The 144,179-nt window shown below is 39.5% G+C and overlaps 1 protein-coding gene across 2 annotated transcripts; it reads right to left on the bottom strand.

Annotated features, from left to right (window-relative positions):
* Nucleotides 1–17,538: 17,538 nt before the first annotated feature.
* On the bottom strand, nt 17,539–119,952 carry LOC139449948 (gamma-aminobutyric acid receptor subunit gamma-2-like). 2 transcript variants are annotated; one of them, XM_071231559.1, is made up of 9 exons: nt 119,560–119,952; nt 64,250–64,350; nt 46,812–46,879; nt 41,564–41,787; nt 35,503–35,585; nt 31,087–31,224; nt 28,105–28,257; nt 27,163–27,371; nt 17,539–18,096 (listed from the first exon to the last, which is right to left on the bottom strand). In XM_071231559.1, the coding sequence occupies exons 1-9, from the start codon at nt 119,601–119,603 to the stop codon at nt 17,785–17,787; spliced, it is 1,332 nt and encodes a 443-aa protein (XP_071087660.1). In that variant the 5' UTR covers nt 119,604–119,952; the 3' UTR covers nt 17,539–17,784. The 2 variants fall into 2 exon arrangements, with proteins under 2 accessions (XP_071087660.1, XP_071087661.1); XM_071231560.1 differs by lacking the exon at nt 46,812–46,879.
* Nucleotides 119,953–144,179: the final 24,227 nt, after the last annotated feature.

Here is a 144,179-nt window from a genome sequence, read left to right on the forward strand (position 1 = left end):
GACGAAGCGATCTCACTGGTCTCCTTTAATTTTAGTTCAAGTGGGTAAGTCGGTGCAAGGGAATTGCCTATTTGATGGTTGTTTAACGACATCAGATCATCGCTATACCTGAAGCTTATGTTAAACCTCTTAGTAAAATTAAATTGTTTTGACTTTGCCTATCTCTGCATAGCGAAACAGATCGGCCTGAAGCGGATGCCTTCTTCTTGTCTAAATGTCTTACCCAATGTCTTATATAGATTCTATTCAGGAGTTCAGCATTTCACATAAAGTCTACTCAGTAAACAACAGATAATATTTGCTTTGATGTTTGAAAACTTGTCCTGAACCTCTGAAGAAAGATATGTAACTATATCTATTGTCACAAGCTAAATCACAAATGCAACATTAATCAATGAATTGTGGTATGTGTTTTGTAGGATAGTGGGTGTACAATGTCTTGACCTGGTTCTCTTCTGAGATTGCAAAAAGTCAAGCAAATCTTTGGAGATTTTGAGAATCAACTTGGTATTAATTCACCTTCTGTCAAATACTTTCTGCTACTATAAAAAAAGTCATTCCTTGATTGATTAAGGTTTATGGTTAATCTTTGAGACAGGGGTTTGGTGGTACATTTGCTCGAACCTGCAATATATCTCTCTTTGTAGGGATTTTTATGGAGCAGTCCAATACAAAAGAGGAATGGACATTTTGTTTTTTTGGTCAAGAAGCAAAAGTTGATAGTACTGATGCATGGTTTTGTAAGATTTCTTCCTCAGTTCACATACTGGCCTTATACATGACAATATTTGATATGTCCCTTACACCAAGTACATTAATTTAAGTCTATAAAGAATTTAAAATTTAAAATTGTTAACTTTACTTTCAAAATAAAAAAACTTTCATTTTTCTTTCATTTTAAAGTACATGTATATATCCTTTGACACCAAAATTTGTTTCAACATCACACTGAACAGCTTCTTTCATTCTAAGCAGACACTGACTCGACGGGTACATATTTCCGGTGTCAATTGAAATAGTTCCTCTCACGCGTCCCCCATAACGGCGCCAATTTCATCCCTCTCAACACGAACAACCCTTCTACATTGTAAATTACTGCAATCACCTACGACCTGTAGTCGGCCCCTTGAGCTCCAGTACATTACACGTTACGTCTTCAAATATTCGGAGTGAAATGTCTTCCGTTGGAAACACATTTCCTCGCACCAAATACCAGTGCCAAACAGGATGCGTCTGACGAAATTCCAGAGCCGTCTTTACAGATCTCTCCCAGAAGACACATAATATCTTTGAGGTAAATCTCATGTCAGCACATACCAACCGATAAAATCCGGAATACCCAATAGACCACACACAGTTTGATTGCAAGCAATTGATTGAAACCAATAGCTCATTATTGTGGAGATTATGTGACATAACTTTACAGTATTCCGCTCCGTGATTGACAGCTGAATGACTTAATAGGTCACGTGATCCCCTCTGAGTGACTTTCGTGATTCTCGTATTGTCTCGCGTGATTTGGAGTTTGAAAGCTTCAGAAGCTTTTCAGTTGAACGATGTTCTATTTTGAAAGCAACGTGATGTAGCTTTGACAGATTAATCAGCAATGTACACACAATCATAAGCACCGAAGCCAAAAAGTAATTCAAATTGCTCCGTGCGTGTTAGAGGATTGCAGAGTTAAATAAACGCATGTGATTGCAGAGAAACATGAGCATGTATCAACAATGTAGCCTTTGCTTGGTTTTCAGCAAAGTTCACACCTTTTAACATGTCTGGCGTATCAATCTGGACACATGTTTGCTCGAGGAAATCTGTTATGTTCATCCAAAGGTGACCCGTCCTGGTACATATGCATTGATTTAAACACTCACCTCACGATCAGAGTTCATACATAGCTACAAGAATCACATTTTAGTCAAATTAACGCTGAAAGTTAGAAATATTTGCAAACAATCTATTAAATTTAATTAGTATAGGGAATAATATTGTAATATTTAACGTATCTTTTTATTATAGGTTTAGTTTTTATCACTGTTTTCTTTCAAAGTTGTACTAAGTATGCATATAATTATAGAACACGTTTCATAAGAAACTCAAATAATTTGTTAATAAAAGTCATAATCCTTGGAAAACATTCACTTTTGTTATTGTACATATATGGTTATCTATATTTCTGAGGTATGGGTATTCGAAGTCAGGATATCGTCACGATATGGCTGAAATACTGCCTATGTGACGTTAAATCTTAACTCACTCACTCACTCAAGGTCAGGATAAGTCTATATTTCTTGAGGACATTTCCAAATCTGACAGTGTCAAAACAAGATGTCCGATGCAAGTCTCTATTTCGACTTGTATTCCACGTTCCCGTAATTTTTCAGTGAATATTTGACTTTCCTTTGCATGTGTTTGTGTCCTGTGATCCCTGTGGAGCAGGATACGCTCACCTTTTCAAGAACACCTCGTATCATCATCATGTTTCTGGTATGGAAAATATTGCTGACTATTGGCGTTAAACAACATTTGCATGCTCACTGATATGCCAAGTATTTATATGTCGTATACTGATTATCAATGTTATAAAAAAGACCAGGTTGCACTAATGTCTACATAACGGTTTACATTTTATTTTGTTCATGTACGTATATACATTGCTTATTTATAAATGTAGTAAGGCAAAGAACATGTTACAAGGACACGAAGGGAGTATTACATTTTGCAACATTCCGGAGATATCACGACTTAAAAATAATGTTCATACATTTATCGTAACCACGTGATGAACGAACCCTCTGGTAATCAAAACATATTTTATTGTTCAAAAAGACAATGGGATTGAGCACAAATGCTACACGTATTACCAGCCTTCATCCCTCTATACAGTTAAACATAATGTTCAATATATTACACCTGACGTTTCGGGGAAGTCGGCCCGCAAGACACTTTCCAACCTAAAGCTAGTTATTCATTGTACATTATTAGTTGTCCACTGGTCTCGATGTAACTTTTGTGTTAGTGTATTTTCTATGTTAGTTTGTGTTCCTTTCGCCCTTCGGGTCCTTCGGTCTCGGGAACAGAAAATAACACGAAGGCTACTTCAATCGGTGTCCCCCGAGGGACCGGTGGACAACTAATTATATTGCAGGTATGTCTTATGCATGCATGATTTGGTCCAAATCGGTAAGAATACCACCGTTAGGCATTTATCCACTGAGTGGTGGCAGATAAAAACTAAGCGTTATTCCCAATGATCTATCTCATTCGGAAAATATCGTAAATATCCAGACTATAACTTACATAGTCAATTCGAGTGTACAACAGTTCGGCAATTCGAGCGGGGAACTTAAGAAATGTGATGTACCTTACACTTTAGATTAAAAAAATAGAATGCGTCACAGTCAGTCAGAATCCGACATTCGTATGTAAGGTAGGATAAGTGTCCATGTTCCATTTGTGATTTCGAGAAAAGTGATATTTGCATTTTATATGAGGTTTGCCCATTATATCAAATTTGCATATTGTACACGACAAGATTATTTCAAAATACGGTATGCCTAATCGCATATCAGCCAAGTACTAAGTTCTTGTACTCATGTGAAAGATATGAGCTTATAAGAAATTATTTAACGTATATGAGGAATGTCAGCCGAACAAGGATGCATATCTCGCATGGCTACCTGTCCAATTACTAATGGTTTACACTTCGGAATCTAAAAGAGTCTAAACCTCAAACCTCTGTATAATTATACACCTAGTCAGATGAAGCCAGTGTTAAGAGACGTAGAGTAACGCCCAAGGCTGTAAGTAAGTTGTAGCCTGTCGGGCCATAGTTGCCAGTCACAGCTGATTTGAATGTTTTCCATCGAGGGCTTGCTGAAAGCTTTCTTCTCGTCTTCAGACTGTCTACCGGACATTACTTTCGTCGAACCAATATACCAAACCGAGGTACCTCTCGTTAATGGCATAACTAAAATGGATCTTTGAAGCAGAACACCTTTGAAATGTAATAAAATGCACATGTCAGTCTGCCTCTTACAGCAGATCTAATGGAGGAGCCTGTCCCTTACAAGCTGTAGTGTGTCATACATACTAAACCAAAGGTGATCTTAAACACAAACGACCGGGGACGTTTTCACTTTTATGAGGGCATACACGAAAGGAACCGATTCTGCAACACCTACTTATGTTAGTTCGTCTTCTTCTTCTTCGGCTACAGTTGCTAATACTATCACTGATACTGTTACTTTGAGTGCTTTTATTACTGCTTTCGTAAAATACATGTAATTGGTCTTCTTAGAATGAGAAGTAACACACATTTGTTGTGCACTTGAGTAATGAGTAAACAGGACAAGAATGGACAAATATCCAGCTGAAGACATCTGACAGTAACAGATTTTAGTCATCTGTTCACAACGTCTATAATGTACATGTACGACGTTTCGGGGTTTCTTGTCCCTTCATTGCTTTAAATGTCTGAGCTTGTGAAAGTCCCATTGTATACATGATTGTTTCAGGGTGTGAACGTTATATTTCCATCTGGAAATAAGTATAGGCCATTTGAAGAACACGGTAGCTTCTGTTGTATGTGTGCGGCTAGACGCAGACCTTCGACATAAGAGCCCCAGTGAGGACTAGCCTAACCAGAGATGTGAGGACAAGTCTACTCTCATCAACCTTTCAGTATCAATCCGTCATCTGTTACTGAATCACGACGCCATCTATGAAACTCCACAATGTGATCTGCACCACTCATTCCATAACCACAAGAGACCGTCTCTGTGGTCTAGAGGTAGAGCGTCCGCCCGGAGAGCGGAAGGTCCTGGGTTCGATCCCCGGCCGCGTCATACCAAAAGACGTTAAAAGGTGGTACTTGTTGTCTGGCATTAAGGGGCTAAAACAAGGACTGGTCGGCTCGGAGTCAGTATACTGTGTCTGAGTGGGGTATTCGTGTTAAACTGCGGCACGGTATCTGAGTGGGCCAGCACTATAAATCAGCATCAGTCCGGATAAGAACAAGCAGCCATACACACGTGCATGCACGTCGCTTTATAAGTGCAATAATCTTGGACGCTAAGTTAAACCCAATTTCACCTCACCATAATTAACCATAAGGAATCTCTGTTAAAATAGGTTTCCATTGTACGATTCCGATTATATCATAAGCATGTGTTTATGAATCACTCTCAAATAGCGATGATATCAGGCGTTCGAGAAAAGATGAGCGTAACTTCGATTATTCTGGTTTCAATCGAATTTCTTTATTTCACATACTGAAGAGGCCACAGGCCTATAGTACAAGTTGAAGAATATACAGTTTTATACAATTTATGTACATATCTCACCAGATCACCTCACGTCATTCAACCTCGCATTTCAACGCAGTCACTTAATTTCGCACATTCAGTACAATACCATGCCCTGTAATTTTATAATTTCTATATTACCATATCACATCTTGTTATATCATACAACATATTCTATAACATCATATCATATTGTATCATTATTATGAGATCATATTATATAGTATTATTTCATATAACATTATCATAACATACTATACATACCATCGTACCATATATCACAACTATATTGTATCACATTTCAACATGTCATCTCACACAACACATTAGCAATGTCATAGCTTGTCCCATCTTATCTTATCATATCATACCATATAATGCCATGTCATTCCATGCCAATTTATTTCATATCAATCAATCAATATTTTTTCAACACTGGAAGACCGCAAGCCATATAATATGTACACTAAAAAAACAGTATTTACACAATTTCTATAATACATATAATATATTGCATAATGTACTGGTTTCAATCGTTCGACGAAGTTGTTTTGATCTGCATCAGTTTGTCGCAACATGACTTTGCACACGCACACGCACACGCACACGCACACGCACACGCACACGCACACGTTTGAGTTATGCAGTAATTTCATATTTAAGTTTGGGATCTGATAAGCATATGCATTTTTCCAACATTGGAACCAAATGACAGCTTATATTGCTTTGCATATTGGTAATATATTAATAATGTCTTTCATACATGATATCAATAATACTTATGCGGGAGCGCTGGAAGTGTATGTGTTGCACCATGGGTGGTCATAACTCGCTGTGCAGAGTCAGGTCAGTCTGCTGGTCATCGGGTTAAATCCCAGATTTGTTTTGGTTAAGAGTGATGGTCAGTCTGCGCCATAGCAACTCCCGTGGGTTTCACCAAAGTGTTAAACGTCTACGAGCTGCGCAACTACATGCATACTTTTGTAGAAGCGACAAGTTATTTGGACATGAAAGGAGACTGTTTGTAATGTTGAAAACATTCGGAAGCAATTATTTTATAGATTGTATGATGTGTCTGTTCATACATACAATCCCCACGTGAAGATCTGGGCTAAAACTGACCTTCAAGCACCGGTGGGCACAGTGTTAAATCATATTTCCTGACTGAAAACACCACGTAAGTCAGAGGTACCTTCTACCAGCAGACTTCGGAAGTCCAAACTAATGACGACATGGTATATGTAGATGGTTCGAGGTATGACATTTTATGTTTACAAATGCGAATACAAAACATATAAGCAGCACACTTTGTGCACGAGCTATGAAGAAAGACATTGAATGCAATGACGTCAGCATAGAACAACTAGCTTCATCTGTTTCCATCACAACCGAAAAGCCCCGTTACGACCTGGGTCGGAATTGGTCTTCAGCAACTGATGCTACTCGAAAGTTGCGACTAAGGATATCAGGCTCACTGACTTGGTTGATGCATGTTATTGTATCTAAACTGCGTTGATTGATGCTCATTATGTCAACCACTAAATGTTCTGATCCAGACTCGATTACTTACAGACCACCGTCATATGGCTTGAATAACGTGTGACGTTAAACAAAAAAATCATGCATACTTACGACGATACATAACATATAGCAGCAGCATGGATGAGTATGATTTTACGCCGCTGTTAGCAATATTCCAGCGATATCGAAGCGAGGGACACCAGAAATGGGCTTCACACATTGTGCCCATGGAATCGAACCCAGGACATCGGTGTGACGAGCAAATGCTCTCTCCACAAAACTGTACAATTTACTCCGACAATAATAATATATAAAGATGTATTTTAGGTCGTAATGTTTAAAGCAGCTATACTTTTAAGAACATAAGTAATTATCGCAGGTGGAGCAGTATTCGCTATTGGCAAATAAGTAGTGCCATGATCGTGACCTTCTACTTTTTGATAAACTAATTGTATAATGTTACGAGTTGATCTCAAAGCGGAAACGCGAAGGCTAACCCAGAGATCGGTACTACAGAACTAAATTGTTAAACACATAACCACACAAAATTAATAAATAATTAACCAAACATATGGAAGCACAGTCTTATGGTGATTGCAATGATAAAAGGCAATACAATAGGTTACAATATTGGCAACGGCAATACAAAACAGGCCCATTTACACAAGTCAGTGCACTCACTTATGTCCAGAATTTATCACAGTTGAATCTCTTTGCATGTGTTTGTGATGGGAGATACCGGTCGGGAAGGTTACGCCCAACTTTAGCAAACTCCTGGTATGATCACTATTTGATACTGATTCATAAACACACGTCCATGAAAAAGTCGGAATCGTACAATGGACTCCCCATTAAGTATTAGTGAGTGAGTGAGTTGGGTTTAACGCCGCTTTTCACATTATTCCAGTTATATCACGGCGTGTCAGCTTAATGTGGGAGGAAAGCCCGAAGTGATACAGGTCTCAGACGTTAACCACTTCTGTGAAACCCACGAGCACGGGTATGGTGCTGACAAACCTAGAAACATAATAGGGGTGAACCGGGATTCGAACCCACAATCATAGGTGCACAGCGAATCGTGGCCCCTTAGACGACAGGGCCACCCGTGGTCCATCTTGGGTGAGGCACGTGCTCCGTTCTTGAGTCCAGAAAAAGGTGTTAGGAGCAAGTCAGATCACAGAAGGCCTCGAATCGCTCTCGTCCTAGATAGGTACAGTCAGCTTTCATAATAGTTATAACACTTTCACCCTATAATCGTAACTAACAATGGACAAGTTTCTACAGCGATATTCAAACAACGACATTATTTATTTGGTACCAAATGATATCATATTCATGCTTAATATATTCTGAATAAGCAAATGAGGCGGTGGAGTGGCTTAGTGGTTAAAGCGTTCGCTCGTCACGCCGAAGATCCGGGTTCAATTCAAAACAAAGGAACAATGTGTGAAGCCCATTACTGGTGTGCCCGACGTGATATTGCTGGAATATTGAAAAAGGCGGCGTAAAACAATACAAATTCACTCACTCAATATGCAAATAATGTCCTTCATACACATATCTCGATAACAAATATACGGTGGAGAATACGTTGGCACTTTGGTGTAATGTGTTTCAACTCGCTGTGCAAAGCCGTGTCAGGATCTTCTGGTCTTGAGTTCAAATCCCAGATTTGTCTTGGTTGACATACATGAATTTCTGCAACATAGGCACGGCCTCAGTATCAAAAACATTTACAATTTCATGGTTTACATCTTTTACTTAACGCCGCTTTTATCCTGCTTCTAATCGTGTTCCCTCGTTTGTGGTCAGGGCTCTTCAGTGAGATAACCTTTTAATCCCATAGTCATAATGTTTCTTTTATGTTGAATGGTTTTATCCTTTTTAACGCGAAACTGTTATCCCAAGAGGCATCTATGAACACAGCTTGAATGTGAATTTATTTCGCTTTGCACATGACCCGTCGTGGGATCTACAAATCGATAAAAAAAACATTGTTTTCTAAAAAAGAAACTCGTTATTGAATTGACGAGATAGCTGTTTTTCTCTAAATTGGATTATGACAAATGTTCCTGTACACCCGATGACATCGTGGTGTGTTTACTTTATTACAATGCGTTCTGTCGTAGACGATACTACATCTCAATAATAATCTCGTAATCTCGAATGTCATGGGAAAGTTGTTGTTTTTAATCTTAGAACGTCAAAATGAATAAAATATGTTCCCTTGTAACAATTCGCCTAGCAACGAAGTGCAATTATCAGTTAATGCTCGTTGCGGACACTTCACAACTGACAACTGATCTAAATATGAATGTCAAAGTCATACTTATGTGACATGATAAGACCTTGATTTAACGGTAAGAGGTAAGAAAAAATATTGACAAACAGGAGCAATGAACTCATGCTTACATTTCCCAATAGGAAATGGTTCACGATAAACTAGATGCTTCTGACCTCATTCACAAGGCGATCTTAGCGCTACGACAGTCGTCCCTCATACTTCGCACATACTTATGGCGTTCGAAGGACAAAGATAGATTTTTGTAGATCGAGGCCCTGTCGTATTTTCGTTTGTCACCTTTACACCTCAGGCACTATGATATAACAATACGTTTGAGGCAACTTTTACAAGTATGTGTGTGCGTGTCCAAGTGCCTGGGTGGTATTTTAGTGCGTGTGTAAAGTACTAACATATATTCGTCCATGTTTAAGATATGCATGCCAAAACGTCCATAATCTACTTCAATGTAAATCCTTACAAGAACAACAAAGGGATTTCTTCTTTTTTTACAAATTTATAAAATCCTCCCGGGAAACTTTAATGTACTCTGTATTTTTGTAATATATTTTTTGTCATATTGACTGTTAATGTGGTCGAAAAAACACACGCATATTTACTGCCTACAGTACGATCTTCAGAACAGGTTGTCTCTAGAGGAATCTGAAGAAATTCTTAAAAGTTTTTTTTATCAAGGTTAGATCATTCAAGGCCTCAGTAAAGCTTTCAAAAGGTTTTGTGGTAAGCACCTGGAGGATATTTCCAAATATTACGCATCAATTACAAAAGTTATGTCCGATGCAGTTCCCTATTTGGACTTGTACTATATGTTCCCGGTTCTTTTAGGGGAACACCACTGGAACAGGATACGCTCACCGTATCGCGAACACCTGGTGTCATCTTTATTTGATGGTGATTCATTAACACATGCTCATGATATACATGTGGTTGGAATCGTACAATCGACTCTGCAAAAGTTACATGTACTAATAATTGTTTAAGACTATAACTTAGCAGATAACAATGGTCGAAGCCTGTTTACGAGCTTAGACCAAAAACATAACTCGTCTCCATGTTGTCAATGAGTATTTAGGTCGCGTGGGGAAATGAACCTAAGTCTTCAGTGTGATACACGAAAAGCTTTAAAATGACCACAAGTCATCAGTATTATGATGAACGAAGGGAAGCGACGATGCAGGCCCCAGTACGTGGAATTAGTACTTCTTTTAGGCAATATAAGACACCTGGAGATGACAGCTGTGGATGACAGCTTCTATTTGACACTTAAATCGCTTCTGTAGCTCACAACATTAACACGGACGCACGAAACCTCTCCTGACCTGTCATATTACTTACGAAAGAATGTTTCGAAACTTGAATTTGTATAAAGACACCGTTACTTCATACGGTGAAACTCACAGTAGTGTCAATATAAGCGGCTAATACATCAGCGATATCAACACGCACATTATGTCCTCATTCAGTTTCCATATTAATGCCTCAGGAGAAACTGATGACATTGCATCAAGACGAGGGTTTTACTGAAATGAAGAATAGGAACGATCAAACGAATGTTGGAAGACACAGATGTCTTGTGAGCAGCAGTATTAACAAAGAAGCACATTAAGTAGTGTTATGTGCAAGTATAAAAAAAATAATCAACTATTCACAGTTACCTTTATGTGAGACAGGCGAGTTAATTTGTTGAACACACTCGGGAATCAATGAAATATTCAACTTCAATTTTACCATTGGCGTAATTACAGGGGATGCGTCAGTATTCTGTTATGGTGGTAGAGAAGGTGGTACACAATGGCAATGGGTCATTATTCAACTATAGATAGTTGGGAAGGCAAATGTATAAAGGTTAATTTGTGCTTTGTGAAGCCGAGTGACACCTCAGTAGCTAACGTCTAGACCGTGTGAATGTGTAATTGTATTGGGGTAATTTCCTTGTTACGTTCTGTTGTAGTTAATTTGAGCCACGTGGCTCTGTTGTTAATCTATGTATACCTGATCCTACCAAGTCGATGACGTCTTTGAACAGTTTTCGTAATTTGTTATAATTGATCCCGTGGATCTTTCTTTCCTTTTTTGAAAGAAATTCCTAATGATGAAATGAACTTATTTCCGGTTTTCAAGTAGGAACGAGACGAATAACTTTCCTTGGAAAACGTTAACGTATATTCAGATGACAGTGTTACAGTGAATAGTGTCAATCAGAAGAAACTACACATTGCATATAGAACAGGGTAGTATTCCCCAACGATTGATAGTAAGATGTGTAGAAGCCTATTCTGAGAGTGCATAAACACAATACATATAATTATAATAAATATATTTAAATTTTCTAAAAATATTTAAAACAATATTTTTCTTCGTAGACACAAAATGATTCCTTGGATGTCCCGTAAAGTGAGGTGTGGAACTTGTATATATAGGAGCCGTGACTGAAAAAAACATATTCTGTATAAAAACACGCCGGTCTTGGCAACCAATAACGACAACTCTTCACAAATTTGGCGACTCGGACAAAGAGTCATTCTCACCTCCACCGGAGGATTAAAACTTGAGTCGCAAACATTTTCAAATTTGCACATATTTTGGTTTCAAATTATGCATCGCCTGCACTGTACACAGAAAACACGTGCAGGACGATGCACGTTGCTCTGACGATTTCAGAGGGCATGGGTGGCCAAGTCGTCTAATGCGCCGCGATTCGTTGTACAAAGTTGTGTCCCTTGGGCACGCCATAAACCTATGATTGTGGGTTCGAATCCCGGTTCACCCCAATTATGTTTCTAAGTTTGTCAGCACCATACCCGTGCTCGTGGGTTTCAGTAAACGTCTGAGTTCTGCATCACTTCGGACCTTCCTCCCACATTAAGCTGACACGCGGCGATATAACTGTAATACTGTTAAAAGCGGCGTTAAACCCAATTCACTCACTCACTCTGACGATTTCCGATATCAGTACAATTCCCCGACTCTATCATCCGATACAAGAGGCCATGGCCTTATTAAATGAGCTGAATATGTGACTGATTGACGTTAACAAGTCCTCACTACAAGTTGGTGCTGTTGTGTCAAGGATCAGCGAGATAGGAAGAGTCGACATAAAGATGTTATATGGAGAAATTGTATTTACTGGTCCGTGAGTTATTGTTGCGATCGACATTGGAATGGCATAAAGACAAACCCGATTTACACTTAAATAACCAGTACATCAATTCGTAGGAGCGTATTTCGAGTATAAAGATGTAAGATTAAAGAAAACGTCATGTCGAGATAATTCAAACTTCGAGGTTACGACCTGCATAAAATCGGGCGAACATTGAGATCATATGTGTGATCTGTATATGGCAAACAGGCTAAGGTCCTGGCATGGTAGGTATAATGAAATTCCCCGCATGAGGTCCATTTAGCAAGTGGCAGTCATAAAGAGGTGAATTGGGCGATTAGATGTCTTTGATTGAGCCTGCCCGCCAACTAGTCGCCGGCACATCTCAAGCGATGTTCACAGCTAAAAATACAAACCGAGGAATCCCTCTACTACAAAACTATGTCAGGTTAGTCGTAAGGACCCTGTTTTACTGTTTTGACGTAGAGGCATTTCACGTTTCAAACGATGCCTATGGAAAATAATTTTCCATAGCCCCTTCGGAGGTTCTTAATCACGTCTCAATTTTTGGTCCGCGTGGAATGAAAGGATACATCGTGTCAGTAAATATAGATGGTTCCTCTGTTCTTACTATGCTTTGTATGGGCATAGAAGGATTTGAGACCTCTACTAACTATATTTGCATTTTGATTGGTAGCACGTGACCTTTGAACCTAGGTCGAACACCACTTCGGTGTGCTTGCTTTGAAGCCCGCTTGAGTGACAACCAATCAGATTCCAATTTGGACAGACCGTCTTCTTTCAGAAATCAAGAATTGATTGATATGTATCATATTTATGTGGACTGATTATGAAAGACAACGAACAAAACACAGGGATTAGAAGGATACAAGGGGCTAGTAACTGGATAAACGACCTATAATTGGCCCATCTAGGAATGATAACTTCTTTATCGGGCTTTACAGTAATCCTTACAGGAGTTATCAGCCCAAAGGCTTAGAAGCTCTGGAACTGTCTGTCACGGGACCATGCAGGCACATGATGCCAGATTTACTTGCAGCTCGACGATTTTATCTGGTGAATGGGCAAAAACCAGCGCGGAATGCTTGTGATAGGAATACGAAAACAAGGAGGTATCAATAAAGTTCCATGTCGTCCTGTCGTAGCAAGTACTAAATGTCTGTTCAAAGACTTCATTAGCAACGCTTGGACGACTTTATCAGGAGACTGGGAAGAAACGGTCGATGATTTGTGTGATGATATATTTGTTACATCCATAAAGGTTCATGTAGTCCTTTCATAACAACTTCTAAATTACAATCAAGACGTCTCTACGTGCGTCTATATGTTCCATCGTCTATATGGCGATGTGCAAAGGTGATATGGATCAGTCTTGTTTTGTTTATATTCCTCCTTTGGATTGCACGATTATGATTTGATCTGTTTTTAAATGTCCAATTCAATAACCAACTCACATTGAATACAGATATTGATCTCGCTTTAATGATCCTTCTCTTTAAAGTGCATGGCTGTGTAATGTTGCGGGGTAAAAAGTTTCTCAATTTCTTTATAACAAGTTTTGTTCATATCGCCTTGTTTACGACCTGCCGACCAAACATTTCAAAAAGCTGGAAGACCATTACAAACATTAATTTTTGGTGAACTTGTCAAACAAATCCAGACAACACTTATCAAATTTCATGACCTGTTTTATAAGAGATCGCTCATAAAAAAATGTTTGTCATTTTTTATAACATAATCTATTGGCTTGAAACAAACATTAACAAAACATGAATACATATAGAACAATATTATTGAATATTAACTTTTCCTAACGACCATGACGGCAGTGTTTTTGTATCAAGTCTTTATTAAACCTTAAATCCAGAAAGGCAACACCAACTTAATCTCTGTATTAAGATACATTAAAAAATATCTAGATGGCCTGTATACCAAAAAAGTACTGGTGTACTTACTGAGATAATAATAATAACATCGATCTTCACCGTCTAGGTCCCGATGACCCTCATATATACCCATATGTATAGATTTTATTTTTAAAGCGTTGACACTGATGATCTATCATGGGCTGCCCTGATTCGGCCCCACAAACAGGGTCTACCTAACATGACTTATTACTTTTTTTGTAAAATTGTAAAATATCTTAATCGTATTATTGTATAACTAAGTATTGTGAATTTATATTTTACAATGGTGTCTAGTATGTTGTTGTCTTCAAGTGACGCGTCATATCATCATACATGTTTGTAAATAAAACTGTTTCTGCTGAAACAAATATTGATTATTCATCGATAGCTCATATCTGAAGTGAGGGCAGGGGTGGCCAAGTCGTCTAAGGCACCATAATTCGCTGAGTTGCGTCCCTCAGGTATGCCAGAAACCTATGCTCGTCGGTTAGAATCCCGGTTCGATCCGATTATGTTCCCCAAAGTGAAAACATTCGGGCTTTCCACCAAAAACACCAAAATACAGTTAAGCCTAAAATCACTCGCTCCTATATTCATGCAACTACACAGCTGTCGTGTTAATGACATAATAATCTTCTTCGTCCGCCAGGGGGTACAGGTGGTCCAGTCGTCTAAGGCGCCGCGATTCGCTATGCAGAGTTGCGTCCCTTGGGCACGCCAGAAACCTATGATTGTGGGTTCGAATCCCGGTTCGCCCCGATTTTGTTTCTTGGTTTGTCAGCACCATACCCGTGCTCGTGCTTTGGACCTTCCTCCCACATTAAGCTGAAAATCTTATTCGACTTGTTTGTTTGTTTGTTGTTTAACGCTGCATTCAGCAATATTCCAGCTATATGACGGCGGCCTGTTAATAATCCAGTCTCCAAGTGTTAGGTAAATTACAGTAAACAGCATCAAGATAGCAGATGAGATTTTGATTTTGAAATGGTTTGACATTTAACTACAATCAGATTTATGTCAATTACAATGACCTTCATTTTCACATATATAAATGATGATGTGGTCTAGACAGACCCTCCGCACACCTACTATCATTTCAAATGTTAAGACGAAAGTGATAAATGAATCACAGGTAATGTCACAAATTACCTTCCCAAGAATGTCTGTCATCTTAACCAACACCACTTCCTGCCACAGTGGGAGACGACACCACTGGTAACTTGATCACGGCGAAACATAGCCATATGATGAACTGTCCTGAGTAGGCCCTTCGTCTTGTCTTGAAACTGTTAAACTGGCAATATCTTTAAAGTTTAAAGGATCCAAATAAGGTTGTGTAATTTCCTTAGGGACTTCTTCGTTGGTGATTATCGTAGATGCTGAAGCAATGGGATTGAGATGAGTTTAAAAAAACACTTGTGCAGTGCATCTTTTCTGTTGTTATTACTGACATTGATTGATTAGGATAATTAAAGCGTGTGCTGAAATATATGAAGGTTTGTTTTCGTTACGGAAAATTATAGACTTGTTAACAAGAGACATGATACCTTCACGCTATTTAATATCATCAAATGTTGCGCATTAAGGAGGGTGCACGGTTGGCCCAGTCGTCTAAGGCGCCGCGATTTGCTTTGCAGAGTTGCGTCCCTTGAGCCCGAAACCTATGGCCGCGGGTTCGAATCTCGGTTCGCCCCGTTCATGGTTCTTGATTTGTCAGCACCATACGCGTGCCAAGGGGATTCTGAAACCTGCATCACTTCGGGTTTTCCTCCCACAAAATGCTGACACGTGATATAACTTGGAATACCGTTCAAGGCGGCGTTAAACCAAATTCACTCACGCACTTACAACACAGGGAATATTGGATTAAGGAATATATATGTTAACGAACAGAAATTATTTGCGTTACGTATCTTTATATATTACCAGGCGGTGGGGTAGCTCAGTGGGTTAGGTTGTTCATCAAAACGAAGACCGGGTTCGATACCGCCCATGAATACAATAACGTTTTGTTGATATTAACGGGTTAAAATTGGTGTTACATTCTCCTCGACTATGGAGGCGACTAACGGGATCGGGGCGTCAGGCTCACTGATTTGGTTGATACATGTCATCGTTTCCCGATTGCCTAGATCGATGCTCATGATATAAAACACTGGATTGTCTGGACCAGACTCGATTTCTTTACAGACCGCCGTCATATAGCTGGAATATTGCTGAGTGCGGCGTTAAACAACAAACCAACCAACCAACATTCTCCTTACTTTCCTAGCTATAGTTATTCATCGGTTATGGGTGGCATGAGAAGAGACACTGTGGACATTGTGTGTGGTGCATGAGATTGGTATTGATTCATTATGTGTTGGTTTGAATTTTTAAAATTGTTTGCAGTCTACTTTCCTGCGGGAATTCCATACTAGTTCATATGAGTACAGAATAACTAGCTTGCCACAATTGCAAACAATATTACATGAACTCCTTCGAACGAACCTATTCCAAGCCGGATCAGCAAATTATTTTTCGGCTATCATAATTAACATGATTGTTGATAAGAGCAAATATAGTACCATGATTGGCATCTATATTGGGAAACTCGGAAACTATAAAGTGAATCTTTACAATCAAATATCGCAATACCGTCTAATCGAAGGCCTCAATACAGAAGTTCATTTATCTTTTCCAGAGAGTCAAAACCCCAGTAAACCTGTCTGACATCATGGTCCTAACGAATTCACCAACAATATCCTTAATCAGTGTATTCCCCTGACAGCTCAGGATCCAACGCTACAGCTTGACAGAACGACCAAGACCATTTGGCCTTGGATGCCAATTTCACTACTCAAGGTCCCACAGCCATGCTGGAACCGTCAAAATATACAGATGAATAACCACTGGCGGAATAGGCTCTTCTCCAGAAATACCTCATTGAAAAAAGTAGAGGAATTAAGCTCATTACCGCTTGTTGTCAATTTGGAAAAGGGGATTTGCTAGATTGGGTATTTGGCGAAGTGTTCCTTTAACCCTTGCTCTTATCATTAGGGTCTGTGGATCAATGACAAGAAGTCTCATGGAAATGCACAATGTACAGATGGATCCTCCTGAGAAATCAAGTCGAAATTGGTGACAGGAATGGACTGCCTCGACTACCCCACACAATGAAAGTTGGAGATTTACTTCGCATTTGTTTGAAAAGAATTCCTTAATTTGACTCACCAGTGAAAGAGGCTGGAGTGTATTAATGACATAAACATTTTCTAGACGACATTTCTAGTAGTCCCACCTGAGCTGAAATGTGGTGGTAACATGTTAATGCGATGACGTGTCCCCAGAAAAACAAGTCCTAAGTTGTGAACATTGTGTTTATTTACAAGACATGTCTTTTATTGCATAATACATCAACCTTCCTTCTATACAACGTTGCCTTTTAAGCTGTTTCACTTTTCACCCAAAATGTGAAATTACAAGCAAAATAGAACAGAAAGAAAAGTTTTAAATATGTTCAAGATTTGTAATGCCATGCATTCAGTAAACACTAACGGAGGGGACATTAGATGCCAGATAATAACATAACGACAAAGGTAACGAACTAGCAACCAACTTTTTGAAACAAGAGAAAAGTGAAAATCGTCAGCTTTCCATCAAGTAAAGATATCCTATCCAATATAGAGAGTTTAAAATAATAAATGATCCTGGAAACATTATCCTAGCTGTCTTGTCTATACGGTTCACGTTGGTCCCGGGTTCGTAATCATTTAGTTCGCACTTTGCTGGTCTATAGTTACTGCTGCCAATCAAACAACGCCAGGAACTTGCGCAGCAACTGTTGTTGTACCGAGACGTCTCCATTTCGATGTATTCGTCCCCCTCTATCAGAATCTCCCTTTCCCGTTCATCCGTCTCGTTCACGTAGATAGCTTTTCTTTGAGGTGGCGGCGGCACCTGAAATTATGAGACAAAGGTGAGTGTGTGCTGAAATGTGATTGGTTAAATAAAATCGGATACGGGGATCTGAGGTCTTCTTGACTTTTTGTCACAGCTCATAAATACCTCAGTGCCAACTATCCATTGTTTCGCTGTTTATATTGGAGAAAGGTTGCAATTCGGCGATACGATTCTCGTATTCGTGTAAAAGATATCTTGAAAATTTAATTGGCTTTTAGTGAAAAATTTGGGTTTGGCTAATTCTAGTAGCTGAAGACAAATTCTTCACTTTTTTTCAGTGAGTGAGTGAGTATGGTTTTACGCCGCTTTTAGCAATATTCCAGCAATATCACGGCCAGGGACACCAGAAATGAGCTTCACACATTGTACCCATGTCAGAAATCGAACGAACCCGGGGCTTCGACGTGACGAGCGAACGCTTTAACCATCAGGCTACCAGACCGGCCCTTTTCAGTTGTGAAACAAATGAAGTAAGCCATTCTACGATTATGTCATTGTATTGTAGATAAATAAAAGCCTCAAAACCCTTTCCATATTCAATAGAAATCTATGCACACAAAGGCAAGTCACTTGTTCACCTGAAATAACACGGGAACATATGGTACATGTAAACAACATTGCATCGGACATTTGTTTGTCATTGATGCGTCAAATTTGGAAGTGTCCTCAACATGTCTACCATAAAACGTTTTGAAAGCTTTACTGAGCTCTTGTATCTTGTAACCTTGATCAAACAACTTCTGAGTAAGAGTCGTATGACGCTCTTGGAAATCTTGGTTGAAAGAGCATGTTCGATTATGAAATGTAAACACCAAATGCTGGACTTGCTGGAATATTGCCATCTTCCCGAGGCAAGGGAGTTCACTGCCTATAAAAGTCCAGAACAAGGCTGGTATTTATGGAGTTACATTTTGGCGAAACTAATGAGTCTATGCATAGTCCAATCAAAATCGCGTACCGAAATCAACTTCCGGTTCATAAACTGACGTGCAGAATTCGGTCGATTGCAGGATTTACAAAGCATGTGTACCGTCAACTTAGCGTCAACAGATATCTTCCAAACCTTTTCATGTTTTTAATCAAGGTGCTCAAGTGATTTGATGCACTTCGCGAAGTAAGGCCCGTCATATTACATCACAGATCAATCAGAGACTGCCTCCGTGGTCTAATGGTAGAGCGTCCGCCCGGAAAGCGGAAGGTCCGGGTTTCGATCCGGTACCAAAAGACGTTAAAAGATGGTAGTTGTTGTTACCCTGTCTGGCGCTAGGCATTAAGGGGCTAAAACAAGGACTGGTCGGCTCGGAGTCAGTATACTGTGTCTGAGTCACGTATTCATGTTAAACTGCAGCATGATATCTCAGTGAGCTAGCACTATAAATAGGCAGCAGTCCGGACTAGTACAAGCAGCCACACAAACACACACACGTACATACACGTCGCTATATAAGTGCAATAATCTTGGACGCGACGTTAAACCCCATTTCACCTGACCTGACCTCACCTTATCGATCAGATCTGGCGCCACCTTATTGTTTGAAGCAAATGCAAGTGATATCAGAGGTTGAATATGATTGGTCAATAGGAGGGACATAGCAGGGACATAACTCCTTATAGCCACTATTGGCGCTACTAGAAATTTCAGCCTAGTTTGGCAAGGGTGGAAACTGGACTTTACAGTCAGTTAACTCCCTTGCATCGGGAAGATGAAATAATGCTCGAAATGAAAGGAAACTTGACTATATGAAAGTTGAAGTCACCCCTCTTATCAAACGGTCTTGTATAGAGTGTTTTGTCATTCTTTATGCATAGATTTAAATCTGAATCTTTATGCATCTAAAAATGAGCGAGAGTAACGTCATATTCCTTTTCATAGCCGTGCGAGTTTTTTTATTCGTTGTTGAACTTGCATTAGCTGTAACCATAAATATGATACTTTCAAGCTTCTTCTACATACAGTGTACACTATTTCTTCATTAGATTAGACTTCTGCTGGCAGACGGCACACCTTTTTCAGGTCGTGTTTCCCAATCCGATTAACTGTGCCAAAAGTAACAATATCACACTTGCACCTTCTAAATCATGAGTGTCATCGATGACTGTTGGAGAATGAATGAAAAAAACATCATAAAATCAGGATATGATGTGGGATGTGCAAAAGGGATGAGTGGATGTTTCGTTGTTCGGTGAATGCAAATACTAATGACTGTGTGAGTTAATGCTTTACGTCACATCGGCAATATTTCAGCCATATCGTGACGAGAAATACAAATACAAGCATGTATTATATTTATAATAAAATTATGTATACTCTCAGGTCGCAATACATTAAAGCAAAATTCTACATTTCTTATATTAATATAAATGTCTATGAAATGAACTTCAAGTCGTTTTCCTCTAAACATTTTCCGAATGCATTTGTGAGACTCTCATGAAAGCAATTTGAAACCAAATAGTGTCATGAGTGAAATATATAATGTATCACCCTTTCCTTTAGCATTTTTATCAAAGTATCCAGAGACATAAACAGACCAGGGACGTTTTGCTACACCTCTTAGTCCATCTTCATCGTTGAAGAGCCGATATCAAACTTTTTGTAATACTCCATCATATTTCATCAGAAGCATATTCAGACATCCACAGTAAATGGTCTGTAGTGTCCCGTAGCAGACATTGTCATTATGAGATCATCATTCTGAGAGCCCTTCGTCTGAAGTAGTGGAGAATGAGTTTACTAGACACATACATATTGCTTTTTCACACTGGAATTGCTCCACCAAATCTTCACTGCGATAATAACACCTCGGATTGAAGATTTGTGGAAACAATCGATACCGGTGACCAGTTTAGCAGACAAACGGCAAGGGCAATAAAGCACATTACATGCTGTTTGTAAAACTGGTTCCTTGCATGCACTGTGGGTGGTGTATCTTAGACAACGCTTATTCGAATCATCTGATATTTGATCCTATCATAGACGAACGAACAGATAAAACACATTGTCTAATACTTAAATTTGTGTTTAACTTTCATGGTCTGCTAATCTCCTCCAGTTTGAAAAGTGATTGTTCTGTACACATTTGTAGCTTTCAAGAATCGAAAGTTTCTATCAAAATATATCTGCATTTCTACTGGTCGGAGTTTTCAAATATGCGGTACCCATATCTCTATATGCAGCTGTTAATATAAGGCATATGCCTATGGTACCACACTCCTCCAGATATCCTCATAAAGAATTCAAAGTTCCATAACGTCTTGTTATATCTCTTAATGCCTATCAAATAATTCGTCTAGTTACATATGTTTCTATGTCACCCCAAGTCGAGTGTAGGTACGGAGGAAGGAGTCTAGTTTAATTTTCCATCTTTAAAAGATCCACTTCCATTAATGCAACCACAAGAGTATGCTTATGCCAAATATTCAGGCCTTCAAGTTGACTCATCTGTCGTCATGCGTTACACGTCCCAAAGAAAATGGTCCAATTAAATTCGCCCTCGTTAGAATGTTTTGGTTTGTCAGCATGATTCCAGTGATGTCCTCACAGTGTCCATCAAAGACAAGAGTTGACTCAAAGAATAAGGACGTTGGATGGATGCTTCTATTGAACCTTGTCGTCATTGAAACTATAGCTTCTAAATGCTTAACGATAAAGTATAAAACGTCTAAGACCTTCTTTACTTCGTGTTGACACGTTTGATCAAACTGAAATACGGTTCTAAACGTCGTTGAAACCAACTCGCTCTCTCAGTCAAATGACAATGACAATGTACACTATAGACATGTAAGAGCCTTACTTATCGAGATCAACAGCAGTAAGTTCTGAAACGTCTAACTCAGGACGACGCCCTTACCAAGATCGTATGAGCTCCCCTGACTCGTGTGCTTCCAAACAACCAAATGTGATAGAAGCTACGACCTAAACTCTTATATTTTGTTCCAAGGGAATTGTGGTACATGTCATGTTTGACATAATGGATAAATTGGTTGACTGCAACGAACTCGATCCACGTATGTGGCTTGTGTTCGCATCTGTTTGCATGGAAAATTGATAAAAAGCTGTCCCAATTTTCTGTGATGCAAAAATTACATTACGTCGCATGATTGCATTGACAATGATGGAACCCAGAGAATTCCAATATTTCCTTTTAACAAAATTGGTGATATCGTTCTGTGTCATGCTGTTTCCAATAGTTAGTGAAGGAATTTTATATGTTTGACAAGTCTGTTATTTCACTTGTAAGCATACACGAGGAACGGGATGAGTTACGTCCTTTCAATCCCATAAAAAACTTAACCAACATCGCATTCCTTTCGTGTGGACAAAATCGATAATTATGTTACCACTAGGTATGGCGAGACACTTCTCTCCCAGCTGAAATTTCATAGATATGATTTCCTCGCGTGCCCGGACAAAAAAGGGAACTGCACTTATTCGAAGAGTTTCTAAGAATTATGAAACCTTAACCCCCGCTCTAGTGAGTGAGTTTGTTTATCGCAAATTTGAAACGTTACAAAATTTCAGTGATATAACGGCAAGTAAGGTATAAGATATATGGATCAACAACTTCTTTATCACAATTAGGAGCTCCTAAGTTGTTCATTCATATATCTTATCCTTTTTTACTTAGAATCCCAACTTCTAAATGCCTCTCAAAGAAGTTATATAACGGCGTTTCAGCTGGATGTGGATGCAAAGGCTGCTAAGATGCACGCTTTAAATACGGGCACGGGTATGGTGCTGACAAACCTAGAATCATAATCAGGGCGAATATGGGTTTGAACCGACGGGCATAGGCTACTGGTACGCTTAAGGAACGCAACTCTGCAAAGATAATTGCGACGCTTAGGCGGCTGAACAACCCGCACCCTATCATTGTGTTCTAACACGTTATGATCAATTTCTCACGGTTAACCTATCCTGATGAAAACCTTCAACATGCTGATGGAGAAAGTTGGTGTCTCAGTGGGATTTACACCAGCGTAACGTTGCGAGTGCAATTGTTTAACTTCGGCATGTGAGAAACAATTAATTAGTTAAATCTAAGTCGCCGCGATTCGCTGTGCAGAGTTGCGTCCATTGGGTAAGCCAGACACCTAAGATTGTGGGTTCGACTCCCGGTTCGCCAAAATTACGTTTCTTGGTTTGTCAACACCATATCCATGTTCGTTGGTTTCACTGAAATGGTAAACGTCTGAGACCTGTATCACTTCGGGCCTTCCTCCCACATTAAGCTCACACGCCGCGATATAACAGGAATACTGTTAAAGCGGCGTTAAACCCAACTCACTCACTCGACTATCTTTATAAGAGTCGTTTGGATGTTTTGGTCGGCTGACTCGCTGATTGCGTGTCATCGTGTCCCATGTCGTGGATACTTGCCCCTGCTTTCACCAACCTTATTAAAATCAGATGTAAACTCACGGGCAAAAGAAACGCTGGCTTCTAATATTCGCATCTAATAAAGACATATGAAAAATTCAGACAGATATCATTTTATTTTACAGAAACAACAATAGACATCAGGTTTACGAACTCTGACAGCCACATGATGATATATTCAGGAATTATGAGCATTTTTGGAAGAGATGTTTGAATGTCCATAATTCGATCATGTTCTTTTTCTTGTTGTCAAACAATAACACACCTGAAAATCACATTTAATCGTCAATATCGAGTGTGTCCACCTCTAGCACGTATGCACTCCCTGACACGACGTCGTACTGATGTTACCAGTCTCCTCACAATAGCTGGAGGGATGAGATGCCACTCTTCTTGCAGTGCCTGCGTCAAGGTCTGTCTGTTATGTTGGGGATGCTGACGTTGCCGAATACGTCTCCCAAGATGGTCCCAGAGGTGTTCTATTGGATTCATGTCAGGGGATCGGGCTGGCCACGGGAGAACTTGTATGTTGCTTGCATTCAAAAAGTCTCTTGTAACACGTGCAGAATGTGGAGTGGCGTTATCCTGTTGCAACACCGTTCTGGGATTATTCTGCAGGAATGGAAGTACGGCTGGTGTAAGGACCTGGTTGATATAGCCGTTAGCGTTGAGGTTACCATTTATAACCACCAGGTCGGTCTTGGTGTCACCGCAAATACCGCCCCAGATCATCACACTGCCAACGCCATGGGGGTGCACTTCCTGAACGCAGCAACGTGACGTACGTTCGACTCTACGCCGGTAAACTCGCAATCGGCCGTCAGCACTGAAAACCTGGAACCTACTCTCATCGGTAAACAGCACTCTGTCCCAATGTCGTCTTTGCCAGCGTTGCACTGTACGAGCCCAACTCAATCTGTTGAGTCCATGTTGTCGGGTCAAGGTCATTCCCCTCAAAGGTCGATAAGCTCTCAAACCAACATGGTGGAGACGTCGGGCTACAGTCCTTCTGCTGACGGTGTGTTGGAAAGTATTTTGTGCTGATGACGTCACAGTGAGGAATCTGATACGTAGGTGCAACATACGCAAATAGCGGTCTTCGTTGGGCGTGGTTACTCGTGGTCTTCCACTTCGTGGTTTGTCTGATGTCCGGCCAGTATCTCTAAAACGTTTCACCAGTCTCTCGATGGTGGTTTTGTGACAGTTCATGATTTCTGCAACTCTGGTCTGAGTTTCATCCATCTGCCACATTCCTATTGCTCTCTCTCGCTGCTCAGACGTCAAACGTGGCATTCTTGTTGGTGAAACCTAAACGATTCAATGCTACAGAAGGTTTCTGTGCACAAAAAGAGGGAAAAAACGTATTTCTCCGAAAATCACGCGCTGCAGATTCGCCACGACCCCTAGGAAATAATTGGTGCGTTTGGCAGAATGTTTTCATATGGTATCGAATCATGGTTTTAGGTTTTGATCAAAACTGTGTCTACGTTTATAGAACCAGCGTTTCTTTTGCCCGTGAGTTTATATGTCCCCTACCGCTGCACAAAGATCTGAGGACATCCCATTACAGGTCACGTCAGAACGACCTGTCCTCCGACCAACCGTCGCTTATGATATCGCAAAAGTACAGGTGCGCATGTGCATTTTATTCGTTCAACCTCGAAAAGGTTAACACGGGGCATTCCGAACGACAGCTACGGGCTGTACGACTGATTCCGAATGCAAGACATCGTCTCTCTCTCGCTACAATGGAATAAACATTTGTAACGGAAGAGAATTTTCATAGCCTATGGGAAGTACTGCCTTACAATCTGGGCCATCCATTAGTCATTCCAGAATTTTCCAGAACTACACGATAGATAAGGATTCAAACACGTAATAAAAAATATTAAATAGATATAAATAAGATTGAGGTAATCTAAGCATGTGATTTATCCTGGTTTCTTTATTTAAAGCATTTATTGCTTATTGTTAAGCAAGTTTATCTCTGCAGCCATTGTAATATGCAGCTACCAGCCGATTCGTCTCGCATCCAAACACGGGCTGTGTACTCGCGGGCAGATTCATTTCATTTTAATGTTAGTCAAATTCGAGAAAGGTCTTTCTGACGTGATATGTAGTGGTATGTCCTCAGATCTTTGGCGTACCAGTTCCGAACACTATCTGACTTTAATGCGATTGTACTGTGCTTCTCTCACTGGTTGCCCGATTGTAACTCTATTCAACGCCACGATTTAGTCGGACTATTGCTGAATACGGCGTTTGACAAAATTATGTTCACTCCCCTCCGAATAAGAGACCCGAGAAGATTCGGAATAGTAAAGGTCTTGAGCAACGCATGTTTGTCGTAAAAGGCGACTATGCCTGTCGTAAGAGGCGACTAACGGGATCGGGTGGACAGGCCCGCTGAAGGTGGTTGACGCATGTCATCGTATCCCTTTTGCGTGGATCGAGGCTCATGATGTCAATTATTGGATTGTCTGGTCCAGACTCGATATTTACAGGCCGCCGTCATATAGAATGCAATATTGCTGAGTGCGACGTTAAGAAATAAACATGCTGAGTGTGATGACTGCATTTCTAACCACCTGTTGGTTCAACGGACCTTCTTCTTTCCTCGCTGACCCACGAATACACGAGCCGGCGCAACCTTATGGTTTGCAAGACTCAAATTACTGAAGGGTCTGTGTGTTTTGTTACACACCGCAATCATTAAAAGTACAGCTATATAATCGAGTCTGTATTAGATAATGAAATGATTGATATTATCAGCAACGACCCACGCCGTCGGGGTAAGATGACACGCAAACAACTAAGTCAGAGGCCTAACCACCCGATCCACTGTGTCGCCTCTCACTACCAGCACAGGTTGCTAGGGACCCGGAATCCCGGAATCCCCACGTGGGGTCTCGATGCAACAGTAATTAGTGTGTCTCGATAACAATTAAGTTTCCATTTTATTTGCTAACTGTGTCATTTCTCGTGACAGAGTACCAAGTATATAGCCCCTTAAGGCAATGGCGTTGTTTTTATATACGTCAAACGAGACAATCAGCCGATGGGTATCTTGAACATTTTATTGAACACACAGGGAACATGAAACAGCTTACTTCACAAAAAAACCCAAAATAACAGTATACATAAATCTTTGGCAGTTTGGAGATTTGCATGTTTCAATGTCAAGAAACGTCTGAATATAGATATTATAAACTTCTCTGGTTCTCATATCCCATGAGCTGGGATGACGTCACTATTCGGATCAGCCGTTTTATCAGGGAATTGACCAAAGTCACTTGCGTCCTATAAGTTTACCATTTTGATGAAACCTTACAACTCGGATGTGCCCGTACAGACTAAGGATCATACCCCTGGTGTATATTGGATTCGAAGCACAAGCCAGCGGCAACTGACAGATCTGGGAGTTGCTCAGTAGAAAAATGGCAAGAAAATTATGTACCTAGAAATCTGGTCTGTAATCTTCTGTTCTATGCTTTCTTACTGCAGCATCTGGTTGTCATAATATGACGACTCAAACATGGCATGGAATATCAAATGTCAAATAAAGGACTAGAAGTAAAATAGTAAAAAAGGAAATGTATAAAGCATGCCATCTACATTGACACAAATCCAAAGTATATGTGTATCTACGTACAAAAAAGGCTATGGAACTGATTTTATTCACTTACAATTTCCTCTTCGTCTTCTTCGGGCGGTGCATTAAGTTTGGAGCATATTGTAATGAAGTAGTTGACCGCTGCATACTCGATCAGGGCTGCCATCTCATACACTAGGCATACGTTGAGGAAAATGTCTAAAGCCGTGGCATATGGCACTCTGGGCAACCCTTCCCTAACAGTCATTCCAATAGCGGCGGTGCTCAGGATCGTTGTCACCCCTGGAAAAAGATCCGGTATATATGTCACGCTCTGGCAAATAAAGGATTGTGATTTGTGGATGTAGACATCTTGTCTATAAGAACTGTGTGATATCTTCCATGTGGAAGAGAAGCCCTACATGCCAAATGTCGAAATTGGGATTCAAACCCGTGAATTTAGCGGATCGTGGCAAGACTAATGGACGCACATGTACAGACCGTGCAACGCAAATATGGCATCTAGGTCTGATATTTTTCAATTCGAAAGCTAACATATTTGTATTTGACATACTGCACTGAGAAAGTCAAAACGTTTTGACGAAAGGATAACACTTACTGGAACCTACCATACGATTATACATTTCAGTTACAACATAATAATAAATACATTTCATGGAAATAACAAACGTTAAACAAGTGACATTTACGTAAAGGACGTATGTATACAAGAATCTTTAAATCTTTAAATCTTCTTTGCCTTATTACCTCGATGTAAGCCATTGCGATTTATTCGTGAATGTATGGGCATGCTGAAATATTTAGTTACACCACAACCCTCCCCCCATACACATATTCAAGCAATATCGCGGGGAACGCCAAAAATGGTCGTTACACATAATACCCCTGTAGGAAATCGAACCCGGTCCTTCGGCATGACGAACTAACGCTTTAACCAGTAGGATACCATACCGCCCTAATTATCTAATGGTATATAGACATAGGAACACACTGTTGTAATGATACATCTTCTTACCGAGCAAGACTCTCGCTGGTGCAGCGTCACTATTGATCCAAAATGATATCCACGAAAGGGAGGTAATCAGGTAGCAAGGGAGGTAAGTCTGAAGGATGTAAAATCCAATATGGCGATGCATATGTATGTCAACTCCCAGAATAGAAAATTTCCCTGAAATGAAAATGTGTTAATGTGACTTTCTAAGTTGGTACAGTTAATTTCCTACGAGAAGAATGATATCATGGAGAGTGCAAGTATATCCAGCTGGTTTCGGAAATATGTGTAGCATTCAACTTCCGAGCCGCTTTTAGCACAAGAGCGTCACGATAATGGCCCCTATACTTCAAAAATGCTTCTTTTACTAATTTCATTTTAATACCGGAAAACTATTCTATTGAATGCAGATGTACAGCGAAACCCCGATAATACAGACATACCTTTTCAATGACATCATCTAAGTTTACAAATGACCTGATTAACAGAGATTTGTCCCTTGTATCTATTTGTTTATATATTTCTAGCATTAATCACCCGGAAAGCGGAAATTCCAGAATATCAAGGTTTCATTGTCTACACATCGCCTATACCACCGTAGGGATTAGAATAGGTCCCCAGTAATCAATGCCGATCGTAAGAGGCGACTAAATGACTTACAATGTAGGTGGTCAGACTCGATGACTTGGTTGATAGCGTGTCACCGTACCCCGACGACGTGGATCTTTGCTCGCAATATCAATCAATGGATTGTTTAGCCCAGATGCGGATATTTACAGGTCGGCGTTATGTTACTGGACAATTGCCAAGTGCGGCGTTAAACAGCAAACACACACAGAGACGCGCACGCACGCATACGCACTCGAATACTCACACTCACCATTGTCATAGTTTTACTCCATTTGTGGGCGATATCATAATCTAATAGTTTACATATTTCGTGTTCCTCTTTTAAGTATTGTTTATCTCCGTAGTGTAAAACTAGGATCAGTATACACCCCCATAATGGTTAACTTGATAAACATATATACTATTACGATTGAAAACTGTCACGTTTTTTTTGTTGTTGTTGTTGTTTTTTACGAAATTCAATTTTAAATTCTATCAACATTAGTCATTGTTTAATAATGTAAACTACGTCATAGTGGAAATTGATAGAACATGTTCAAGTGAGTGAGTGAGTGAGTTTAACGCCGCTTTTAACAGTATTCCAGTTATATCACGGCGTGTCAGCTTAATGTGGGAGGAAACCCCGAAATGATGCAGGTCTCAGACGTTTACCACTTCGGTGAAACCCACGAACACGGGTACGGTGCTGACAAACCTAGAAACATAATCAGGGTGAACCGGGATTCGAACCCACAATCATAGGTTTCTGGCGTGCCCAAGGGACGCAACTCTGCACAACGAATGACGGCGCCTTAGACGACTGCCCCCAAAACATGTTCAAAAAAAAAATATATTAGTTCTGGAGGCACAATTAAATGCCCTTAGATTACCGTTTTGACCTTATCACGCTCCCACATATATGACTTGATTCAATTTGTAGGTCTCCGCTCGACTTCATAAATAATATCGTTGGAAGTAAGTAACCTGACTAGACACGAAATGAAAATTATGAGCCAATCTACTGTTTAACCAAAGGCAAGCATATGTTATTTTGTTCAATTTCCCCCATGATGGCTCTGTTTCCGTATTATCATCAATATTTCATGAAGCCCGTTTAAGCTATCTTACATGTATCTGTGAAATACAATGATCGAAGTATTCCTTCTTCGTGGAACAGACAGTGTATATCACAATGCTGTTTGCTGTCTGTCTGGCTCGACGTGGTAATGAAATATTGTCTGATTGATTACATTGTTTCCAGAAAGTGTGATCTGATTAAAAGACCTAATACTCGTTCTTTTTCTGCGTAATGATTATGTGAAACAACTTCTACATTCAGCCATTGAAGAGAAGAGGAATGTACTCTTTCGGCTTGCTTCATGTTTATGTAATAAAATATTGCAATATTCAGTGTCTGATTTGAACACGTACATGTACAAGTACAAGCATTCCTTTTGATACATTCATATATACATGTGAGAGGAGTTTCGTGGATGTTTAGTGACATAGCTAGGTTAGAAATGACATATATGTATTTACGATTTCGACCGTATGATAATCATGTGTTTATGCATTACCATGAAATAGGGAGTGATGACCAAATTGATATGCAAGAACGAATATATATATTATCATATTATATTGACATCAGTCCCTATTCTACATCACTAGATAGCTATTTCATGATGATGCATAAACACATGCTTATCATACGGTCGAAATCGTATCGTGCTTTCAGCAGGGGCTTCTGATGATAATGGTTTGGTCGCTTTTATTTACAGTTTTAATTAAACTATTGTTGCGCCCTTTGAACACAAACGTAAAATTACACGATATCAATTGTAACAATGATCAATCTTAGTCATGTCGGGAAAAGAGGATCTCGAATTGCAGGTCTAGCAAGTACACATCGGCGAAACCGTTAACCCATCTGCATGTGCAAGCTCGATTCTTACCAATCAAGCCTCTATTTGATACTGACATGAAACAGGTTTAAGAACTGATGTATAGAAAAGGTGACAAAACCTCCCTTTTGGTAAAAAGCGACAAAATCATTTCATAATCAAAAGAAATACTAAACGTGGAATCCATTGTACGATTCCGACTATATCATAAGAATGTCTTAATGAATCACAATCAAATATTGATGGTAACAAGTGTTCGCGAAAAAGCGAGCGTATCCCGCCCCATGCCACTGACGACAACCGTTAAACACATGCAAAGGCAAGTCAATTGTTTACCTAAAAAAACCACGGGAACACAAAGTACAAGTCAAAATAGGCGGATTGGCACATTAGAAGAAAGAGAAATTATTTCATGGGTTCTTTAGCGTGTAATCTCGCGAATAATAAGCTATATCAAACTGTAGAGTTCTCGACATTCGAATGATATATTTACCTAAAGTATTGCTCGACGTTGTGTTGTATGTTTCGATTATTCCCAGCTCAAACGTGGACATGGTCAGGCCTTCATACGTATCGACCGACGTGTGCCCAGACTTCCAGAAGTACTGCATGTCATCCGTAGTATAGCCAACTGAAACAATGAGATATGGAGTTAAGTCCAGGTTGTGTGTCTGTTTGTTTCTTGTTTAACACCGCACTACAGCAATTTTTCAGCTATATGGCGCCGGTCTGTAAATAATCGAGTCTGGGACAGACAATCCAGTGATTGACATCATGAGCATCGATCCACGCAATTGGGACACGATGACATGCATCAAACAAGTCAGCGAGCCGGACCACCCGATCCCGTTAGTCCAAAGTCCAGGTCAAACCTCTGTAGGTACACCATGGCATCCATGGTTCAGCCAAGTCAAACAATACAATATTGGGGACCAGGTAAACCTTCCAGAAGTATACAATGTCATCCGTGGTTTTGCCAACTGAAACAATATGATATTAGGGTCCAGGTCACGATTGAGTGAGTGAGTATGGTTTTACGCCGCCTTTAGCAATATTCCAGCCATATCACGGCGGGGGACACCAGAATACAGCCCGGGTTCGAACCCGGGTCTTCGGCGCGACGAGCGAACGCTTTAACCACTAGGCTACCCCACCGCCCCTTAAGCATAACGAAGTACACCATGTCATCCGTGGTACAGCCAACTAAAACAATACGATGTTGGGGTATAATCAGTCCCGGTCAAAGTTCAAGTCGTCCGTGCTTGAGCCAGCTGAAACTATGATATATGGAAGTAAGTCAAGGTCAAACGCCTAGAAGTATACCAAAGTGTCAGAGCAATATCATGTGAGAACTAAACAAACGTGACGTGCATATGGATTGTAGGTGTTTCTCAACGTTTGTGAAACCCATAAGAATAGGAATGGTACTGACAAAAGAACACTGTCAAGGCGAATCTAGGACTCAAGAGTCTCAAAGCGAATCCTTGAACAACTAAGGGGGATAACTCTGGGCATCGAATTCCAGTAGTAATATATGAATGGTACTGACAAACATTGGATCATTATCATGGCGAACCTAGGACTCAAGCATCTACTGGCGAATCCTTGAACAAGTAAGGGGGATAACTCTCCACAGCTAATTACCCTGAGACACCAGTTACTCAGACAAAATCCTAATAATTTTTGGTTGATGCAAGTGCCTTAAATATATACTGTAGAATATTATTATTACATCGTAATGTACAATTTCTTCCTTCATAATGTTGATATCACGTTATTGTTTCCCTTCAAAGTTAAAGATTAAATTTTTTTTAAATCTCACAATAATTTACTTCTACGACAGAATACGATTATTCGAAACAATTTTGGTTTGTTTAATGTCTATCGCTTTTCTAACATCGGAATGAGTGAGTGAAATTGATCGATATCCCAATTTCAGAAAGACTGAGAGGAGCCAATGTATTTGTTTTTAAATTAGTGTTGTTTTCTAAGCGATCGAGGGAGTTATATTTCAGAGGTGGTTACCGCTCAAAATCGCATTTCATGTGTTTTTGTGTGTTTGCATTTCATTACTGCCCCATCAAGAAGTTGCCGGAGCGATCATATCTCCACATGGATCACAGACGCGGTATTTGTTATGGGTTGAAGGTCCCTGGTCGGGGAGAACATGGAACTTATTTCATCGTGGCTGAGATATTTGCCTGACAAACGGTAATCTATTTCCAATTAAAACATTCAGAAATAATGTTGGGTTTCGAACACATTTGAATAAGCACTTGCGTTTCATCGATGTTCCATAAATCTGAGACACATGTCAGGTTACAAGGTGTAGATGGTGGACTCCGGGCCCCGGATGTTAATAAAATGTATTTATTGTGAGAAATATATCAAAATACAATCCTGTTCTGCTTGTGCAGGAAAAAAAGCGTAATGGAAATTCTACTGGCGTCATAAGTTTAATAATATAGGGCAAATAACAAATGGGAAGGAAGTTGTATCTCAAGTTGGCACACTCGCGTCCGTAACTTATTTGCAGAAGTCATTTTACAACATTACCTATACATTATAAATAGAAATGACGAAACCCCTTCCATATTCAAAACTAAACTGATACTAAATGGGGGGCACGGGAGGCACTGTGCAGAGTTGCGTCCCTTGGACACGCCAGATACTTATGATTGTGGGTTCGAATCCCGGTTCGCGCCGATAATGTTTCTAGGTTTGTCAGCACGATACCCATGTTCGTGGGTTTCACCGAAGTGGTAAACGTCTGAGACCTGCCTCACTTAGGGCTGTCCTCCCACATTCAGCCTACACGCCATGATATAACTGGAATACTGTTAAAAGCCAACTCACTCACTCACTCACTAATACTAAATGGGGCGTCCATTGTACGATTCCGACTTTTTCATGAGTATGTCTATATGAATCGGTATTAAATAGTGATCATACCAGGAGTGTGCTAAACGTTGGGCGTAACCTTCCCGACCGGTATCTCCCATCACAAACACATGCAAAGGCAAGTTAATAACACCTTACTAAACGGAAGATATGGTACCACTTAAAATAGGGAATTGCTAGGATCAACTTTGGAAATGTTCTTGAATGTTGAGACATTGATCAAACAACTTATGAGCAAGCGGCGTATGCCTATTTGCATTTATTTTGCTTCACATTATTGTAGTAGTGCTTGTAGGATCATTTATCAGTGTCTCTGTATTGAGGGAGATAGACTGCAGAGTTATGTCCGTTAGCTTTGTCAGGATCCGCTAAAGATTCGCCCCGATTGGTATATGGTCATGGCGTCAGTCACTGGTTGTCTGGTCACTGCTTCACTAATATCAGTGATGATAGCATCAATGTGTGTTATTAGTCACCATTGAATGACTCACAAGAGAAATAAAGCATCTATCATGCTTGAAATTAGTGAGTGAGTGAACAAGGTTTACGCCTGGTTACAGAGAATATCAAAAATGGGTTTATCACATTTTACCCATGCGGGGATTAGAGCTAGATTGTGACTGTTACTACAAGTTCGGACTTATGCCGATTTTATAGTGTTCACCAGCTGAGATACCATGCCGCAGGTTAACATTTATACCCCTCTCAGACACAGTATACTGACTTCAAGTCGACCTTTCATTGTTTTAGCCTCTTAATGCCGAGCGCCAGGCAGAGTAACAACAAGTACCATCTTTTAACGTTCGAACCACCGACCTTCCCCTCTCCGGTCAGACGCTCTACCCGCGAGACCACAGAGGCGGTTTCGTCGAATGTGGATTACAGAACCGTGATACTGAACTGCATTTTCTCTTGGTGAATTCACGCTACAACATGCATATACATGTTATACACTATCTGTTACGTATTGTGTAATAACGCCTCATTTCACCCCCAACTATGATATAATTCAGAGAATGCCTCTCAGAAACTGCAACATATGAATACAGAAGTTATCCACGAAGAGTTACAGAGACAATAGATCGGCACAACATGACAACTGTAGCAACTCGTCTTTACCGGAAGTGACGTAATCGGAGGATTTAGAATAAGCCCTCTGGATACACAGCCTGCATATAAATTGGTCCACCTCCCCATAGAGAATCAATGATAATGTCTCCAGTACGTGGCAAGATACAACCTGCATCACAATGGAAGTCATCCAATGTTCTTCGTCGACCAATGGAGCCGACGGTAATGTCGTATAAGCATGAACGAGTAACAAGAAAACCAGTGAATGCGTAATATAATTTCCTATCGGGTATAGGGTTGATCCACGGTATTAAAGGATCAGAGAGTAACGCCATGGGATATCTGCCCGATCGTTGTCCTTTATGGAGATATACCATTGAGTGTAGCACCTTGGTACACTGCTACTCTCTCTCTCTCTCTCTCTCTCTCTCTCTCTCTCTCTCATTTTATATATATCTCTCTCTCTTTCTCTCACTCAATCTCTCATTTTATATCTCTCCCATCTATCTCCCACCTCTCTGTATACCCCACTCATATCTTCTCTCCTTTCTTCATCTTCATTTCTCTATTTTAGCTCCTTCCTTCCCACCCTCCCTTCTCTACCTTTGAAACCTATATCTTCCTCACTATCTCCCCATACTCTTACAATTCAACATTTTCACCCCTCTCCAAGCTTTCTCCATCTCTGACCACCAATCTCTCCTCCTTATCTCTCATTTTCTTTCTCCTTTCTCATGACATGTCTCTGTCTTGAAAGTCCGATTCCCTATCTCATTCTCCATTCCTATTATCACCTGCTCTCTATCCCCCTATCCCATACATATCGTTCTCAACCCTGCCCTTGTCCTTTTGTTCTTATCACTGACACAAACACTAGAATATAATGACACTATAACTTAAAGAATAGAATATAGAATAAATACAATGACATACTTACAACTTCCGAGTTTCAGAGGACATTTGATTTTACCCATAGGGTAACTGTGAAGATGCATGGGACATTTAGCATTCACTGTCAATCTGGAATGATAAAGATATGCATCCGTCGTACATTTATTTGTATTTGCAAATTGGGTTCATTTTCGTATATCAAGTCAAATGCTGACGTGAACGCTTGTTGGCAAACCACCATTTTTAAAGCTAAGATTAAAGCAGCGTAAAGCAAGAAAAAACAGGATACTGCTGAAAGAACGATGGTTAAAGATTAAGGTCTAAACAGCAGGATCATTTAGCGTTCTTATCTGAATGACTTCATCATGAACACACTTTTCGCGAACACCAGGTGTCATCTAATGTTCTTCAGTGATCCATTCATAAGGATTCACTATTATTTTGCCTTTTACGCCCATTTGAATTTGTTTCGGCAGATAATCGAGGTTGATTATGCCCAGGGGTTGACGTTATATATTATGTCCATAACGGTATAATCTTTGTAATCGAATGTAATGTTGATCAAATGAGACCCTTGAAGCAAAGACGTATTTGGTTTAATATTACCTACCTCTATTACGGAGACGCTAGAGGATACACTTATCTACAAATCGCTGTTATCAGATATATCTGATCATAAAGCTTTGGATATACATTTATACCAGAATCAGTCGTGAAATGAAATTCCTTCCGTCCCTGAAAACGAGCCTATGCATCTTCTATCAAAGGTTAAAGTCGCATTTTGAAATGTGACAATGAATAAAAATGAATACTTTTAGACATAACGTGCACAATCTACATTTTAGCATAACAGCAATTTCTGGAATGGGATCCCATAGTAACATTTTTTAAGTTTTACCAGACGTCATTGTTTTGTGCAAAACAGTACACTAATAGTTTTGTTGAACAATAATTCTAAAATACACCTGCTATTTTTCGATATTTCTCAAAGATCCATTATCGCGTAATGTCTTTTTTTCCGAAAACAGCTGTGGTGTTGTTTTCCTAAGACATGCATCCATTGTGAATGTTCTTGTTTTCTCCTATTGAAGTGTTTTTGTTTTTCATAAAACTTCAAAATGTATTTTAATGTAAAAGTTCCTTTTGCATTGAGTCACAGCGAGCTGCAAGTATGTTTCCTACTTGTAAGTCGATCAGGATTCCAGACAAGTGTTACGTATCTTGATGACCAAATGCAATACCTAAGCATGCTACATTGTAATTCTGATCATACTCCCGGGAAATATCTGACCGTATATAACTCAGGTTAGACAGGTTCTACTGACTCCTTAAGCCCTTTTCGAGCACACGTAGCGTTGTATTCTCATCGGACTTCCGGTCGTCTAACTTGGACTTACGGTAACCGTGCCTTGTCAGTGAGAATGCATGGGATTAATTTCGTTATCTAATGTGAAATCATAAGACTGACATTACTAGGGAGAACCTTGCGTGTGTCAGGAGATCGTATTCTCATTTAATATCAGATATAAACCAACTACTGCCCTGAAGAGAATTAGTCTGGAACTGTAACTGTTTCCCAACTTCAAACCTTGGAACATCACGTATGCCCTCTGTAGATGACTCGTCAATATTTGATAGTCTAATTTAATTTTTGGAAAAATCCCAACAAAAACATTTTTTTATATACATATACATATTCATGACCTACAATCTATGATTATCTTAAATAATATAATTATTTCAATCGTGTTCCAACATACGAAAATGTACTGTTTCCCTGATCAATATCATACTATTATGGACTGAAGAAATATTCGTATTAGAAGGACAAAGATAATCTCTCTTACATATGTAAATGTTAGAGGAAAATACTGCTTATTTTATCACCTTAAACTACCATACTCAGTTTGAAACGACACTTAATGAGATCATTACTGCCACGGGTTGATTCTCGAGAAGGGAATAAATGATTTGAATTCTGAAACTCGGTTTCTACATTAGCTTGTAATCAGCTTGTCAACCACGGGGAGATTTATAAAATAGCTATAATTCTGTATCAGAATGAGTTACCAAAATTTGAATATTGAGTTTAGAACGTGACTGTGATGTGACGATCAAAATTGCCTTGTCTCCTTTATCCCATCTCAGAGATGCTATGAGAATTTCTGGCACATTAAGTCTTACTTAAGTCTCTGTTTATTAATCATATGAACATTGTCAGAGTGTATGAATGATCTATTCTTTATGGGAACAGGTCGTTACTTTCGGCCCCTTCTGATCAGGAGGAGTCAATGGAAGGTAAAAGCTTCCTCAAATTTGAAGTTGTGAAAGGTTTATGTGAAATCAATCTGGTACTAAATCTTACCTCTAGGTGTATTAAGCTTCAATGTTTAAAGAATTAAGATCGTTTCGCTCTTTCATCGAATTCGGAAGAAAAGTGTCCGACTACAAAGCAAAACGCTTCATCAAAGCTGCATAAAAAGATCGAGTTGAGCTCGGAGAAGTTTCAAATGGACTCATGTTTTTATAGTAAGCTGGGGAAGTTTTGGGTCGACAGGTTAACAACGAGATTTGGCTACGGTTAAGAAACGGTTCCGTTTTAACGAGCGAACCATCAGGAACTTCATGTCGCTATTTCACTGCTGAGAAATCCGATCAATTGGAACTTGGTGGCATTTTACTGGTAGCAGCTGACACCATGCGCAATTAAATCCCATCTTTTCAAAAAGCGTGCCATTAAAACCAATACATCATTTGTCTCCTGCTTTGCAAAAACGATCTTTCTCTGGCGTGCGAAGAGATCACGATTTCCAACCGCGAGAAATCAGTCCACGGCCACTGATTTCTCTATATCATTCTACTTCAAAATAAAGGAGTTACACATCCGTTGATTGGGTGAGTTTGTCGAACTATCCTCAGGGTAAAGAAATCGAAAAATTTATCTTGAATGACACTTCCTTCACGGGGCATACTTATATCATTGATCTATCATCTTTCAATAACCGCACTGAGGGGTTCGCTTATCAGGCTGCGACGGTTGGTGAAATATGATTGAGAGGGTTCTGATCTATAGAACTTTCAATTCCGGGGGAGCAGGACGGTCGGATCACATCAATGGAGGTAATGCCACTCCGAAGTCTATTTTCTTGACAAGGACTTTCTGCTTTCGGTTTAAAGGGCAGGAACATTGGCTGGTTCATTTATAGAAGTGCACAGTACACTGGAATATGCCGGTGATGGCATGGTGTCCTTCATTTCATCCAGGATTGCTTCTTAGGAGAAGTAATACGACATCAGCCCTCAACTTCAAACATCAATCGCTTGACTACCTTTTAACGTGTCCCTGTGATATTCTTCAGCTTTCACACACATACAACCCTGCGGGGGTGCCAGTGGCAGTATTGGTCCCCAATTCGCGATGCTTCTTGTAAAATCCGAACGAAACGAGGATCGGGTGGTTACAATGTTCGACATATTTGATGGCGTCATCGATCCATCGACATGTCCCGTTGTTCATGCTATCAACTGCTTTGCCTGGTCGAGACTCGATTTTTTACAGACTCTGGTATATGTTGTAATATTGCTGGCCTTAAACAACATTTAAACTCTCAACCTTATATAGTTTCTTCTTCTTGTCTCTTTTCACTTCTTGTCTTAACCAACATCCTTCGTGGTCTTGTGGGAGAAGGTCCGCCCGGAGAGCGGAAAGTCCGAGGTTCGATCCCTGGTCACGACATACCAAAAGACGTTGACAGATGGTACTTGTTGTTACCAGGCATTAAGAGGCTAAAAAAAGAACTGGTCGGCTAGGAGTCAGTATACTGTGTCTAATTTTGGGTATTCATGTTAAACAGCGGCATGGTTTCTCAGTGGGCTAGCACTATAAAATCGGCATTAGTCCGGACTAGTACAAGCAGCCATACAAACACTTGTGCATGCACGTCGCATTATAAATGCAATAATCTTGGAAGTAACGTTAAACTCCAGTACACTTCACCTATTGTCTTAACCAAATACTCTCTCTGTGTGGCCCCATTGATCCCCTTTCCCCCGATCCAATCATCGGTATTTTCACCTATTGTGTTTATTCGTAAATCCCATATTCTTCACTTCGTGATTCAATCTGAGACGATCGTTCCCGAATCCCTGACGCGAGGCGAGTTAATTATACAGATAAGATCATACATATATATTGAAATCGCAAGATGATGATTGAGTGTGTCTACGGTTCTAGTTGCGGGGTATATATCACCTTGACAACTCCGACATGCAACTAGTGAATTGGGAAATGATTTCAGATGACTTCAAATTCCATACTGGCTTTTTAGAATTCGTCGACAGATTTACCTTTTGTGTCTATATTCAGCGCAAATGAAGGAAACATGCAATAAAGTTGAAAAAAACAAGCCTATTTCAAGAGCATACAATATATCAAATCACTGTTTCTTCGCTTGGGAAGATCATGGAAATATCATAGCAGGGTCGACTGGCCCTGAAGAGCCAAAGTAGGAGATAAAAATATCCGTTCGTCAATGGCATGCATGTCACTGTGCCCTGGTGTACTTTGACATCAATGTTAGCTTGATGGACACCAGTGCAATAGAAGTCAAGTACTTGTTTTTTTTAGTAACTCTAAGCACACGTCTTCACTATGCACGATGGCCATTGAATGAATACGATTCTGGTGTCAAAGCAGACAGATTTGAAACCCTTCAACGCGTCAGTTTCAACATGTACAAGTGTTTTTGTAAGATGTAGTTGACATAAATGTTCAACAGGCGCGATTGAAAAGCGCATCCAAGCTCGTGGTTTCTTTTACTTAAATTCCAAATAATGAAATATAAAGTAAGTCTTTAAATAACGTCTTACGCCCACCAGTGACAAACATACGATGTTCAATGACTGATCATGACTAAATTGGAAACGAAATGACAAAAACGTAAGAATTCTTTAGGTAGTGTTCATTTAATATCATGTAATTTTAATGTAGTAATGTTAATTTAATGAGATGCAACGTAATACATTTAAATTGCAGATGAACAAAAAAGAGCCATTTAATAGATTGGCCGTAGCGTTAACATCTGGCAGGCGATTTCAATCCGATGAGAAGCAACTAAAAACATTTGTATTGCAGATGGCAAACAAAAATCTAAATTTTTTTTAAATGGTTGCAATGTTAGCAAGCGAATGCCTTTGACATTGCTGACTTCTTTATGAAACTGAATTTACCGTTTGAAGTTGGTTTTTTTGTTCAGTGAAAGTGAAGGATATCCTCACTAAGATTGGAATTTAGAGTAATTATATTTAGGACGGAATCTCTATCAGATTATATCTACTTGCTTGAGGAACACCAATTTCATAACAAAAGGGTTTACATTAAATACAATGTGTTATAGGTAGCTCCAACTCGCATCACGAAATGAATCCCTATAGCCACAAACAGTAAATGAAACTTCACTCACGTAAACTAGAACGATTACATCCCATGTTTAGCAGTAAACCTGTACATGTACTACACAACATACGCACTTGTGATACAACAATCAATTTCTCAGGTAAATTCTGCAAAGGTTTTTTCAGAATACATTGAGGTCTATCAGATTATATCTACTTGCTTGAGGAACACCAATTTCATAACAAAAGGGTTTAGCAGTAAACCTTGAGTTTTATCTTGCCTGAAAAAGATACTTTTTCATTATGCTTGAATCCAAATTAATATCTGTTAAGTCCAACAGTTGGTTAATGGATGTACACCACAAACATCCGCAAGAACCAGGGAAGCGTGGCCCAATCTACAATGAGTTAAATTACTTACACAAGCCAATTTACGATGTTACTCTTGTATTTGGCTGGGCGACAGAATGACCCAAGAGAGAACAGAGTCTCCGAAATTTAATTACATTTCAATCTGTTATTTCCAAAGAAGAAATGGACACCGGTGCGTCTCGCATATGGCAGACAATGTCTGCACGTTTCATTGCTAGGGGCACAGCAGCTTTGTTCAATTCCGCTCCTTTGTCACGCTTCCTTGTTCCCCAAACTCGACAGAGAGACACCGGATATCCGGTTTGCGGGATTTGCTTCCGGGCACCGGATATTAGACTCACCTTCGAGACATATACAGATGCCCGTCGTTTCGAATCCGAACAAATGCGTTGGGAACGGTGATGTTGTGCGCTTTGGAATTTTTGCCATTCAGGAAATAGGTGTTTGGTTTCCAAATATACTGAAGAAAGCGATTGCTCAGGGTGAATTCAGTGACGTTGTCCATATGGAATTTGAGACGATCGTCGTGCCATCTCTGTCGGAGGTAACACTGGAAGGAATAATCCTGTGGAGAAAATTATAGATAAATATAAGATGGATTAGCTCTCTGTTTTTACGTTCTCTGAAGTGTTTGGATAGACAACTGACGCCCATGTGTAATTTGCGATGACCGAAATAGGGCTTATGGTAGGGTGTATTATTACTATACTCAAGATTTCAGTAAAGGATAAGTTTGTCGCCCTTCCAGTGGCTGCTATTTTAAGGGAAGGCAGTTTAGCCTTAACGTCCAATGAGTACAGATGATTTTTCTCACATTCACCTTGCCCAGATGTTATGTTTATCACGAGTTGTTATAATACATTTAATAGTTAACTTCTTATTGATTTATCAGTTCCGATGATTATTATTATTACGTACGATTTTGCATTCACGTGACATGCAAGAGTGATTAATGCTACGGGAAAAGACGGCGCCGATGATTATCTTTTGTTATAGGTTGTGAATGAAATGTTAGTCCCGACGTGTTTTATCGCGGTTACATTCATATATTTTCCCCGCTGTTTTCACTTTTATTTGTTTCGGATTATCGTGATTTCTTATTCTCTGGCCGTAACGTTATGTATTTAAATCGTAGTATAAGAAATATTTGAACATTTAGATTTAGCTTGATAGTGCCATTATCATCACATTCATTGACACACGGTTTATCACTATCAATGATTCTCCCCCTGGTAATAATCAATAATAAGGCGAAACATAATTATTCAGCAGAGTTGCTATACATTTTAGCACCATACATGCTACGTGAGGTATAGATTTGGGTCTGATAGGATCAGCTGGTCTTGGTATGAAAACCAGATTATGAACCTTCGATTACCAGCGACATATGGTTAGGTTAAACGTTTAGTACTTGTGTCATTTTTAGACTCCCTGCAACATTAAGTTCAAAGACCATAATCTTAACTGGGTCTAACTCTGGATTCGAACCCACTACCAGCGGATCCTGGTACGATGAAGGGACACAACACAACAAAGGTGCAATACCACTGAATACAGGTTCTACCTTTCCCCTTTTTACTGTTGGACATTATAATAAATGTTGAGATGACATCATTGACAACATAGTTAATTTAGGTTAAATATTTTTAGATGACGCTTGTGATTTAACGCTTAAGACAGACATACATACATACACATACAGACACACGGACGTGATTAATCAGTATTTCGGCCAAGTGGCCCAGATATATGTTATGTGTCATGTCAAGACAAGGGAGTATTATTTTGTGTCACGTTGCCTCCACGCCGTACTCAATCCACGGTTCGGGTGTGGGTTGTGGGTGGGCGGGTGGTTATGGGTAGCTTAGAGGTTAAAGCGTTGTTATGCCGAAGGCCCGGGTTCGATTCCCCACATGTGTAAAATGTGTGAGCCTCTGATATTGCTGAAATATTGCTAAAACGGCGTAAAGCCATACTCACTCACTCACTCACTCCACGGTCCAGGGGCCCGTTCTACAAAGCGTTTCTAACGTTACGATTATCCTAAGCTGATGATAACAAATGGTAGTTACGATCATTTCTGCATAATATCGCTTTGTGTAACGAGGCCTAAGTCTTTTTCCTACACGGCAAATGCGTTAATTATATCTTAACTCGAAGCATATTTCGATGGAATTTTAACATAATCTCACAAACGACAAGAAAAGGATTGAACAAAAGTCATTTCAAACCATTGAAACATATTAATCGATGAGGGCACATATTATCATCAATACTTGACTATAAATATTCAAACCTAAGTCTAGGAACGGTCTACTTACCCAGCCGTTCCAGACGCTCCCAATTTAATTAATATGCCACGTAATGACTGAAAGGAGAGACGGTAACGCTCACCTCAGATAATAAATAATTGTGAAATGTGTACATTATTACTTGAAATTGCCGCGACTGGTTACATGACAAATACACTCAACGAATTACGTGATACCGATATCCAAGTAACTCTATCGTATTAAATCAAGCTACGACATATATAGTTGCTTTTATAACCCAATGCACTTGCTCACTCAAGGACATATCAGTGGCAAGCAACCAAGCGAAAACGTTCTGCGTCAATCTCTGGAACAACATACATGTTAATTTTCAAAAAGTGCAGTGCACGCGATTTACCCCTCTTTTGTATCCACTAGCTGGCAACTCCATCTCTGGTTTACACTCAGCCTCAAAGCTTTACAAAGTTTTACTCAAAAGTTTACGCTCAGCCTCAAAGAAATAGTCTGTAGCAGGTACATCGAGCCTACCCGTGCGTACCTCCTCCAACTGGTTTCTATAAATGAATGAGGTGACGTATCAAGTTCACATGTTGTATGGGGGCACGGGTGGCCCAGCCGTCTAAGGCGCAGCGATTCGCTGTGCAGAGTTCCGTCCCTTGGGCACACCAGAAACTTATGATTGTGGGTTCGAATCCCGGTTCGTCCCGATTATGTTTCTAGGTCTGTCAGCACCATACCCGTGCTCGTGGGATTCACCGTAGTGGTAAACGTCTGAGACCTGCATCACTTCGGGCGTACCTCCCACATTAAGCTGACACGCCGTGATATAACTGGAATACTGTTAAAAGCGGCGTTAAGCCCAACTCACTCATTCACTCACTCACATTTCTATTGTACGAGTCCGGATAGAAGTCATATTTGCAGTTCATCTATGGGTGGTTTGTCTTGTAGTTCATATTTCGGAGAAATGAAATTAACATCTGTGATGAAAGGTGTTTATGTTTTAAAAATGTACATCCATCTAGTAATTAAAACTAAGTACGTATTTCAATATTTAATGCTATTGTTTTTAACACGATGACTTATCATGAATTTGACCACATATATTTTTAAAGCAGGTGACATTTGGTGGGGAACTGGGGCTTGTGTGTTTAGCTTCCTATACTCGGAAACGGAAATGGTTAAGCTAGCTATTTTTGTTTATATTGCTGCTTTAAGACCAGACAGTGCATACATATACATGCAATAGCTGTTGGGTGCCTAGTTATTTAAACATGTATACAGAGTTACTATAGAAGTCAATGGGGAAAATGATTTTAATTGATATAAATAAATACGCCTGCTAATGGCAACCGTGGACAGAGATAACATTGTGTTCATTCCTTGTAGTATTTCACGACGCTGACACGTTTTACACCCCATCAACTCTATCTGGACTGCAATTAGAACAAACCAACGATGCCACACTGGTTAGGAATGATCGTCGCCTCCTTGTACAGGGGCAATAACTATATTTTATCGGTAATCTGATATTGGGTTGTCAAATTATATTTTGACCTCGGATGACCATGTCTGTTGGTTTGATTGATGATGATTTCGATTCCTGTAATATATCACCGCAATTGACAAGCATCAAGAAGCTTCTGCGCTAACTTATTACATAGAAACTACCGTGGTAATGTTAACATGTGATATTGAACCTAATTGATGGGCGCATCAGGCTTTGATGTTGAATCTGTGAAAGGAGATTATTACTCGATGACCTCATTGTGAAAGTAGAATTACATTTCTGACAACTCGAAAGCTTTCAGAAAATGGTGCATAAAAGGTTAAACAGGATTGCAACATATCGTATGTGAATGATTAATTGCAGCAATTAACACTATTTAATTGGAAATTGCATTTTGTTTGTCCTTTTACATTCATAACGGGGTTTCATATTACATCTCAATAAGAACAGCGAGATATATCGTGTATGAGACATTATCAAGTTCAGGAACTGTATAGTTCGTAGACAAAATCAAATAAAAAAAAGGCTTGAACAGTTCCCGTCTCAAGATAACATGTTATCATGAAACCAGTGTCTCATATTGACTACAATAAAATCTACAATGATCGCTAAATTAATTAGTTACCGTTAACTAATATGATATTTTTTTGTGTATAAATAAAACAAAATTTAGCGAGATCCCAAACAACTGCTGACGATGCATTACACTGAATAACAAAAACGACAGTAGGATGTTTGAGAAAGCGTTATCACAAGCGCCGATGCTTCAGTAGGCGATGGAAGGAACTTGACCAAATAATGACCACATACACATGTAGTGACCACGCGTTGGCGATATGCATGACAATGTAATTACCGGACGCCTGCCAACACGATGATCACATATGCCTTCCAAGCGATAAGCACATGTGATAGCCCTGATGACCGTATGATGAACAAATGAACACATGATGAGATATGCTCATCAACATAATTACGACATACTTAATAAAATGCTTATTACATAATGACCACACGCTTACCAGATGTTGCTGACAAGGTTATAACATTATGAACACATGGTGCCCAGATAAAGACCATATGATAAGAACATGCTTATGACATGATGAACACACGCTGACCAGATGTTGCTTACAAGGCTATAACATGATGAACACATGGTGCCCAGATAAAGACCATATGATGAGAACATGCTTATAACATGATGAACACACGCTGACCAGATGTTGCTAACAAGGTTATAACATGATGAACATAAGGTGCCCACATGATGAAAACATGTATATAACATGATGGACACATGATGCCCACGTTTATAACATGCTTATAACATAATGATCAAATAGCGATCACATAAAGATAACATGCTTATAAGACGATTGACACTTGGTGGTCACAAGATGGTGACATGCTTATAAGACGATGGACACTTGGTAGTCACAAGATGGTGACATGCTTATAAGATGATTGACACTTGGTGGTCACAAGATGGTGACATGCTTACAAGACGATGAACACATGGTGACCGCAAGATGGACACAAGATGATAATGTTGGGACCACTCGATGATCACATGCTGAGCACAGAACAGCACGCTTGACCACATAACGATGATAACGATCACATGCTAACCATGTGATGACCACGTGATGAGTATAACCTATAATAGCAAACGCGGCATTTTTGAAAATTAACATTAGTTTAGGATCTCATGGAAAATTCCCACAAAAAACGTGAGTAGTATACAAAAGTTCATATTTTTGACAACAGTATATATTGCCAAATAAGGCGTCAAAGATGTCTCACCATTTCCATTTCAGAAATCTTTCCAAAACTTCTTATAGATACGTGGGTCTCGATTAGTACAGGCTGATCTGAAATGAAAGCAAGAGCTATGAAAATGTGTAACTAATGATTAATCATATTTTATACGTTCCATGCAATGTGATATGATTACGTCGTATACGTTCAAGCGGTATTTGCCGAAGTGCAGAATGGCATCCTGAATATTCGATTTACAAAAACCATTCTCAATGAAGCTGAAGTAAATATTTGATCAGCGTTATAACGTGAAATAAATTCAGCTACGGCTGTTTCAAAGCCATACGCTCTGTTCTAAAAACACTGTTCTTTAACACGGGGATGTTAAAAGAAAAAAGAAAAACAAACAGAAGAGAAGGCTGCTGTCACTCAAGGCTGTTTACCCGACGCCCAAAAGCCTCAAGGCGCTTTCACTTGCCACCAGGTCTTCGCTACGAGACTTTCATTTTCACTATTTTTTACATTTTCATACTTTGTTTTTAGACAATGTTATTTAGAAGCTCATTGTGACGTAACATTGGCGGACGCCGTCACGGGTCTAAATACGTTTGACGTATTGGACGTGCTTTGGGATTCAATGTTCATGATATCAGTCTTAACTAGCTTTAACTACGACATTTGGAATATCGCAATAGGACTGCTTGTCTGTTGACAAATGCCAGATTTAAAGAATCGAGCATGCGGATGAATTTATTTGAACGACCTTAAACAACTCTTAAAACCCTCATCTGAAAACAAATATATTCCCTGAGTCCGATGCTCTAATAGTCTGTGGCACATTCTGGTGTCATTCTATACTTTTTTATTATTAGTTTTTTTTTCATTTTGTTGATGTGTTGTTGTTTTTTAATTCCATAATCGTACAAATGTACATTAATATTTGTGCAATATATAGTTTGTGCTCGTATCTGCAGCCTCTTATTCCTGTGTGATGTCCAACTAGATCTTGTGTCACTACTTCATCCACGTCATCTCAATATAGATTTTGAGAGATTTATGTAAATATTATCTCTCTTCGACAAAACATAAATATACCTGTTTGTCCTTTCATATTTACAATTTCATATAATATAACACTGATTCTTACAGAAAGGGATTAACTTATTACATTAATGAATAAGTAATCCAGTGCATTTTCTTCTTTAATTACAAGGGCGTCACATAAACACGATCGTGACGTTTCCGTGTCATTAGCAAGGTTACGAGTACCCACTCAGAGATAATTCATCACCACGTTTAAAGCACCATCATCTTCTCTGGCAGTCTAGACGGTGAGACAAGGCTTCATTGAGCCACGCGACCATCCACAGTGACCGTTACTGTGATACCCCTAATAACATTACTTTAGATTTGTTTTATGTGAGCGAAAGGTGACGCGAAGTGCACACGTCAACACTAAACATAGGATAATTAATCTCGATAAGATCTACTTTCTACAATACCTCCTATCTATGGACAGGCGATCTTATCGCTTTGTTTATATCACTTTGATCCTTGCCCAGGAATAAACATCGTACAGTTGCTGTAATTTACGTTTCTATGTTTCAAACACTGTGATGGAACTTTCCCCTTATTTCTTTGCACTTTACGGTTGAATATTACTGATACGATGCCCTATCTTACATTTTATACAGAACATAATAAAATAGGCGGGATACAAGCAATAACCAATATTTATCAGATTCCTTGTGAACGTAACTCTGATTTCGTTAAAACGATGTACATCATTGTCATGGACTTTTTCAAGTGTTCTGAAAATTAAGAGTTTCATCATTCAAATACCCTTCTAAAATCAATAAAACAAACCTCTCTGCACTGTCCAGCTATGGTGTTGCATAAACTTTGACTCTATGCACTCAAAGATAAACACTGCGTTTGGTCTTCGTCCAGATAAAACACGGCATGGTGTATTAACTGGCTGCTTTTCACACATTAGCTTAATGAAAAGCGATGCCCAGAATAGCATAACATAAATCTTAGCTGGGACACGCAGGCAGACAAAACAGTCTCCGATAAGAAGCGCTGTGTGCTGATGCTGGCTGTACTCAGACCTTGCATCCTCCCAGTCTCTGCATGTAGTGATCAGGAGCGTCAAAACCATGCGAATAGTCCAACTCGTGTCTTTGGCAGTGGACTTGTATGACGTTTGACCCGTGAAAGACACATCAGATATGTATTTTAACACGGTGGGGATCCCCTTTAATTTTGTTCTGGTTGTTTTACGCCCAGTCAGCAAATTTCCAGCTGTCGGGGCTATCTGTAAAAACTGACTCTGGACCAGTCACTCAGTCTGTCCACCTAGCCTAATGTATAATATGGGATATTTGGCACTTATTCTGTCCCTGAATCCTTCAGGGTACTATCGTCAAGTCCTTGAAGGTAGTTCAAATAAAGGCGACACTATTCATAAGAAATCTCTACCAGAAGCAGATTCCAGTGTACGCTTCCGACGATATCATGAGCATGTGTTTCTACGAAGATTCCAAAGAGCGTCATACGACTCTTTCTCAAGAGTTGTCTGATCAAGGTTACAACATTCAAGGCCCCAGCAAGAGTTTGGAGGACAAATGTGGAGGACATTTCCTAATTTGAGGCCAGAACCATGTATGATGCAGGTGAACAGGTGAACAATTGACTTGCCTTTGCATGTGTTTGTGACGTGCCACCTGTTGGGCACGATACGCTGTGCTTTTCGCGAACACCTGGTATCATCACTATTTGATAGTGCTTCATGAACACATGCTTATGCTATAGTCGGAATCGTACAATCGTCTTTGCTTTTAGCAACGATTTCTTTTACATATTGAAAGGGCTTTATCGCTTATATTTATGAATCAAAATCAAATAGTGATAAATAGGTATTCACAAAAAGGTGAGCGTATGTTACCGGTGGCCCCCGTCACAAACCCATGGAAAGGTACGTTAAATGATCACCTGATAAGAACACATGTGGTACAAGTCAAAATAGTGAATTGTATCGGGAGTCAGTTTTGTCACACCAGTCAATACATGAAGACAAAACAATAAAAGACAATCCAATATTTCGGTACAGGTGCTAGAACACGTTTTTTATTTGAAGACTGTTAAAATCTCTAAATCAGCTCTGACTAAATTGACACTGCAGCCTCTAAACAGTCTAGGACATAGGTAGGAGGTACGTAACAACATACCTACGGCATATCAAATATGTCAATCAACATTGAACAGTTGATTTATTGTTGCCACGTGGTCGGACCCATTTCAAATAAAGCATACTTTTACATACAATATATATTACATGAATTATAATCATATGAAGTAATAAGATCGGATGTACAGAAGCTGTGGTGAAGCAATGCCTCATCCCTGAGCTGCACGTATATCGGTATTGCGTTGTGTCATGAACGTTTTAACAGTCTCATAAGAGTCCACTATGTCTAGAATATATTGCCAAATACGTGAAGACCTGGTACAAGCACAGTTTCTTACTGATTCATAAACATGCTCACGATGCAGTCGGAATCGTAGAGTCTACGATTTCCAGAGAATGACTAAGGAAAAGATTATGTCGCATTATAAAAATATGAAATCAAATGTAAAAAACACTTTAAGTGGGCATTTTGGAAGGTAGGGTACACCACTAAGGATACAGAAATATACCACTTAGTATGTTATAAATCAAAGTATCATTTTGACAGTCTTTTTAAGAAACAGAAATTGGCCTGCGTCAACAGACCTTGACAACACAAAGTAGTCCTGCACAGATGAGTATTTTTCATGGCAGTACCAGGCGAAAAAAAGAAACCATTGAGAACATAAGTGGTTTCCCTGAGAGGAAGCTTGCGAAGGCAATTCATCGTGGCGTCACATTTGGTCTTCTGTAGCAAGAAATATAACCACTTAACGCTGAAATTGCATTCTCTTGGCTCCAATAGTGTAGATAAAGGGTTGTGTTCCGCGGGTCAGAGGCAGTGACTAGCACCGTGTAAATATCCACCACTGTGATCGATGGGACAAGAGTGTTGATAGCATGCTACTCGATAATGTGTATGTTTCACAAAAGCCCCAGACTTGCTCATTGCAGCCTTTTCTGACACGCCTATGAGATTGCTGTCAACCTTGGCAGCCACATGTTTATTATTGCCAATAGAGTCATGTCCATTTCAAGAAGTGCGATGACAAATGAAATCAAGAGTGAAACACATCAAAGACTGGCCAAGAAGTACTTAATGACAAGTGTGTTATAAGGCTACCTTCTGATTTGCTTTCTTTTTGTAAATGTTTGCATTTGTGTATATAAGCATGTCCACTTAAGAATATGCGGTAACAAACTGTATGAATGGTACTATATATGAAGATTGACCAACAATACTTAATAACAATGCCTTTGTATAAAATTTAAATTATGTCCGATGCAGTTCCTTATTTTGACTTGTACCACATGTTCCCGTGTTTTTCAGGTAAACAAATTAATTGACTTTGCATGTGTTTGTGACGGGTACCACCTGTGGGGCAGGATACGCTAACATTTTCGAGAACACCATACCATCCCGCTCTGAGATTGATTAATAAACGCATGCTCATGATAAAGTCGGAATCGTACAATCGAGTCTGCTTACGGCAGAGATTTCTTATGAAAATAAGGGTTTTGTCGCTTTTATGTATACTCAGCATTTAATTGTAAATTCGTTAGTTTTTGGGAGAATATAGGGATGTCGAATAACAAAATAAACAAGCATGTGTATGTACTTAGAAACTTTTGTTAGTTCTAAGGCCATATGACCTGACATTGTATACATTTTTTGACTACTGTCATTGCCATACTTCCATTTTACAATGTGTAAAACTTTAATAAATTACTTTTCTTCTTTTTCTTCTTTTACACTGTTACACTTTGATAGACCGGAATCTATAGGATACGACCATGGGGTCATTCATCAAAAACAAATGCACACCTTGCAGGTGTTTCCATTTCTATTTTAGGAAAATCCACACTACTCCTTTGATAGACCCTCGAGATATTAACAACCCTACTTCACAGTCTGGCGTGAAATATTTATCTCACATACCAGACAACGTTGAGAACATAACATGGAATGATAGGTGTGATTTTGGATCGACAAAATATGACCAATTAAGTCATTTACATATATTTTGCTCCTTTATACATACTGCCAAACTAACAGGACAGCTCGGCGCAAAAACAACTTAATTGATTCACGGATCCGGACTTATCGCCCTCAGAGCCACCGATTATACATCGTTATATGGAACTGTCATAAGTCATTACCGAATGTCTGCCCATACTTCACATGGCTCCTTTGTAAACTTATACTTTTTACAATCAAAGCAATAAATCTTTCCTGACTGAAATGTACATACACGTCTGAAATACATTTTATCATCAATTTCACATATACTCCTTTGATATCGACAAACACACCATTAAGATTTCACATTTGCTCTGGAAGACAATAATTCAATTTATAGACTGGTAACCTTTTCAAAAACGTCTGCTAATCTGATGATGTACTGTTACTATATAAACATTTTTCTTCCCCTTTTCTACTCGATCTGTGCCCATCCCAACAGATTGATCGCTGAATAATAAAATGGGAAGAGAAAAATCGAATGAAAATAAAAGGCAGTAGTGAATAATGAGATTGTCGAGAATTTCATTACTTGCTATATGCTGTGGCGGATGAGATTTTAATTGCACTTCTTTTCCAGACTGTATTTTCACCCCCAAAGTTCACACTTTCTGTGGGTCATGGTAACTTGTTAGCACCTTACTTTGATGATGGCTTCTTATGCAATGGGACGCGGTGCATTAGAAAGTACATGACTGTTAATTGTTTAAGTGTTGCATTGTCCATCACATATGTTTAAGTGCTATTCACACTATATCCCAATTTTTATAATCACAAAAAATATATAGATTCATATTAATTGTGGTAAATTACATATACACACTTAGGAAATTGATAATGGCAAAAGACGTTATTGGGTGTATAACGACCGTCTTAAAACTTTTGCTGATGAATAATGGGATTTTAGGGGGAAAATAAATACGAAATTTTAGAGGGGGAATTCCACAAAAATTACTTCAAAAGCAAAAGTACCCAAGGGTAAAATAACGGTTTCAGGTCCAAACACAAATATATTTAATCAAGATTATTTGAGATCGAGAGTTAGTACTCATACATTTGGCTGTAACTATGAAAATCAAAATTTTCCCAAAAGACTCCAAAAATGAACAACATTTACATCGACTTAAACATCAATATCATATTTCAATGTCAATGTTTACTTTCCCGTAATGCGTATGGAATTACATTACATGTGTGTGTAATAAGAATCGCGTTCCATTACACCAACATGTTCAATTATGCACGTTCGTCAAAGTTCATGGAGAGGCGAGAAGATCTATATGGATGTGTGTTTGTCTGCTGAAGCATCCTGTTATCGACAAGCCCCTTCACATTCGATATTTTCTTCAAATCCCCTGTTGCCCATTGCATTTAGTTACAAGTGAAGATCTGTACCCTGGTGATAAACACGTCTAGGCTTTATGGCATAGTCGCCGACCGTGGTGTGACACATCATAGAGATTTCATTTGCAGACAACTCCTATTGTCTGAGCGCACAAGATAAATGCATCCTTGCATCCCCAGTAGCACACATTATCATCGTTTCTCTTATTTATGTTGTCCTGAATGTGATTTGAAATCAAATAAATATGACTGCACCATTAAACTCTCCTTGTATTCAATGGAACACATTTCGTTGTCGGTGCTTATGTGAGAGGAAATCAAAGCTGTACACACAGATCGACTTGATGAGACAAGTACAGTCCAAGCATCAATACCATGCTTCATCGTCTAATAATATAGTTAAAACTTATAGAGGGAATGTTGTTTTAATAAATGAATCCTACTACCAAATTAATGTGGCTTGAATGGTCTACAAATATAAATGTCGGAGATATGAACAAGAAACACAGGTAAATATGGACTCAAGGGTTTCATTTCACACATGCCACCTATCAAACTACACAGAGGCTTGGTGGTAAAGGTGAGGTGAGGTGAGGTGAAATAGGTTAACGTCGCGTCCAAGATTATTGCACTTATATAGCGACGTGCATGCACGTGTATGTGTGTGTATGTTTTACTACCAATTGAAATTTAAGTACATATCAATCAAGCCCTTAACGATTGTCCTAATGACACAGAGACACTGTCAGAGTTAGTTTTCACACACATAATATATTTAAAAGTGTAGAGGTGTCTTTTAATGAAGCGTGGACTCCCACTGCTACTATAGATACTACGTCGCAGTTTGACATCGAAACCCCACCCCGAGCTAGTCCTTAGTCCAACTACCATCTTTTAACGTATTTTGGTATGATTCGGCCAGGGATCGAACAACCAAACTACCACTCTCCAGGCAGACTTACTATCATTTACACCACGGAGATGGATACATCATATAAGCCTTAGATGGCAATGACATCATGATGACGCTATCTCAAAGTTTGTCGGAAACGACAAGCACGTCACAGATGACCTATTCTCTCTTTGCGTCAGCAACTCCAACACAATGAATCCTGCAAAGTGTCGTAATGAGGTATAATCAGTTTCATTTATACTGTCAACCGAAAACTGGCAATATCAAAACGTTTAAACTTTCAATCTGGATTGGTCAATTAAAGATATCCAGCTAGAAGCACGTTTGGGAAGATTGAATTGATTAGGCCATAATAAATAATATGTCAGAAAGGAAGCATCTGCTGTGTGAATGGAGAATGGACCACTGAGTGGCTGCATTGTTGCTCTCGCAAGATGAACGGATATTTATTTTATTCATTCGTAGCGTTATTGTTCTCGTATATTAATTCATCCATAAATCATAGATGAAAGCTATTGAAGAGTATTTGTTAATCTAATCTAGTGAAGTAACAGTTACATTACCCGATGATGTAATCAAGTCCAAAGAATAAAATGGGTAAAAAGGCACTGAAATTTACTTAAACTCTTTCATCGAAAAGGATTCCGTGCAAGTTTTAAGATGCCTTAGGGCTTTTTCAGCCAATCCAATTAGTGTCCAAGAGCCTAAGTAAAGAAGGGTTTAAATTTAATTTCCCTTTTCAACACGGGCCCAATAAAATAAGGCTTAACACAATTTCAAAACTATGACACTTTTTAAAAATATAGTTATTTTGATGCCAAGTGTGGTTGATTAGTTTCTGCGAGTGTGTACGTAGCCATAATAATGACACAACTTTCTTGTGAACTCTTCGACATCAAAGCAACATTTGATCAGTAGTATTTTTAGTTGTAATTTCTGCTCTTCCGAATAATGCAATTTGACTCTATGTATATCATCTGTTCTTGAAACAGTCTACTCCGTATCATGACATGGGGGGGGGGGGGGGGGGGGGGATTTCCAGCTGCACACATTTCGTCATCTGACATTTTAGATGTCAGATATTTGTGACAAGGAGCCCTGTTTCATACATCTCATTAGTCGTCTACCATGTAGAGTTCTCTACCTTAGATGTACCAGAAACCTATGATTGTAGGTTCGAATCCCAGATTTATTCTGATTTACTGGTTTGCCAGCACTGTTAGACGAGGTAAACGTCTAACGCCTGCATCACTTTGGACTTTTTTTAAGCTCACATGTCGTTATATAACCAAACTCTATCACTCACTCACTGAAATATAATTTGCTGGTCGGAAACACAAATGCCTCCTTTAAACCGTAAACAATTGTGTGTGTTTTGCAACAATTTGGCTTGAAGAGTCGCATTTAGTAAAAATGTCGACACAAATCATCACTCTTAATGTATGGTTTCATAATTATTTATGCTTACTATATGTTGGATCAGTTACCGACTTGCAAAATATAGTATTTCAATTATATCACGGCGTAGATAGATGACAAGGCCGTTGGCAACATATCAGGATGATTCACCACTGATATGTGGAAATGTCTTTCCAACTGTGTAATAACTGAGGGAACAGAGCACCCATGCCCAAGTTTAATGTAACTACTGGTACCTTAAGTGCCACGCTTGGAGTCCTAACGCATTTACTGTGACCGTGGAGAATCAGTCGTCACCTCAGTACGTCTTTCCAGACATGTTAAGTATGTTGTCTACGTTATTAAATTCAACATGGGTGAATGGGTATGGTTACATCAATATTCAAGCAATACCACATCGGGTGATACAGATAGCAAGAAGCCAAATCTATCATCCAAAGTCTGGCTGCCCTGGATGTAAAATTGTAGATGTGTAGTTGTTCCCACTAATAAGGCCTCAAATAACATATGCATTATATGTAAGAATCATTACAATGATTGTTTGATTAAAGAACTTGGCATAGGTGACATATCAAATAATGTCACATGTTAATTGAGGAAGAAATCTGCCAAAACCAAGTTCTATCAAGTTTGGGAATGTCCATACTCCATAAAAATCCGTAAAAAGAGAGATACACTCCAAGGCACAGCAAACGTCCACCAAATCCGTGTCTCAAAGTTTAACTATAATCCTTAATACAATCAAGGAAGGGATTTCTTTATATTCACATAAAGTATTTGAAACAAAAACGACGAAAATGAATTGCTTTCTATTTGCAATCTTAGAAAGGAACCAAATTTAATTTTGTCAAAATATGTTTTTACTTTTCTACACTGACTACCATACACCACATGAAAACCGTCAGGAACTTCATTCCTTGATCCATGGTGAACTTGTCACTAAATGTCACTGGGGGAAATAGTAACATTTCCAAGTTTCGAAAGTGAGTGAGTGAGTGAGGGAGTTTGGTTTTGTGCTCTTAGCAATAATCCAGCCATATCGCGGCGGGGGACACCAGAAATGGGCTTTACACATTGTACCCATGTCGGGAATCGAACCCGGGTCTTCGGCGTGACGAGCGAATGCTTTAACCACTAGGCTACCGACCGCCCCAGTCTCGAAAGAATTCTCATTCCAAAAATTGTGGATTTAAGGGTAGATTGAGGGCTTTTATCCAATGTTATTTCCAAAATTGGAAATCTATGGAAAGCCTTGGAAAGTAAGAAACCATTGAAAGGCATTGGGAAGCTATGAACTGCTTTGAAAGAAACAGTGCATTGTAGAATTTGAATGGACATGTTGACATACCCGGGGTACTCATTATATCGTAAATATAGTATGACATGCTTCAGCCTTCTAACCACCCGTATAATTATTATGATACAAACCAGAATTAGAACCAAACGTTTCGTAAATATATTATGATGTAGACCAGAGTTATACCTATCCGTATCATAAATATAGTATGATATAAACTAGAATTAGAACCAAACGTATCGTAAATATATTATGATGTAGACCAGAATTATAACTATCCGTATCATAAATATAGTATGATATAAACTAGAATTAGAACCAAACGTACCTTACATATATGACATAGACCGGAATTGTGACAATGCGTATCATAATATGAATTCAAAGTAAAGGAGACCTGTGAGACAGCATCGTCTGTTTTATATTTAGATCTATGCATAACATTTCAGATTGACAAAAACTCTCCAAACGCCTGTATGACAAGAGAGATGACTTTTAACTTTCCAATAGTCAAACGTCCAGTATTCTAGCAGCTCCGTCCTTGATGACTAAATTTCACAACTGTTGAGGTGCTCTCGACCATGCTCTTTCTACTACGATTTCAAAGAGTGTCATTCGAATCCTGCTCAAAAGTGATATGATCAAGGTTACAACATTCAAGGCCTTAGTAAAGCTTTTAAGTTAAATTTCTGTTCTAAATTATACTTGGTAAGTACATCAGTGGAAGGGAAGTAGCTATTTGACCATGATTGAAAGATAGATCATCGATATACCTGAAGCTGAAGTTCTTGAACATATTCCCTTGTTTTTACTTTGCCAGTCCAAGCAGAAATTGCGATAAATATGCATAAAGAAACAGATCAGCATGAAGGGGAGCACAGTTTGTGCCAATGGGGATGCCTGCTTCTTGCTTATATGTATTATCCCCAAATTCCATGTACATGTTGTTGACGAGGGATTCCAGCATTTCACCTGTTGATTTCTCAGTAAACGTCAGAAGACACATGCTTTAACAGATGTTGCACACCGCTGTTTGTTGTAGATTTCATACAACACATTGACAAGACGTTAAGTACACCTCTGTTTGGCGCTAGATTGAAGCCAGTGGTCCGTCAACATGGCACTTTGAATACAGGAATGCGTTTCAATAGTTATTAAGGCGTCGGTGAAATTGATCGGAGAGGATTACTGACGGACATTATAATGACAATCATGAGACGCTTTCTTGGATTCTACGCCTTTTGCCAATCAATATGGTGATTGTTTTGACATTGTTGTTCGGCTCCGATGTACTCTGTGGCATGGGCTGATAACTTCTGTGAGATTTTCAACAACTGAACCTCGTGATGTGTATAACAACTTGGTATTCAGAAAGAAATAACTTCAAAGCCTCTGATATTCAATATGGGAAGACAACAATCTTAATTAGTGTACCAGGGGCCTTTAAAAGATCAGTGAAGCTAAAACCGTCCGTTAGATGATTTTTTGTGCAATTTACATATTTTACAAGCGCCATGACTGTGATCAGAATGCGACTGGAACTGATATTCCTAAGGAGGAAGTATAACGGTGTTGGCGTGGTTTGCTCAAACTCTTGCTCAAAATTTGTTTAATCAGGGTTACAACATTCAAGGCCTCAATAAAGCTTTCAAAATGTTTTATGATAGACAAGTTGATGATATTTCCATCAGTTACTAAAGTGGTTTCTGATGTAACTCCTTAATTTGACGTTTCCCGTATGTTTCCGTGTCTTTTGATTTTGCCATAGTGAATATTGTTTAACACAGCAGTCAGCAATATTCTGTCTATAACACGACGTAAATATTCTAGTCTTTGCCAGACAAACCACCTGTATGTGACACGCTTTTAGGTTACGGTTGCAGCAATCATCAAAGTTACCAAGCCTGACCATCTGATCTACCTAATCTCTTCATAGGACCAGCACCAGTGCCGGGGACCTATTCTAGTCAGGTTCTCCACAGAGGTAAATTCTCCTACACCACAGTCGGGAACACTTACAGTATAACTGTATGGTGGAATACTTATAGGTCCACCGTACTACGTCATTCTCGTAGCTACAGACAAAATTGGGGATTGGCGGTTGCATTTGGTGACGTTTCCGTCTGTTAACTAATGTATACTGATGGCAAGGTTCGCTGCTAATGCTATCGGTCATTGATTTAACAGATCTTCTATAAGAACTGAATTCTAAGGCTAAGAATCCTGGATTATTTTCTTGCAAGGATAATATTTCCCTCGGGAATAAAGTCTGTCTTATCTTATCTTATAATATATCTCAATATTGACAGTGGATATAAAAAAAATCACTCACTCACTAATTGCCTGGGCTGAAAATACAGATAGCGATCATTAATAATTCACACAACTTTGAATAGTCTTGATGGATAAAAAAATTCTTGGTATCACTAAACCTTCTACTTCTATGTTGCTGTTTTAAATGCACTTGATGTCGCCAAGCACAAACTATGTGTACAAAAAAATTGGAATCATTTCAACCGGTAATATTACTTTAAATGTTAACAGCAAATGCACGTCCATGTCAGGATGCGAAAAATCAGTATTTTCCATTTACTTGACTAACACACACACGCTACTAATGCAGTCTCTTTGATGGAGAAGGCGTTTTGTGAGCATCAACTTATTCTCAAAACGGTACTTGATCTCAAGTTAACGAATGCAGTGAGGTAGTTTCGAGAAGAATAAAAAACATTCCCTGCATTCAGCTGATTGGATGTTTTTATCAAAGAACCTCACGACGATATTTTCCAGTCTCGCCTAACAACTTGCAAACAGCTTCCGTGAGGTTTCAAGGAATAAAATTTGTTTGGCCACAAGCAAAATTCACAAAAAAATGAACTCTTCAAAAGGAAGAGGGAGGGGAGAAAGACAGATTCGATCACGGTGTTTGCATCCTTGCAGGTATGTTTCCAGCGCATTAGCTCACAAAGGCAGTGAATAAAAAAGCTGTAGTAATTGTCAATTCAATCCACCTTGGGGCTATTAGTGCCCAATTACTAGACAGGACCAACAAACTTCTGCCAAACAGTATGCTGAGGTTTAAAAATTAGGAGCCATGAATCGACCGAACCTCGAGGAACAAGACGATGAATAAATCAAGAGAGGGGGGTCATTCACAACCACGTAACGTCATAAATCTAGGTCCACCTTGGACCAAACTGGACAATCTCTGGTCAAACAGCCTTTGATTCGGACGAGTGTAAGTCAGCAGTAGTTAACGCTGGGGAATTCTATTACACAGAAATACTCGCTGCGAGTTATTGATGAGCCGTTATTCCTTTTCATGGTAAGCATAGATCAGCGAATCCGTGGTCGCTTTTCGCCAGGGGTTACGTCGCGATCACATTGAGTCCGTCAATAGAAGTCCTGAGCATCTCCATTGCCTTTTTCAATGGTTGTTTGCTTTTGAAAATTCCATTGATTTTGAACGCATTGGCTGTGGTTATGTTTGTCGAGAATGAAGAGTCTCATTTGGTAACAATCTCTCTCCCATTTCTGTTTGGTTTTCCGTAATGGAGCACAGGAATAGCTCTTTACTTCGCAGAAAATTACCACTCTCAAAACCCAATTCTAACTTGATCAAACAGTAAACGATGCCACAAGATTTCACAAAATTCAAAGCTTAATTTAGACTTTTTCGACTATTTGAAAAGGGTACTGGTGGCCATTATCTCCAGAATTGCGAAGTTATACAGTCCTACATCCTATTACTCAAACACCACACATGCTGGTTAAAGAGTTACATCCTTATCGGGTCCGCACACACCACTGAATAATGAAGCCGAGTTGGCCAATAATGCCGGTGAACATTTCGCAAGGCATCAGTCGTCAAAGGATCCTGCTCTGGGAGTTTGACAACCATTCAAATTGGAAGAAATGCTAAGCACTAAATTGTTATGAGATAATTGACAATTTCATCGGGCTTTGTATAAATTCATTACCGATAGGATGTATATTATGGGCCAACTTGGACTCAAACTTGCATGAAAATATCCTAATTAGAGTACTTGGGGATGTCATGATTGAGTGATAGAGCGTTGTATGTTTATGTCATTTCACCCTATTCTACCATATTGCAGCTGATCATGTTAAACAATTCCCACAAAAAATATATCTCAAAAGGTTGTACACAAAATCCTAATGTTTTGTGGATGAGTGAGTGAGTTGGGTTTAAGGCCGCTTTTAACAGTATTCCAGTTATATCGCGGCGTGTCAGCTTAATGTGGGAGGAAAGCCTGAAGTGATGCAGGTCTCAGACGTTTACCACTTCGGTGAAACCCATGAGCACGGGTATGGTGCTGACAAACCTAGAAACATAACCGGAGCGAACCGGGATTCGAACCCCAAGGGACGCAACTCTGCACAGCGAATCGCAGCGCCTTAGAAGACTGGGCCACCCGTACCCCCTTTTGTGGATGAACTGGACTTTGGTATACATGTAAGTACACCGTGAGTATTGTATGATATAATGTTATAGCTGATCAAAATGCGAAATACTGTGGAACTCCGTTAATCAGAGTGGTGTGATCCAACTAATTGTCATATTTTCGGATTAACAAATGTCCTTTTCTTTCCCGTAGCGGGATTTCCGGAATAACGGGGTTTTGCGAACACCTGGTGTCATCACTGATTTTCAGTGATCGATTCACATATTTTTCACCGCTAAACTGATTCTGTTTCGGCGGATAATCGAGACTGTTTTTTCTCTGGTTTGGGCGGTCTATATTTCATTGCATTATGGCTACCTCTCTGAAAGAGTAATGCGTATTGCTATCATTAAAGAGACAATCCCGACTTTTGTTAATACAGATATATAACATATAGAGAAATCCCTTGATGCATTAATAGTGGAATCACACCATTCAATATGATGGCATTTATAAAATATCTTCATATTTGTCTGGTGCTCTTTACCATCGATGGAGTAAATAGCTGGCTTCATAAGATCACCATACATCACTAAGTCACGTCGGTGTTATTCTTTCCATAGCCATTTCCAAGACATTCCAAACCTAGACAACCTTCATGGTTCTGACATTTACCGTTTCACAATGAAGCAGAACCCGAGCTACCGTCTCTGCATGACCCCGGTAAGTAGCGGTCAATATTACAGTGGCCGTATATGACTCTGAGGAGTATAAACTGGGCAATTCCTTAAGGCCTTTGTTTACTGAGGATCATTAAAATTGATCGACCATTCCCTATACATTGCACTTGACGTGCCTATAATTGAATTATCCTATATATAAAACATACCATATTGTCACACAGGGACATGAGTAATCTATTAAGCGAGGCCAAATGTCAGATCTACATTCAACGAGAACCCACTTGTCCAGAACTGGTGGTAGAATTGGAATTAATTTTAAATATTTCATAGCGTCAGGCTTCTTTAAGCTCATATTCGGTAAGCCCTTATGCTATGATACTTTATAGTACTTGTCTTAGACAATCTATATCTATCGGTCTGTGGCCTAGTTTGTCGCGAGGAGAGTAGTGATTAATGAATTAATATACAATGGACTTTTTTAGACAATTAAATGCACAGGCCGCCTTATATATATGCAAAGTAGGCTTATGTTGTCAATTTCTTTCCAACCCAACAAGATGAATAAAACTGCATAAAATGCATTGATATATCGACCCGTGTAGATCCGGTTTAGAATGGATCTTCAGCAACCCATGCTTATCGTAAGAGGCGACTAACGGGATCGGGTGGTCAGGCTCGTTGACTTGGTTGATACATGTCATCGTATTCCATTTGCGTGACTCGATGCTCATGATATCAGTCACTGGATTGTCTGGTCCAGCCTCGATTATTTACCAACCTCCGTCAAAAAGCTAAATATTGCTTAGTGCGGCGTGAAACAACAAACAAACAAACAAAAGCATTGGTATATCTCGCTATTGTTAACATATAATGTCAACGCCAGGAACCTGTCGCCCTTATCTGCTGAAACAGATCCCCTTGAACGCAAATGGCAAAAGAGCGGCGAAACTTATATCAATGGACCACCGCAAATCAGGGATGACACCAGGTGTTCGCGAAAAGGGTTAGCTTGTCCTGCCCTACCAGTAGCACTAGCCACTCACACAATTTTCATTAAAAAAACGTAAGTGTTTGTTTGTTGCCTGACGCCGTAAAGCAGCACTCCTGCCACTTGTAATATGAAGTGATTTTTTTCTACTTGAATCATAATTTTGTATTGAGGTAGCACCGTGGCAGGAAGGTTGTACAACGTGAAGGTATTAAGGTAGCACGTAGCGGTAAAGTGGTATTACGTTTAAGTATTGAGGAAGCAACGTTGTAGGTTGTAGGTAGTGACAGTATTGAGGAAGCACTGTAGCAGTAAGGTTGTATTACGTGAAAGTATTGACGTAGCACTGTAGCAGTAAGGTTGTGTTACGTGAAAGTATTGACGTAGCACTGTAGCAGTAAGGTTGTGTTACGTGAAAGTATTGAGGAAGCACTGTAGCAGTAAGGTTGTGTTACGTGAAAGTATTGACGTAACACTGTAGCAGTAAGGTTGTGTTAGGTGAAAGTATTGACGTAGCGCTGTAGCAGTTAGGTTGTATTACGTGAAAGTATTGCGGAAGCAGTAAGATTTTGTATTACGTGAAAGTATTGATGTAACGTGGTATCACTAAGGTTGTATTACGTGAAAGTATTTCGGAAGCAATAAGGTTATATAACGCGAAAGTGCTGTGGTAGCACTATGACAGTATCGTTGTATTACGTGAAAGCGTTGTCGTCGCCATGTAGCGGTATCGTTGTATTCGTGAAAGTATTGTTGTAGTACCGTATTGTTATATCCCAGCCATACCGCGGTATTACTGTGAAACGATCACTGCTGTTATACCATCCCGGAATAAAGCGATACGTCCATGTAGTTTGCGGTATCGTATCGTATCGTATTGTATTGCGGAGTGTCCAGGTATGTAATGAGTGAGTGAGTGAGTGAGTGAATGAGTGAGTTGGGTTTAACGCCGCTTTTAGCAGTATTCCAGTTATATCACGGCGTGTCAGCATGATTTGGGAGGAAAGCCCGAAGTGATGCAGGTCTCAGACGTTTACCACTTCGGTGAAACCCACGAGCACGGTTATGGTGCTGACAAACCTAGAAGCATAATTCGGGCGAACTGGGATTCGAACCAACAATCTAAGGTTTCTGGCGTGCCCAAGGGACGCAACTCTGCACAACGAATCGCGGCGCCTTAGACGACTGGGCCACCCGTGTTCCCGGTATGTAACGCTGAGGACGTCTAGCAACATAGGACTTACCCCCAAGTCCCGGGCGAACATCTTTGTTGTAATTGTCCAGAAGCTTGTCCAGCACAGCGGAGACCTCATCCGTCAGAGAAGCATAGGCCCCCAACACATATCTGAAATAATAATATAGAAGCGATAATTTGTTTGATTATCTAAAATATAAAATATCGTATGAATTTACACACGCTTTTTGTTGCTAGTGATAGAATACTATATGTGTAAGTCGAAAGGGGCAGATTTTCATTTGTGCGATTTATACACTGCATGAAAAATCAGATTTCCGTTTATGGAAACCTTACGGATACCTTCCACTTTGAACCCGGCAATGTAACCTTCAGGATACCTTTAGCAATCTTTTTGGTTATAGTCAGATATGTATGTGTGTATTTTACACTTAAATGAAAAAATGCACCCCAAACTGTTTACAATTTCGGGCGAAGGTTTCAGGGTCGGATTCAAAGTGAGAAGGTGTCCAGAAGATTTCGAGATACGGAAACCTGACTTTTTATGCTGATAGTATATACACTCACATTCACAATACTGATCGCGTCATATATACAGAGAAGAACTATTGGGGGTCGCCGACATAACATGCTGTTGTAAGAACACATGGGTACTGGCGAGTGGGGGAGTGAGTTTGGTTTACCGCCGCTTTGAAGATAAGCTCAGTTATATCACTGCGTTTTGTCCTTATACGGGAGGACAGCCCGACGTGATGCATGCTTAGACGAGCACAGTCCTCAAAAACCTGAAAATAATCGGTGAGAATCTGGGATTCTGACACGTTTAAGGGACGCGACTCTACACAAGGACGACAATTTCATATAGGACATATAAGACGGTAACTGAACCAAATTTATTTGTATCAACATAAATTATGTATAGAACAAATTAACTGCTCTGCAAAATTTAAAATTTAAATATTTTATATTTCACTTTTACAAATCTGGAGAAATCAAATTAGATATATTTTCAATGCAATTGCATACCTTTATTTTTTGAGAAAATAGTGTTTAGCTATGGGCTTGTAAATTACAATAAGAAAACACAAATATGAACACATATACCAGTGTCCTTTAGTATAGTACGATATCGAAGATTTCTGTAATTGTGTTGTGAATAGGTATGACACTCTGATGTATGTCGTGATATGGACTGGACGAAAACGTCACTTTTAGCATACTTACACTGTTGTAAATTTAGACATAAAATTATATACATGTGTAAATGTATGTGAATTGATGTCAACTTTGGAAATATTCTCCACATGTCTGGCATTTAACTTTCTGAAGGCTTTGCTGGGGCCAGGTAAAGGTATCAATTACTTCCATTGATGAGAGGAGGCTAAGGGGTGTTCACCACTACGTTGTAAGAGACAATGTGATGATATTTTAGCATCAAAACTTTGAACAAACCCTTTCCCAAGTCAACACATCCTGAACATAAGCATTTTTTATATCGCTTATCTAACCAATTACGTCATCAATAGACACAGAAATTCAGAAAACTGTATCTACATTGAGGGATGCAGAGTCTCATGACAAACATCGTTCATGATCTTCCAACGCGACGGGAGACACTGTCGGAGCAGAATGATTTCGCCCTTCCTTCCCAGTATCGCCCTTATCTTAAATGATTCGTTTAGGAAGGCGTGTGGATCTGTAGGTCTATTGCTGGCTTGACTTGCTGCATATTTGATGTGACAGACGTACGCGAGGCCCGAGAGCATTGGAGTTTAGAACTACTGTCAACTCCGGAAATAGGGAACACCAAGGGGTCTGTGGTTCGTCATGTGGGATGAACTTATTCACCCTTAACGTTAAACACAACTCGTAGGCAGGTGATTATTCGTACGACTTATTATATACTACTCGACAAAGGTAAAGTGAGTGAGTGCGTGAATATGGTTTTACGCCGCTTTTAGCAATATTCCAGCAATATCACGACGGGGGACACCAGAAATGGGCTTCACACATTGTATCCATGTCGGGAATCGAACCCGGGTCTTCGGCGTGACGAGCGAACACTTTAACCACTAGGCTACCCGACCGCCCCGACAAAGGTAAAGGACCACCTGATTCTTACCTGATAGGCTTAATCTGTCATGCCATATCGTAGTATGAACGAATTGTTAGTAGTATATTAAGAACAGTTTCCGCTGTATTGCTATACAGTCATCGTTGTGAGGGGCGGCAAGCTGGCCCGTTGGTTAAAGCGTTCGCCGACATACTGATGGCATATACATAGAATACTAAACGTGTATTACCAATTTTATGAAACGAGTGAATAGTTCTGGTTTCTGACGAGCGAAAGACAGAAAGGTGATATTGCATTTAAAGAAGCGGTTGCCAAATCAAAGACCATATGGCCGAGAAAGACATACAATTTAAATCGCTGTTCATGTTTAGGGCGACTGGTTTGTTTGGCCCAGACTCGATTATTAACAGTTCGTCGTAATATAGCTTGAATATGTCAGTGGAGTTAAATACTCACTCACTCTGTTCCCACCACGCATTATTCTCATTCATTCTTAATGAATCGCTGTAAACATTAATGCCCCCTTTAGCTACGACCACGAACATCCCGAATCGGAAACTTTCGCAATTCGTGATAATTCGGGCCAATAATGCAAACTTTCGTGGCTGATCGGGTTGAAAAATATGAAGAATGCCAGAAATGGGTTTAAGAAACATGTACCAATTACAAGATTCATGTACGGATCATGCACGAATTGTAAGAATCACCTACGACTAAGTCACCGAGTCTTGTTCTTACTCCTCTTTGATACATGATTCGCAGTTGACTCGGGACATGCGTGGCTGTTTCGGGATGTTTTCGGGTTGAGGAAAAGAAATTTTGGGAGCCCCGAATCGCTAAGAATAGCCAAGAATGCAAAAGAATCGAATACGAAGCTGTTACGGAACATAAGAATTAATTACGAATGGATTACGATACAGCCACGAAATTGCAATTCGGGGACCCTTCCACGAACGTTTTTGACAAACAAAAACTTTCTCGCTGATTCGACGAACTCCCGCGAACTGTACGAATGTTTGGGAATCAAATAAGATTCATTTAAGAACTTCCAAGAAATTATTGAGATTTATCTACTGACATGAAAAATTTCCCATTCGGGGTGATTCGGGATATTCGTGGTCGCAGTGAAATGGGGGCATAAGTCATTAATTGTCATAAGTCATGGTGTCATGTTTGAGCACCAAGGAAACAATGGCACTTCAAGTAAAATGACAACCGTTGAACGTACATCCTTACACCATATATCCACGGCTACTCTGTGTGGAGCTTGACACGTGCAGTTATAAGCAGTTCTGCACCAGGGAGACATAACACTCAATCGTTATTCCGGTGAACTGAAGAATCGACATTTATAACAGTTAACACCAAACGCCCTCAGAACAATTTCCTGCTTCGGTTATCAAGACAATAACGTTGCAAAAGCCAACAGCATCATTATTAAAAGATAAGAAACAACTGTCCGGTCACACACACGAACGGAAACAATTGGTATACTTTTACAGTGAAGTGTTATTTATAACCTGATTATGTTTGGTCATGAGCTCTCACACAAATTGGACCGTCAAAGTTGTAAATTTATAAAGTATATGTATGCTGATATAGAGTATAACCATTAACGGAACTTGCGCTTGGAGACCATACATGATTACAGCTCTTAGAGAATAGACAACGCATGATCAAAGGATTCCTGGAAGTAACGGGACAGTGGTACAAGGTGTCAGTTCCTGCATCATTGTGGGATGTACAATAATATACAATTACAAATTGCTTCTGTCCATAGGTTGTGATTAACTGCGAGCATCTTTTCACAATTAGAGTCAAAACACAGGAAGTGCTTAAGCCGCTGCTGCACAGAGAAATGCTGTAGGCTCTGATTAAAGTGGGATTGCCACTTATAAGTGGTATTAATTGAAGGAGCTTCAATTGTGATGGGATCTCACGTTTCGGATGCAGACAATGCTCTTCGGGCGCAGGTGTCCCATCAGTTGGCAAACTAAAATTTCGAACTACTTAAGTATTCTATTTTGTTAGAATCAGATACTTGTACACTGAAACAGAATCCACCATAAAGTGCGCCTTTTCAGAAAAATACAACGGCTGTTTTCGGGTTTGGTTCCATTCAAACTAGCCAAACCTTTCCGTCTACTTTGTGTAAATAGACATCGTGCCATTTTCATGATTGTTTCAATTGTGTTCATAATTCAAAGTGCACACTCTCATTACTTTTATTTGAGGTGTCGAAATTTAAAATGGTGTAATTACTGTTTAATTATGAAAGGTATAACAATATGGGCCTCATACGACAGCAGGGTTACATTATTCGAGACCTTACTAAAGCTTTCAAAAAGGTTTATGGTAGACATGTAGATGATATTTCCAAATTTGAGTCAATAAAATGATGTCCGATGCATTTCCTGTTTTGACTTGTACCACATGTTCCCGTCTTTCTTTCATGCAAATACTTTACTCGCCCTCGCATGTGTTTGTGACGGTGAAACCGAACGTTTTCGCGAACACCTGTTGTCATGACTATTTCATAGTGATTCATAAACACAATCGTACAACTTACTGCAAATATTTAAAACTGAGGTGAGGTGAGGTGAAATTGGGTTTAACGTCGCGTCCAAGATTATTGCACCTATATAGCGACGTGCATGCACTGTGTGTGTGTGTGTGTGTGTGTGTGTGTGTGTGGCTGCTTGTACTAGTCAGGACTAATGCCGATTTATAGTGCTAGCTCACTGAGATACCATGCCACAGTTTAACATGAATACCCCACTCAGACACAGTATACTCCGTTCGTGTGTGTGACCGGACTCCGAGCCGACGAGTCCTTGTTTTAGTCCCTTAATGCCGAGCGCCAGACAAGATAACAACAAGTACCATATTTTAACGTCTTTTGGTATGACACGGCCGGGAATCGAACCCCGGACCTTCCGCTCGCCGGGCGGACGCTCTACCACTAGACCCTGGAGGCGGTCTTTTAAAACTGAAACATTCCATGAATAACAGAAGAGATTTGTTATACTTATGGAAAGGGGGCTGCCTCCGCACGTGCATGCACTTCGCTATAAAAGTGCAATAATCTTGGACGCAACGTGAAACCCAATTTCACCCCACCTTGTGGAAAGGGTCTTGTCGCTTTTAGCTTATTGATTGAGTTTTGTACTACCAAGCTGGTGTAGATCGTGTCACAAACATGTCACGAACACCTAATGTCTTCACTGTTGCTTTGTCTTTTTCATACTGTGTTGAATCCGTTTCCTTTCTTTATATCTTCGAAGGTTATCTAAGCCTCACACAGAAGGGAGTGTGTAATAATGAAATATCTTAGCTGGAGGTTATCCACAAGACAAATAAGCAAAGTGTTTCGCTGTGACAAGTTCTGTGACCTTGGAGAATGGACAAACTTGAGGAACGTGCAGTGATCGAATACATTCAGAAAAAGGGCTTAACACCAAAAGCTATCCATGAAGATAAGAGTACAGCACTCGGGAAAGATGGCCCTTCCCAAGTCACCGTAAACTGGTGGTACAGGTCATCTCTGTATCATCCCCTTGGATAGTGGGTGAGTAGTTGTGGAGCTGTTTCCACGCTGTTTAGATCAGCGTTTCTGTAACATCACAGCGTCTCAGTTGAATCGTGATTACGGTGTTGACGGACCAAGATTGATAATCATTGCTTATCTGGGACTCGAACTACTCCCCCCCCCCCCCCCCCCCCCTCCCAAGGATGCCAATACTTCGACTATATCCCCAGTTCTCCTGAGATAACAACTGCATGTTGCATAGTCCATCATGTATTTCCATGTATTCAAATAACCATTGGATGAACGTGGAAAGACGTTCCATGAAGGTCAACTTTATTCATTATCTGATATAACCATATTCTTCTCTTTCCCACTGCCCAAATGGCTAGTAAGTAAGAACAATACAACGCATAGTTGTTTAATCGATATAACCTCCCCAGGGGCCTAATGTGCAGCTCAGTCCCACTTACTACAAAGCAGAGGCAGTGAAGACGTAACAAGATTTCTGATTTATTCTCTTCGTGGCCAGGGAATTGAGTCCACATGTTTCCCCCGTGGACAGACTTGATGACAAGTAGTACGATGTTTTTAGTTCTCAATATTGCTGCGATAAATCAAACATATTCAATTCCGTATGGGACATGACTTTGAAGGATTATTCTTTTGTCAATGTATGATAAAAGTAGTAGGAGGTTCTTTTCAAAAAGGGAAATGAGAAGAGATGATTGATGCCAGATGAAGATGTTCTTGCATGTTTCTTTGTGTTGTCAGAATGAAGATAAATACATATAGTTGAAAGAGAAGATGTAAATAAAGCAATGAGATGTATTGTTTGTAGTCTCCGAAATCGAATATCATGAATAAATTTGAAACACTTGCCATTTGGGGCAAAACGTTAACTAATTTAATATTTAAAGTGCAGAAACTTGCAAGTAAGATAAGAAAGGTTTGGTACAGAAACAAAGTATGAAGAGGACTTGGAATTAATCATGATATGCACACCGCTATCAAAATGCTTCAATATAAAATGTCCAGATTTTTAAACAGATCTGGTATAAATTTTCTGACCGAACCCAATTTTTGAGCAGACTCAACTTATACTTGAAGGTGTACTGCTTGTATGAAGAGGTATACAAACAACACCTAGAAAGAAAGTAAGCATGACTACTTTCTCTTCATACTGGGGACATAGGGGTCCTTGTCGTCTAAATTCGTTATTCGTAGAACTTTGCGTCCCTTGGGCACATAGAGACCTATGATTGTTGGTTCGAATCCATGTTCGCCCCGGTTGTGTTTCTAGGTTTGTCAGCACCATACCCATGCTCGTGGATTTCACCAAAGTGGTAAACGTCTGAGACCTGCGTCACTACGGGTGTTCCTCCAACATCAAGCTGACACGCCGTGATATAACTGCAATACTGTTCAAGGCCGCGTTAAACCCACCCACTCACTTACATTCTTGGTCCATACATGTAAATACTAGATTGAATCATCGAATGGCGCTTTTCTGAATAAAAAGTTTATCTGCTGAAGTTCTTTTATTCATCATCAACGACTCAAATGCACAGAACGTTCAGACATTATTCCTTGCCATCTGATGCCTGTCATTTATGGCATATCCAGGTCAACGTTATAATGCTATCCCTTTAATTTGGATATCGTTTTATAGCAGCTTTTCCCCAGTATGGTTGTTGAATAATGCAATAATGCATAATGGTAACATTACTAAGACGAATGTGACTTTAACTCCCACCATAATACGAACGTATGGCAATAGAAAACTGACACGTTGAACATATTTCACGATGCACTTGTACAACAGAATCATACAGGCAAATATCAAACTTCACATTAGCAACTTTTTACCATTAGGCATCGTAAACTAACACCAAAACGGTAATGTTGTAAATATATTAAAACTTAAAGTATTTCTGACAACTGTTTTGGCTGCTTGGAAACTTATATTGTTTGACATACAAGCATAATATTTGACATGCAGTGATATATTTTAACAAAGTAATGTTTGACATACATGTATAAGCAGGATCAATGTTGGATACACGAAGATGTATGTCTCAGTCATCTATGCTGTGCAGAACTGCGTTCCTTGGGCACGCCAGAACCCTATGTTTGTGAGTTCGAATCCGGTTTGCCCCAATTATGTTTCTAGGTTTGTCAGCAGCATATCCATGCTCGTGGTTTCTCCAAAGTGGTAAACGTCTAAGACCTGCATCACCTCCGACCTCCCTCCCACATTAAGCTTACACGCCTTGTTATAACTGGAATACTGTTCAAAGCGGCAAAAAAATCAGGTCCCAAATTTTCTTATGCTTGTTGAATTAAAATAAAGCGACGAAACCCTTTCCTTATCCAATTGAAATGTCTGCATAAAGCAGAGTCGATAGAACGATTCCGTCTATATCATAAGAATGTGTTTATAAATCACTATCATATAGGGATGATACCAGGTGTTCACGAAAAGGTGAGCGTATCTTGCCGTCACTACCACATGCAAGGGCAAGTCAATTGTTCACCTGAAAAACACATGTCTACCATATAGGCGCGTTTAAATTGGACGGGGTGGGTAATCACGGTGATATCTTACACTGACTACATGTAATGTTCAACTACTGGTATGTTTGGTAAAGACTCCATTACCAAAAGGTCGCCGTGACCTAGCTTGACAATTGCTGACGACGGCGTAAGGACATCAAACAAATAAATATCCATAAACTAAGTTATCATTAGTGCATTCATGGTTTGCATAAGTTCACACTTTCCAGCTTGCATCACCATATTGCTCCGCGCGTTGAAAAAGAAGGGGATTTTTTAGACTTTGCCACGGATTACTTTGTGCAATATTCGCCTAAAGGCTAACACACACTGCTATTAATGCGAATGCTTAGAAGCATCGAAATATTGCTTTCCAGCGTATAACAAACCGAAACGTCCTGTGAAATACAAATACTTCAGAAAACCTGACAAAACGTACAACCACTTGATAGCACGATCATGCAAATGTGCAAATAAGCATCAAAAGGATTTGGAAAAGATTGAAGCATCAAAACTTTTTGCCTTTTGCACAAATGTGCTGATTGTATGAATATATGACAGTTCAGCTTTATAAATGTGAGTGATTTGGTCCAAAACCGCTTTTCTTGAAAATACCCCAAAGGTTACCATAAATGATAAATCAAAATAACTGCTAACGGCATATCAAATCGCTTCTTATTTTGATTGCATACCGCTCCCAAATTACCCTCCAAACACCAAATCTGTTTCTAATCCTATTTGGCCACTAAAGTCACAGTGATAAGCCACTGCAATCGATTTACTACATGCAACGAATGCCAATTGCAAATAAACGAATCGTGCTTATGGGGACCTGATAAGGTCTGCTACACTTGTGATGTTCTCCCTTGTGTGGTTTATGACCCACAGAAGGAAACCCTTGCAGAAGGATGTGTGCACAGAAAGATCTGGTCAAACATATGCAGCTAAAATGCAAATAAACTCAACATCTCTGATTGCAACTGTTTGTGGTTTATTGTTTTTAGAAGAGTACCGAATGCATTTGAAATAACGACACGCGCCGTTGGCATCTTTTATAAAACATTTTAGAAAAGTAAAACAATTTCGTAGTGGAATCACGTTCTCAATCTTTAATTTTTGCTCATAAAATATTGACAGATTTTTCATCTTTTGAAAACAACTGCTGACGTCCTCAATGTCTTTGTGAACATTTTCCTGATCTTTGTGGCATTTCCCCGTAGGCTATGTCTATGCAGAGATATTCACTTGATCATGGCATATAGAATGTACATTAGAATATTCTCACTGAATTAAGACTCAACGTTTCTTGTCTAATGAGTGACAGTGGAGGATTATGGTTGATTGGATGCTCCTTAAGAGAAGCTCTAGACAAGGCTGCAATTACTAGCACCAGAGCAGGATACCAGACAGTCAAGTTCTCTAGTCGACAAAAACACAATTCAATTTCATTCAAGAGGTTCAGAAACCTTAAAGCTAGACGAATTTGCACTTAAATTCACACCAAGTGTAGTGCAAATAATTTTAGAATTAATCACAGGTTGAACTGTTATTGGAATTAGTGGACGATTGATGGTGGAGCTCTCACAAGATGGCCTCAAGCAAAAAACCCGTAATACCCCTTCGATTGGAAGGGCAATACTAATGCATATAGGTCCTTGTCGCGGAAGATCAGATCAAGTTTACGGTGAAGTCAAGACATTTAACTTTGTCGGGAAAAGTTTAGAATGGTAGCTGCCAATTTGAGTGATACCAAATTCAATATATCTCGATGCAATACGATCTGGAACGTGTGCTGAATACATGTACCGACTTTACACAGGACATATATATGTCCATGCATCACCTGGTAAAAGAGTTTTAGTAAAATTAAAATATCACATCAAATGCCAACTGGAAATGCGTAGGGATATTGAGCCTGGTGAAGATTAAGGTCAAGAATGTTCATCCGATTTCTACTCAGATCTGATTGTGTTGTTATGAGTTCTAGAATGGACGTCGTTTCATTAATAACATCCACTGTGCATTCATGGACGCGAAATATTGGACAAGATGCCGATTGTGACAATTTTCAATCTAAATGAAGAAATTTATGACTGTGCGCAATCCTGCTGAATCAAACAACATTAAATCAACATAAAAGTATTCAACCTTTGCATCAACGACCACCATAAACTTACACCATTACCGATAAACTGTCATATTTTAGAGGCATAGAGATAATCACCTTTTCTGAACTAATAGCAAACCTAGAGCAAAATGCTAATACGGTCCCCAACCAATCTTTCACATCACGAACACGGTCCTTTATGTTTGATTTAACCGTCATAATAACACACATTGTCTTCCTATCACCGTAAAGAATATTGATGGGGACGAAGTTTATAAGGTACGTACTTTATGAATTGTCGGCTTCACATGATAACGTACTTCCTATCGAAAGGCATAACTCTCGTAGATGTTACTGTTCTAATTGAAAGACATGTTTGTTTGTGTCGACACGTTCCAAGTATTAATTGGGCTACATCTCACATCCCTCAGACATTGGGTTCGTGAAAGGTGATTTTCAATGGGTATATGTCGTGCAGAAACGTCGATGAGAGCTCACAATTCATTCACACTTGTATCAATTAGCTTGACTGACAGACAGTGACAATAACTTCATTATCAGATCTGGATACGTTACAATGTCTTGAGGTGTCAGCTTCTCATACGAAATGTAAATACATTTCCGGATAGAATATATTCAAAAACCTCACATATTAGGTTCTTGTACAACGTCATTTGCTAACGATTCTAAGGATACCAAACAAGACGTCTCCACTTTTCTTGCTTCAATTGGTTGGATAACATATGAGATGGTTGATCCGAGATATCGCAGTGTATGACCTAGGTCCACTTGCACAAAGCGATCTTAGCGCTAAGATGATCGTAACTCCCATACTTTAACATTGACTTACAATAACCGTAGCGCTTAGATCGCTTTGTGCAAGTGGGCCCTGGTCATATCTGAAGATGACTCGAGTTAGTGAGATAGGTTAAACGTCGCTCTAATAGACTAACGTTACACGGCATGTCAGTTTAATGAAGAGAATAGTGCAAAGTTGCACAGGTCTTTGTGGAGTGGAGAGTGGTGCTGACAAACCAACAGTTTTTTACGATTCGAACGAATGATGAGACCAGTGGATTCCTCCACGGATAATGGTCCAACTCACAAACTCATCGCGATGCCTATCTAAGCCGTGCATCCAAGTAGACTGGAAAAGGATACGATACAAAAACTAAGCATCCCCACAACCACATCCTGTGCACTAGGGTGTTGCCAAAAAACGTCATTTCCCAAGGCATGATTCATAATCTGATCCCTGATACATGCAGCGCTACCTTGTGACAAAATCAATACCGCCTAACAAAAAAATTATCACTTTTGCAAAAGTTGTTCTCAAAGGTGGGCGTTTGCGGCTAACCAGAAGTATTTGTACAAAGTTCATGATCATTTTTCAAAATTCACATTTCGCTGAGTGTCTCATTTAACCAACACGCGCCACATATAGCTGGGAATTATAGGTACAATGGTTAATGGGTGGACAGCCAAGGGAATGAAATCAGAGCCTCGTTTGAGTTACATCTGAAACGTTTAACGCCACAGAATACTTAGTCCCGAGTATCAGCCGAAACAGATTCCACTGTGTGTAAAAGGCAAAATAGTGACGTACCTTCTATACCACATAATATATTTGAAATTTAACTCAATATCTGAATAAAACAGGTTATGCAATTCTCTCTCCGTTATTCAAGTCTCACGCTCCTTCACACGCTCACCCACCTCATTCTCTCACTCCCTTTAAAAACTACCAGAGGCAAAAACAAATACTGCAAACTTTTCAGAGTGAAACAAGGAGTTATTGATTTGACTCCATCTAAGTGCATATTTCTTCTTTAAAAAATGGGTATTTCTACATACATGGCTGATATCCGCGGCGCGGTTGACCCTGAGGCCGTATAGTATGTGTATATACAACTGCGGCTAATGCTTCTGGCAGTTCTGTTTACACGGGGTGTAATTTATTGTAGTTGGTTATGCAAGTGAAATGAATTCTTTACCTTGGGAGTACACTTTGATTTTCCGAGTTATAACTTACGTTTATGAATGTCATCTTCCTTGGAAATACGTCACGAAGAATCGCGAGTTAGAAGAAATATTGATATTTGAAACGTAGTCCGATTTACATATTGCTATTTCGGGACACCATAAGTCCTCTTGTGGAACATGTTACTTATTTGCTTTTACCACAAGCCAGAAAAACAGTCAAAGGAAACGAGCATCCTTCGTGCATTCAGGACAACCTAGAGATGATTCATCAGCCATACTGGAAATTAATTTCCGAACCTAGTTAGGAGCGAAGGCTTAATTACCTGGCCTGACTTGTACGCCTGGCGTTCAAAGATCACATACCAAATATAGTCAAGAGGCACTCTATAAATTATTTACACTTCATTCGGTAATTAGTACTTAGGCGTCAGCGTTTTAATTAATTTATCACTGACTTCCGGGAACACTGAAGGATACACATTATATATCAGGGAGCTTGAGATGAGTCAAACTTAATAGTGTACTGTGTAATTTGTACACCTCTAACAACTTGTCTTGTTCATATATCCCTGCTGTCATATTTGAGTAAATCAACAAAATAAATGACAATATATTTGATTTACCATACTCACGAACATTGGGGGAAAAAGGACCAAAAGAATTCCTAAAGCGAAATTACATTCAATAATTATTTCTTTAGGAAGAATTACGATCATATTTCCCTTCAAAGAGTAGAACAGTGTATGCGTTTTCTACTTCATCAATCGACCCAGACTTCGACCTGGTGGTTAAAGGCAATCATGTAAATCCGGGAAGTTTGGGCAATTCTGTAAGCCCAGAATGCCCTAATCTCAATCCCCTTTAATAAGACTGTTTATTGCGGACCTAACAATCCGACGCAGGTTAATTAAGATGTCCTCTTGCCTCATCCAACTTTTTGGCGTGCAGCAAATCAAAATAATTGGTGTAAACTACCAAGACTTCCCCTTAAATACCGTCTGGGTCGATTTCAAGCGCTGCCTTGGACTCTACAAGGTGTTGTTAGGGCTGGCAAAGCACTCTAGATGCCTCAAGCTGGCAGAAGGCAAAATCGTTTCTAGTCAGGTGCGTCTTGTGAACAGCAGTGGTTAGAAGATGGACGTGTACGAACATCTTATGTATTGCAGTAAAAGGCCACGTTTACAGCCACTGGGTTAGGTTAAAGAATTGTACTTAGATTAGCACAGGCAGGAACATATGGTTAAGTAGGTTGGTCTACCAAGACAATTCTCCTGGGGCCTCGAGTGATTCGACTTTAATTAAATTTGCATTTTTTCCCCCAAGTAAATAAACATTAAGGGTCTCATGGAAATTGAATTATTTTGTAGGTAGATACCATCGAGTAGGTTATATCCTCTGGTTAAAGTAATCATGTTGATTAATTTCTGATTCTTTTGTGTTAAGTATTTTAAACATATACAGTAAACATATACAGTCACCATCCATATGTTGATCTTTCTAACAACGGGTATTTGAAAACAAGGTTTAGTTTAATAGCAACTGTTCTGCACATAAACTGCTGGACAAAAGAAAGCATACAAATTACAAACGTTATCAAAACGTTTCCATCTTTTCAGATCTGTTCCAAAATGTTCCAAATGAACATCGGTTAAACGAGGGTTTCGTCTTGTCTTTGTGATCAACACCATCATACAAGGAATACGTTTAAGATCCTTTGATCTAGTTAGGATCTTTATAATGAGCTGGAAACTGTAATAGTATGCTCCGTTACAAAGCCAAACGTCGTGAAAGACGTCCGTTTCCGATGTGGAAATCACTCCTAATGCAGTTATCCCTTTGGAATGTCATCAGCAGGTTTTTTGCTGTAATAACGACACCGAACCACAGCTCTGATAAGCTAAGCCGTTTGAAGCCACTCGTTTATTACTGGCCTTCTCCAAAGCGCATCCTATGAATATTTGATCCCTCTTTCTGAGTTAGGGAATTTGAATGATTGAAGGTATTTTAAACGTAAAGGTTCGGATGGAACCAAGTCCGGTGTCCGTCTACATTCCTATTGCTGTGTGGGTGTATCGGGCACATTGGACTCTTTTGCCGAAGAAAGGATAGAATACCAAGACCATATACTTAGATGTCTGAAAATGTATTTGCATGCCTCAAGATTGTCATTGTGATGTGAATGCTTATTATCTTCACTGCTGATCGGAGATACGCATGTGAATTTGCACTGAAGTTTCTAAACCCAACGAAACTCTAAAGACATATTCCTCTAGCAGTGATATTTTTTTTCAATCTTGTGGAGCTTTTCTTTCACTATGTCAACTGCACGTCAGGATTGGTGGGGTAGCCCGGTGGTTGATGCGTTAGTTCGACCCGCCTTAGATATTGGTTTGATTCTCACACATGGGTAAAATGTGCGTAGCCTTTCCTTGATGTCTTCCATCGCGATGATGCAAGACTGACTGATTGACTGATTGACTCACTCACTCAACCACTCACTCACTCAACCAACCAACCACTTACTCACTCACTCACCCACTCACCCAATCAATCAACCAATCAACCAATCAACCAATCCTCCCCACTGCCAACTGCCACGCCACTCCACTTCTTTCGACTACCCCTAACTGCCACCATCAACACCGCTCCAATCTCATCCGCACTCTCCCAGTCACGTCACTCCTCTGCGTATGCGTTCTTGTACAGCTATTACCTGCATCGGCTTCCATAAAACCATCAACCTCACATACGTATCTACGATCAACCAGCTAGCAATGCGTTATACAATCTAAAATTATATATGTATCCAAGAAAAGAAAAAAGCAAACCGACGCAGTTTCTCGTCCGACTATGATATCATCTCTTCTTACAGTACTCTCACAAGCTAGTATGATCCTGATTTGAAATGACTCAGTCTGAATGCTTCTTATATGGATGCTAACAGAAACGCGTTTAACACAGAAATCCATCATCAGAGTTAGTATACTTGATACCATGTATAACGAACGTTAATAACATATTTGTTTGAGAAAAACATTCACGTAAGTCACGACATCAGACAAGCAACACAAATGATGACCATGAATGGCTATTATTCACGTGTTCCATGTTCCAACACGAGCTGCAGCCCTATTACAAAACGCAACCGTACTATTTTGCGGCAAAATAATAAATTTACTAAAGGTGGTCCTACGGGGAATGAAAAGACGTTAGTTTTCTCTCTCGAGGTGGAAAAAGTGTGCATCACGCAACTTGATGATCCTCTTCATAATGAAAGTGAAATAGCATCTCGGAAGCATAGCATTCTTCAGACAATTATGACATGTCTCATAAATATCACAACGTGCTCGCTACGGCCATTGTGTTGAGAATTAATGGGCGTGGAGAATAAACGCTTCGATATAAAAATGATCTAGAATTGAATGTCAAAAGTGATAAAACTTATAATGATCTATAGTTTTGAAACCCTTATTCACACTTGCCTCAATATTCGGACGTACATTCATGTATTTGTTGGGGCGGTCGGGTACCCTAGTGGTTAGCTCGTCACGCCGAAGACCCAGGTTCGATTCCCGACATGGGTACAACGTGTGGAGCCCATTCCTGGTGTCCCCCGCCGTTATATTACGAATATTGCTAAAAGCGAGGTAAAACCATACTCACTAACTCACTCATGTATTTGTTCTGAAACCATTGGACAACGGACGTTTGAAGGTTTCCGTTACACAAATACATGTACGTGGTTACGTCTGTTTGTCTGTTTCTTTTATATTTCAATATTTTTGATATAGTGTAGCTTTGTTTTAACAGATATATAAAAGAAGAGCATCAAATGTAATGCCATGTCCTGAATTAGCACCCACTCATTCATTCACTCACACACTCACTCCACGTTTCCTTGTTTATGGCTAGATTGTAAGCAAAATATCAGGAAATATGGATATAAACTGTAATTTTGTGATAATAATATTAAAATTGCTTCCAGTCAGTGAGTCTTTAGAAACCCATGCATTGCGAAGTCAGATGGTGATCTGAAGAAAAGATCTAAGAATCGTTATTCACTATTTCAGAAATGGCATGGCTTTCTCCCACAAAGACAAACAGTTCGACATTTTATATGCACAGATCTACAGTTACCATAATCCAAACGTCAAAAAACCTAGATTTTATTAGATGTCTATGGCGCTGAGCATGCAAACGATATAAGTATATAGTTATATTTTCTTTCTGGAGGAACACAGTCATCATATGATACACTAACACTGTTCAAATGATTTACTGGAACTATATGATCAGGTGCATAAAAGATTTCGCAAACATATAATTACCTGTTACTTTTATAGCAAATTGATGTCAATTCGGAAAAGTAAACTTACCAAAGAATAAGTTTGGGATTATTCCTGAAATGAGAGTGAGTTTAACGCCGCTTTGAACAGTATTCCAGTTATATAACGGCGTGTCAGCTTAATGTGGGAAAAAAGTCCGATGTGATGCAGATCTCAGATGTTTACCACTTTGGTGAAACCAACGAGCACGGTATGGTGTGACAAACCTAGAATCACAATCGGGGTGAACCGGGATTCGAACCCACGGGTTTAGGTCTGTGGCGTGCCTTGGGGACGTAACCCTACGCAGCGAATTGCCGCATCGTAGACGACTGGGCCACCCGTGCCCCTTTCTGAAATGTGTTTCACTGTATACGTACTTACAGGAAATGCAAAAGAATTAAAACATAAGGTAGTTAGAACAGTAGCTTCGATTGTATAGCAATACATAAAAGAATCGTGTTCGATTCCTCTCATGGATACAATTAACCATTTTCTGGTGTTCCCCGTCGTGATATGTTCGAAAGCGGCGTAAAACACCACTCTCCTTCTCGTCTTAACGTACGTTCTGTGATGGAATAGGTCCATATGCACCATATGGCCCAAGAACACACGTGGCGTCCTGCAAGGTCGTTCTTTGGGACTAAGTGATTTATAGAGTGAACGTGATCAACCGTACGCGCAGCGTCAGCCGTGCCAGCGGGATGCCTAGACGGGAGAAGTTAAAGACAAATAAATGTCTTAGGTGATTCAATTGCATCCTCGCCGTCTGAAAAACAGAACGACTAACCACAACAGTATGACACTAACCAAATTGTGTGCTTTGCCCTATTCACCATGTACTGTCACAAGTCATGTAGTTCAAGAAATACATTTGTCTAGCAATGCCCTTTAATCCTTACGCCGATAGTTTGGACAATCTGCTTTCCGGACCATGAGTGTAAAGAACGGCTACATGCACGTACACTGTATATTCAAAGGAGAATTCTCAATAACAATGTCCTGAACTTCATTACTGCGGGCGATTTCAATGCGAGCGGTATCTTACGGTTTCACGCCGATATAAAATCTGATTCATAAGATCTCATATTAATGCATGTTTTTTCATCACATGAAGATGGATTACTCATATTTTTGCAGTATAGAGGTTACACTCATCTTGAAACATAAAAAGGAAGCAGCACGGGTATAGGGATCATCTCAAAGCTGAAGTAAAATCAATATCTCAGTGTGAGGGTTATAAATAAAATGAAGCACCTCCTTTATCACATTAGCCAATGCGGAACATACACCTATACATTAAATACACAAAAACGTTAAACTCAGCTGCCAAAATGTTTTTGTAGTGTTCTTATGACAACGTATGGGGTCACGGCAGAGTGAAATACCCTATACGACCTTACGTCACGTGATGCTGAAGACAACGTAACGGAAGTGAAAGGGGAAATGAGTGATTAGAAGGCTCAACAGAAAATTTCCGTTTGAACAATGGAATGTCAGTAAACAGCTTCACACAGGTCACGGCCAGAGGCCAGACGCTTCCTCAACATATTCCCTCATCATATCATGATTCACACTCGCAACACAGCTCTAGTTAATATGCCAAAAGAAGAATTAATGTGACACATCGAATTCGCTTATCTAGAGTAATTTCAGTGATTGGAAAATTGAGTTATTATCTCCTGAAATACACATTATACAGCGAAGATTTGTCTGTGTGACAGTTGTGATATATCTTGAAAGAAGAAGTGGTAGTAGCAGCAGAAGTGATAGCAGTAGTAGTAGTAGCAGCAATAGTAGAAGTAGCAGTTGTACAATGTAGTAGTAGCAGTAATGAAAGCTGTAGTGGTTGCAGTAGTAGGGGAAGCTGCTGACAGCAAAAGTAGATACTGGTAGCAGTAACAGCAGCAGCAGTAAGAGTAGTAGTAGTAGTAGTAGTAGTAGTAGCAGTAGCAGTAGAAGCAGTAGTACAATGTAGCCGTAGTAGTAGTAGTAGTAGTAGTAGTAGTAGTAGTAGTAGTAGTAGCAGCAGCAGCAGAAATAGTTGTAGTATTAGTAGCAGGAGCAGCCGTAGTAAGAGTAGCAGCAGCAGTAGTAGGTAAATAGTATTAGTAGTAGTGGCAGTGGTAATAGTAGTAGAAGTAGTAGTAGTAGGAGGAGGAGGAGGAGGAGTGTAGTAGTAGTACTTATTGCAGTAGCAGTCGTCGTCGTCGTGGTAGTAGAAGTAGTAGTAGCAGCAGTAGCAGCACGTATGGCAGACGTACAATGCAGCTATGTAGTAGTAGAAGTAGTAGTACATTGTAGTAGTTGTAGAAGAGAAGTAGCAGCTACGTAGTAGTAGCATCAGCAACAGTAGTAATAGCAGTGGTAACAGTAGTAGTAGTAGTAGTAGTAGTAGTAGTAGTAGTAGTAGTAGTAGTAGTAGTAGTAGAAATAGTATCGCACAGCAATCAACAAAATCACAAAGCCAGACCACCCGAACCAATAAAACTACCTCACATAACAGGCATCAGATAACTGGGTCGCCACCGCAGCACAACTACGTCATATACTAATGACTAAAAGAAACAGTAAGAACAGTGGCAGATGCAGTCGTAGATGTAGACCCTGTCGTCATCGTAGTACTAGCAGTAGGAGCAAATATAAAAACACCAGAGAATGACCAGTCTCGATTATCCACTGACCCATTGGGCGTTAATGGCAAAATAGCGGTGAAACTTATATGAATTGATCATTGAAATCCAATGATGACACCAAGTGTTCGAGAAAAGGATCCTGTCCTCCCCGTAGCACACGCGACTCAAACAATATGCATAAAAAAGTAAGTGATTGCTGCCTGACACTACCTGGCAGTAGTCCTGAAGTAAGAGTGAGTGAGTGAGTATGGTTTTACGCCGCTTCACACATTGTACCCACGTCGGAAATCGAACCCGGGTCTTCGGTGTGACGAGCGAACGCATTAACCACTAGGCTACCCGACCGCCCCCCTGAAGTAAGAAGAAGAATTATACTTACACCATCCATCACTCGCAGTACAGAATGGTAACTCCTTCTGCTACTTGTAGGAGCGAATTCCAATTCGATTAACATCCTCGGTCAGAGATTACGTCACTTTATATGGAATACTGTAAGGTAAATTCGAACGTTGTTGCGTTCTTGCGATCTCGATCTTTGTAAACCAACTCCTTATGTCGAGAACGCAAGAATGTCCCCCACAGTATTTCATAACTTTCGGAATGCAAACTAAACCGAAAATACCGTTATATTACCGAAATACCGTTAAAAACGGTGTTAAACCAAACGTTATTCACTCGCTCCCAAATCGCCGAGCTTGGCCACCCAATCAACTTGAAAACTGATAGGTCAGACTTAATATACTTATATCGTTATGAAAGAGCATTGCATATTGACATCGTCTGACTATCTACTCTGAAAGATACTTGAATGGCTGCCCTGTCAATCAAATCGCTCGACCTCAAGATACAGTTTTTAGACCTAAAACTAACATTTCTTTTCTATTTGTGATCGTAAATGTAGATTAACACATAGTTTTACGCCAACAACAAAATGCCATATGCCCTGGACCAAGTTTTTCTGATTTCTTGAATCGATTTTATGAACAGGCTATTGTGGAAAAGGACGGATCCTCCTCATATCGACAAACGAGCTTGGTGGCTATATCCCACAGCCAAGCGCAGATAGCACGATCTTTTTATAGGGCGAAAATGCGCAATTTCCTGTGATTGGCAGAAAGAAAATAGTGAAGCAATAGAGTTCTTCTACAACTGGTTTCTTATCAGGAATTGGGCACATTCCAAACTGTTTTGCATTTTTTTTGTATTTTTTGCGATATCCTGAATTAGAGGAGACTTTTCAGTGCTCAGGAATGTCTTCCCTACCATTTACGTTTTTTGGCAGTAAAAAGATAGTACATTGGGTTTACAGCTTTATAAAGTCGATCTAAATTGCATTTTCCAATTTTATTGTGAGTAGAAGACATATGCAAATACGTCCCCCTGTCCAAAATAGAATTAAGTATGAAAGGTTGTGTAATAAAATGCCTCCCAGTAATCAATGCTCAGGTTATTAGCCAATTAATGAAGTGAATTTATTAGTCAAGTATGATTATTGCTTTTATCACCTCAATATTAAACCTCGGTGCAAAAGAGGTATTCATCTCTGCCACTCTCGCAGTCATAAAGTGTCATTATCAATGGCAGCGACATAGTTTCCTACGTCACAGACTGTGCGTGTCATTGAATTGGTAGAATTCACCCTTAGCTTTACAAACATACTTTAAACTTTAAAACTTTAATTACTTTTTCATAAAGAAGACCGCCTTCGTTGTCTAATGGATAGTGCGGTAGATCGATGGTTCGACCCCCGGCCGAGTCGTACCAAAAACGTTGAACCATAATTGTACTTGTTACCCTACCTGACGTTCGGCATTAAGAGCATAAAAAGGCCTGGTCGGTAAGGAGTCCGTATGCTGTGTCTGCGTGGGGCATCCATGTTAAACAGCGGCATTGTATCTCTGTGCGCTAGCACTATACATCCGGCTTTAGTCCTGACTAGTATAGGAAGCCATGCACACACGTCTCTATATAAGTGCAATAGACCCATTTCACTTCACCAAGGACTATGTAGGTACGACCTGTTTTGTTTTACAGATTTTCTCTTTTAACCGAACCACTCTATGTCGAGTGAGTGAGTGGGTATGGTTTTACGCCGCTTTTCGCAATATTCCAGCAATATCACGGCGGGGGACCCCAGAAATGGGCTTCACACATTGTACCCATGTCGGGAATCGAACCTGGGTCTTCGGCGTGACGAGCGAACGCTTTAACCACTAGGCTACCCGGCCGCCCCCACTCTATGTCGAAGTAACAATATATAATTTATACACAACAATCAGTATCCCTAAAGATCAATGTCTAAATCTCGCAGTTATCTCAAACATCTCGTCTTTCCTTACACATGTTATCTAACGTGTCTCCCTTTTGTACACTGTATGGCACTATAACGATGCATATTTATAACGGACCATTTTGCTCTAAGGTCAAATGTTTCACACACAATGCGTTCATTGTGGCGCTCCTCCGTGCATATTGATTTAAAAGCATACGTTCAGTTTAAGGAAAAAAGCAACCTGATTCAACGGTTTATTTTGTAAAACATACAAAAACCAAAAGTAATTATATTTCAGGATTAAAATTGCATGAATAAAACTGCTGCAAATGTATTTTCTGTCGCATGCGTCATCCAAGTCCCTTCATCAAAGTTATGTTATACTTCCTCCAATGGCAAGATGTCCTCTTACCTTCCGTATCATCCGTGAGGAATTATATCCATCGGTTTAATATCCTCGAGGCGGGAAACCTGGGGATCATTCAGCTCCAATAATCTAATTTCGTAATCCATATTCTACAAAAATACTTGTTACCAAAGATTCATTTTACACAGTTTTGATCGACATTGAATATTCATTTTTGTTGATTACTCATGCTTTTATAGAATTAATCAGCCCAGTGAAGAAAATTGCTCGAAATTGCCCGTAGTCATCTTATTCAAATTGCGAAAACAGTTTCTCTACCATGAGCAGATTACTCCCGATACGTGGCACTAGGTAACAGTTCAAGCATAATCATTTCACAGAGTTAACAATTTATTTACTCATTCCACAACAGAAATACGCCGACTTCTCCTTGGATCACTGACTTTGTTTCCGTATTGTGCTTTCAACGACTGAGCAGTTCCACTGGTAATTCAAGCTAATTATTGGGAAAGACAACGTTGATACGCTTCGTACGTTGTTTGTCTGTAACGAGCCATCGACTAGTTAACTTATCATTATATGATGTTTAACAACTTTATACTAGAATTGGCTTCTTGAAGCATGTAATCTTTTAATTAACAGGGGATACTAACGCCAAACCAAAGAGATGATTTGAAGATTTTTTTAAGATCAGATGTAACTACTTTCTGCAGAAATGATTTGACGTTCGGTCTTAATTATAGGTCCATGTTGTCTAGTCTGCGAACGTTAATTTTCTATGTTATCTGGTGTCTTTCCATGAGTTAACGTTAAGGGTAGATCTCATCAGTGACCTACTTATATCTGCGTGAGTGAGGATGGTGGGTTTAGTCCCACTTTGAACAATAATTCAGTTATATCTAAGTGTGAGGAAAGCCCAAAACGGGGTAGGTTATAGACGCTAAGCACTCGGCAATATTCCATCTGCAAGACGGGGCCTCTAAATACTCGCGCCTGGACCTGGCAAACCAGTGATTGACATCATGAGCAACAACCCATGTCATCGGGATACGATGGTACGCAAATCAACAAGCCACCGAGTCTGACTTCCCATTCGACTGAGTCGCCTCGTACGATAAGCTTAAGTTACTGGGTATCTATAATAACCCTGCGAACCCACGTGTTTAAGAGACCACGAATCATAATCAGGGTGAATATTAGAATCGAACCCTCAAACAGCAGATCCTGTGACGGCTAAACGACGCAACTCTTCTCGGAGACCTGAAACGCCTTGACCACCAGGCGCTGTTGCGATACGACCCTTGATGTTTATTACCTACACGAATGTCATACTTGACGACATACAAACGAATAATTGACGAGAAGAACGTTGGCCATGTGAAAGTGTATCATTTACTTGAACGACCCCATCTTACTGAAAATGAATAATCAGTATCGTGCATCAGGCATTAACTTACTTTGATGAAGTATTTGACTATTTGGCATCTGTCAACCGTATTTCATATTGCCACTCTAATGAATTATTTCAATGTGACTCTCATAAAATCAAAGCGTGCATTTGGGTCTCATATCCTAAACGTTCAAAGTGCGAATAAGCTGATCTCAAGAGTGATCACATTCGGATCTTAATAATTGAACATAGTACTAGTTCATATGACAAAATACGTACTGTCGACATAGATATGATTGTCATAAGGGATATTGTAGATAGGTATCCTTGTTTATATGACCTTCAGGTCACCTTTCTGAACCTATGTACCTTTACCTACCTCCTCACCGTTGTCACAACGTCACGAACGCAAGAACGTTACGACGATATGTCGACGTCGCCTGTGCCAACGCTACATATATGTGTGAGCAAACTTTGTTTCGATTTCCAAATTTCCAGCATGGGATCATTTTAATCATAGTCCTCTTTGACTTCTGATTTGTGAACTCATGACATACTGACACTGAACAAAATAACAGACATATATCTTAGTATTTGCTTTAACTCTGTGCACTAATAGACACAAGGAAACCTGTTTGTTACATATTTAAAAGAAATATGAACAAAATACTAACCATTGTCACTAATGTAACAATACTAGGTAAACTTAAGCCACTTAACCCTTTCAAATGGAATAGTGAGTGAGTGAGTGAGTTGGGTTTAACGCCGCTTTTAACAGTATCCCCGTTATATCACGGCGTGTCAGCTTAAAGTGGGAGGAAAGCCCGAAGTGATGCAGGTCAAAGACGTTTACCACTTCGGTGAAACCCACGAGCACGGGTATGGTGCTGACAAACCTAGAAGCATAATTGGTGCGAAAACGGGATTCGAACCCACAATCATCAGTTTCTGGCGTTCCCAAGGGACGGAACTCTGCACAGCAAATCGCGGCGCCTCAGACGACTGGGCCACCCGTGCCCCTTCAAGGGGAATATGAACCACTGACACATAGTACAAAAAACCCATTGTCACTTGTATGACAAAACGTACACTAAGTACTTATCGGAAAGCCCTTTTGATAGAATACGCCTCTAATTTCACTGATTCTGTAATTTTCTTCTAAATTGATTATTTTTTCAAAGCTTTTACTAAATAATGAAATGATGAGTGTCCCCAATCTCTGGTTGATGAATGTGTGTCCATTACAATCAAGCGTATTCTATCTTCACTACGTGTTACAACAACGTGATGCATGTTCCTATGTTTCTTAACTGAACATTACAGCTCGCTTCTCGATAAACCCCTTTTACTCATTCTACCCTCAAGCAGTAAGCCATTCTTCACAAAGGCAACAAATAGAAAACGTCAATTTAATTGATATTTCACCGAAGCGCGTACCCATATTTTCCAACCATCCTACTTTAATTTTGTGATTGGCAAAGAAGAGCTGTAAGGGATAAATAAAGTCCAATGGAGCGGTAAGTGATCACAGACAATGCACCAGGACGTGTTGCAAGCACCTATAATGGCTTAGAGACACATCGAATGTCATGCCTCGCAGATGAGTGGCTCGGGAGCCAGTGCTCAGGTCCTATCTACCGACAGACTATAAACGATTCTGTACGTGTTTGGGAATTGTCTGCAAAAGACTTCATGATTGCATTGGAGAGGCAGGTTTCTGATAAGATCTGGAGGAATATAAGCTGGCTCATGACGGTAGAGGCCAATGCTAGTTTCTGAAGGATCTAGATTCTTTGGTTGAAATGTTTTTTTGGCAGAACCATCACGCGAGGCGTGCCCAAGAAACCAGCGAGGCGATAAGTGATTGTTTTGAAGCGCGGCCCTATCAGTTGCTTCAATTAACGCCCAGAATATTGCATGACCTTATGATTGGTGTTTGTGTTATCTTTGTCCGAACGTAAATAACTAGACAACGTTTCTTGATTGAAATCCTCACCTTTCATAAAATGAAAACAAGTTCATCGAATTGGCTCTGGTGACTGTGTAATTTCCATCGAAAAAAGTGGTCATCGATTGGTTTTACTGGGTGGGAAACAATATGTAAGGATCTGCTTTGGCCATGGAAAAGAAATCAGCTCTCTTGGATTAGGATTCTAGGTTAGTTGTTGAAAGTGTACACTGTTTCAAGGGATCTATTGGAAAGTAGTGCACCTCCCCAGGGAAATTCTTAAACGTCTTCTCATCAGGTGTGAATGCGAAAAACGGAATAAAAAAAGAAATTCGGAGAAATGATATCATTGTCACATGCATCAAATGGAAATTGGAAAAATATGAAACGCAATTATTCACGAATCACTAGCGGTTTACTGCGTTTGATGTTCGCAGAGTTAATGAGTTAGTGACTGAATGATTTAGCCACTTGATATTTGACGTTTCTGTCAACATTGATGATACAATGACTGTGTTCGTAGTTAGTAAGTTATTGACTTAATGATTTAGCCGCTCGGTGTTTGACTTTCAGTTAACATTGATGATATAATCACTGAGTTAGTGAGTTAGTGACTGAATGATTTAGCTAGTTGACACGTGATGTTTCTGTAAACATTAATGATATAATCACCTAATTAGTGAGTGAGTGAGTGAGTTGGGTTTAACGCCACTTTTAACAGTATTCCCGTTATATCACGGCGTGTAAGCTTAAAGTGGGAGGAAAGCCCAAAGTGATGCAGGACTCAGACGTTTACCACTTCGGTGAAACCAACGAGCACGGGTATGGTTCTGACAAACCTAGAAGCATAATCGGGGCGAATCGGGATTCGAACCCACAATCATAGATTTCTGGCGTGCCCAAGGGACGCAACTCTGCACAGCGAATCGCTTCGCCTCAGACGACTGGGCCACCCGTACCCACGTGCGTGAAGTAACTTACGCCAAAGCGTGTTCGCGAAGAGCATGTCTAATCTAACTGGCAATATACATGTTTACGCGCGTGTACGTAGTTACCGACGTCTCGTGGCGTTCACAAAAAGTATGTCCATTCAATCGGTACAATGTACGTGGGTTAGTTAGTTAGTTGTAACAAATTACTGAACAATAATTCAATATAGTCACAGACTAATTTGACGGAGCATGGGGCATTAATGACGTTGTGTCTGTATCATATATACACATGGGTGTTATAAAATGATAATTAGTATTCGCATGACACATAATTATGTTACGTTCAAGTTCTACGGCTGATCTGAATCTGTGCATGCATAATATGAAGACGTGTATGGCGCTAATTTGATTACATAACGCATGTAAAGTATTGCACAAAAATACTTACATTGCTTAAGGTGAAATCGGGTTTAACGACGTGTTTAAAATTATTACGCTTACACAGTGACCTGTATGCACGTGTGTGTTTGTGCGACTACTTATGCTAGTACGGTCTTATGTTGCTTGCCCATTGACATACCATGCCTCGGTTTAACATGGCTACCCCACTCAGATACAATATACTGACTTATTTTATCCCCTTAATGCAAGGCGCCAGGGTAACAGGAAGTACCACATTAACGTCTTTCTGACGAGGTCAGGGGATCGAACCACCGACCTACCAGTCTCCAGGCAGACGCTCTATCCACCACACACAAGGGGGACGCTTACAGTAAAGTGGACTGTGTAATCCTTGCCTCATTCATACAAACCATGGTAATACCGAATATCAATATGAAATTGCGTCCCGGTCGATGGTACGAAACGAATTCTCCGAAATTTAGATCCCGGACGCTACGAGTAACATTTTTTTCCACACTAGTGGCCGCTGAAATCGATTCGATTAAGAATTAATTAACACAAATTAAACGTTTCTGTGGACTGGATATTTTTAGTCTACCATATGTAGTTTTTAGACGTTTTGAATTAATGGGCAGTCTCTGAATTAGGTTTTAGTCTTAAAAGTAGCACGTAGTGCCTCTCCTATTTGTTGAAATGACGCACGTTGTGATGCTCGTACACATTTGACCCTCTTTCATGACCGTCATCATACAACACTCCTTCTGTTCTTGTGTGTGTACTAGTATGTCATTGCCGATCTATCATTAAACCGTTAACAGGCCTGTTGGTGGAGATTCATGTGTGGGACTGTTTGTGTCAAGGCAAAATTGCCATTTTGGCATGCATGGCTATTTACAGCTTTTACAGTTACCTAAATAACTGTGTCACGACGGTATCATGCTATAAACCAGCCGCCGGAGACTTTGTACCGGGACAGATTAATCCTTGGAGAGCATATACCGGAATGACATCTCCTGATGTGGGAGTGGGTTGTATTTGCAATTATATGTGTGAGGAAATTTAAACTTGAGGAGATTTCGTGATCCAAATAATACACTGTATGTCATCATTCTGAACGTTTGATACGCGTGGTTTTGCTGTCATTTATTTGTCGTGAAACTCCTTCTTGAATTTGGAGCGTATATTTTTGTTAGATACTCTTTTATCATATGGCCAAGATACAAATATGTGTGAGTGAGTGTGTTGGGTTGAAGCCGCTTTAATTATTGCAGTTATATCACGGCAAGTCAGCCGAATGTGGTTGGAATGCCTGACGTGATGCAGGTTACCTCTTTGGTGAAACCTGCGAGCTCGGGTATGGTGCTGAAAAACCTGGAAACATGATCTGACCGTACCTGGGCTTCGAACATTTGATAATAGGGTTCTCGCAAGCCTGAGGGTCGCCATTCCACATAGCGAATTGTTGAGCCTTAGACGACTGGGCCACCCCGGTCCGAATTTACGAACATGAATAACCCCCCGGAACGAAAGTTACAGTACTAGTCGCAGCCCAAATTCGTTATGTGCATACGGACGCTTCCATTAGTCTTAAATACAAATTGTCACTTGGGCATACAAAATGCACCTCATGCGTAGTCATTGCTTAATTTTTTCCATTGCAATCATAATAAGCATGATAATTTTTCCTTATCTCTGTAGGAAAAAAAGAACAGTCATTACAAGGTATATTTGATTCATTCGTGTCTTATCACTCTCTCTGTGCTACCCTCGGTCTCCAGCAAAAATGACGCAAGGTGATATGTATGTTGCAAGTCCTGCTCAAATTTTGTGTTAGTATTGTGATTACATTCTCATAATACGAGAAGGTTCGAAAACAAATATCTCTTTTCTATTTCCTCTAACAGTAATTTGGTTTAATTTCATCGTGTCACATATTCCCTGGATGACCTTTGACCTTCAGTTTGCATTAAATCGGGTCATATTTGTCTGAAAGGCCCTCCCTAATGTGTGCAAGCCACCAACATATTCTGTCGCGTATTCATGCCGTTATTAGATGTTGAAGAAATATTATCCTGTCCTATCGCAATCCTCTCGGGAGCGAAAAATAAATCTCATGATATCATGCAAGTCATCCTAAACTACAGCATCAAGCAAACATCCCCGTATCATTTGGAGCATCATGCCTCCACAACCATGTTATAAAGTCTTCCGTTATCGCTGGCAAATGATTCCTTTATCGGGCATCATTTGTGCCTTAGGGAAGAAGGCTTTCAGTCTTGTAGATACTCATCGGGAATGAGAGGAAGACCAGTTTGATGGCTATATTACATACATGAGTGTGAATAAGACATGCATGCCATGTCAGTGTATGTCATATTGGGTTACGTGTATTAACAATCAATCAGATATATGGTGTATAATTTGCACTGATGGGTCAGCGGAACTGGAGTATTTATCACCGGATTTCACGAATGATAAGAACAGCGTAATAAGTTCTCCATGCTACTGAACCAACGGACAAAAGGTCAAATAATTCTTACTGAGCTTGATACAGCATATTTATGCTTTATGCTGATTCTTCCATAGTTTTCATTGTTTGCGAAGCGTTTCATTGCAATTTTGCATCATATGAACTGATCACAAATACTATGATGGCGTCATCCATAATTGTTGTTCATGACGTCACATACGACTAAATTTTCCAACATAGCTGATGTTTTCACATGGGATCAGGAAACATTTGGGTTATATTCTCTACTGAGAGATAGGATTATCTTGCCCCCGTGAATTAAAGTTGAAAGTTCCTTGCCAAGACCCAAATTATCTCGGGAAAACCTATAAGCTTAGTTCGAATTCGTAGGTTATTCTCTAAATATAGGTACTATCACTGGTGTATTTTAATACTCTTACAAGCAGGAATATTTGTGGCAGTGACATGATAGCTCTTGTAATAAAGTGATAATAATTTGTTTGTTAGTTTGTTTATTTGTTTGTTGTTTAACGCTGCACTCAGCAATATTCCAGCTATATGACGGCGGTCTGTAAATAATCGAGTCTGGACGAGACAATCCAGTGATTGATATAATGAGCATCGATCCACGCAATGGGGTTACGATGACATGCATCAACCAAGTCAGCGAGCCTGACAACCCGATCCCGTTAGTCGCCCCTCACGACAAGCATAATCGCCTTTTATGGCAAGCATGGGTTGCTAAAGACCTATTCTACCCCGGATCTTCACGGGTTAGAAGTGTTAATAACCTCGGTAACAAAGTAAAACCTGCTAGTGACTAAAATAGGCTTGCTTATGACAGTGAAATGGACGTGACTTATCCAAACCAATATAACTACACCTGCATAACATACACTCGTAGATATGGAACCATGTCGCTGACATTAATACAATATGTTTTGAAAAGGCTGTTCTGGTATTGACTTTTGAGAAGATTGAAACAGCTCTCTTCATACATGGGTTGAACATCACTGGTTGCATTTAAACCAAACCTTTACTTCTATTTACTTTTCACTGTAGATGTGGTCCCCATATTTTCATTTTAGACTATATGTAATGACTCAGAATAAAAAACACACACCCTCTCCTTTGTTGTAGTTTGTACCTCCATCGTGTATTGTTTTAGCTTTTTTTAAATAACATGTTTTGATCACGCGACCTTATCAACTTTGGTCCATCCCTTTGACTTTGATAGGTTGTTGTAAAAATGAATGTGGTGATAACAAAGAATATCAACATAATATACAGAAAAAATTCAATGTGTCATCATACTTTGTAAAACCTTTTTGAAAACGTTTCTTGTCTCCATTCTCTTTAATGAAAGCATTCACTTTCTAGTCAAAAAACCTTGAGAAAAAATATAAACGCACTTAGTGACATTCACAAAAGACTGATACCTTTCTCGAAGAAGCATTGACAGCGTCAACACCAAAGCTGCTTGTCATGCAATTCAGCTGGAATGATTTAGTGGATAAGTCAGCTCCTCAGTCACGATATCAGAAGGGATGTGCAAACATCAATCCGGCAGTCTCCTGGTGCTGAGCCAGCGCGGTTAGAACTCATGTACAGAGCCGTGGTGCCTTAAATGGAGCAGCCATTGAACGTAGACGCGAAAGGGTTAATCGCGTTACTTCAAGTAATGACTGACGGAATGTAAACCTTAGAGAAAGATGACAAGCCTGAGAGGCAGATAGAGAGGAGATGATCGTCATTTGTTGTCAGGGCAATGACATCTGTCATCCCTATTAAAGGATAACTTATTTAAGATGGTAAAAACCTTAAACGACAATGGATGCCTGTGAGGGCAATGCTGTATAACAAAGTTAATTTGTCAGTTAAATATAAACTATATGTACTGGCGAAGGGGGATGTCGTATCCGCTTAATTTTCCATTATATAAGATACTCAACAGTACTCCAGCTACACTACCGGGCAAAAGAAGATACACACTTGAGAATTGGATTTGGCCAAAAAATAAAAAAACCGCTTTCACAACTTTAGTCTTGGCTGAAAACAGTTGCTGAAACACTGCAAACAACTGTGGTACTCGTATCAAATGCATCACCATCGACAAACCATTTCTTGTTTGTTTGGGAAGCTTCAAACGTGTGTATTCTTTCTTTTGTCCGGTAGTTTAATTACACAGGCCTGTTAATACTCGAGTCAAGACCAGACAACCCAACGATTGATATCATGAACAACGATCTAATGCGTCAGGATACGATGACCTGTGACCAACCTAGCCATCGATCCTGACTACCCCATCCATTTTGGGGACCAATTCTATCCTGAGATACTCACATGGGTCGCTATAACAGAGGAATGATGGGGGCCTCGTTGCGTGTTTCATCGCCCTCAGAGGCTATCCTTTTACTTCGGATTGAGATCCTGTTTGTTTGATCACCTTCCATTGATTTCCTTGTACTATTTGGGGGGCGCGTACTTTTTGCACCAAGTTATCAATTACATAGTGTACTTCAGCTTGAGTCCGAGAAGTGAGAACCATAAACATAAGTATAACGAAGTTTAAAAGACATTAACGTTCAATAACACAAATGTATATTATCTTTTATTATCTTTGATGATTGTTAATCATTTTTAATGAAAGTGTAATACAATATAGCATACGATTTGTACCATCTGCACTGTGTACTTCTAAAATGGACTTCGCCACAAATGGTTGTTCTGAAATGTCTGTCCATTACAGTGCAATCTTATAAACACCAACACCATTGTCAGTGTACCGATAATAGAGACTTTCTACTGCGTTTCGTAAAGGTTAACCACGTTGGTTGCATGTAGAACCACGTCGACAACGTTTACATGGCATTCTTAAGAAAAGTAATTCTCTGACCAGCGTACATCATGGGTCACTTTATGCCGTTGGTACTTGCTGCTGTCGTTCTAATCAGCCCTCACACAGAGTTGGACGTCATCTCATAACCTCCTTGTTGCAGGTGCCAGAACACGCCAAATCACCAGCCACCATCATGGCAATAACGTCCGCAGCCACGATTAAACCTATGAAACCACAGACAGTCGCGTGGTGACATTTTCTGCATGAACAAGCACCCCATGTCTCCCGACAAGATGTTTCGTACTTTCTATGGCGCTGAGAAAACGATTAACATCACAGCGACTTCAAATATCATGTTCCTTTTACGAGATCCTGCAATGAAGCTAAAACGCGTGGAACTGCAGCTGTTATTTGGTCATTTCCAAGATACATCACTCATTTCGAAAAGGTGACCTTCAAGTACATTTGCATCCGGGCATAAAACCGAGCCTATGTATGTCTTCGTTAAATCGAGTATCATATCAACATAACGTAGGACGGCACAGACGGTTTGTAATCAACAGTTAGTGCTACCGCCGCCATGGAAGGAGTACTGATATTAGTTCGTTCGGGGTTTGGGGCTAGGGTGACTCATGGGATACTTATATAAAAAAAGCGAAACAATCCTTCCAATAACCACAGTAAATCTCTTCTAAAAGCGTAGAAGTCCATAGCACGATTCTGACTTTATCATCAGCATGAACGTGTTTATGACTCACTATCCAATAGTAATCACACCATGTGTTCGCGAAGGGTGAGGGTATCCTGCCATACCGGTGGCACTCGTCACAAACACATGCACATGCAAGTCAAATGTTTATCTGAATAACTACACGGGAACACGGACATGACACGTGGTGCATTTTGAGGAATGTAGGTCAGTCTATGACTCCCCAAACATGAATATCAATGTGACACTCCCACGTGTCATATAACGTGTTGATCACCTCTACAGACAACAGAGAAATATAATTGCCTTTGCACTTACTGCATCGAAAGAGTACCCGGTAGGATAATGGTGATGATTTGAATTCAAAGCTTGTGGAAGGTTGTGTTGTATATTCTCCATGGAGATGAGACTGAGATTGTTTTTATCATCATCATCATCATCATCGTCATATTTGGATGAGATTTGCAGAATCGTTACACGCTTATCAGTGTGGTTCTGTCAAGAACAATAGTCACAATTGCATGTGTGAATATAATTATATATTTGACCAATATTGCTCTTCTCAGTCAATATCATTCAAAACCACAGGCGTATCGCATCGCTGTATCAATCCAGACCAGCACAAATGAAACCCGATTTTGAACTCTTTGATGTTCCTTGTAGAATAATCAATGACATTTCAGTTAGAATAGGCTTAATGTAAACCGTCTGTCAACTGTTTCGAGTGCCTTCACATGAACAGATATGACGGGAACTAAACCATGCGCAGTAGAACCAGGAACATATCCAGGTTGATCTTCCTCAACTACAATAAATGTTCAAGAGTGTGTATTCGAAAACTTCCAACAAACACATACATCAGTACATCGGCTGCTGGTTCCAAATAATCCGTTTCATTGTTGCTGACATCTGTTCAATCTGTTTCTGTGTGATAAATGGCTTAATATAGACGCGATGGTTCTTTCAGACAAAAAACTCGTTCTTTTTATAAATGTCCCCGATGAATTCTATTTACCGACGTGATGAACAGCAAATTAATTGCAAGCATTTATCAGATATATCAATAGAAAACCTAGTGGGCTGTTGTTCTTTTTCAGTGTCTCGCCGGCAATATATACCAATTTAGAAACAAGTAAAAATGTATAACTGTCAGGATTTCGACATCGTATATTGAGTTAGGAAAGGTATTAGGGATGGTAAATTAATTACTTAAATAAACGAGGGTTTGCGTGTTCAGTCAAAGAGAACGTATTGAGACGTAGTTTGCTTTGAAAAATGTGTTAACTTGGTTACTAGTCATTCGGTTCCAGCAATAACTGTGCCTTTCACCCTATGTATTTTGTGGCCGCACAGACTCTAAAGTTTATGACCAGACAACGTTTATTACACTGCTACGCCCACACTGCCTTCATAGTTTATGACTAGACAACATTTATAACGTTACTGCAGCCTACAGTCGGACAGCCTTCATAGTTTCAGACTAGAAGACGTTCATAACACTGTTACAGCCTACACAAACACTGCGTTTTTTAGTTTATGACTAGACAACGTTTATAACACTGCTAGCCTACACAAAAACTAGCTTTAAAGTTTATGACTGGACGACGTTTTTAACACTACTATAGCCTACACAAATACTGCCTTTTCCAGTTTATCACTAAACAACGTTTATAAAACTGCTAGCCTACACAAACACTGCCTTTATACTTTATCACTAGACAACGTTTATAACACAGCTATAGCCTACACAAACATAGTCTTTATAGTTTATCACAAGACAACATTTATAACATAGCTAGCCTACACACACACTGCCTCTTCCAGTTTATCTCCAGACAACGTTTATAACACTATAATGTATCACAAGACAAGGTTTAAAATACCGCTATGGCCTACAAAAACACTGCCTTTAAAGTGTATCACAAGACAACGTTTTTAACACAACTAGCCTACACAAACACTGCCTTTATCAAGTATCACAAGGCAAGGTTTATATCACTGCTAGCCTACACAAAAACTAGCTTTAAAGTTTATGACTGGACGACGTTTTTAACACTACTATAGCCTACACAAATACTGCCTTTTCCAGTTTATCACTAAACAACGTTTATAAAACTGCTAGCCTACACAAACACTGCCTTTATACTTTATCACTAGACAACGTTTATAACACAGCTATAGCCTACACAAACATAGTCTTTATAGTTTATCACAAGACAACATTTATAACATAGCTAGCCTACACACACACTGCCTCTTCCAGTTTATCTCCAGACAACGTTTATAACACTATAATGTATCACAAGACAAGGTTTAAAATACCGCTATGGCCTACAAAAACACTGCCTTTAAAGTGTATCACAAGACAACGTTTTTAACACAACTAGCCTACACAAACACTGCCTTTATCAAGTATCACAAGGCAAGGTTTATATCACTGCTATAGCCTACACAAACAATGCCTTTATAATGTATCACAAGACAAGGTTTATAACACCGCTATGGCCTACACAAACACTGCCTTTATAGTGCATCACTAGACAACGTTTATAACACTGCTAGCCTACACAAACACTGCCTTTATCGTGTATCACAAGACAAGGTTTATATCACTGCTATAGCCTACACAAACACTGCCTTTATAATGTATCACAAGACAAGGTTTTAAACACCGCTATGGCCTACACAAACACTGCCTTTATAGTGCATCACTAGACAACGTTTATAACACTAATAGCCTACACAAACACTGCCTTTATAGTGTATCACAAGACAAGGTTTATATCACCGCTATGGCCTACACAAACACTGCCTTTAAAGTGCTCCACTAGACAACGTTTACAACACTGCTAGCCTACACAAACACTGCCTTTATAGTGTATCACAAGACAAGATTTATATCACTGCTATATCAACACTGCCTTTATAGTGTCACAACATTTATCACAACGCTTATAACACTGCTATAGCCCACACAAACACTGCCTTTATAGTGTATCACTGGACAACGTTTATAACACTGCTAGCCTACACAAACACTGCCTTTATAGTGTATCATAAGACAAGGTTTATATCACCTCTATATAAATACTGCCTTTATAGTGTGTCACAACATTTATCGGGGCGGTCGGGTAGCCTAGTGGTTAAAGCGTTCGCTCGTCACGCCGAAGACCCGGGTTCGATTCCCGACATGGGTACAATGTGTGAAGCCCATTTCTGGTGTCCCCCGCCGTGATATTGCTGGAATATTGCTAAAAGCGGCGTAAAACCATACTCACTCACTCACTCACTCACAACATTTATCACAACGCTTATTACACTGCTATAGCCTACACAAACACTGCCTTTATAGTGTATCACTGGACACAGTTATAACACTGCTACCGCCAGACTGCTTTCAAAGTTTATGACCAGAGGAGTTTATAGTACTGCTACAGCCTACAACATTACTGCCTTTATAGTTGGTGACAAGAAGACGTTTATATCACCGTGTTTCGGACACAGCAAATGTCCACTGTCTCATTCAAAACGGTATGATAATAATTATATTTCAGTCAAATAATTGTCATTTTGTGATGCATTTGCCTTCCAAAATATTGTCTGTTTAATTAAAGGAACAAAGCGTGAAACATTTTTTTTAAATTTCCAACCTCTCGCTTTAGGATCGCTATATCATGACATTTAGTAGTCGTTCCAACTACTGACATTTCACAAATATTAGTTTTCCTTGCTTTAACCCAGGCTCTCGGTACACTACTAGCCTCAGAATCTGCTATCTCCTTATCTTTAATAACTGGTCGATTTATTTCGGCTATAAATGCAGTATTTAATGTTCGGTGGAATCTTTTGGCTATAAAAAATTCGAAGCATCCAATTAACGGTGCCTTTGATTTTATCCCTCTAACCCTAATGTGCTGAGCAATCTGATAAGATTTATATTTATCGTTGAAGCTAATGAATCAAACACAATCAATATGGCGCTATGGTTATATTGATGTGGACATAAACATTGACGGACGAGATTGTTATAACAAGATTCCATGCGTGTTATGCCCCGACAATCAGAGGACTGCTACCTACTACCTTTATATACTTCCTCAATATCATGCTCTCAATAAATAAGAGTGACAAAATCCTTACCTTAGCCACTAGAAATCTCGGCGGAAGCCCTAGAATTGTTGAGACCTTGACTTATCAGCGGGTCAATCTAATCTTTCTGATCTAGCTGTCTGGACCTCTGTATCTATCCATCCACCTATTAATTTATATCTTCGGGTAACTTGCCCTTTTCTAAGCATTATGGAACTTTAACATTGAAAGTGAAATATTGTAATAAATAAAAGTGACAAAACCCTCGCCATAATCATAAACATCTTTGCTAAAAGCAGAGTTAATGTACGTTTGCGACAATATATCACAGTCATGTGTGTTCGCGAAAGAGTGAGCGTATCCTACCCTGTCGGTGCACCCGTCAGAGACACATGTTTGAAATGCAAATGTGAATTGGAGTTTAACGTCACGTCCAAGATTATAGCACTTATATAGTGCGTGTGTGTGTGTGTGTGTGTGTGTGTGTGTGTGTGTGTGTGTGTGTGTGTGTGTGTGTGTGTGTGTGTGTGTGTGTGTGTGCTTGTCCGGATTGATGCAGATTTTATAGTGCTAGCCCACTGAGATACCATGTCGCAGTTGAACATGAATACCCTACTCAGACACAGTATACTGACTCCGAGCCGACCAGGCCTTGTGTGAGCCCTTAAATCCCGAGCGCCAGGCAGGGTAACAATAAATACCCTATGTTAACGTCTTCTGGTATGATGCAGATCCCCTCTCCGGGCAGAAGCTCTACCACTAGACCACAGAGGCAGCCGCTTTGACAGGCAGGACATGTAGGCGAACCGCAGTCAGATTTATTACTGCACATCAACACCTGGATATAATGGAGTCTTGGCCATACAAACAAGTGTTTGATAGAATGAACACCACTCAAGTCGTCAGTCCTGTAACAAACTACACACACATTGCAACAACCCGATCTAGACTTAAGTCGCTCTTACGACAAGTATTGGCTACTGGGGACCTATTCGTCACTTTTATCCCCAATGGGGACACAAAGAGAGTTGATCGAAAGAACGGCAGAGGTGATTTGTCAACCTGATACTGATGGCGATGGTGCAATGATGGGAGTTTGAGTATCGGAAAACAACAAAAAACTTGACGCTTGGATAATGTCTTCTTTAAAACTTTTTTATTCATTATACTTTTGGGACTCAGGCTTAAAGTTCACCGAGTTACAAAAAGTAGTAAGATGAGAGTGGATAATGGAAAATATTTAACGTTGCAAGAATAACGTACTCTTGCGTCAGATTTTCAGAGGACCCGCATGATCTGAGAAAGATGTCGAAACTGTCCTTCAGTTCGTAATACCTTTCTTTCAGAATTTATTTTCTCTTTCTGTTTTTTCCTTTAAGGTTAAAATCATAAAACGTCAAAGAAAAAGCATAACTAGTCTCCGTTATCCACCGAAACATATTCCATTTGGCGTACAAGGCACAACCGTGGTGAAAATTATGTGAATGGATCACTGAAACAAAGTGATGACACCAGGTGCTCGCGAAAAGGGTAAGCATGTCCTACCCTAGAGGTAGCATCCGCCACTCACACAGTTTCCATCAAAAAGTAAGTGATTGTTTCCTGACGCCCCACAGCATCACTTTCACATGAACATCACCAGCATGATAACCAGAATCCATTAAATATAGTATTACAGCATAGCAGATCTAACCTGGTATAGACATATACCTTTCATAAAAACTGCTGGCTAAGCACATTAGGAGTTGATTCATAGCAACTTCATAATCGCTAGTAATATTCCAGAGATCCGATGACAACATAAATCACATTCTCCTACGTGACATATCATTAAGACCAAGTACTATGTAATTGAATGGGTGCGTGGATGGATGACAAATGCCCATATTAAGATTTAAGCAATTGTATATGTGTCTAGCCCATTGAATACGTTAGTATATACCACAAGGTGTAAATGACTGGTGATAAATGCGATATGTTGCCCTAGTGCTGTGAGACTAGACGTCGATATTCTATGTGATCGCATACAGCATAAATGCATACCAAGTAGTGGCATATTTCGGAGATTGATTTTATAAATAAAAAATGAACACATTTGGAAATGCAGCAATTTTGTGAATTAACGAAGCACATGGCTAAAATTTGGCTGTGTGGTTGTCCTCAAGGGCGCGGCGAACCCATGCATTCAATGGCACTGATGGCCTATGTGCAACCGATGACCCGCTATGGATGGTATTATGTCGACACATTGACCCAAAAGTGATGGTTTATGAATAACCATTGACCGAAATGTTATTAGTGAAACTGTTATAAATCGAAAGAGTTAGTTCAACTTTCAGCGGTATGGCATCACCTTTTTCTGTACATAGTCCTTAAGATCAGGATTTGATTACATTGACTCGGGATAAATGTATTCGAGACACAAGGAGTTCCTCAGGCGATGTGAAAATAATATGAACGCGAATTACTGGAAAGGTGTATTATTGATTATTTAATAAACGACTTACATTTTTATTCTTCAAGGAGATAGAGACGTCGTTTTTAAGTAACTATCCTGTAGGAGCAAGCACCTCTGCAACCACGACTGTCTCTCATTCTACTTCTAAACACTTGGAAGATAAATGTTTTCATGAAAAATCGATACAATTTCTAAGTATGTAGAGTGAATACACCACGTTAATATTCTTGACATCGAATATATTGTGCAGTCATAGACAAGACCATAATTTTATACGGAATTCCGAACGGTCGATATTGACTATTTACATCCGAATTAGTACATTTTAATCTGAATAAAACGTCCGCATACGTTCTCCTCACGCCTCGACATAAAACCAGCCGCAGACGGGCGACCTGTGTTTGTTCATAATAAAAAATTTTTTATCATACTCGAAAAGTAAACAAAAAAATCCAGCTTGAAATATAAATGTTTTGAAATCGGACCATCCTGTACTGTAATTCAAATTGAATTCAAATGGCTACAGCGGTGGCAGTTTGAAATACGGTTTCCAGCTAGCACGGGTCCAGCTAACCGCCATATATTTGACATATGATGGCGTATGTTGGAACATAGGCGCTAGTATGGCATGCAAATATCACAGGGGCTGTATCCATCGACATTGGACATTGTATGACACACAAGCAAAATGGATATTAGTCTAGACCGTTCATTGCTTACTCATAAATACTTACGAACACTGCCTAGTACTGGTAAATGATCGCCTGACATATTCCTATGTGGATAATGATACGTGTTTATTCTATGAATATCGTTTACAATATCAAACACCATCATTGTCTATATTCAATTATTAATGAATTGCTGTGCAGAATATCATTATCATGTCAACATTGTATTTTTAATGATATTTATTTTTTTATCGTATTTACAGAATTGCAATGTTATTGCCATGTATTGAAACTGGACCCGTTTCACAACGAAGTCGTGGTGTTACATTGTTGAACAACAACAACAACGACATTCGTCCGAAGGAGCAAAGAAAACCTCTACTTTTTATTTGATTTCATCATATGGTGGATTTTGAATTGAAAACATCTTAAGTCAGCGATATCATTAAGAAATAAACTAAATTTGCATTTATTCCGCCTTCAATGAATACTACCACATTGCTTTTGCTTTTTTAAACATTGAAAACATGTCGCATAACTTCTGATTGATGTCTAAGCGATCTTATCTTTGAAAATCAATACAATTCTTTTCTCGGCACAAATTTACATTTTTAACATATTAGGATCATGTGGTTGCAATTCAATTCTTAACCCAGTCATTGAACCAATAAATTTTTGCACAAAATTACCTAGCCACAGATAACTTTTCACAAACAGTTGCAGGAATGAGTGATGGTTAAATAGACATAATTAATTTTAACAACAGTTCTCAAATTTTCAATTACATCAAAAACAAACTCGGTATACTTTCTTTGACTCCTCAGTTTATGAAACTGGAGCCTGGGCAGAATCGGACTGAAACTATTGAAGGCATTTGTCTTTCCAAATACCCCAGTAACTGCAACATTGACGACATGTGTGGCGAGGCTGCAGTATACCGGATACCTTCCGCCATTTTGGAAAAGGATGTGCTCGAACTCCTTCCTTAGTAACGGTTTCTAAGTTTTTTAGCCTCTACTTTAGTCTCGCTAAATTAACAAGGGGTTTGGGGGCTTGCCTCCATACACGTCCTTGTGATGAAACCTTTCGTAAGTAACTGCCATTTTCAGTTACCGAAGTTAATGAAAAATACCTCATGTGGCCCCGACGCATGTAACAAATGAGGTTGCCGCACGCTATTATAGAATTTCTATTTTCCAGTAATTTTTCAAAGTTTTTATGTCTGATTTTCGATGCTTATGCATTGCTTTGATATTCAGTTTCGTGCTTTAATCATATTAAACCATCCACATGCAAGCGGGGTCTTGTTTTCTGCTTGTTTTGAGTCCCCCTTTTTTCAAATAGCTTCGCTATCGCGTGTCGTTTTATTACAATCATCAACCAGATATGGCCGACAGGTACACGTCATAATGCAAGTGTACCACATATCCAATGTCTGTGTATAAATCATGAATAATACGATGAAACCTCGAATGCCTCGGGAACATATTGAGTTAAACGTAGAAGCGGAGAGCCGATGTTGGTTCATGGGATTAATAAGAACGTTCCATGGAGCCTACCATAACAACAATGAGTTAACATTGTACCATATTTCCCTCATGTTTCAGGTGAAGTTGACTTGCCTTTGCATGTGTTTGTGACAAGTGCCATCGGTGGGACAGGTTACGCTCACAATTTCGCGAACACGATATCATCACTTTTTTGGTGATTCATAAGCACATGGTTATTATATAGTCGGAATCGTACAATGAACTCTGCCTACAGCAGAGATTGCTAATAATTATGGAAACTGTTTTGTCGCTTTTATTACCTCTACGTGGGTGTTTTTGTAAAGACATCACTGGTTGAAAATCCAATCGTTGTAACAGTCATGGGGTAAAGTAGCCACAGACATTGGTAAAAAGGCTACTGTTTTGTCAACAATGTGACACTGTTTACTGAATCGCTCGCGAAAAGATACACGTTGTCATTTTCTTCAAACTAGCCGTTCGTGCCCATAATTATTGCGCTACTATAGTCCTGGCATTCTGTAAAACGTACTTCCCACTGCAACCATAAAGGACCCATACGTTGCTTTAAGGAGAAAGTTGGCCAATTAGGGCAGACACCCACTGTGCCTCAGATTACACGTCTTGGACCAAGAACGACCATGCTTGAATCCAGATCGGCACTTGATAAGTAATTGTGTCTAGACTCCCAAAACAGAAAGTCCTTTTAATGCATTTAAGACTTATCAAACATATCACGTCGACACTACGAATTGCATCCATGGCACTTTGTGAAAGTGTTGTGCACAAAAAGCCATCAGATTCTCCGAATTCAGGCCATTTCATTATGGACGTATCCAGAAAAAGCATCCACCTTAAAATCATAATTAGTCGTATGAGTAGAAGGTAAAAGCACTTTCCACAGTAAATGCGCCAGCACTATGTGATGGTCTATACCCTTAATATCGAACTCTTTCGTTCACCATATGTTAAAAGACCAACATTTACATTGTAATTGAGGTTTTAGGAATATTCACAGCGACACTAAGGGTCTAGGGTCTCACACACTGTAGCAAAGTGGGGCGGTCGGGTAACCTAGTAGGTAAAGCGCTAGCTTGTCACGCCGTAGACCCGGGTTCGATTCCCGACATGGCTACAAGTAGTGAATCGAACACTTGTTTTCGGCATCACAAGCACTGACATGGTTAGGTAAACACCCTGCATTAACCGACTGAGAGTTGAATTTGAAAATACAAACCATTCGTCTGTATCCAATACATAAATAAAAAATAGACAAAGTCTTTCTCACGTTATCTAACTATCAAACGTCAGTGACAAGGAATGACCATTCTCCAATGCGATTTGGCGTAAAAGGCAAAATAGCTGTGAAAATTATATGAATTGATCACAGAAAACATATTGATGACACCAGGTGTTCGCGAAAGACGTGTTATCCTTGGTACTGGGTGATGATTGATCAATTTTCTGTTTGTATGTGATATAAGGCGTGTGTATATGTGTCTGTGTGTGTCTGCGTGTGCCGGTGTGGTGGTGGATGTTGCGTCAGAAGATTGTATATTTCGACAGTTTACATGCATCAAAGGAGAAATCTCCCCTGTGATCCTTTGATGTTAGTGATCATTTTAAGTTTTCAATCTTCGTCTTTCTCGTGAGGCCTGTTTTTCGCGCCCACTCTTTCTTCCATGCATAACATTGCATAATGCTGCCAGCGAACAGGGACGCTTTTTCACAGCATATGAGTTGAGGTAAAATTGGCTTGGACGAGCGTTCAAGAATATTTCACTTGTACGGCGACGCGCTGTACTACCGACTTTCCGCGCTCCGGGCATACGCTTTATCCACTAGACCACAGGGACGGTCCTAATGGATATAGCACAATATGAATTTTCACAACAAAACAAAAATGAACTTGATCAATGTATAATTATGTTTTTAAAATCCTGCAGCGACATGTTTTCTTTCAATAAAATAATTACACATTATAATTAGTATTACAAATACTTATACGAAGTCATATCTCATTCTTAAAATAATTTCGAAACCATTCCAAATATATCATACCCACAGTCTTTATGTTAATTAACATGATTTTAAACAATCATATCCAAGTTCCCAAAAGAATCTATGAAGGATAATTTCATAACGTGGGATTACGTGAATTAGATAGTCAGCCAGTCATCCAAGGCTCACGTCCAGACCATCCAGTGTGATACTAGATCAATATTAGGTGTATGAACCGTCCAGACTACATGTGTAACTCCGATCCATCTCAAACACAGTCTACCAGCTTCGCGTCATAACCCCGATTTCATGTTCTTTTGTTGAAGGAAGATCACAGAGCAGAGGCAAGGCAAGAGGAAAGCAAACGGACGCTATCCCTCCAGAATCTGGTCGTGTCAGCGGATGGCTAGACATATTTACCCAGAAACATAGGAGTCTATCCTAGTTATTGTTTTGTCATGGACTACCCCCAGCAGCACGTGTAGATGTGCCTGCTGGAAGATATGTGGGAGATCTCAGATGGGGAGCTGCATAATTAGACGCGTCCCTTGAAGGGTATTATCATTCTGATGCCGATTCAAGAGAGACCTCCACCACTGATGTTTTCCTGAAACCACTAATACCGCGGTTCCTTTGATGTGAATGCTTTGTTCGAAAAGTTCAAATACTCCTAAACGTTTAAGTATGGAGGTTACGACCAAACAAGGTGCAGACAGATTACCCAGGCGACTGTGCAGTACTTTGTCTGAGCCTTCTAGCAACTGATTGAAATTGTACTGCAAATACTAAATTAAATCTTTTTCGCAACACAGCAAATGGAACCAACGACATTAAGAAAAGAACCAAACATCATCCAACCAATTTAACTTTCCATGCTTGGTAGTTTGCTTGTCTAGAGTGAAAAAATGTTTCAATGCCATTCGTTATAAGACCGACATATATCTGCTCAAGACCTAAGTTTGACAATTGATCCCGATTTTGGGATAATGGAAATTTAGGCATCATAACGCATCTATGAAATTCGACGGCTAGGGCGTCATTGATTTCGATCTGCTGACAGATGAGGTTGCAGGGATCGATGCCCTGTTAATATTAGATTCAAAGTCAATTTCTCTTACACAAGCGAATGCATACTGGGTGCTTCAGGTGTGTCTTCGTGTTGGCCCAACAGAGAAACAAAAAAACAGAGATCTGAAACCGTTCTACTTGCTTCGTAACAAAATACATTTACCTTCGAGGGTAGGCATAGCGGGGCTCATAAATATTGTAAAAAAAATACAATTACACTGGCATCAAATCGCGTGTAAGGAGAGAACGGGGTTGCTGAGCAACATAACAACTTCTCAGTGTTGATTCACCAAAGTTAAGATGTAGACAGCAAGAAGCGTTGTTCATCCTTTCTTTCATGTCACTAATTGGAGAAAAAAATCATTGGTCAAAGCATAGCCTGTCCCATCCATATTCATATACTCATATTTAAGAAACTATCTGGTATTTCCCATCCTCTCAGGAAATATTGTAACTTTTTCAGTATGTTATCAAGGTACCGTGATTAATATCCTATATTATTAATAAAAGCGAGACAACGCTTTCCATAATCATCAGACATATCTCTCTGCTAAAATCAGAGTCCATTGTCCGATTCAGACAAGATCATAACCATGTGTTGAATCACTTTCAGATATGGGGATATCAAAAACGCAATCTCATTCACCAATATATCCAGTTAACACTGTTCTTGCATCTAATGAAAGCAGCTCTCCATATGTTACACCTCATCTAAACAGATGGTTTTGTTTTGAAAACAGACACGTTATACTAAAACCGTGCGAAAGAAAGTATCCACTTGAAAACTAGAAAAAAATTTGCAAACGTTATCAGAATGAAACTCTGTAGACAGTCTCCGAAAGACAGCAAACTGAAGGTCCAAACTACAACTGTGATACCCATGATACCTATGATACCCATGATACCTATGATACCTATGATACCATGATACCAATGGGGGCGGTCGGTTAGCCCAGTGTTTAAAGCGTTCGCTCGTCACGCCGAATACCCGGGTTCGATTCCCGACATGGGTACAATGTGTGAAACCCATTTCTGGTGTCCCCCGCAGTGATATTGCTGGAATATTGCTAAAAGCGGCGTAAAACAATACTCACTCACTCACTGATACCCATGATACCTATGATACCTATGATACCAATGATACCGATGATACCTATGATACCATGATACCCATGATACCTATGATACCATGATACCCACGATACCTATGATACCTATGATACCCATGATACCTATGATACCTATGATACCCATGATACCTATGATACCTATGATACCCATGATACCTATGATACCTATGATACCCATGATACCTATGATACCCATGATACCATGATACCTATGATACCCATGATACCCACGATACCTATGATACCTATGATACCTATGATACCTATGATACCCATGATACCTATGATACCCATGATACCTATGATACCCATGATACCATGATACCTATGATACCTATGATACCTATGATACCTATGATACCATTGACACCTATGATACCCATGATACCTATGATGTCCATGATACCTATGATACCATGATACCCATGATACCTATGATACCCATGATACCTATGATACCATGATACCCATGATACCATGATACCTATAATACCATGATACCCATGATACCTATGATACCTATGATACCCATGATACCCATGATACCTATGATACCATGATACCTATGATACCCATGATACCCATGATACCTATGATACCTCTGATACCCATGATACCTATGATACCCATGATACCTATGATACCTATGATACCTATGATACCCATGATACCCATGATAGCCATGATACCTATGATACCTATGATACCCACGATACCTATGATACCTATGATACCCATGATACCCATGATAGCCATGATACCTATGATACCTATGATACCAATGATACCGATGATACCTATGATACCTATGATACCCACGATACCTATGATACCCATGATACCCATGACACCTATGATACCTATGATATCTATGATACCCACGATACCTATGATACCCATGATACCATTGACACCTATGATACCCATGATACCTATGATGTCCATGATACCTATGATACCATGATACCCATGATACCTATGATACCCATGATACCTATGATACCATGATACCCATGATACCTATGATACCCATGATACCCATGATACCTATAATACCATGATACCCATGATACCTATGATACCTATGATACCATGATACCCATGATACCTATGATACCTATGATACCCATGATACCCATGATACCTATGATACCTCTGATACCCATGACACCTATGATACCCATGATACCTATGATACCTATGATACCCATGATACCCATGATAGCCATGATACCTATGATACCTATGATACCCACGATACCTATGATACCTATGATACCTATGATACCCATGATACCCATGATAGCCATGATACCTATGATACCTATGATACCAATGATACCGATGATACCCATGATACCTATGATACCCACGATACCTATGATACCCATGATACCCATGACACCTATGATACCTATGATATCTATGATACCTATGATACCTATGATACCCATGATACCAATGATACCTATGATACCTATGACACCTATGATACATCATCATCCAATATCATATCCATTTTGTTTTGTTTTTATGGCAGATTATGACGGAGAGTAAACGCTTTAATCCCAAGATGTTTCTGGATTTGTGAGATCTGATCTTATGCGCTTCTAGGTGCTAGTAGCCCAGTAGTTAAGTTTTCGCTCCTTATACTGAAGGTCTGAGTTTGATTACCCACATGTGTGAAACGTGTGAAACCAATTTCTGATGTCACCAATTGTGACACTACAAGTTTATTTCGCTGCTTTGAATTGCAACAAAACATTAATAGTCAATTTTGAGTTTATATGTCCGATAATACACCTGCTCTCTGGAACGCAGAATACTATTTGTCCTCCACCTCATGGTATGATAACTTACTTTGTTGTAAATCTACCAGTAAGAGCATAATTTGTAATTCTGCTATGTTGCCACACAATTCACTCATATATCAATGTCAAATAAGATCTATAAAGTGCCCAATCTTTGTCACATAATTTGACATAAACCTAATACTAAAAAGCCAATCGACAACACTGATGGTAGGTGCTGACGATCATGGAATCATTGTGGGAGCGATACCAATGTGCCTTTTCAAGAGAGCGAACATGCCATCATTTATACATATACATATATATATAAGATCGATCATACCAGGTCCATAACAGTTATGTTCAACTATTTGATCATGTATTAGTATATTGGCACATTCGACCTATTCCGTTTCATCGTAACCAATTTACAACATGATCAACAATGGTGTCCTTTCTAAGCCAAAAGAATATAAAAGTGAAGGATAACGACCATTTGACAAGGAATATATTATCTTCGACCATATAAGCATGGCTTGCTGTAAAATCCTTAATGCGAAAATGTCATAACATACATGAAATATGATCTATGTCGGGATGTTCTGAATAAAATGAGTATATTTGTTTTGTGTAAATCACAAAGACAAGCTGCAAATGTATTATATTTACATCCAGATGATGATGTATTGAACTTTATCAGTATGTATATAGACTTCCAGAATAGCATCCTTTGGGGCAATGTAAGGAGTTGGGTTTCTCAGTTGTTTTATCATAGCACTGGCGGTGTTGTCGACCATATAGAGGCACGTCGATCGTACTTAAGTACAGATACCCAAGATTCGATTTTGCAATAAAAATGCATATTATTGTCGCTATTATTAGACCAGTGGAGTTTAATCAATAATTATTCTACGTTATTTCAGATGCCGTTTAATCATTCTTGAAAACCGTAATCGGGCAAGACAGTGTCCGGAATATTAAAGAATAGATGACTGATTGAATTTATAAGAAATCAGCATCAATTTCTGAGAGATACATTTTTTCTTGTTTTCACAACGATTTGATCATTGACTTCACATTAATCACTTACGTGCCATCTAATAGCATTTAATACCCTGCATTTATGTAGCTTCCCGTCGATCCTATCACTCTCGTGAGAGCAATGTTGATCAAAACAGAATACATGGATAGCAGCTGTACAGCTATCTCGGGACGGGGATGTCACAGAGATACAGAAACTCATTAACCGCTAACCTGAGGTCAATGAACAATAAAAGATAATTGTTTGACCTTGTACCAAGTGAATTGATCATCATGTTTTAACTCTTTGTTCTCTGCTAACGGGACTGTCCTTAATGAATAAAATATACAATTATTCCGTTACGATTAATATGTTGTTTCTATTTGATAAGTATGGACATGGGAATATTAATTGTATGATGTTTATTTGATCATCGTTCGTCAGAAATAAAATAAATTGCATCAACATTATAAGAATTAAAATAATAATAACCTGGGAGTAGTCATTCGTGAACAGTTGCATTGTCTACGCTGATGGGAGAACGGAGATACTTAAATGGTGACCCAGATTATGCTACTGTTAATATACATGAATGTCAACACATTACTTTGAAAACCTATTTGACAGATGTTAGTGTCATATCAACTGCTACATGATACCCGATAGATGACATCGCAAGCAACATTTTAATGTCATGCCAAGATAACTATCATACTTTGTTATATTGTTTCCGTTGTATAGAAAACTGGTATCATATCGTTTCTAGTTTTAACAAAATCAGTAAATACGCTATCGTGTCACTGGATATTGTTGTCCATCACTTGATTGTCTGGTTTGTTTACAGACCGCTGTCGCGTGGCAGGAGTACTCCTGTGCGGTGTCAGGAAACAAACACTTATCACATTAAAATCGACTTTATTGTGCAAATTGTGTGAGTGGCGAGTGCTACCATTTGACGAACACCTGGTGTCATCAATCCAATGTGTTTTCCATTCATATATTTCACAGCTATTTTGCCTTTTTACCCATTGAAATTTGTTTCGGCAGATAATTCTCTGGCGTGGACGTTTTAAATATATTTTTACGATGTATGGAAGATAAGTGAATATTCTTGCAGTCAGCAATATGGAAACGATATCAGGACTGCCTGTAAATAATGGTTGATTTGGTTGCCGGCATAAGCAACGGGCCATAACTTCACAATACAATGACCCAGAACAGAACACTGTAACAACATGATCCTCACCGCACTCGGCTGTTACGACAAGCATGGGGTATTTTGCTGCCCCTGAAGCCTCACGGTGACGCAGAAAGGGCAGGGTGTCATTTATAAGGGGTACATAACCCACAGTGAAATGATTCTTGATGAAACTTCAATCTGACAATACAGAAGATGCAATCTCCTCGCATTAAATTGTTGTTTTTTACGTACGACTGATATGTTTAGGATTCTGAAAAGGACAAAGGTCTGAACCAGTCTTTTGAACTTCAAAAAACTGTGACATTAAGAACAATATATGTGATTTATCTATTAGCATAGGCAGGCAATCATGCCTGCAGCAATTGGAAGGAAGCACCGGTCTAGCCATTCTCTTTTCAAAAAAGAGTTTCGTTCTTTCAGTTGAAGGCAATTTGCAGGAACCTTGATGAAATTCCTACTGGAATGAAAAGTAAGCCTCACTCGATATCTCTATATTGATTAAAGAAACACCAAATTAACGACCGTCTTTCTACTAAGAACCTCTGAACGGCCTTCACTATCATTCCGTGACCTGTGTGGCACAATCGAACTAAACTTCGATTATGCCTTTAATTCAAATGTTGACTTGTCAAATACAGTGCCATGTTGTAACGTAATCAGATGTCAAACGTCATTGAGGGACTTAACCAAGGTGTTGCTGGTACACTGACCTAAATGAATAGCCTACAGCTTCTTTAATATCAGATTATGTACATTCTATATAATATTCGGCGCACATTAAACCATAATCGTAAACAAAAAATCTAATGGTAAAAAAACATGACTTAAATATCCAATCAGTGGCTACTTCATTAAATACAAAACGTCAACGCTAGATAATAACCAGTCTCGATTATCCACCGAAACCGATTCCATTGAGTGTACACGACAAAGTAGCGGTGAAAAGTGTTTATACATTGATCACAGAAAAGCAGTGATGACACCAGGTGTTCGCGAAAAGGGTAAGCATGTCCTACCCCACCGTTAGCACCCGCCACTCACATTATAATCAGACATCAAACTGGGGCTGTGTTTACATGATCGTTTCGTTTAGTTCAGTTGTAATGTGAGTGAGTGAGTTAGATTAAACGCCGCTCTGAACAGTTTTTAAGTAGATCACGCAGGTTGATTCTAAGAGGAAACCACGAAAAGTTGCTGGTCGGCTCTTTGACCACATTAGTGTAACCGACGTGTATGGTGAAGCCAAATCAAGAATTATTATCATGGCGAATCTTGGAGTCGAACCCCCATCATAGGATCTTGACACTGATGTAACTCTCCAAAATGAACCCCGGTCCCCAAGAAAGTGTATTGCTGGAGATATAAAAGTCAATAACGTTGGATAACGGAATTTAACATTCCAAACTGGCTTCCGCTGGGATACCGCTGCAATAAATTGCATCACAATGCTTAGCAGACTTCATCAGTTGCCATGGCGTCATAATCAAATGACATCACTTACGTTTCTGACCCTAAAGCTGGTTAGCTATACATTCTATACCCAAGATGCCGGTCATTTCTGTCTTTAGATATGTCAACAAGAGTCTATGCAAGTTTATAACTTTTACGTCGGCAAACCTCGGAGTTTTAAACTTTATCGGCTCCTGTAATATACTTGATATGAAAAGACACACGGTGGGATTCTCTGTATGCGGCCACCCAAGATATTCCTTAAATTGCAGGATTTTGATAGTCAACTAAAGCAAGCTCCGTCACCATATATTACTACTTTCTAAAGTCTTGAAAGGGGGTATTTCTGATTGCGTGTGTGAACATACATACATGCGTGTGTGCGTGTGTGGAATACGCTTCCATGTTTTATTGATGCATTTAATAAGTCACGTGATGACGAAGCTCTTCCGGGACCTGGCATAAAAAAACTCTCATCCCGAGATGAGTCATGCTTGACATATACATTTACCGTATTCACACTGATGACGAACATGACTTAGCTGACACCTAATGAAATGGGAGCCATCCATTTATATGTGGTGAAATGCAAACCGTACACGATACAACTAGGACTCATGATTGTTTTTCCCGCAACAAATGACCTATTGCCTTCACATGCATAAATTCCTAGAATACAAACATTAAAGACTTTTCCTCTTTTCATTTGCATGCCGGAGTCCTCATATCCTCGGTTCGAATCCCAGATTAGCCACGATTATGATTCTAGGTTTGTCAGCACTATAGCCGGGTTTAACCAAAGTGGTAAGCGTAAGACCTGCATCACTTCAGATTCCCTCCGAAAAAATGCCGACACGTACCTGGTGTAACCGAAATTCTGTACAAAGCTGTGTTAAACCAAACTCGAGCTCACTCACTCTCCAACGTTATGTAACGTTATCTGCCCAGAGCAATGTGTAAATTCTGACAGAATAACAATTTGTAAAATGAAGAAGTGTAACAATATGTTACAGAAAATGGTTATACTCTATGAGAAAATGTTGTTCCAGATTGTCAGGACAATGCTACGTAATTCAGAAGATTATTTAATTTATATATAACTTAATGATAGTTAACAACTTGAAAAAGAAATAAGTAACATATATGCATGAAGAGTTATAATATTATATTACATATTGTCAGATAATTGCAACATATTTAATATTGTAAAAACAATATGTTATACACGATCAGATAATTTATACATGATGCATTAAAATATCATAACCTTATGTTACATTTTTTCAGCACAATTGTGCATTTGGTAGGAATAAAAACTATAAATTAAAGTGTCAACACAAGTATGTTATTTTGTCAGATATTTGATAATTATCACATAAATTGTCAGTACAAATTGTAACAAAATGTAATTTGATCAAATATTACCAACGTTATCTAGGCTGAAAACAGTCGCCGAAACACTACAAACAACTATGATACCCGTATCAAATACATCACCATCGAACAACCATTTCTAGTTTAATTCATTTAACAAACATCAAACACGGGTGTATTCTTTCTTTTTCCTGGCATTTTATAGTACAAGAAGATTGTAATATTCTCGAAACAGGTTACAAAGGTCCACAAAGGTTTGTGTTTATAATGGTACATTGCATTTGTAAACCGTTTATTCATTAGCAGACATGTCACATATTGACAATCAGTGGTCGTAAATGCTTTCCATTCACGTATGAGCGAGAAAGGACCAGACGCTCTTAAAGTTTGAAGCCAATTACTCCAATCTGAACGTGGCACTGTCCCCGCCAGTGCTTTTAACAACCATCGCTGTGCCTGTATATTTTGACAAGGCCAGAGCCTAAAATCCAACACTTAGACACTACTCGACAGGTAATATCGTTAACATTCACAAATCTAATTGCCCAGAACCAGAATTGAGGCTGAACTCTCTGGAGAGCCAGTGTCTTTTAACGCTAAGGAACATCCCTTCGTCATAAAGTTAAACAACTTGCGTTCACAGTCAATTGGTATTTTTTTTAATGAAGAGTTCCTTTTAGAACGTTTTAAAAAAGTTTGTTTCAAAAGGGTTTTCTAACTTTTACACCGGTGTTAATAGGAATAGCTGTCAACATTTAAGCAATGAAGATGAAAGGGTAGTGACAGTGTGCTGGAGTTATTTCACCGAAACACGACACATAGATTATACTTTACTTTAAACAATATTGCCACTTTAGATGGGTTTTTTTTACGTGATCCATCTATAAATACCAATAAAAAGAGTAACTCTTCATTAGCTGTCCGATAAGAAGGACATATAACAAGATTACTGGCAAAAGACAAATTTGTCATTTTCAAAACAGCTTGTTTGCATAGAGCCTTTCCAAACTGAAATCCGGTTACTATTCTTTTCAGGTGCATATTCATTTTTTGTGTTATTAAAGCGAAACGCTTCCCCGAGCCTTTTGAAAATATCCTACTTGACAAATAGGATTCATCAATCATATTTACTGGTTTTCTGTCAGTAGGCCAATGCAATCACTTATGCCACCGAACGTATATTTTTATTGTAAATACCATTGACGTGTCCACTGTTTCAGGTCAATGTATTCATTTCTTACCTTCATTTTAATTTCTTATACTAAGCTATTTAGTGGAATCAAGTCAGCATAGGTAACTGAGGTATACATACTAAGTTGTGTAGTTATTACTTAATGACAACACGTATCTCAACAGTTAACTGAAGTTAAATAGTGTCAAATAGTTGGAAAACTTTCTTTCCCCTCTAAAGTTAAAACGCTTATGATGAACGTATTTATAGCAATACTTTACGCCCAACGCCATTCCTTCAGATCAGAACATGTTCGATAAGCCCTTTCCTCTACATAAAAAGTACGGTTGAAATGTTCATTACCAAGGTGCTTAATGCTAATTTCATGCATACACACCCTTAAGTTCATGATCCCTACTTGTACTTTACATATGTGGTAATCAATACCTGCAATCCAATGCTTTCGGAAGGCTCTAACCAATATTCTTCCACTCCATTGCCCTAATATTGACCATGCCAATGTCACGGGAGACCTAAATTCACCAGACTCTCTGTAAACCATGCCAAGTGCTTCAGATTGAGACAGCTGGCCGCTGTGACCTGTGCCGAGAGATATTATAGTACATGAGGCACGAGCAGAATCGACCATAGTCGCCACATCAACATCTCTTTGGCCTCAAATGCTTCTCTCCTTATTTCTACTGTAGAACTTGCAAATCACATTTCAAAAAATGTTTTTATTAAAAAAATACGTTATCGATCACAACAGATCAATGTTCCGTTCCGGACTCTGTGATTAGCTCGACATTTGTCATTCTTCAAAACAGATATTAAGTACGCCTTCTTTATTGTCTGGCTGTGACACAAGATGAAGCCTACTGTTGCTGACAATACTGTGTTGACTGTTAATATTCACTGACAAGGCAAGCTGTTTGATATACGATGCCACGGAGACAGGTCATTGGTCGAATTCCGTTATTGTTGGGGAGATAATGACTATTTAGTTCTTGACCTGATTCCACATGTGTTTGGGTGTCCGTATTTACTGTTGGTTATCAGCTCCGGAAGCTCAGGAACTGGGTTCCAGCTCCACGAGACCAATTACACACCAAACTAATTTGATTAGTTATCAGCTATGACTTAAGTACCACCATAACATCAACGGTCAAGGATGTACGATGTTTAATAATTAAGGCATTTGTTCCTGTTGTAACAAGGATCTAACGCCCTATTATCGATATCCTATTTAAATCATATTTAGAACACTTGACTGGTTATTCTCTTGCATTGACAATATACATTGTCATCATTGCCAGTTAACCGGCCAATACAATGGATAATGGTGATCATGCATTCTTTTGTAATCGTGAAAAATTAAAGTTATTTATCCTCATTTTCAATATTACCTACCGATATTTCAATTCGATTCAACATGCAGATCCTGCTATAGTACATTGCAGGTAATAATATAAATCACGCCGCTGGGACACTGCAATGGACTGCTACATGGGGAAGATATTAAGCAGTCTAGGCATGTGTAAGAGTTGTCAGAGAGGCCGGGACATGTGTTCCCCTGGTGTTTGCTTAAGTCAGGGAGCAACAGAGACATGGAACAATTGATTTTCTTCGTTCTCACTGTAAGGGATTGCCGTGTAGACGTTAAGTTAGACCAGCCTACGATAGTATTCTGAGTTAAAACACGACACTGCCTTGTCCGTATGGAATGAACACGTGGGCATTTCAAGCGCTGAGAAACTGACTAATGTCAATTAATCATATATAACGAACCTATAATCACCAGGTTTCTATTATGATTGATGTCTCGGAATGAAACGTGTGAGAGATACGCTTGCAATGAGGTAGTAAGGTTAAGAATAACAGTGATGGCTTACCTGAAATGAATGCAGAGAGAAACCACTGACAACAGGAGGTCCATTATCGTTGATGAAATCAATTGGGATGTATCTGGAGTCCTGTGTTACAATTGTGCCGTGTAGGCGCTATGCTTGACTACTAGACTTGTTCTTCCCAGCTGAGCAAGCGATGGTGCAACTGACAGGTTGTATTGGATGTATATAGCAGTCACTCGGCTAGGGGGAGCACTGATTCAGGCGGCGTGACTCGTACTCTTTTATTGTTGTTAGCTTGTCAATAACATCGGCGGTTGATTCCGTTGACTTGGTGAGGGTAATTGCCAAAGAAGGCCTTGAGGCAAGTCTTTGGTTCCAGAATAGGAAGGAACCATGAGGAGACTAGAAGCATGTAGCACGCGGCACGTGCTTAAATACAACATGGATCCTCATTGGTTCTAACTCTATAGCTGTGACCACGTGACGCGGAAGTGGAGCGCTCTGACATCAATCACGTGTGTTGGCACTTTCCCATCAATCTTGCCTCTCCGATCAACCAATTGTCAACACAGAACTGCAAAGGGAAGCAATGCAAGCTCATGACTTGGGCGAGCTCATAGTCCGAATCCTACAGGGGAGAACATAACCGATTGACTGCTTTTGAAAAGCTCTGCCCGTCCCGACAAATCAAGATATTTGATCAAAGTTCCAATTAATTTGAAGAGGTTCACCATGAGGAATATTAAAAGTTTGAGGTAAATTTGATTTATGGCTGAATAGTATTGCCAAACGAAGATTCGAATAGTGAGGGTAACCGTTTTTGCTTTAGCGGAGTTTTTCTTTTACCAAATTAATTATTCTATATTATATTCCATTGACAGTTCTTCCTCGGATACACTTCTCAGATGCTTCGACCCATAGAAAACAGCGACCAGTTAATGGTACCAAGCCTTTTATAGACATCGTCATGAAACAGGGGCTTACTGGTGCTAAAGAAATCGTTTTTAAGCCAAGACTTGGCGCCTTCCCTGCAAAAAGGAGTTAATTTTATAATTATTGGAATTTCTAATCGCCGTTTTGCCGCATGTTCAATACAAATACTGGTAATGATACGTGAAGTTATGGAAAATTAGATATATTGATTTGATGAGAGGTACTGATAAATGTAGCCATGGGATAAATAGGTGTCAGGGCGAGGATGGAGAGAGTTGCGAAGTGAGTCAGAAGAGAAATCTGGAAACTTTAAAAGAAAACTTTCATTATCTTCAAAACAACGTTGCAGGATGGTGAAGCAAAAACAACCGATCACATAATGGCGAAAGTATGACAATAATATAATAGTTTGGCCTAAAAACCATAACTTATGAGAAAGTAAAATGGAAATGTATTTTACACAAATTGGAAGTTGACAGTTTTCTATCCCCGTTTTTGCCTGAATTTGAAGTGGATTGTGAACTACATTATCATATATTTCCAGTTGAGAAGTTTGCAATATTAAAGAAACAAAGTTAATATAGGCCATACATGAATATACTCCGACTGTTTTCTTTATTTTAAGATAATCGTTTTTCTTAATTGGAAATTGCAAAAACTATACGTAATCCCATAAACGTATGAACAAATGTAATGATGTGTCTTCCCGCTTCTATAATCTATCTGCAGCATGCGCTTTCTATGACAAACTTTAACTTTTCAAACTGAAGAAACTCGAAAGCAAATTCAAATGTTGATATTTTTAAAACTGGTAAACATACATTCTTACATTGAAATATCTTTTCACCAGCTTTTACAATTTTTGTGAAGATATTTTCAACGTTTGCAAGACGTTTTGAGTATTTATCAGACTCTCAGACGCCATCTTAAAAACTTGTATTCATATCTGTTCATTTTGCCATTACGAAATTCATTCCAAACTAATCTCATTTGTTAGTTCGTATTTTTCGTTTAATAAAATCAGTATCAAATTATTATGTTTTAAATTGAGAAGCAAATCAGAAGAACTGACTTTTGATCCAATCCTTTCCAGATCCACATCAAAACTTTCTCCATCCCACTTGCATATTTTTCAAAATATACAGAAAAAAAATAAAAAATAAAAGCAATTCGAAAATTGTTTCGATGAGATGCATTTTGGAAAAAACAGGAAATGTATTCACCATGAAATTAGATTTGCTTCTATGATTCCTTGGGTGGATTGGGAAAGATTTCAAAAGGGATTGACACTGGTATTGGATTTTACTGCTTATAGAGACAGAAAACCCTTCGCCGTTGGGCAAAATCCATTGCTGATTCAATGCCCCTTTAATGAAGAGCACTCCCCGAACCTTATAATCTGTCAGCGAAGCTGTTTGGTATAGAATATGTCCTGAATACACCTTTGTTTGTATAACCTATAACAGAATACTAATGCCTTGATATTTGATCAAACACTTATGACGCTAGACCCTTAAGCTAAGCCACCTCCTGCCATCCTAGCAATGGACTTGTGTGTGATTGTAATTATCGCTGTAGTGCTCTAACATCTTCCAAACATAGCTTATTTACAGGCTTGGTTTCGACCGTTACTGACGAAGTTGTAGCCATAAACATGTCAAATGCATTGAACATTAGTGACAGACAGTAACAAGAGAGGTCTTGGTAGAGTTATCAGGCAGTGTGAAACCACAAACACTGTAATACTGTCCTCCGCTGGAGAAGACTTGATACGACCCTTGCGTTTTCCTTAACTCGCAATTACTGTCAGGAGGGAGGGCATAAATGGAATTGTCGATGAGTACAGGAATGTCCTCCGTAGTGTTCTACTTAATGTGTGGTTGTGAAATAGAGTATATACCACAATCAAAGATCTTCTATTTTTTATGTAGTTAATTCGTTTCATGGCCTGCACATGTCCAACGCATTGCAGATGCATTTCCTTAGGTACATGGTTGTAACCGTGACGTTTGTAACATGTTACATGCTCTAAAATATGCATGCACAAATGATTGAATTTATGACATTCGTCAGGTTGTAATAGAAAGAGCCAAAACCCTTTCCACAATCATCAAACATGTCTTCTTATAGCAGAGTTCATTGTACGATTTCGGCTATACCATGTGTATATATTTCTAAATAACTATCAAATTGTTATTATTCCAGGTGTTCGAGAAGGGTATCCTGTCCCACTGATGGCATCCGTCACAAACATATCCAAAGCAAGTCAACCGTTCACATGAAAAAAAACCGGTAACACATACCAAACGAAGTTTTCAAGAACATTTCCATATAATGTAGAAAATGGTTTCTGTATAAAAAGATGAGATACCCTCAAGAACACATATGCAGATCCACAGCTACAACTTACAGGATGAATACTCAGACTGGTCATCACTGAACGAAGCAAATAGATGGTGTACTGATGGATTTATTACTGAGTACACCTCGGCTTATGTCTGTCTAAAGTACATAACTCACCAAGTTAGGACAGTCGGGGTAAAAGCTTCTTGTCTCTATACACTGGGGCGTCGTTCATTCATGTTACAGTGGAGCGCCCGAATCAGTGCCTGGCAATAATTCTCTTAAGTTGATAAATGTATGTATTTCATATTGTTCAATGTATCTTACGTGTGCTCCCTTCGTATGCATGATCCACCATGTTTCCGGAATTGGGTTAGACGTTGGGGTGAACCATATTTCTGTTGGATCATGGTCTGTCAGTTTAGAGTTGAGGTAAAGCCAAACACTATAGACATTGTAGATGTTTCAGTATTGGCCTTCCCTGGTCCAGACAAACCAAGGTTGACAATCGAGACGGAATTGGGATTCGAACCAACGAAAGGCGGATCCTGGAATATACGTTTTACATTCCTCAATAGACGGATCATAAACATAGAAATGTGTATATCGCTTATTGTTATTTATGAAGGGCATAGTTGACCAGTCGTCTGAAGCGCTGCAAGTCGATGTGCTTCCCTGAGTAACCTGGGACCTGCGAGAAACGTATGATCGAGGTTTCGAATTCTCACTGTGTTTCTGTGTGGTCAGGTTCGCTGACTTTGATGCATGTTATCGTATTCCAATTGCGTAGATTGATGCTCATGATGCCAATCACTGGAATGTCTGGTCCAGACTCGATTATTTACAGACCGCCGTCATATAGCTGGAATGACGAGTACGGTTTTAAACAACAAACACACAAGCAGCCAGACTTTATTAAATTAGGCTGATGTATCGTGATTTAATTGAAATACTATCCAAAGCGACGTTAAACAAACTGATTATTCCTGAGCAAATGCCATTTCTGCATAGACATTCTTTTTAAGTTAATCTAAAGCCGATGATCTTTCAGAATTGTAATCGCTCATTGCACGAAACCATCCTAACCTTCATGAATAGTTTCATGATGAGAACTGAGCGGACAGCTGAGTGAGAAACACGTCTACCTATGTTCCCTCGGGTTAAATCTGCCATGATGTCGTGTGCTGTTGCTGTCGACGTTAATGCGAACTACAGCCGCACAGTGGAAGCCTGACAAGGGCTACATTTACCTCAGCAAATGTTGATGTCGGTAAGATATCATAAACCCCATGGGCACAAAGTGTCTGTTTAAATGTCACATAGTCTCCAGACTGTATATTAAACTAAACTTTGCTTTATCCTAGGAATTCAGTTTCTCCAGCATGTTGTTATGTGTACTTTATATTTCATTTTTTTATTCATTGTTTTAATTTTTTTAAACACAACGTTTTAGCGAGCACGGAGGGCTTAATGCACTCAAGCTACCTTTGCAGATCGGACAGGACCCGCTAATCGTTAGTTCCAATCCCAAATTCATCGCAATTATGAATTTGGTGTATCAACACCATAAACACCTGTCATTCTAGACGTAAAATTCTAGTTTTGCATACTCACACACATCTTTACTGTTCCATCACTCAGTTCAGTAATAATTACTTTAACCGTCCATGTTTACTAGCAATAACTGCGATGCAAGTCCGACATGGGTGCTGGTCATGTCGGCGTTAGAAAGACACTCATTGTCCCTCTTCCCTTGAAAGATGTCATTACTGTCAAAATATTGATTTATGATACAGGAACAGGGAAATGAAAGCATTGTTATTCTCATAATGTTCCTGCATCGATATTATTTTTAGACGTATAAAATAAAGTATCGGTAAATACATTGCAAATATTCCCTATGTGCAGTGGTTTGGAAAAAGTTACTTTTATGTTTGAGGACAGCCCTGACAATTCCTTTCTTGTTGTGTATTACAGAGTACATATGTACAGATAGCTGTAAATAAAAATATTGATTTAATAACCTAAAACCGAATTCAAGTAAACGAGTACAAAACCCCACCTTACAATACTGCAGAGATGCAGTTCTTGTTGGGAAAGTAGATGTTCCAGAGTGAGTTGGTGAGCTTGGTTTAACGCCTTTGTAAACAGTTTTCATTTATATTCCTCAGTGTCAGTTTAGGAATACTTGATGTGATGTAGATATCAGACGTTACCATTTTGGTGAAATACCCGAGCACGGTAATGGTGCTGACAAATCTGGAAACATAATAAGGGCGAAATGGTATTCGAACCAGTTACCATAGGTTTCTAGCACACTTAAGGGACGCTACTTTGCACAACGAACTGCTGCGCCTTAGGCGACTGGGCCAACCATGCCCCAAATATATTCCAGATGAAGTGATGTTTCTTAGACGACTGGGCCAACCATGCCCCAAATATATTCAAGATGAAGTGATGTTTCTTAGACGACTGGGCCAACCATGCCCCAAATATATTCCAGATGAAGTGATGTTTCTTAGACGACTGGGCCAACCATGCCCCCGATATATTCCAGAAGAAGTGATGTTTCTTAGACGACTGGGCCAACCATGCCCCCGATATATTCCAGAAGAAGTGATGTTTCTTAGACGACTGGGCCAACCATGCCCCAAATATATTCCAGAAGAAGTGATGTTTCTTAGTGGCCTTCTGTAGAAGCTTCGAAGCTTGTTCATTTTCTATCACCATTTTATATAGGCAAAGATGTCTTTCTTGAGGGAATTGAGAAAGTATAAGAGCCAACAGACACCATAAGAAAGGGATCGATTTTATATTACACACAACTATATATTTCTGCCTGACGAGACACTGCCCAGATATGTTGTTTGAAAAAAGCATGTATATCTAAAATCGTCTTAGAGGTACCCATGGCCGTTAAGCAATAACTTATGCAAACAAGTCGTCGGTGACATCGTTGTAATAGACAGTTATTGTGTATGAAGAATGGCAGACTTTACAAAAAGGAATTAATATATAATAATACGAATACTGAAAGACTACACATGGCTTCACAACGTTCTCTTTGTATTTAAATTACTCGCGATATATTTATCATGTTGCAAATTGAAAAGTTAGAATTGTTTTTGGTGAATTGCAGCGTTAATAATCAGTACTTGCAGAATTTCTGCACAACGGTTTTCTGTGCGCCAGCGCATTATTCCGTTTCGAGGTGTCGCGTTAAAAAGCAAGCTCATTTATACATTTAATAGAGTCATTTGTAGAGGACTAATGTCTTTCTCAAATAATTGAGGTTCCGCTGGAAACATGACGCCTAATCTAACGAATTATGAACTATCAGTTCCGGTGAAAATAATGTACCAAGTTTGAAGTAATTACACAGTATCCTTAGTTATCGAATGTGAAGAGGAAACACGACACCAGCTAGTTTAAGCTAAAATAAAACAGGGCAGTGTGTATTAAGTGTTCAGCGTAACCATAGTTTCAAAGTGTAGGGATTCACTCAAAGGGAAGTGTGTAGTGAGGGTAGAGATGAATGACTAAACATAGAAAAATGTTGTTTTCTGATTCTGTTTATTTGTTGTTTAACGCCACACTCAGCAATATGCCAGCTATATGACGCCGGTCTGTAAAAAATAAGTCTGAACCAGACAATCCAGTGATTGACAACATGATCGTCGACCAACGGAAATGGGATAAGATGATATGCATCAACCGAGTCAGCGATCCCGACCACCCACCCGATGCCGTTAGTCGCCTCTTACGACAAGCATGGGTTGCTGAGTCAGAACATGGTATCTGAGTGTGTGTGTGTGGGGGGGGGGGGGGGGGGGGGAGGGGGGTGTGTGTATTAGTCCGCCCTAGTAAAAGCAGATGCACACGCACGCACACAAACTCACACGTACGTGCACGTCGCAATATAAGTGCAACAATCTTGGTCAAGTTGAACCCCATTTAACCTCACCTAATAATACGCCCACTTTTCAGTGACCAATCTTGAAGCAGTTTCATTGCAAATCTGGTTGGTGCAAGCATCTTTAACGCCCATTTCAAATTGAATAAAATGTAATTGCCTATCTATAGCGGAAAACTTCGTAGACTTTGAACATTTCAAGGCCAAACTGGTAATTCCACATTCGGTATAAAGTCTTCTTTTTAATGAATCAAGCCGTGGTGATCAAACAAAACGACAGAGGAGTTATCTACCCTTAACACAACCGCCTCCAGTAAGATAAAAAGAGTGATTGCAAGGTAATCAGAGCCTCCGGCCACTGAGTCTCTCTGACGCAATACAGTTTGGCTAGACCCAGAAAATAATATTGTAACTTAACTTAGAATGTTTATCCCATACGTTAGACTATCCAATAATATCGTTTAAACTCTTCTGATGTAGAAAACATAGAACAATTTTTTTTCCAAATTGTTTGAAAAAAACACAAAGTGTATAATTAATCTATCACCTCGAGGAAAATTATACTTTTGTGCTATTCTGCGTGTTTCTGAATATTATAAAGCAAATCCACAAAAGGCTTGTTTCATCAGCTTAAACATAATTATAAAGACATGAAACGGAACTGTTCAATATTAGGGTAGTCATAAACACATGCTAAGGCAAGTCAACTGCTCACCTAAAAAGAGTGGGAACATGTGGTAAGTAAAAAAATGGGAATCATTTTTGTCACTGAAAATAACCCTGTCCCCGACTTTCCATACTCGAATCTCCTATTGGGACATAATGACAATAACATCCCACAAAAATAACTCCTGCCACACAGCAGTGAATTCTGATTGCTTTTTATCACATTATTGTGGCTGATTCAGATTTATGCAGTGCATTTCAGTATAATAGTCCTGATTTAGATATTGCAAATTAATTCTCACTTAACCGTTTCCCTTTAAATGGTTTGTGATATGTGTTCTCTCTTGGCCTATGTTTTACATGAAAGCTTTGACAAACTGTGTGATCTGATCTAGTTCAATATAACCTTCTTATACACACATTTAGTATTCCCCCTCCACATCATCAATGCTAAACGGAGTTTTTACCTTTCTAAATAATGTTGCCACCATTTAAGGCCGACTCTTCCGAAATATTAACATATTATTAAACCGCCAATATGTTCCATTCACATATAAAACGACACTAAATAGATATATTAGTCATACAATACCAATAATGTAAGGTTTTGATAATAAAATGGAAATATCATCTTTATCTGAAACCCCCTCAAGTGTGGAAATTCGTACATTGCAACGCTTAATGATTCACATCTGCATCAGAAAACCATTTGCAAGTTACAATATTTCGCATTAAATGCTAACGACCGCCATATGAAGACAGTTTAAGACCTTAATACATTGAACAGTTTTACTCTTCGGTCTTTATTGGCGGGTCCTACTCACAGAGAGAGACCACTTGTGTCGATGACGTCCTGAACCCAACCGTCAAACATCCGATTGCGAGGGTGAAACGCGTAGTAATACTACCATGCCGACTAACGGTACCACGACTGTGCAATAGCACTTTCAGGCACTACGTTTTCAGTGAATGCTAAATACCGGTAATAGAGGCATTCTTTTGTTAAATTATTCCTCACTACCATGGTGAGCCCCTGTACAGTTCCATCCTTTCACTGGCTCGGTGCTCTCCCGCATCTTCCGGGCTGATCTAATCAAAGACGAAATTCATGAAGTGATTTAATAATGTCTAGAAATCTCCAGCGAATTGAAGTCACAAGGAAATTGCGTTTCAAGTTAGGGACTGGAAGTCTGTCGCCACAGTATGTTATTTGAACCGTCAACGGTTGTGCTGGGGAAGAAATCAGGGGAGGCAACTCATGCCGGGTTAATTGCCTTCTTTACCAAACATCAAGTATTTTTCAAACTCCTGATATTGGTGCTCTGTTATCATTATCATAGGTTATCCTCGGTGAATACAAGACCATTCAGGAGGGTGTGAGTTGGATTGAAGATTTAAAGCGAACAAATATTAGGAAGAACTATCGCACTATGTTTCAGCTGAACGATTTTACTGTGAGCTGTTTTGAGCACGGGCTGTGCTGCTGAGATACCGTTAACTTTGAAGTAACATTTCATCTATAAAAATTAAATATTCTTTCATCGTCTATTGAATACATAAACCTATTAAACGCATCAATATTTCTGTTTCAGATTACGAACAAATATAACATATGGCGTTTCGTAGTTGAAAAGATATTTCTGAATGGAATTTTTTTTCCGTTCCGCATTCACACCGTAAGGCAAAATAAGTTGAAATGCAGTGCATGATATTGTGTCCAGATATTCTGAGCGTAGAGTCTACAGTAATATTACTTAGATATGCATGTGTAGATGCACCACAGCTGAAGTAACGTTGTTTTGATTAATATCAAGCAAACATGCAGGTCAATTTTACCGTCCCAATCATCTGGTATTCATGGAATAAACCTTGCATGTCTAACATTCAATTTGGTATGCGTACGTTTTTCTATTAGCATACATTGTTCTCATTAATAACGCAGTTGGATTTTGGGAATACTTATTTGATATGCTACATTAATGCAAAGTTGATAACATAGGTTTCGGTAAGCTTAATCCATTCATGAACGGCACAACACATTGGGATTGAATACACACGCGAATGGAATCGTATTATTTAGCTTGTGGTAGGCAGTTTGAATAATTATGCTAGAGCTCCAGCATCAGTACTATACGGGAGTGCCTGAAAACTTTTTAGACTCACGACGAAAACTGTATAGTGCATCCATAACAGTTTGCATGGATTAAGTACAATACTTTTCTGCTTACATGAAGCATTTGAACCAAATACACAACCAGCCAGCATATTACTGCAGTTGGCTAGGTATTCTTTGTTGATGTAAATAAACAATAATTTGCTACCTCGCTCTTCTGAAACATCTCCAAATGAAAAGGATAACCCACAATGTCATCCATGCGGACAAAGTGTCAACGTTAAGGCATGCTCGTCCTTCCTTTGCCTCTGTTAAGAGGTTGGCAAGAGGGGAGGAGAGAGACTCAAAGATGATCCAAGATCAGGAAGATCTTCAATTGCCACCAATTAGAGAAATGTTGATAAAATACATGATATGATTATGGATGATCGACGACGCACAGCACGTCATATAGCCAATACAGTAGGCACAACTGCAGTCCATCATAGTCAGGCTCAAAAAATTTCAACCACCCCTTGGACCATTTTCTTGGAATGTAGCCACTTAAAATTTCGATCACAAGACATAACGACTCACGAGGACCAGTCTCTACACTTGAGCAAGACATCTTTCAAAAGCGTGAGAATATAAACGTATGCGAAACAATACAGTCGTTTTGGGGTAATCTTTCCAAAAGATGGGGACCCGATATCAATAGATAACCATTAATACTAGCTGTGTATAAAAACATGAAAGCTTCGATTTCACGATCATCTTTCCGCGACACCATCTTGTTTGATCATTCAACTTTGTAAACCAGACAGTAAATCTGACGGGTGTTCGATGACAAAACAAAGCACAAATAGCATTGCCCACCGTGTTGGAAATGTGGTAGTTCACTTCACGTCTGGGTGCTATGATTGTAAAGGTGTCTGGGAATGACCGCTCCTTTGTGGATAGATGCAAGGCTTCTAACGCCACGTTATCACAATTAAACACCGCTGGGTAGAAACCATTGCCGCGGATCATGAATGACACTATGACTAACTTTTATTAAAATTCTTTGTGGAATTGTCGCATTGGTGAGCGTATTATTCATTGCACGTTGTTATAGCAATGTCCTTCAAGGAGCGTTGTTTGGTGTTATCTTGAAAATATTTTACATGTTGAAAATTAACTTTGAAATACTACCTCATGGGCACCATGATCAAGGCTAGACGTGCTCAATGTCAGGAATCATAAAATGCTCTTGTTGTAATCGGAGTAATCGCATTATATAAAACAAACTCACGGTAATCATAAAAGGCTGGAATTGTTATTCTGTTTGATAATGTACAACGATGATGTTGGGTAATGTACACATGTGGTTCTTTGATGTGATGGAATTGATTTCAGAAACGCGTTAGCCATGCACACGGGCTATTCAGTAGTTTTGGTTATGTTAATCATACGGAAAGATTCTAAATTAAATTCAAAAGATGAGTTTCAGAGGATATAAGCCACAACGAACGTCAATTTACATTGTAATTAAAGTCTGAAATAGCTTTATGTTCACCGCCTCGTAACGAATTCCTTTAAAACATTCATCTATACACATTTGTTGATTTCGCCAATAATGTTACACGCGAACCTTTTGGTTTGCTGAAGATGTTAAGTGATCTAACACATTCTATATTCTTTAAGAGAAAATAAGCCAACGCATCACTGCAATGCATAAACGTTCAGGATCTGTAAAAACATGTCTTCCTTTCTACAAGTTATAGCAAATGGGATTATAATGGAATGAACCTGAAGTTTCAATATGGACATGTTAAGAAGATGCATTAGGTACTAAAAGCAATTTAGCCATATTTAAATAACGTAAAAAAATTAAACTCAAATACTGCGAGGACTGAAATGCATGTCAAGTCATTATACGCCCAAGTGTAGAAACTTTCGACCACAACATCATTACCGTTGTCTCGAAACAGCATGGTTCAAGTCAATACTGACTTGGCGATGGCAGCGAAACCGAAAAATGATTTTTTTTCCGAAAACACTTTCTTCTTTTGATAACATATATTTCGATAGATCACTGACACATGCGCATATGTAATGTGCTATATACTCTGCGGAACTAGGAGAACCATTTTTTGCGAAACACTTTGTTCATTAAAGGGTTTTGTAATTCTCCCTTTGATATAGATATGATGAAAGGACCCTGCCTTCCTTGCATTTATTTTGGGAAGTGGGCAAAACGTAACCGTTTAATCTAGAGGAGGTCAATCTGCATGTAACGTAACTTATTGCGAGCCCCCATCCCCTCGCATCTGCTCATCCCTAAAGCCTGAAGGAAATTGAAATCTGTGATGGTCTTTTAAATCGTGGATCAGTAAAAGAGCCAATCTCTTTCAGCGGACAAGAAATTAGCAAAGGGTAGTATATCTCTTACGCCTCAATTGACAAATTAGACTACATTTTTTTCAACAAGAATTGAATGACCTCAGACAACTGAGGTCGAGTATTCAATTTGTGTCGCGTAGTGAAGAAGAAGGAAAATTAATCTTAAGTTGAACCTCTACGTGTGCTAAGAAATTAGGATCCTCTGGATTTCGTTACAATGCCATTAAGCATGATTGATGGACCGAATCTGAATATGTAATACAGTTCAAACGCTAGTAGGTGTTTTTGTACGGCGAAGGATGCCATTGAAAACAAATACATTCCTTGTCCAGACATCAATCTTGGGATATTCCAGACAATCGCTGACTAGCTTTATCAAATCAAATGAAAATTCCAAACATGTCTATTACTCAATCGTAATTCTTCAGACAAGGAGGTAACAGACTTGCGTTTGATTGTATTTTCGGTGTTTATATACGCGAGAGCATATCTTGCTTCTGATCTAGAGTGGAGTTATCTTACCCTTTACTGACACCGTGTGCAGCACTGGCACCATAGCCATCAAATAGTTAAACCATAGAGTACCAGTGGAATGTCATTAACCCAGACAGTACCGTTACATGTGAAGTAGTTGGCATTTATTTATTGCCGGATAAACGAATCATTGCATTGTGTAATGCATAATGCCTTTTGTGCAATTTATAGGGACCAATATATGGGCGGATAGATGATAGGAATTAGAGTATGTTGACCCGTACACGAATACCTGGTGTCAACTATACTTCTCTCTCTCTCTCTCTCTCTCTCTCTCTCTCTCTCTCTCTCTCTCTCTCTCTCTCTCTCTCTCTCTCTCTCTCTTGTAGGGCTAGCCCACTGATATACAATGCCACAGTTTAACGACTAGTGATACGACTAGAATAACTCTAAATCGTTATTGTTTTTAAAAAAAACCAGGTTTTTATCTGTTGTTTAATGGACTCAAGCTTGTAATGATCGAATGTGAATCACACAAACCTGTGATTGATAGCATAAGCAAAGTGCTACACAGTCGGGGTAGCCTGACACACAATCAGCCAAGTTAAAGATCTTTACCACCCGACCCATATTGTCGCCTCCTAACGTCAAGCATACATTACTATGGACCTATTCTATTACGGAATTCCTACGGGGGGGTTGATCGAACTAAGTCACCGCTTAGGTCATATGTGAAATGGCATGATTTATCAGAAGAACGCTATAAATGTAGAACGGACAATAAGAACAACACTATATGGTTGTAAGAATGTCCCCGATGACTATCGCAGGTGTTGATTGTTGGGCTGATGACACGTTTTATAACATGGTTCACTTCAGATTAACACTAAAGGGTCATCTGACTATGAATAATGCAGGCATGCCTATAGGACCAAGGTAGAATGTGGTTTGGAAGTCCTAAGACAGATCATATGCTGACCGAACAGTCCACCGTTTTAGGACTTCCTTTATTGAATTGAGATCAGCTGGGGCAAGCGTCTGGCAAATCACTAAATGCCAACATCTCGCACTTTAACCCAATGGGATGTTCGCTGATGGAGCGCATTGACCTTATCAAGTGTATTACACTAATCGCATGCAGCAATCGATGTTTTGGTGCACTTTTGTTGCTACTGTTTTGTGAAGTTTATACTCACACCCAGAAGAGGTCTCTTTTCTAATTTCAACTTAACACAAAATCTGACATGATATGTCCCTTTCATCAGTATTCATGTCATGTTATGAGTTTTGACTTCTACCATTTGTTCCCATGTGACAACTGGACTTGCATTTGTATGCGTTTGAGCCATGATGGAGAGGGATATGTGCTTATGATATAGTCCGATCATACAATAGTCTCTGCTTTTAGGGGAGATTTCTTATGACTAGGGAAAGGATTTTGTCGCTTTCTCATTGAAGCGTATCGTTTCGATGCAGCGCGTAAGCTTGTTTTCATTACCACCATTAAAACACCTTGGACACGCTCCACGTATTTCGTCATAGCCAAAAATAGCAAAAGCGCCTTCACAGGTGAGGTGAGGTGGAGTGAAATGGGCTTTAACGTCGAGTTCACAGCGTATATAGCGAGGTGCATGCACGTGTGTGTGTGTGTGTGTGTGTGTGTGTGTGTGGATGCTTGTACTGGTCCGGACTTAAACCCAATTCACTCACTGACTTACAGGGTTAGCCCATTTAGATAGCATGCCGCAATTTAACATGAATACCCCACGCATACGCACTATACCGACTCCAGTACCTTTCTCAGTCCCTTAACGCCGAGCGGCAGGCAACAAGAAGTACCATTTATTAACGTCTTTTGGCATGACATGGCAGGGGATCGACCCCCATCCTTCCTCTTTCTGGACACACACTCTACCGCTAAACCACGGAGAAGGTCAATAATATGGTTACAAAACATTGTACAACAATGTACTTTTTACACAGAATAAAAACGATGACACTTTGGCGCAGAAAAAGATCATTTGATTAGTTATATCACAGATGCACCTGCACCTTTCCATTTCAGCAGATACATAATGTCATGTATCGAGTGCAGTGTTGTTTAACCAGCTCTATCACAGCGGGGGGCACGGGTGGCCCAGTCGTCTTAGGCGCCGCGATTCCGATTCCAATTCTAATCGGGTTTCTAAACAAGAATGAGATGCGGGACATCTATTCGGACACTGATTGCCACATTTAAGTGCAATGAAGTTCTTACCTCCACTATCACACCTTGTATTCAGGTATTCGGGCCATGTTGTAAACAATTGATTTTCTGACATGTATGTCAAGTGAGTTGGTTTTTAAGCCACCTTGTGTCAGCTTAATCGTGGTGTGTCAGCTTAATATGACAGAAAAGACGGATGTGATGCGTGTCTTAGTCGCCAAACCCACGTGTGAGTATGGTTTTACTCCACTTTAAGAAATATTCCAGCAATATCACGGCGGGGGAAATGGGCTTCACACATTGTACCCATGTGGGGAATCGAACCCGGGCCTTCAGCGTGACGAGCGACGCGTTAACCACAAGGCTACCCCACCGCCCCGTCAAGCCCACGAGCACGAGTATAGTGCTACACAACTACATGTAGATTGACCCACGGTCACGGGTTTCATTCACACCAAAGGGACGCAACTCTGCACCTGGAATTGCGGCGCCTCAGACGAATGTATTCCACCTACGTGACGCTGTCTGAAAGTCATCAAGTCTAGACCAGACAATCCAGTTATAGACATCATGAGCGCCGATCTACGCAATTGGGATATGATGACTTTTATCAGCCACCCGATCCCTTTGGTTGGCTCTCACGACAATCAGGGGCTGTTGAAGACCAATTCTTTTTCTAACCCGGATCTTCACGGGTCATGTTGGTGTTGAGTTCAGGTGCATAGTTGGATCTATGTGTTCACACATGTTTAAAAGCATGGTTTTACCTCGACTTGGGGGATCCACAAAATCTAATTTCATGGGTCCTCACAGGAAATATGTGGATCCTGTGAATTATTGAAATGATATAGTGGTTTTTTATAATAATTAACCTTTATATTTCTTGTCAAGAATATTATTGTGCGTTCCTCGCGATGCAACTTTTGTCGTGTGTCTATTCTATACATTTGTGCGTACTTAACGCACATGTCTGCGTCGTGTAAAACCCCGAAAAAGGAATACATGCAGGTGCTATTGACAATCAACTCGCGATCCCTATGCATGTATCAGATCGCTGTTAATCTGAGCACGACATAAATCAGCCAGCTCAGCAATAATCCGGACTAGGGTGACGTTGGGGCTGATTTATGTCCCCCTTCTGAAACATCGACTCTGTGATACACAAACATGTATGCCCCATCTGCCTCATGAATTATTTAGAAAGTATCATATATGTATCGTCTATTGGGTAACTCCCCATTTACAGTGGCAGTTGCTGTAGCCTTACATGAAACTATCGGGAAAAACTGAGCAATAGCTCTATTTGTAATTCCACAATTCAGGTACTCTTGTATCATTCGAAAGCCCGACGTTATCTAACCTGTAAATAATGAGAGTAATCTAGGGATATTTTCCATAAATGGGCTATATTTTAAAGAATTGTCAACCCATAGTCAGATATGGTTCTCTGTAACCAAAGTTCGTTCAACAAGCCGTCGCATTTAAAGTCATGGTATACCATATTCATTTACATGTCATACCATCCCTATTGTCGTGCCATACTGCCCTCATGTACTGTCATACCATTTCTATAGTCATGCCATACCACCCTTATTTATATATCATACCATCCCTGCCACACCTCCCTCATGTACATGTCATACCATCCCAATTGTCGTGCCACACAACCCTCATGTACATGCCATACCATCCCTATTGTCGTGCCACGCCGCCCTCATGTACATGCCATACCGCCCTCATGTACAAGCCATACCATCCCTATTGTCGTGCCACGCCGCCCTCATGTACATGCCATACCATCCCTATTGTTGTGCCACACCGCCCTCATGTACATATCATACCGCCCTCATGTACAAGCCATACCATCCCTATTGTCGTGCCATACCGCCCTCATGTAGATGTCATACCATCCCTATTGTCGTGCCATACCGCCCTAATGTACATCTTATACCATCCCGATTGTCGTGCCACACCGCCCTCATGTACATGTCATACCATCCCTATTGTCGGGCCATACCGCCCTCATGTAGATGTCTTATGTTTCTAGGTTTGTCAGCACCATACCCGTGCTCGTGGGTTTCACCGAAGTGGTAAACGTCTGAGACCTGCATCACTTCGGGCTTTACTCCCACATTAAGCTGACACGCCACGATATAACTGGAATAATGTTAAAAGCGGCGTTAAACCCAACTCACTCACTCACTCACTCATGTAGATGTCATACCATCCCTATTGTCGTGCCATACCGCCCTCATGTACATGCCATACCATCCCTATTGTCGTGCCACACCGCCCTCATGTACATGTCATACCATCCCTATTGTCGTGCCATACCGCCCTCATGTACATGTACATGTCATACCATCCCTATTGTCGTGCCACACAGCCCTCATGTACATGTCATACCGCCCTCATGTACATGCCATACCATCCCTATTGTCGTGCCACACCGCCCTCATGTACATGTCATACCATCCCTTTTGTCGTGCCATACCACCCTCATGTACATGTCATACTATCCCTATTGTCGTGCCATACCACCCTCATGTAGATGTCATACCATCCATATTATCATGCCACACAGCGCTCATGTACATGCCATACCATCCCAATTGTCGTGCCACACCGCCCTCATGTACATGTCATACCATCCCTATTGTCGTGACATACCGCCCTCATGTACATGTACATGTCATACCATCCTATTGTCGTGCCACACAGCCCTCATGTACATGTCATACCGCCCTCATGTACATGCCATACAATCCCTATTGTCGTGCCACACCACCCTCATGTACATGCCATACCATCCCTATTGTCGTGCCACACCACCCTCATGTACATGCCATACCATCCCTATTGTCGTGCCACACCGCCCTCATGTACATGTCATACCATCCCTTTTGTCGTGCCACACCGCCCTCATGTACATGCCATACCATCCCTATTGTCGTGCCACACCGCCCTCATGTACATGTCATACCATCCCTATTGTCGTGCCACACCACCCTCATGTACATGCCATACCATCCCTATTGTCGTGCCACACCGCCCTCATGTAGATGTCATACCATCCCTATTGTCGTGCCACAGCGCCCTCATGTACATGTCATACCATCCCTATTGTCGTGCCACAGCGCCCTCATGTACATGTCATACCATCCCTTTTGTCGTGCCACAGCGCCCTCATGTACATGCCATACAATCCCTATTGTTGTGCCATACTGCCCTCATGTACATGCAATACAATCCCCATTGTCGTGCCATACCGCCCTCATGTACATGTCATACCATCCCTATTGTCGTCAATCCACCCTCATGTACACGTCATACCATCCTTATTGTGCCATACCCCCCTAATTACCGTGTCATATCACCCCTTTTGTCGTGTCAAATCGTCCCTATCGTCATGGATCCCAAGAGACGATAAAAGATTGTACTTGTTACCCTGCCTGGCGCCCGGCATTGAGGGGCTAAAACAAGGACTGGTCGTCTCGGAGTCAGTATACTGTTTCTGATTGGGGTACTCATGGTAAACTGCGGCGTGGCATCTCAGTGAGCTCGCACAATCAATTCGGCATTAGTCCGGACAAGTACAAGCACACACACACGCACGCACGCACACACACACATAAACGTCGCTATTTAAGTGCAATAATTTTATAATTTTGGACAGGACGTTAAACCCCATTTCACCTCGCCTCACCTTGTTTTAGCAAGGAACTAAATTGGATATTTTATTGTTCTTTCCATGAATGCAGCAAAAACATATTACATGTAGTCCGTCCTTGTGTGTGTCAAATACAAATAAGAATCTTGTTTACTTCATAATATGACAAGATAGATGAATTGGGAAAATGAGACATTGTTCACAACTCAGTACGCAAAATGATCATTGCTGATGCTTTCAACGTTAGACCATCAGGAAGTTCTCCGGGAGAGCAATATACTCAGTACACATCTGTCAGGGAGGGAACCACCCCTTCAGTAAACTCTTCTCCCATTCTGTCATGAGTATCTGCATAGTGAGAAATTATATGAATATATGGTATTACCAAAAATCCAGACATGGTTGTCAAGATATCTGGCTGGAATCGTGATATATTCGTATATAGGTATATATACTTCTCCCTAAAGACAACGCTGAAACATGTAGAACAATCCGTGTCGTGAGATTATTTTGTACATATGTGCTACTGTACACTAGTGTATCTCACACACACACACACACACACACACACGCGCGCGCGCGCACACACACACGCACACACACACACACACACACACACACACACACACATACATATTTATATGGTTCCGGTAAATTAAATCCTTCTTTTGTAACATCCACCTCTTCTGGGCTCTATGGTAGTTAACATTTGTACATGACCATATTCGTGATTTTCAACTGATTTTCAAATTATGTTCATAACCCAACCAAGATGTTATATTCTTTAGAAAACTTGGGTGACAATTGTATTTAATGCATCCACTTACTATCTTCAGGTCTTCTTATAGTAGGAATATCAAAATCCATAAAATTATATACATAAATATTTTACTGCTACAAGAACGTACATTTTTTAAATTTATCAGCTGCACCTTGCCCTAATTTAGCAATGTCTGAACTTCTGACCTTGTGGTTTTCAATTTTGTTGTAGCGTTCTAAACTAAAATGCATTAGGAATTCCTTTCCAAATCCAAATTCTATTGCTCGAAGTATTGGACGCTCGACAGCTGACTTCATTAGTGCTCTACATTTTTCACCCTTGGTGGTCAAAATTGTTCAAAGAAAATGTAAATATTTTATTTGCATCACATTTAACTGTCAGCCGGATTGCATTAAGTCAAATTGACGGCCAAACCTAGCACGAGAGGAAATAATTCTTACACCTGGACTACCACGCCAGGTCGAGATGTCGTAAATGAAAAAGAATGGAGTGAAATAACTGATGCTACCGGGAGTAATTACAGCAACACCATCGACTTTTTGTCACCCAGACGTTGCAGGTAAATTACTGCGGCTTCTTCACGCCGATGTAGCAAATTGTGACATTTGAAGCAAAGATCACTTCGTCGCCAAAAAGTATTAAATTAGTCTTATTTTTAAAAGCTTAGAATCAATTTTCTGTCGTTAGCCCCCAAAGAAATACAGCATTGCAGCCGTCATTTCTCTACTTGTAGTTGTTTCCTGCAAGCGATTGACCTTTGAAAAAACGTCGAAGAAACTTCGTTACTGTTAAAAGTCACAACAGGAACAAAGAAACGAACAAAGCTTGGTTACGGAAAAAGAAAGATATTTTTTCAACACCGCAGTTTGTCTATCATGACGGAAGAATGAAACAATATCAACACGCTTTAACACTGAGTTAATAATATTTGTGGAATATTAGCGACATTGTTGATGTTCATGGCAATTTGGTCTCAACGAATTTCTTCACGAACAATATGAGATAGAGACGGTGAATGAGTGAATTGAATATATAGACGCTTGTACAATATTTCAGCTACCCCAACTCGCAGACAGACCACAGATTATTAAATAGGACGAGGTTATGATTCGAACTCAAATGTTGACCCTGACACCACTCACACACATTACCAGCACAACAAACTAAGATTCCTGTGACTAGTATATTCTTTCCAACGGCTTCTAACTGTGACTCTGTAAGGCTTCGAACGTAAGACCAGCGGATCCTGTTACGACTAAGGCACGTAATTCTGACCAGCTGACTTTGGCGCCTGAGACAGCTGAGCTACCCCTTCCCCTGACTTGGTAAACTAAACAAGCTGATAAGAAAGGCCGTCTGGAGACACATGCGTAAACACCACCAGTGCCACATACACATCTTTAACCACATTAACTGAAATCGTTTTCAGTCTGTCTATTGCGTGATGGCAGACGTGCTGAGTGTATTGCGATAGTAAACCTCCAGCCCCATCGTAACATGATTCCCTCTCGTGCAGCACGCACAGTTAACGTAGTAAGGAGCACCAGTCGCTCGTTGTGGACAATGATAAACCACAGAAGGCCTCTGGCTTGGCGCTACCACAGCTCATGGACCTCTGGCAATGCCAGGTCATATAACAGAGCGTGTGCGGAACGATGGTAAAACGTAAGGGCGACCTTTTGGCGAAAGACTCCAGTTCCGATCCAATATGTGTCACTTATTCCAATGAAACCTACACGTCCTTCCTGGGAGGTCAGTGCATTGTGCTGTGTACATATTAGAGTCTTCACTGGCAAAGAGTCTGTCTGTGTATTTCATAAAGAATAATATTCTTACGCGAGGCAGTTAGAAACTCCTATTTGAAAAGAGCTAAGTGACATGAATATAGGGGTTCTTCTTTTGGGATCAGTGAGTTATATTTGGCATGCAACATGATGGGGTATTTATGAGGGGAGTTTTCTGTCCAGATAATACACTTTAATACTCTTAAATGAAGCAGTTAGTGACATCTTGTCGAAAAGAGACCCTTTCTGCTGTGAGTGACTGAGTGCGTACGATGTATTTTATTTCGCTGTTTGCAATATTTTAGCGATATCACGACAGGGGTCATTAGAAAAGGGCTATACATAAAATCGGTATGCAGATGGGGACCAGCCAACGCTATATTCAGACTAATCCGCGTGTTCACATTGAAACAGTGAAGTAGTCTGCATGTTTGTAAGAGGATATGGGTTTCGTCTTTATTTTTATTTTTAGGACGTTTTTATACCCACCTTTTCGAAAAGAACTTCTTGTAAATATGGACATTGGGATCCTCCTGTTCGAATCTTGGAGTTCATTCTGACATAAAGCACACTATGGTCCTTTTTCTAGTTAAACATACCATTCTGTTCATGTAGCTTTTCTCAATCAACCTTTTTTTTGGCAATATGGCAATATCGTTAGATGGGATATCGTTAAGTGGGAAAACATTTTATCAATTCGGCAAGGTTTTTTTTCATGATAACGTGATATAAAAAAAACCTGAAAACAATTCCAAAGCTGCATGAACTCAACCCATTCATTTATGACGAGCATTGGGGAAGTCTGGATGTTCAAGCATTAGCTCATCAGACAGAAAAATTGGTTTCGGTTTCAGTTTCCCCAGTGTTTAGAAGTCGGAACCCCTTCTTGGTGTTTCTTTCGTGATAATCTAGAACACTACTGAAAGTGACGTAAACCATCATTCGTTCACCCACCATCAAAATCGGTAATTGTATAGGATATCATTTTGGTCACTGATGCGTCACATTTGAAATTCCTCCATACATATATATTTGTCTACCATAAAACCTATTGAAAGCTTCACTAAGTTGTGCATGCTGTAACCTCGATCAAACAACTTTTGAGCAAGAGTCGTGTGGCGCTCTTTGAAATCCTCGAAGAAAGGGCATGCTCGATTGTTTCGACTGTTTCAAACGTTTAGACTGTGTAGACAGGGGGAAGACTGGTACTGCTGGAATATTGCTCGACATGAAGGAGAAAGTTAATTATTGGAAACTTAAAGTCATTCCTCTTCTCATACCGTGCTGTAAATAGTTTTTTGTCACACTGAATGTTTATGCATAGATCTCAAATTTAGACGTTTTTGCCTGTTTCTATTATTTCAAGTTCACGTGGGTGAATCAGTGGATGGGTATAGTCTGTTTGACCATTATTGAATTATATCAGATTATCGATATACCTGATACCTGTATTAATATTTTGGACCAAGTTCCCGTGTTTTGACTTTGCCAGTCTCAGCAGACATTCCGATTCATATGTATATATAAATAAATCAGTAATGAGGGTAGGACACTGTCGTGGATGTCTGCTTCTTGCCTAGATGTCCTAAAGGATGAATTGCTTGATAGGCATCACTTAGAAGTTGACGGATGACAAAGTAGACACAATTTATGGATAACAACTTCTTTAAAACTGTAAAGGCGACGTTTCGGAATAGATACTTATACCGTTTTCAAATATACGGATCTATACCGAAACGTCGCCTTTACAGTATTAAAGAAGTTGTTATCAATAAATTGTGTCTGCTCTGTCCAAAGGATGTTTCTTAAAGATGAATATTTCAATGGACATTGTGTCAGTCTAATAACATCCAACGCGTCCTATCATCTTATTTTTAAATTTCTAAATGGGTTTATTTACAACAACACAATGACTTCTAACAGATAAATCTGCGAACTATGTTACTTACCTTGCATACATCGTTTTTCAAATTATCCTGTCATTTTAATAAAAATATATAATATTTCTAGAAACAAATACCTTCAACGCTGCATTATCAATAATTATGTCATTGTCAAGAAATGATGCATTATAATTTTTCATTTGTACATCATCAATCAGCTGAATATAACAGTACTAGAAATAAAGTATCTAATATAGTGCGTATATATACACTGTGACATTGATATTGTGTTTCGGAGTTGTTAAAATGTCATACGCCGTTTTGCATTACAAATTTCATTAATGGTATTAATACACACCTATCAACGATGACACAAAAGAACAAACGAGAAGCAATTAGCTCAAGACATTGTATGTTTGTTTGTTTAACGTCAGAATAATTAGTGTCACGGACGTCTGTTTTGAAGAATAAAGACCTGATGCATTCGCATCGCGATGTTGGGCGTCTGGTTTCCAGTCAGAACTCTGATCCGAGAACCTCTTTCAGCCAGCATCTGAAGTGTCCTTGCCTGTTATTAATGTGTGTCATTGTAGATGTGGCATATGACAGTTGGAAAGAGAGGGAGAAAACACCTGAAATAGTTATTTTTATTCTATCTAGCCCATGAGCATATTTTAGGAACAATTAGACTTGATAAAGATAAATTACCAAGATAAATCGTGTTACCGAAGAAATTATATTGCTTTGAGTGATGACTTTCGAGTTGCCAATAATTGTCACTGGTAATTAGAAAGCATCGATCTGAAAGTATGCGTATATAAATAGGAGAGCTTACGATATTACATTTTAATTGCATTGACTCATAACCGTAAATGGAAGCAGGACACACTGCCAGTTTAAATCCCTTTCCTAAAAATAAATATTTCTTCAAAGCTACATTACATCATAAACAATATCATTGTCTTCGCTTTGTGACAGAAATGCTTGTTCATTATTGTGTTCATTTGTACGTCGCCCATCAGCTTAATATGAGGAAACTATAAATATAATCCAATATAATGCGTACATACATACCTTATGACATTGATATTGGGTTTCGTATTTGCACAGCAAATCTCATTAATAATATTAATATACACGTATCTACGATGATACAAAAGAGAGGGGGCACGCGTGTCCCAGTCGTCTAAGGCGAAGCGATTCGCTGTGCAGAGTTGTGTCCTTTGGGTGCGCCAGAAACCTATGATTGTGGGTTCGAATCCCGGTTCGCCCCGATTAAGTTTCTAGGTTTGTCAGCACCATACCCGTGCTCGTGGGATTCACCGAAGTGGTAAACGTCTGAGACCTGCATCATTTGGGGTTTTCCTCCCACATTAAGCTGACACGCCGCGATATAACCGGAATACTGTTATAAGCGGCGTTAAACTCATTCACTCACTCACTACAAAAGAGAGGCAATTGGTTCTAGATATTGTTTGTTGGTTTGCGCCACACGCAAAATTCCAGTTATTCAACTGGTGATTGATATTATGAAC

Source organism: Haliotis cracherodii, unplaced genomic scaffold (genome assembly GCF_022045235.1).
Source record: "Haliotis cracherodii isolate W230 unplaced genomic scaffold, xgHalCrac1.p SCAF_8, whole genome shotgun sequence".
NCBI classification, from domain to species: Eukaryota; Metazoa; Mollusca; class Gastropoda; order Lepetellida; family Haliotidae; genus Haliotis; species Haliotis cracherodii.

What these genes read in the sequence shown, in the direction of transcription:
- LOC139449948 (XM_071231559.1), bottom strand. Translation starts at nt 119,603, where the DNA reads ATGGACCTCCTGTTGTCAGTGGTTTCTCTCTGCATTCATTTCAG. An exon ending in TGTTCGCCCGGGACTTGGGG is followed by an intron (nt 46,880 to 64,249) that starts GTAAGTCCTATG and finishes CTTTCATTTCAG; the next exon opens with ATCAGCCTGTACTAATCGAG. An exon ending in ACCAGCGAGAGTCTTGCTCG is followed by an intron (nt 27,372 to 28,104) that starts GTAAGAAGATGT and finishes ATCTTTTTCCAG; the next exon opens with GGGTGACAACGATCCTGAGC.